Here is a 144,179-nt window from a genome sequence, read left to right as displayed (position 1 = left end):
TTTCTCCGCATCCCCATTAAAAGTAGGAGACTTGGCTTTCTTGAACTCTTCCGGAAAATGTTGCTTCTCACTCCTCCTATAAGGATGTTGATAGTAATGATGATGATATCTCTTAGAAATAGAGCTAGAATGAAATATGTGAGTGCTAGTTTGCTTGTCAAGTGTATCCAAAGATCTTCCATCTATAACTATATCATATTTATCCAGCATGTATCCTAATCAAGACCTGTTGCCGTATGCCCCATTTTCCTTTTCCTCATGTCCATGATTGATCCCCAACTATCCCTGATTTTGAAAATATAAAAGGCTCTGAAGGATGATTGCATTATCTTTTTCTTGTTATTCCTGAGCTTTGGCAAGTCTTTTTTGTACCACAATCAACCTATTATCATCTGCCTTGAAACTTTTGATCCATGCCTTCAAACTTCTCAGTGTATCTTCTCCTTGCTTCCCAATTGACCTTTCCTATTCCATAGAATTCACATCAAGCCTATAAGGGGAGTCATGTGAACTGTATTCCACCATTCTTCCATTCATTTATACTCTTCTATCTCTTGCAAACATGTCATGTCAGATAAACCAAATAGAGACATAATAAAGATCATACCTCAGTGTATTTCTGAAGATGTTTTCACATCTGCACAAGTTAGTCCAGATTAGCATGATATAGATGCATAATGATATCAACTTAAACATCATGCATGATAATAGAAAACTGCAATAATGACCACCAAAATGAATACATAATAGACACATATACAATTAACATGCATGCATAACCATATGCATTTATCACATCCAGTCCAAGCATTTGAACCTGAAAGCTATAAGACCACTCTGTAACAACCCCTCCAACATTTGCCCACTTTCACAAGCTCTCCAGGGTAAAGATGAGCTAAATGTCACTATGATATGACCTAAAATCTAAGTTTCAGTTATGTAAGTGGGGCCTAAAAACCAGAAGTAAACTGACATCCCTAAGAGACCATATCACTCAGGAGCCTACCAACCACCCCAGGTGATCAATCTCTGAGCTAGAACTCCTTTTCAACCACTTAACACTCTCGTCGCACTCTTGAAACACTCTACTTGTGGTTATAAGGCTCCAAGTGCACCCATAAGCCTGCGTGCATGTGGTTATGAACAAAACTCCCATGTTCTGTGCATGCGGTCTCGAGATCTATGCCACTTTTTCAAGAAAGCCTCCAGACCACTTCCCAAAACTTCGTATGAGTTTCTAGACACATAAATAAGGTGATAACAAGGCTAACCATTCAAAATGTGAACAAGATCTCAACCATAACATGCCTAGTACATGATATACATTTTGTCAAACATATGGTAAACATGAAAGCTACAGGTCATGAATGCATATCTTATCATAAAATTATGAACTTCACTGGGAATTTTGAATAAGGATTTATTCCCTCTCTATCTAGATACAATAACATTTGTTATACCATTCATTCATCAACCATCGAGTACTTATCAAATCATGAACAAGAGTCATAGCTAGACCACATCATAAAACCATGCATATAACCAACATATAACAAGAATAGAAACCACGAGAAATCAACCATAAGATCACCATAATAACCAATACAATTTCTCATAAATCACAATAGTAAAATATCTCATAGTAACATGTGAAATTTTCAACCAAGTCAGGGACTCCCATATACCACCCAACCATAGATTGGTTGAACCAAAATATCTCTTTCATCCAATCACCCCTGCACCATATTCCAAACATGAATGTGGGATCATAAGGGTTAAAAACCAAAAAAAAATTGACCAAATATTGTAGAGGTCAAACCACCTCAACCCTCAACCATAGTGATATCACCTATACGGTCCAAAAATCACTAACATCAACTAGATTGGTCTCTACCCAATTTGTCTGGGGATCCAAGAACTAGTAACTCAACCCACAACTGCCAAGGGAATCCGAGTTGTTTCAGTTCTCTTGAGCATTTTTCCCAATCCACAGGCTTCCAAGAATAGTATCTCAACCCACAACCTCTAGGGAACCTAAGTTGTTTCAGGGATCTAGAGAATTTGTTCCAAACCAAAGCTATATGAAACTTGAGAACCAATCAGAGAAAACAAATGGGGACCCACTACACCATGGTTATCAAAGAAATGGAAAGGCAAGGCTGAAACCACTATCAATCCAGGAAATCCTCCATGCCAATCACATCACATAACCAAGGAAACACATGCATATACCATGCATCCAAAAATCAGTAAGGACACCACACATGCACCCTGTTACATGAAAAGTAAGCTTGTTATAGTCATTGATCCAACTGTCTCCTTGCACTTACTTGCTTTTCTTTGATTTCTTTCTCCAATCCAAGTGAATGCTAGAGTTATCCAAGAATACTCGTGTACAAGAGTGTGAGAGAATGAACAAGAGCTAAACTCAAAACTATCAAAAGGATAGTAACTAATTCTCCAATGCCTTTTTATTATTGATGTCTCCTTTTTCATCATTTTCCTTCATTTTTTTGTTAATATCCCTTGCATGCAAATTTGTCTCTTCACCTTCCTTTTTTCCTATTTTCCTTTATTTTCATAATTAAATGTCAATTATTGCCTCTTTGCATTGGTCAATGCCTTTACCAATTTCCATTGTCATTACTAAACCATAAGTGATGCTCACTATAATGTTTTTCCACCATTCAGCTTGGAATACGTGTCCAATGAACTTGATCTTATTCTATTTATGACGTGACATGATTAATATTGACAGTAGATATGTCACTTTAGGGCCCCACCATCTATCTAAAATTTAACAAAGGGGAGGGGCACAATTTTTCATATATACATTTTAAATATCTACCTTTTTTTAACGATGCACCAAGTGATCTCGTGAGCTGATCAAATATGAAATTGAAGATGTCACTTGCCCCCTCCCCCCCCCCCCCCCCCCCCCCACCTATCCAAACTTTAATGAAGGGGGTTTTGAAGTTTTTTTGTTGTATGTGACATACTGTCATGCAATGTGGTCATCTCAAATCTTCTTCCATGTCATTTGTTCCAACCAACCAAGACCTACCACATTGTCTCTTTACCACATCACCACCATGTCGCTACCATGTGTGACTCAAATAAGGGCCAAATCCACCTACCACATTTCCTCACCTCAGTGTGCCACATTATTGGACTCCCACATGTCTCTACTAAGTCACCTCGCTATGTCATTTTGATTCCACCTAACCCATCAAACCCATGCCTGAACTCCATCAATTCAAATTCATGTTTATCTTCATTCTTGAGGAGTTAGGGGAAGTGCCATATACCATTAGAAAGCTCTCTGAGAGGGATATCCGACCAAACATTTTTTTTTCTTTTGAACACATTACCTATAGAAAAAATTCCTTCAAATAAAGGCTACTATACTACACATCCAAAATTTAGCAAGCACAACACACTAAACATCCAATACTCATGAAGCAACTAGGACATCAATAACAACATAATAAAGCTCCCCCTAAACTTGAAAACCTTTGACATGAATGGATAGATTTCAATGAAAATAACTACCAATTGTTAAATTATACAATTGGGTTAAAATTCCACTTTGGACATCTCATTTGATGGAGATAATTATTGCATTGAATTCCTCTTTTTGAGAGGACCAAAATCGACCTAAATATCACTCAAATCGAATAAGGGATAATGTACTTATGAAGAAAATCCAACATATGCACATTTGTACAGGTCGACCCTAACAAGAAATTGGCCACCCTTGGAAGCCTATAAATACAAGTGACCTCAAGCTCATTTAGACATCACTGGGCATATTATTCTTCCCTTCTTCATTGATTAGTTTGCACATGTCTAAGGTTAGGTCGACAAAAGAAGTTTGAAAAGTTCTGAAATTATAGGTTTTGAAGCTCGCATCTATTTCTAGGGTTTTGGGTTATAGTCGTTGGCTTAACAAAAGGAGTCTTCGACTGCAACTGCTTGCTTGCGGGCTCAAGGGATCAACTGGAATCTCTCAGTCATTCGCACAACTCCTCCTCCTTGTGACTAGAAAGTATAGCTAATATTTGATAGTTGACCACAGTTGACCGCAGTTAACTGCATACAGGAAAATTTCATCTAATATATATCGATGTTGGAAACATATTTCTAAATTATATTATGTTAATTTTGCTGGATGATTTTGTATTAGTGTATTAGGATAATTTTCCTCTATGTTGAACATTTTATGACAATATAATAAATAAGAATAATTTAAAGGCTTTTTCCCCATAGGGTTTTCTGATACTGTCAAGAAAAATCACAAGAAAGGTGACTTAAAAGCAAAGTAAATTATAGTTGATCGTTTACAATATAATTTTCTTGCATATGTTGGAAATTTGAGAAAGTCTAAGGACTTGTACGATAAAATAGTTGGCATGTATGAAGTCAACAATTTGAGTGAAATCTTCTCCTTGAAAGATAAAATCAAAGACACGAAGATGAATAAGGGAGAGTTTGTGTAATCCTACATTATGAGGATATCTCGTCTTAGAGATCAATTGCAAAGAGTTGGAGAAACTGTGCCTGACAGGGAATTGGTGATCGTAACTCTTAGAGGTATCCCTCCTGTTTGGGAAACCTTCATCACTACCATAAGAAACAATAATTTCCTCATATCATTTGATGAAAGTTTTTGAAATATCACTCAATAAGAATCAAGGATGATATCAAGAGGAGGGATTCAAAAGAATGAAGAAGGAGAGCGCACTACATTCGTCACTCAAAACAAGAAGAAGAAAGGAAAAGGAGGTCCATCAAATTCAAGAAAGCCTCCACCTCAAGATACAAAGAGAAGGAATGATAGAACACCATCTCACATTGAATGATACAATTGTCATAAGAAGGATCATTATGCTCGAGAATGCCCCGAGAAAAACAATATTCCACGCTACAACACTAGAAGAAACAACAACAATTTTGATGATCGAAGAAGAAGAGATGACTGAAGGAATGATCACAATGGAAGAGATGAAAGAAGAAGAATAGATGCTCTAAGTGACCATGAAGAACATCATCGTCCTCAAAAGAAGTCAAGATACTCCAGGTATGAAATTAATGTTGGCAAACAATATGAATCTATTCTTATTTCTACCCTTACTAGTTCCTCTCCTCCATATTCGTTGAATAGTTGGTTAGTTGATAGTGGGGCCACTCATCGTTTCTCTGGGTATAAAGAAGTTCTCTCTAATTTGGTAGATAGGGAGTCAAATTTGAAAGTTATTCTAGGAGACAACTCCACTCATCCCATGAAAGGCTTTGGTTTCATCAAATTTCATTTGGAATCTAGGAAATTTGTTGTGCTATGATGATGTAACGTATGTGCTAGGATTGAAGAAGAATTTGGTGTTAATATCTGCTTTGGAAGATAAAGGGATGAGGATTGACTTCATAAGGGGAAAGTTTCTAACTTGGCTTGTTGGATCACCTATGAGAGATGAATTTACATTGGGATCAAGTTTGAAGGACTCTATAGGATTACTGGAAGACCTCTTATATCACTGGTCCATGATACAAATCATCTAAGAGAACTTTGGCACCGAATATTAGCCCACTACATTACGATTCTCTTCCGAAATTGAAGAAATTGGAATCGAGTATTCCCGATATTCAAGCCCAACATGATGGAGTATGTATAGGCCAGTGGGAAGAAGACAAGGGTACCATTCCCCCCCAGTGATAACAAGACAAATGACATCCTCCATTTCATTCATTCCAACTCATGTGGTTTGATGCCCATACATTCTATTGGTGGCCATCTCTATTACATAACCTTCATTGATGATCTCTCAAGAAATATGTGGATATATTATTTGAAGCATAAAGATGAAGCCTTCGAAATGTTCAAGGAGTTCAAAGCTTTGGTCCAAAATCAAACATGGAAGAAAATAAAAATATTCAGGTCTGACAATGGTGGAGAGTACACATCAAAGGAGTTCATTGATTTTTGCAAGAAGGAAGGTATCAAGAAGGATAAAATTGTGCCCTATACTCCCAAACAAAATGGAGTATCTAGAAGAAAGAACAGGTCTATTATAGAAGTCGCTCGTGCCATGCTCCATGATCAAAAGTTGTCAAAATTCCTTTGGGGAGAAGCAACAAATATTGTTGTATATGTTCAAAATAGGGTGCCTCGTCAGGAATTGGACAACAAGACCCCCAGAGAAGTTTTCATAGGTGTCAAGATCGATGTTAGCCATCTCTGTATCTTTGGATTTATTGTATATTTCCATGCGTCGAAGGACAAAAGAAACAAGTTGGAAGTAACATAAAGAAAAGGTACGTTTGTTGGATATTGTGAAAATTCTAAATCATTTAAAATATATATTCCTAGTCACAGGAAGGTTGAAATTAGCAGTGATGTAATGTTCGATGAAGATACTGCCCTTGGGAAAGCATGGAACCTTCCTCCAACTCCTCCTCTTGAGAATAATGATGATGTGGATATTTTAGATGGTCCTTTCATGCCTGCACCCGATAGAGACATTTTTTATGATCCCATAGAACTTATGGATCCCTTAGATCCTCCTCCATGTGATCCTCTTGCCAGGAAAAGGCCACTTTGGCTCCATGACATAGTACAGGATTATGAGAGATGGGTTCCCATTTGAAGATCATTAGGAGAGAGTAAGAAGCCATGCAGATACCAAGGATATGTTGTATCTATGAGCACTATGATTCAAGCTTCCTGTTATCACCAAAATAGGACCCTGATAGGCTGTTGATCAGACTATCTCAGTGTAACTATTTCAAACCAATCTTTTAGCTAAGGCTTAGCCTCCTTAGCCTGAGAGGGCTCTCTCAAAGGGTTAATGATATTGATTAAAGATATGGATAGATGGCTAACTCTATGGTTTGTGATTTTATATGTTTGTAGATTGGAAGATGGAGACTTGCTACCATTGGGCTATGGAGTCAGTGACAGAGACAAGGATAACAAATAGCTCTTCTTATAAAACTGAGGCTTGTATATACTTCAATGAAAGAGTGACACATTCAAGAAAGTCTCAATAACTTGAAGTTCATAGGAATCAGAGCATGTGGGCATGAATTCTGAGTAATGATACATCAAGGTATTCAAAAGGAAAGAATTTAAAGTGATAGATCAGAGTTTAATACCTACATGGAAGTCAGGGCATTCAGCATTTAAACATTCAGAACATAAACTCATATGGGACTACACAGTTTATGAATGTATACAGGAAGTCAGAGCACATTCAGTGAATTCTGAGTGATTATACATCCATACCACTGTAAGAATTAAGGAAAGGACAACATCACATATTCTGAACATAAAAAATCCTTCATGAATCCTGAGAAGTAAGAATTAAGACTATGGAAGTAAAGCATTTCAAAGATAAAATATGAAGCTCACTGAAGTACACTAAGAATCTCAGCTTCAGAAAAGTCCAACTGCTTCTGTATATATCAATCCCTGCATAGCATTTACAAAAGTAGTCTTTTTCTCTAACATTTTCCAACCCTTTGCTAATTCGACCTCTTGCTCTATATAAAGAATTTACAATTAGGATTCCATCATCCTTCATCAAGAGAATTCGAATTTGCCATCAGTGACACCTATTCTAACCATAAAACAAACCATTAATTAGAACTAGCTGTTAACTAGGAGTGCTAGTGACCTAATACAACTAGGAGTGTAACTCATTATTATGATTACAACAACCTTATCTAAGCATTTAAAGCATTCTTTGACAGCTGCAACCTCATGAAGTCTAATTTGATGAAGCCTCCCACGTGGTCACCCAACTGCTGATGACAAACCCTAGAAATTAGGGAACATGTTTCCCTGTTTTTAGGTTTAGATCCTTGAAAATTGGCACGTGGTACAAAGCCTTTATCTCTTCATCCATGACACATTTTATGAAACTGACTGAGGTTTTTGTAGCCCATGTTGTCCAGAACAAAAACCTCTCCTGGTTTTTTAAAAAAATTCTCCAGCTGTCCAGAAACTATCCTTGAAAAACACGTACAAACAGGAAAAATCCGTTTTCTGAAAGTAGGGTCTCAATGAAAGCTTGGTATCTCCCAACTGAAAACACTTATGAATAAAGTGAGATAGTTTATTGTATATGGAGAGTTTATGAAGAGAAACCTCCCTCAGAATTCCAAAATACGTCTTCTTATAACCAGAAACTGATCTTGAAAAAGACTGCTAAAACCAGAAGACAAAGCTTGACTTTCAGCAGTTTCGTAGCGCAAGTTTAACCATAATTTCTTCCCACCTCAGAACGAATTTGAAGAAACTGAAAGAGGTTTTTGTATTTCAACATGTTAGGAATAAAAGCCTCTTTCAGTTTGAAAAATTGAGTTCTCTTCTGCTCAGGAAAGCTTCTGGAAGTTAACTAGTAAAACTAGTTTTTCTGCAAAAATAGGCTGCTTCAGGGGTTTCGTAGCGCAAAACAGGATTTTTACACTGTCTGCGCTACGAAAACGTAGATTCGTAGCTATTTTCAAAATTTCTCCAAAATTATGTGAGATGTGACTTCTAAACACATGGTGAGGCTTCTAGGACATGGAATGAGGCTGTCAAACTTTATTTGAAGATGGACATGAGACTCTAAACCTATGACTTAGACTCTAAAACATAAAAATAACTTGACCATCAATGATACAAGAATTGAGAAACCATGTAAGTTGTCCAAACTTTTAAAGGAAGTTTTACAGTGATAACACTTCCCACCTTTTAAGAAGCCATGAAATAAAAAGTCTAGAAGGATGCTATGGCTAAAGAATATGAATTAATAATGAATAACGATGTATGGGATGTCATGTGGAGACTAAAGGGAAAATCTGTGGTAACTTCAAAATGGTTATTCAATATCAAACGTCAAGTTGATGGTAGAAATGATAAATATAAAGCAAGGTTCATGGCTCGAGGATTCTCCCAAAAAGAGGGAGAGGATTATGACAACATATTTGCACCTTTGGCTCGATATACAACCATTCGTTCGATAGTTTCCCTTGCTGCAAGTCAAGGATGGACACTTCATTAGATGGACATAAAGACAACATTCCTCCATGGTATGTTACATGAAGAAGTGTATATTGAGCATCCAAAGGGATTCGAAGTGGAGGGTCGAAAGACACATGTTTGCAAGTTGAAGAAGCCATTATATGGTTTGAATCAATCCCCCAGATCATGATACGCTCGCATAGACAATTATTGGGTGAAGTTTACATTCAAAAGAAGAAATATCGATCCCAACCTCTACTTCAAGTTAGTCCAAGGTATTCCATTGATTTTGGTTTTATATGTCGAAGATATATTCTTGAAAGGTAGTGAGCCTCTTATTATCGAGTGTAAGAGGGAGCTAGCCTCTGAATTCGATATGAAGGACCTTGGAATCATGCACTGATTTCTAGGGATTGAGGTGTGGGAAAGGTCAGGTGAGATTTTCCTTTCACAAGGAAAATATGTTGTGAACCAATTCGAGAGATTTGAAATGATAGAATGCAAGTCCTTTCCTACACCAATCGAAATGAAATTCGAAAGGTTATGGAGAAGTTGCATGACCTGATTTAGTGAATCTATCCGAGCAATGATAGTTGATTGGGGCTCTAATGTTCTTAGTGAACACCCATCCAGACATATGCTATTCAGTGAACACATTGAGTTAATTCATGACCAAGGCTCTCCATGCACATTGGGTTGTTTCCAAACACATTCTAAGATATTTTCATGTGACGATCACCTTTGGTTTGAGATATACTAGCAGAGATGTTCGACTTGATGAATATACTTATGAAAACTAGGAAGGAAACGTTATCGACAGGAAGATTACATCTGGATGTTGTTTTAGTCTTGGATCTACCATGATATTTGGGATGAATAGGAAGAAAAATTCTTTAGCATTGAGTATCGCTGAGGCAGAGTATATTGTTGCTAGCATGGATAGCTACGAAGCAATTTGGTTGAGGAATCTCTTTGGAGAGCTATTTGAGCAGGTCCTAGACACTACGATGATATTATTGTGACAACAAGAGTGAGAAGAGAATCTTGTATTTCATGACAAGTCTAAGCACATAGAGATTCGATATCACTTCATTCAAGACATGGTGCAAACAGGAGTTGTTAGACTCCATCATATATCGACAAATGAGCAGACTGTAGATATACTCACCAAGGATTTACCGAAAGGAAAGTTCTTTGTCTTTAGAGGGAAACTTGTACTAATGGATACGACCCCTCCTAATAAGGGGCATCATTGATCGAGAACACTGAGTCAGCTCTCCCCCCCTGTCTGAGCTCCCAAGGTGAGGAATTGAGATAGAAGGATACTGGGGTTGAGGGATCTCTAGACAATAGGGTAATAAATGTTTCTCCCCTATATGTTACCCGTTAAGTTTGATATGTTTCTCCCCTATCTTGTACATTGTAGAGTATACCCCAGTTGGCATCATACCCACAAACTAGAATTGTTGGGATTATCGCTCCTCGTTTGATCAACGAGTTGAGAGTGTACTTGGGGTGTACATCCCAAGCCGATTATGATGCAAGTGTTTTACCACATGACTATTGAGGGTCATTGATGGGAATATCAGTAGGAAATAGGATGGGTTGATATGTGCTCCCCTCTATCACCTATTGCTCGATATGGGGTTGTAGATGTTTAGCTCCCCCATGAGATTTTGGGTTGAGATGTGCTCCCAATGTAGATTCAGGTTGCTATGTGCTCCCTAATATTGTTTTCGGATTGAGATGTGATCTCAAAAATTATATAGGGTGGAATCTAATACTCCCTGATTCTTCTTCTTTAGATTCGATAATGTTTCATTAGATAGAATTGAGTAGAGATGCGGAATGATATGACAACATGATATACATGACAAGATACATGTGGAATTCTCCCTGGTTGAGAGAGAGTTTTAAATGATGAAACTAGGGTAAAATTCCATTTTATATATCTCATTTGATTGAGATAATTACTTCATTGAATTCCTCTTTTCGAGAGGAACAAAATCGACCTAAATATCACTCAAATCGGATAAGGGATAGTGTACTTATGAATAAAATCCCACCCTTGGAAGCTTATAAATACAAGTGACCTCAAGCTCATTTGGATTTCACCAAGCATATTCTTCTTCTCTTCTTCATTGATTGTTTCACACAGGTCTGAGGTTGGATCGAAGAAAGAAGTTCCCAAAGGTTTGAATTTACAGGGTCTAAAGCTCACATCTATTTCTAGGGTATTAGGCTACAATTATTGGCATAAAGAAAGGAAACTTTGGCTGCAGTCACTTGCTTGCACGCTCAAGGGAGCGATTGGAATCCCTCAGCCACTTGCACAAATCCTCCTTCCTGTGAGTCGAAAGTAGGGCTAATACTTGATAGTTGACCACAGCTGACCACTGTTAGGAAAAGTTGTGTCTGATATATATTGATGTTGGAAAAATATTTCTTAATGATATTGGATTAATTTTGATAGATGATTTTGTACTAGGATCATTGTACTCTCTATTAAACATTTTAAAGAAGAATAATTTCAAGGGTTTTCTCCATAGTGGGTTTTTCCCTAGTTTTTGACCAAATCTAGTGTGCCTTCTTGATGTGTTGATTGTATCCTTTATCATTGCATTTACTCTTCGATATGAAATTACTGTTGACAATTGGAAAGATTATTTTCTATTGAAAATATTGCTAAAAGGATTATTGGATTGGGCTAAAAGTAATTGAAACAACATAGAGAAGTGTGAAAATTAACACCAACACACTCAATAACATTATGGCTCCACATAATAAGATACCAAAATTGCATCAGTCCTAAATCTGGATTCAAATTACTTTGTGGGGTAGTTAATGGAACAAATTCCAAGAAGCAACGATTTTATTAGGAAGGCCATCATAAAGAATCTTTGGGTCTTGAAGAAGTTAACTAATTGAAATGAAATGTCATTGCAATTGCTTCCACCTAGTCAAACATGGCATCCCTCTTGAAAGAATAACAAAGTATGTATAGAATTAACCTAGGTATACCAGCAGTAGTTTCACATCCCATGACCTAGGAAAATAACTAGAATAAATCTCTATAAGGCTTAGAAAGTATATACATTTAGATAAAAGAAAGGTTGGATGGGATCTATTCCAAATGCAACATGAATTCTTAAATGGTATCCATTCCACTACCCTTGGAATCTAGAAAAGTGTCAGTTGCAGATGACTTAAGTTGCTTAGTGTGTTCTGGAAATTTCAATATCTTCCTAAAAACTTTAGGAGTTAATGGAATTGGGTTCTTCTTCAGGCAGAGTTGAATGGTTTTGGTCTTGGCATCAAATTGATGGGCACACTAGTTAACTATTTTCTTGAAGTTGAAAATTTCTAGGATGAATCCAGCATTAGCCAACCTTGTACTCCAAATATTGTTATTCTTCTTATCTTATGGATCCAAATTTAAATACCATTTATATGAAACTAACCAATGGATGTTTCTGTTGTGATGATCCAGTGATTTGGATGTATCCCCAGCCAGAAATTGGCTCCTTCTTCCTTTAATCACCATTTTTCTTATTTGTTTGATGTAATTAGGAATACATGGTAGATAAATGAGGCTTTGGTGGAACTTGTAGTTATTAAATCCTCATTTTATAGTAGCATTTAGTAGATGTTACTTCTTTAGGTACCACCTTCATTAGGTCATGCGAGAATGATAATGGGAAGTTAATAAATTATGAAAAGTATTTAAGAGGTGTGTTGGAAGGGAGTTCATGTAGTAAAATATCAAGCCCTTATTTTAATCTCAAGGATTGGAATTTCTTAATTGAGCTCTCAAATAGTCTCGAAAGTAGCAAAAGCCAAATTTCCACTATGTATGGAATATGAGCAGGGAGATGGATTTTATTGCATATCGTGTGCATAAATTTAATATGTGCAAAAAGTTATTTATGATGAGAAATGGATATACAAAAGGATGAATTGTATAAAGGATGAAATTGTGTATAAAAAATGAATGTGTGGAAGGTTGGGTTATGTAGTTCTTCGAGACACATAAAAATGGATGTGTATAAGGGTGTGGGGAGTAGTGTGTAGAAAGGGATATGTGTGGAGAGTGGAGATGTGTAGAAAGTGGGGAAATGATATGTTTCTACGCGTGATATCTCTAGAATTGGAATTTCTTAAATGAGCTTTCAATTAGTCTCAAAAGTAGCAAACAATAAATTTCCACTAAGTATGGAATATGAGCAGTGAGATGGATTTTATGGCATATCGTGTCAATATATTTGATATGTGCAGAAAGTTATTTATGGCAAGAATATACAAAAATTCAAATTGTGTAAAGGATGAAATTTTGTATAACAAATGAATGCGCAGAAGGTTGGGTTATGCAGTTCTTCCAAACACAAAAATGGATGTGTACAAGGGTGCATGGAGTAGTGTGTGAAAGTGATATGTGTCAAGAGTGGAGATGTGCAGAAAGTGGGGAAATGATATGTTTATGCACATGATATTCATAGAAAAAATGACTAAGTAAAAAAAATGAGATACGGCATATATTATAGGGTGATGGTGATGGTGCACAAAAATAAGTCAATAGAACCATATGCTAATTATGCACATAATACCTGAGCAAGCTTTGACTTCTGATTTTCAATTAACAATAGACTTTAAATCTAATGAAGCTTATATATTTACACCGGGTAGGAAAATATTTGAAAATAGACTATCATATCTACAACAACATAAACTTTGAAACGGGAGCTGATAAGATTACCCGTTTTGTTGAGGTAGCAAAAAATTCAACCTATTTTGAAAAGTGGCGAGGCAAAATACATATATATTTTTTTAGCATAGCTTTTGAAACTTTAATTTTTTTATGTACATTAGTTTTTAGAATGTTAGTGATTTGCATGTTGATCTTAAATAGTGTCGATTCTGCGTCAGGCCCTTTTTTAAAACATTTATTTTTTGACTTTAAATTTTCTAAAGTATTAAATGTGAATAATTATTTTCTAAATTTAACAATTTTTGAAGTGGTCTTCTTCTTCATATTTACTTGTTTTTCTTTTAACTTTATTTTTTTGTAGTGAGATCTTTATTTTTTGGCATGGTTAAAGAAGAAGGTCGATATTTTAAAGTTTTGATATTCTACATATTTATATATCGTTAATTAATTTTTCAATGCACATCAAATAATTGTCTCTAAAAAACAATAATTTTTAACAATTGACATAAAAATAAACATTTTGAACATAAATATAACAAACAAATTACACATTTTGATCATTTTTTGCTAGAAATGACATGTTAAAATCACAATTTTTATAGGAGATTTTTAACAAAAAATGGTTAAATAATAGTTTTTTTATGAATTTCATGTCAAAAAATAATAATAATTACAGTTTTTTTTTCAAAAAATAATGATTCACATAAAAATTAAAGTGAAAATCACATAATACAAATATTGAACATATAAAAACATTAACTAAATACTTATTCTTCTCATAAAATGTCAAAGTAAAAACATTACAAGTATAACTAATTAATAGTTACAAAAAATGAGCTTGATTTCCAAGCATAACTTAAATTTAATCAATAATATCACGTAATCCAAACTCTTCATCCTTTAGAGTTTCATCATTGTCTTCTTCCACAATATTTTCTGCTTCATTTTGCTCATTTTCCTCTTCTGATGGATCTTTGATGTTTTTGAATCTCCCAATGTATGTCTTTCCAATCATTCCATCTAATGGTGGTTGAGGTTCCTTTGTCTTTTTTGCCACACATGATTCATTAAAATCCCCTTTCCTCAACCTAATTTCTTGCATTGCATCTGGAAGAAATTGAAGAGCATTAATTCTTTGCTGAATAAATTTTCACTGTATTGGGTCTTTTTCAATGGAAATGCAATTTCTTCCTTTTTGTAGGCAACATGCTAGTGTTGTAACTAATTTTCAAGCACAAAAGAAATAATGAAGTAAATTAGTATAATGACATATAAATTAAGGAATAAGATATTGAAATTCAATTCTATATAATAAAAATTACCTAAACCTGAAAATAAATCCAAAACCCAATCTCCTTCATTTGAACATAAATCTATAAGATAGTTAATCAATGATTGTGGTTTTTGATAAATGTTAACTATCTCTCATTTTGCTTCTTTATCTTCACATGTTAGTTTTTTCACAACAATGTCAAAAACCAATACTTGGCTATGACTATTTCCATCTACCCGATTAAGAAGCATAGACTTATACTATCATCTTTTGTCCAACTATCAATATGGATGAACTCACAATAATTTATAATTGGTTGATCTTCACGGTTAAGAATATTTGACTTTTCCTGTAACACGAAATAGTAAAAGTTCAGTTAACTTGTACATAAATGAATTTTTTAACATTAATCAAACATACAATTTCAATGTCTTACCATGTAAGTTGCATCCTTGAGTTTGTTTTCCCCTTGAAGCTTGTTAATAACATTGCCAATTTTGTGTCTGAATGAAATGTCATAAATATCCATAATGGTGGTGATGTGACTTCTACAAATCCCGCAACCACTTTACTAAGAACTTGATAAGTATAAGGGTCACTATCATAGTCAATGTTTGGGATATTGAAACCATGGGGAATATCTGCATTAACTAGGGAATAATCTCTTTTAGGTATGAGTTTAGCAATGTCTTCACAGTCACCTTGTATTAGTTGATATTGAATAGTGTCAAGCTCATTCCAAATTAAATGAGTAAGAGTTGGATCAAGTTCAACACTACTAAGACGTTGCTTTCTCAGTCTTTTGATATTAATTTTTTCAATAAAGCTTCTGAAATTATCTGGCGCTCCATTTTCATCCTTCCTCATCTTTAATAAAATAAACAAATATATGTACAAGTTATAAAATAAAAATAGTATACATATGAATAAAAATGAATGCATAAATCAACAAAAAAATTTAAATGAAAGTTAAAAATCTTTTAGTGTTAATGTAGAACTTGAATCTGGGTAGTTGCGTACAACATCATCCCAACTATGTTCATTCAACAATTTAACCATTTGTTCTTGTATTTTCATATAAACTTTGTGACTGAATAAATAAAGTAAAAAAAGTTAATATAATGATATGTATGACAAATACTACCAAGAACAATATGTTATATTTAAAACAAAATTATAATCTAGAAATAAGTAAAAGTAATTCAACAAACTTACTTTTGAAATTTCTCACACATTTCGTCCAATGATAATTCCCCTGACATCACAAAAGATAATATCGTTTTGACAAGTTTTTCATCCTTCACTCCTTGCAATGCTCTTCAAGGTGGGATAGTCATATCTTCTAGAAGTTGCTTCATTTTAGGACCTGATTTACTGTTGCTACATATCAATGGTTTTGCCTTTTTGACCTTCTGGTTTTTAATGCCAATGTTCTCCCACATGCTAAAAATCTCATTAATCAATTCCAATATCTCTCTAGTTCTAAATCCCAACTGGAAAATTTTATCAATACTTCTAAATATATCAGAATGTACTTTGCAACCTTTTGAGTTGATTTTTTCCTCAATTTGATAGCCTATTTCCATAAAACATTCCTTCCGAAATTCTAGGCTAACATTTATCTTATCCCCACCACATTTTTCTTCAAATTCATTATGAATAAATCTAACCATTTGGATGAAAGTCATATACATCATATACTCATTATCTGTATTATGATCCCATGCCAATAACTTTGCTTCTGTATCTGATAAACCAACATAAATGATACATTTCATTGTTTCAAAACGTGGGTTATTGGGATATTCCTCCATCAATTTCCTTTGAGTTTCTACAGAATGGGTCCCCCCAAACACATAATAATTGTATTCAAAACATTTTGACTTATCAAATGCTTCTTTGTTGGGAACTTGAACTGGATCAACAAGAAGCACATAATCAACCACATGAGCATATGGATTGTACCTCATCAATGTCTTCAAGTTGTGAACATGCAGGTGGTGTGGCTTTCTGATTTGATATTTAAATTGTCCTTCACTTGGCTTATAGATTTGTCTGACATTAAGCTGAAATGTACGACCACCCTCAATTAAGTTTGTCTTTTTCAAGTTATGTTGAATGGAATTTTGTTTTTTAATAATGCCATCCTCTTAATCAACTCCTAGTGTAATTATTTCCCTGGTTTCTTTTGAATTTTCACTAGGATCTTCACTGTTGGCGTGACTATTTGAGAATGATCAACTTTTATTTTCTTCCTCCTCTTTTCTTCTATACAAGTAATATTCTCATCATCAACTAGAATAGATACATTCTTGGAAATTTTTACTTTTGGTCTTTTATGGCTCTTCTCCTTTCTAACATCAATTCTAATCTCATCCTCAGTAATGGAAACATATTCTTCAATGTCAGTTTCAACTTCCTCATCTTCAAAAGTAACATATCTACCTTTTCTAGATTTATCCAATATAGGCATTCTTTGTTGACCCCTCATGAATTAATATTTTTTGCTTGTTTGCCATATCTTCTTCTGACCCTGAGTAGAAACCACTGACAACATTCATAATATCTTGCTCTGTGAAATAAATGTCTGCCAACATAATTGAAAATTTTTCAATAAAATTCTGTCAAACAAAATATCATATGTCAATAAAACTAAGTTATAAAAATATAATGATATAGTTACAATAACACAAAACACATACATAATAAATAAAAATACTTATGATATCTTGTGCAATCTCATTTATGATTTGTTTACACATCTTTTTAGATTCATCTGTCGTGTCATACATTGATAATGCAAAATAATATTTAATCTTGTCCTGTGACTTGGGCGGTTTGGTAAATACATAAACAACTTCAGTGTCCTGTATCAAACAAATGTCTAGTACTTTTCCCAACACCTCATAACTTCCACTATCGTTAGAGATATCAACATATAGATATTTTTGCAAATGTTGTTCACCTTCTCTATCTTTCACATGCCTTATCTATTATGTATGCTTCACTTCTTGTGATTTCTTCCAGTAAGAAATCATATTCTTATCCTCTGAGGCACTTGATTGATTTGTAGTTATTAGCTCAAGCTTGGTTCATTCAACAATATATTTTGAGGATCCACCTTTAATTTTAGCAGTCTTTGGTCTAGAAAGATTCACAAAAATCTTCCTTGATGTCATTTTCCTGCAAAAAATATACACATATATATAAATCAGTAAATTACAAAAAAACCAATAGCTTAAGTAAACAAACAAAACGAAACAAAATCTAAAAAAAAAAAAAGACCAGAAGCATGCACATCGACCCCCATGATATGTTGGATGTTAGGTTCATACAAGAAACAAAAAAAAATTCCATTCCTTAGAAAAAAAATATTTATTTTTTCTTTTGTCCCCGGTCCATTGGTAGGCCAGGGGTTGATTCTAATAATCGCCCCCCTGCCTGTTAGAGGGGTGTTGTGCCTTAGTGTCATGTCATGCTTGTGCCTATGGGCGAGCGCACTCGACTGTGGGCGTGCCCACCCGGAGCAAAACACAAAACGACCATCTGGCCTGACAGGGGGCTGATTCTCAAAATCGCCCCCTGCCCTACTAGGGGCCGATTCTCAAAACTCCCCCCTGGATTGCTGGAGGTCAATTTTAAATATTGGAACCTATTTAAAAAAAATCATAAATAATTTTTAAAACATAACCTTTAAAAAAAAATGGCTTGCTACCCCCACAACCCAACCAGTCCATGGGGGTGGAGGCCTGATTCTTGGAATCAAGCCTCCACCCCCACGGGCCGAGCGGACCTCCACCCCCGTAGGCCCGTTGGGCTGCACCCCGCCCCCGCGGCCCAACAGACCCATGGGGGTAGAGGCCCAATTCTCAGATCCCCCTCCTATGCCACCCTCGCGGCCCAATGGGCTTGTGGGGGTGGAGGCCTGATTCTGAGAATCGACCCTTGGCGGGGCTGGGCCTCGAGCATGGATACTGTCGGCGAGCACGACTAGGCCCACCATGACCACTGCTGACGTAGTGGCTCTAAATTTCATTAATAAAAATTTAAATATTATTTTATTGGAATATGCTTTTTGTCTGGTATTTTACACGAAGATAACAACCCAATTAACACATAACTACTAGTAAACCTATGAGAGTTTAAGACTTTCACATAGTAAAAGGAAAACTAACCTTTCAAATTCGATAATCTTTCATTGAATATGTTGTCAATAACATTGTAGCTGCTCCACAAATTTGCTCCAAGTCTTTTAACGAACCTCAAAAAGCCTTGATGTGATGTGAAGAATAGTGAATGAAATTTATGCTATAACGTAAATTACAAAATAGTTTTACCGCATGGTCAATGTGAAATTAATTTGCTTTTATAAAAAATTTAACATATAAATCTTGTTATGGCAATATAATAATTTCTGATAAAACGAACATTACAAAATTATTTTACCGCATGGTGAATGTGGTATTAATTTTTTTTATATATAAAAAGTTAACATATAAATAGTGTTATGATGATATAGTAATTTATTTTAAATGTGTGATAGAAGATATAATAAAAATTAAAAGAAATATTTAATTGTCTAGTAAATGCTATATAGTTTAAGTAAAAAATTAATTTAGGTAAAAGATTTAATTTACAATTTTAGTTTAAATATTTAGTTTAAAATATTGATTTCATAAACAAAACAAAAAAAATTGTTAAAATTTTTCAATAAATTGTAGAAGAAAATTTTGGAGGGAAATACATGAAACGAAATTTTGGAGGGAAAATTTTCGGCAAAAAAAATTAGAGGGAAACTACGGAGGGAAATTTTCATTCTTTAAGCTATATATTATCATTAGGATAGAATGCATTTGCATCATTCAACCTCTTCTGTTTGAAAGGCATGGATTCTTCTGATAGTGAAGTTTCGCTTTGTGAAGCATCAACATCTTCGTCGTGTAACAACTCTATTCATATTGATGAATATAACGAAAATTCTTTCACTATGAATAGAGAGTCAAATCTTCCACTTAGTCATAATCCTAAGGATTATGAGAGCAGCACCGAGGAAGGGCAGGATGAAGAATTTCAAATAAATAAAGGGTCACAGTTTCCACTTAGTCCTAATCCTATGGACTATGAGAGCTGCAGTGACGAAGAACGTGATGAATATTTTCAAATAAATAAAGAGTTTGGTTTCCACTTAGTCCTTATCGTATGGACTATGAGAGAAATAGTGATGAATAATTTCAAATGAATAGAGAGTCATGGTTTCCACTTAGTCCTAATCCTATGGACTATGAGAGCAACAGTGATGAAGAGCATGAGGAATAATTTCAAATAAATAAAGAGCCATGGTTTCCACTTAGTCCTAATCTTATGGACTATGAGAGAAGTAGTGATGAAGAGAATGATGAAGGATGACAAATGAATAGAGAGTCATGATTTTCACTTAGTCCTAATCCTATGGACTATGAGACCAGTAGTAATGAAGGCTAGCATGAAGAAGTTCCAATAAATCGAGAGTCGCAGTTTCCACTTAGTCCTAATCCTATGGACTATGAGAGTAGAAGTGATGAATACCATGATGAAGAATTTCCAATAAATCAAGATTCACATTTTCCACCTATTCCTAATCCTAAGGACTATGAGAGCAGTAGTGACGAAGGGTAGGATGATGAATTTCAGTAAATAGAGAGTCACGTTTTCCACCTAGTCCTAATCCTAAGAACTATGAAAGCAGTAGTGACGAAGGGCAGGATGAAAGACTTATTTTCATTATCAAATACTACATGGATGAAAGACTTATTTTCAAAGCATGGAGAGTGTATGCCAAATAGAGAGACAATACATATTCCAGATAATTTATCAAGAAGAGAAATCTACAACTTATACAAAAAATATGCAGAAGGTGTTGAAGGAAATGGTCGATTTATTACATATCAATATTTTGTGAAGATATGGAAGAAATAACTCAATAGTGTCTGTATTCCTAAGAAGAAAAGGACGAGGATTTGCAGTACATGTGCTTCTCTTAAAAAAAAAGGGATAAATGTGAAGGGGCAGAAAGATGTAAGAATTCATAACATTAATTTTTAAAATTGTATAGTCATCAACTATGGAAACGTATTTATTAATGAATTTCTTTTACGTTGTGTAGATTCCATTGTCAAAGCGCTTCAAGAGCATCATGAACAACAAACAAGTGAAAGGAAAAAGTTGTACCAGCATCGAAAGAAGTGCTATGATAATCCAAATAAATATTTGGGTTTGATTATTGATGGTATGGACGAGAAGAAAACACTTCTACCACATTTTTTTCGCACACCCAAAAATTTAAAGGAGGAAAATTTTATTTAGTATCACTTAGTCGATTGTATGGTCTTCAATGGGAAAATGTTGCCAAGGGTATACTTCACTACTCCAAATATTCATAATGATGCAAATCTGAAAACAACCATAATTCATGATGTGCTTTCTTATTGGTCTGGTAATCTTCCTGAAGTTTTGTATATACAATTGAACAACACTTATCGTGAAAACAAAAATCAGATTGTTTTTGAATATCTAAACTTGCTTGTTGAATTAAAAAAAATTTAGAAGGTAAACGTTGGTTTCCTTCTTGTTGGGCACATTCATGATCATATTGATCAGATGTTCAGTCGTTTTTCAATCACATTGAGGAGGAAGGATGTTGGGATCTTTCCATCATTAATTGAATGTATTAAGAAATCATACATGCCAGAGCTTATTTTTGATGTGTTGGAAGAAACTTTTGACATGCAAAGGTTTATTTTGGGATTGCATGGTGAGGAGAAATGCATTGCACAACATAATGACATTATCTTCCAACATCAATTTCATATCAAAAAAATTGATGGGAAAACACTAATATGGGGCAAGAAGTATTCAACTACTGCATAATGGGCGATGTCACCAGGTTTGGCATTTTTGAAGTTCATTCCAGATCATCCAATATTTGTGTCAAATATATTGTTATTACAATCAGTTGCTGAAGTTCATAATGCACGCAGGTAGAATAGAGATATAAATTATTCTGATTGCCTGGAAGAAATTAAAAAATGTATTAGATATACATATGAGTACTTTGATATTGTTGATTCAGTTTGGTGGGAGTATTTTTTCAATAATCAAAGTGATATCATTTCAAGAACAACAAATGAAGATATACCTTTGAAAACTCCATTTATTTGGCCACAAAATGTGTCAAATGAACATGAGGAAAGAAACATTGTTGAACAACAACAATCTCAAGGTATTATTAATTCTTCATAAGTAGAGGAATGAGAAATGTATATTGGTTACAGAAGATGTCATGCACAACATGAAGCCATGGAATACCTTTACATGGTTTTAGTACAGGATATTAAGGAGGGTTGCATGATCGCAGTGCTAACAGATGGAGATCCCAATGGCTATCCATTCTGGGTTGCTAAGGTTATAAAGGTCATTACATAAAATGAAGATGTTGCAGGTGTTGAAGTACATTGGTATGCCACAAATACACACTCATTCAATGGTGTGTACAAGCCAAAGATGGTAATTGATAAAAAAATTGGTGGAAAGAGAAAAAGAAAGGGTATAAATATAAATTGTCGCCACATAGACCTCTTAAAATTGGAGAATTTTAACATACTTGTTTATAAATTCAATTTAACAAAGAGAGGAACTCTTCACTTCAAGATGATAGAGATTCTGAAGAGGTTGTTACCAGAAGAAATAATGTTGAGATGGGAGCGTGTTGAAACCAGTCGTAGATCCAGAATAATTTTGAAACCTGAAATGGTGGGCATGCATGTGGACTCAGATGGGGCACTAGTTGATGAAAGAGAAGAATATGGAACATCTTCATATACATCTAGTAATTCATCTGAAGATGTGAATTCTGATGGTGTGCAAGAAAATATGAGTGATTTTGAATATTTGTCTAAGAAAATTTATATAACTGATGTTTGCATCGTATCTTGAAATAAAATATTTGATTTCCATATGATGTTAAATGAAGTTATGATTCATTTTTATCTTTGTTGGATTATATGTTTTAATTATGATGAGTTTTATTGTTTAAAATATATACAATGCAATAATAACTTAGAGATATAATTTATGTTTAATTCAATCTACAAGTATTGACATTTTGATTAATTTAGTCATGTAATTTGTTCATAATGTCATGGTTTAAATGTGTTGAAAACTTAGAGGTTTTTAATTCTATGATTGAAATTTTTCCAATTTTTTTTACCTTTAATGTTATGGTTGAAAACAATTAGAATTTTACTGATCTTTCATGTCATGTTATTACATGTTTAACAACATGGATGAAAACTGATGAAATTTTAATGTGTTTCGGATCCCATTATTTTATCTTTATCGTCATTACTAAAAAATGTTGAAATTATACCTAGGAAAGAAAAATGTTATTCTACCAAAAACAGTGGTTTGTTTTTTTCCTCAAAAACATTGTTTTTTTGCACAAAAAAATTTGTTTTTACTCTCATTTTTAAAATATGCTGAAAATTAACCCTAAAAAAAAAAAAAAAAAAAATCATTCCAGTATCCACACTTTTCATTTTTAGCATAGTTTTTTGTGTTCTTTTGGGGTTTTTTGGCTAGAGTTCCCGTTTTGAGTTATAGTTCCCATTTCAAAGTTTACATTGTTCTACTCTGACTGCCCTATTGGCAAGAAAACTTTATGATAGGAAAAAATCTCCTACTTTGTTTAGTACTTTCTTTACGATCCATCCAATGTTAATGTTGTGTCAAATTAATGCAACTAGTGAGATTTTCCTCAAGTTATAGTATGCTTTCAATTCTATACTTATTATAGAAAATGACACATGTGATTCATAGAGGTGTGATTCCATTACCATACACTGATCCAAAAGCTTAATATGATCAACCAAAAACCTAAGGTATAGATGAAGATGGTGATAAGGTATTAGGAACCCAAAAATTGGATTACTTCCCTGTTCATCCTCAAAACAATTTCTTACTGTACTCCATGCTCACTAACAAAATTTACAGTTCTAATGATTATATAATGTGTCTTTTCTATAGATGGCATGAAGAAATCATATGGAGACAATATATTTTTGTCAATAATAGTATACTTTGTAAATCTAGGCCATATGAATTTACACATTTGTTGAAATCTTACAAAATAAATCCTTAAATATTGGTTCTAGACTCTCAATGTAGAAATTTTGAATAATTTAACACATATTCAAAAAAGATTATCCTAATCATGTACTATTGCGGAATACATACACAATACATAAGCTCCTCTATGTTGATCATCAATTTAGCAGCATCAATAACAATAAAACATCAAGAGAATTCACACATTAACACAGTATGTAACCCGGGGAAAGCATCTCGCTAAAAACCCCAACTATCTGTATATTAATGATTGATACCATGTAACATTACAAAGTACAATGCTTATCACAAGAAATCCAGTACCAACTCCACCTGTTACACACAATACAGCTAAGATCTGATCGCCAAATCTATTCCACTGCTTGCCTGCCTCCACTACTCAATACCTGCTCAAGAATGAATGAGAATGGTTTACCAAACTAGTATTTCACCTCCAAAGAATCACTCACACTGTGTTAGACATGAGCAAAGGCTATAATACTGGGCAAATACATGAGCAAACTCATTGGCATACTTAATCCCTTGATTGTGCAAGATCTGATGCACAACTATAGTCACAACTGATAGCAATCTGATCCTCTAACACCTGTCCCTGTTGAACTGAACATGCACTGACATGCAAATGAGTTAACTGATGTATTCTATAGTTGCATTATGAGTTAATAATTAGTTTAACAACTCATCATTAGTCTATTTGCAGTTAGACTAACTACAACTAGTTTAACCAAGTCAAACTGAACACAACTCCATCAACTCCACAATCAACTCCACCAAACTCAACTGATTGAGTTCTAACTGAAGTCATGCATGCAAAAACTCAACTGACTCATAAGAAAAGCGTACTTCCTTCTGACAGTTGCATGGGCCACATCTGTAGCTCAAACTGAAGTGCTCCAAGAGAATAAGATCAAGTTTATAGTCCAAATATTATTATGAGACAATAACATTTGACTTTTCTATTTTGGACAGCCAGTCTAAAAATAGACTTTGATAACTCCTGCTGTGATCACTCTTGTTGTGGTCACTCATACTGTGATCACTCCTGTTGTGGTCACTCCTATTGTGATCATCCCTGCTGTGGTCACTCCTATTGTGATCATCCCTGATGGGATCCAAAAATAGAACTTGCGCCATAATTTGCCTGCGGGCCCACTTAGTGAAGGCGACTCTTTTCACTAAGCTCCATCATCTTGTTTCAATCTCAACACTCCCTCTCGACAAGATATGGATTATCAGCAACCCCTATCCTGCCTCGGTGGTACTGGAATTTTCTCCTGGTGAGAGCCTTCATCAGAATATCAGCATCCTGATCCTCTGTTGGAATGTATGAAAGCAACATGATCCTCCGCTGCACACAATCTCTGATATGATGGTACCTGATGTCCTTGTTGCCATATACTTGGCCTCTTGAGCTCCCTGCCCAATTTGCATCCTCTTGTCTGTACCAAGATCCATATCCCGATGTGCCTCTCAAGTAGCGCAATACATGCTTGCCCGCCTTCCAGAAGAGCTTGGTAGGCTTAACCATAGCTTGTGAAAGCTAGTTAACTGCATAGCATATATCGGGTTGTGTATTGACCAAATACATCAGCAACCCCACCAACTGTCGATAAACAGTGGCATCCACTTCTTCTCCCGAAGTGGAATCCTCCTTCCTCCAACCTCCAGGAAGAGGAGTATCAACAGGCTTGCAGCCATGCATGTTGAACTTCTCCAGTATCTCCCGAGCATACTTGCCCTGAGAAACAAACAGTCCACCACTGCGCTGCCATATTTCCTGTTAACTACCTATACCAATAGGTTTCATTTTTCATGATTGGTAGGGGAAGTGCCAATATGATCTACTTTGATGATGCAAAGATCTCATATTCTTGTGGAGGACGCATATCTACAGTTGGTTGATGTTGTCCTACTTCTGAATGGGCGATCCAACAGTCTAAGCTGGGTCATGCCATGTTTCAATTGTTTGTTGTAGATTAGAGAAAGAAATCTGTCCAAACTGTTCAATCTTGGCAGATAAAGTAGTTAGGTAGAGAATGAAGGTTCGCAATTGTTTAATCTAGGGCCTTGGAAGTAATAAGGGTAGCCTTAGATAGAAAACCAAAAGAAAAAGCCAAAGGAAAAGAAAAGGCACATAAGGGTTTGCAAGTCCAAATGCACCCTCCTTGAAGTAACAAAAAATGCTAGGCAACAGAGTGGGTAGGTAGATGGTGTTGCAGAAGCATGATTTATGACTGTTCATTGGCCTAAGCAAAGGAAAAACATGGTGTCAGTGCAGCTCTTCCTTTTTCAACAATATTGTAGCAGCAAGATGAAGCATGTCTAACTTCCCAATCATCCCCCATTACATTTCTTGCTAACATCCCAACACCACCTCTGTTCATGAAAGAAGTCAAAACTCTTTTGTTAATTCTGGTTGCATTAAGAGCCACATTTCTTGTGTAAAATTCTTTTCATTTTGATCTACTTCCTAACTAAGTTTGTTTCCTTAAAACTTAGTATCTATCACTTCCCATTCCTATTCCCCTCCAATACTAACTACTAACTCTATCTACACTTAATTCCCTATGTTCCCCTTTTCCCTATTACTATAACATCATGGTGTATAAAACCCCAACAATATGTATATTCCCTCCCCCTTGGCATCATAGCCATATGTCCAAATATTGGACAATCATGCAAAATTCAAGTCTGGTTCAAGATGCTTTGTGCAAAATCAGGGATTAAACTAACCCCACGTTGGTTTAATAACCTAAACCCTACCCCTTTTTCCCTTTACAACCCTTTGAAATCATTTACCCACTTTACTTACAAAAAGGCCTTGTAAAGACCCACTATTACCCCTGACCCGCGCTATTTGCAATAAACACTAAAAACCCATTTTTCCGCCTAATCCAAAGTTTTGGGTTAAAAAGCGCATTTTGCATAAAACATTAAAACAACCCACAAATCCGCCAAAGTTTCCAAGGTCCCGCCTGGGCGCACATTTCAAAAAATACAATAAAATATTCCCCGCCCGCTGCCGTATCGTACTTCCATCTTATCGACCCGTCAACCGTCGGATCTGGGCTTTCCCATCCGACGGCCCATATCAATATCGGGCGGCCCCCGATGACCGGACGTTACCTCCCGAAAAGTGTCAGAGGGTGACGTCAGGCCTTTGCCACGCGTCGCTCCCAAATCTTATCGGGAGGCCGCCGACCAATACCACCACCGTACCATAAGCGGTCTGATGGAACCGCTTACTGCCCTCCATATACCGCCTACCAACGTCACTTCCACGTCACGTCCACGTCATGCCAACTCATCATCGCATCGCCGCCCCGCCCGCCATGGATCCGAGCTGTCCGCCACCTCAGCAGTCCCCGTGGACCACTCACAGACCGCCACGTCACCCTTCTGTACCCGACCCCACCTGATGACGTCATGCTGACGTCATCCAAAAAGGCGCCAATAACCCAAAAAGTCCATATTTTCGCTAAAATTCGCATTTTTTGTCACTTTTGCCAAAAGAACTGTTTCTGCTCTCTGCATGTATATTACGACCATTTCGCCGCCAACCTGCAGAAATCGACCTGAAGACCGTGGGCGCTTCCAACTCACCTGCATTTGTCACCATTGCCAGCATCCACCAGGTATTTCTCCGAAATTTCCCCTCCGCACTTGGTTTCATGCATAATTCACCAAAGCTAGCTTAAAAAGAGTGAAAAACAGTGTAATTACCAGCAAATCCCCGGTGGCCAGCGTTCTTCAGTTGTTGGGTCGAAATTTCACCTACAAAAATCTAAATTGAGCCAAGTCTCCGCAAATTTACAGTCAGTTCGCGCATTCGTGAACTTAAAACCTTTGCTGCACTAAATTCACCGGGAAAGCCACCTGTGATATCTCAAATGTCCGCTCAGTGAACCTCTTTCAGGGGCATTGTGACCTGTTTTCGCTATAATTCCCCTGTTTTCCTCTGCAAATCGCCCTGTTCTTGCAAATTCACTGCCCTGTGTTGCTGTGCCTACAAAATCAAGCTCAAATCCATTTCCAAGTGCTAGTGGAACATGGAGACCCCAGTTGCACTGAATGTTGCACCTCTTAATGCCCCACATAGAGAGCTCGAATGGCAGGCCCTGGGTGATGTGGATTACCAGATGATGGAGACAGTTTTTATGCAAGCCAAATATAATATTCATATGCTCAATGAGCTGAAGGCCCAACACCTCAATGGGACTGATATTCTAAGGATTTGGGACTCCAATTTGCCCATTTACAACCTCCCTCAAGTCAATGTCCTCCCAGATTTAGTTCACAGATGCAGTGCCAACTATGACCCATGTCAAAGAGCTGTCCTCAATACCTCAGGTGCAGTCTTGTTCCATGTCACCCCTGAGGCTATAAATCAGATGTTGAACTTTCATTCTACAAGGCCATTGACTCCCCTTTCCATGAAGGACTTGCTAAAGAAAGGAGGCAAGCTATCTAGTGCCCAAATTTTAAAGATTAATCAGCTATTCATTGAACCAGGCTCTGAAACTGTGAGAACCCCTCCTATAGGAAATGTATATTTCAATGAGTTGGGCAGGTTGCTTGTAGACTTGATCAGTTATGTCCTGGGTTATAGATCAGCTGAGGATGCTGATGAAACCATTCTGGCAATGATGTCTATCTTCTCCCCTGGAATGCCTCCTGCTGTGCACTATGACTATGCTGCATACATTGCCGATAAGATTCATGAACAATTAATGAATCTAGAGAGGGAAAGGGTGTTTAGATACACTTCATACATCTATCACTTGTTACTGTTTTATCAACCTGATAGCTTCCCTATTCCTCTCAAGAAGTTTGATGCTCAAGGGAACCCAAGGTCTGTGGTATTTTGGACTTCAGTTTTTCACCACACATCTTATTCACCATACAGCTACTGTGAGTTCATAGACCTCTTTATCCATCCAGCTATGTCCTTGTTGTTGGGTACCCCTCCTCCAAGATTGACAGATGAGATGCAAAGGATTCTCCAGCTCTCAAAGGCCTACAGCATTGGGGATTGGTACTTTTAGCAAAACCATACAGTAATCAGAATATATGGCTATGAATTGGCCCCATATAGACTGCCAAGATATGTCCCTATGAGACTCTTTACCTTAGAATATTTCAGGAAATTTGGAAATGCAGACATGGTCCATTTCCACAGCAAAAACAAGAAAGTACAGCTCAAAATCAGAAACCAACTAGGCCCATTCCTTTATAATAAAAGAGAAGAAGGATGGAAAGAAGCAGATAGGATCCTAGAGGGCCTCCAATTGAAAACCAGTTTCCTCTGGTCACCCTATGACCCCAATCATTTCATTAGTCTTAGAAGGGTCAAGCATAAATTGGCTAGTTATGATCATATAAGGCTGCCTCACATTGAAAAATATGCTAATCAGTTAGGATGGAAAGAGGGCACTTTAGAGGAAGCAAGTCCTGGAGAAGAAATACTACAAAAAGAAGCTAAGAATCTTGAGAAAGAAGCTGACTTGGAAACTTGTGGGCAGGTTTCCTCTTCTTGTCAAAGGCAACTTGGAGCAGCTGCCTCATCCTCTACAGCCCACCAGCTAGCAGTTAAAACTACTCACCAGGCAGCTAGCAAGGGTAAAGAAAAGGAGATGGAACATGAACAGCCACCCCCTACAGCAGAACAGCAAAAAGAGCAACCAAAACAGCAAGAACAAGTGGCTGAAGCTCCCATTTCTACAGAGCAACAGGCTCAACAAAGTGTGCCTCCCAGGCAGGAAACAATAGTGGATACCTCAGTGCTCCAAACACTAGCAAATGAAGAAAGAGGCAAGAAGAGGAACAGAGAGCAAGAGACTCCCCTCACCACATCCACAACTCAAGGGGAGAAAAGGCAAATATTAAATCCCCTCTCTAAAGAAGAAATGCCTATTGGGCAATCCTTGGGCATGGGCCCTCCTAGCATGGAGGCATCTGCCAGTTCGTTTCAGCAGGAACAAGAACGAACCCTTGGAGGAGAGGTCAGCTCCTCAAGTCAGCAAAGGAGAGTTGAATCAGGCATTAAGCAACAATTCATTGACATCAAGAAGAGAAATGAGCCAGTCAGGCTCCAGCTCTATAATCACTTGCTTAAGATGGCCCCTACAAACTAGCAGAGGCCTTCCCAGCTTACTGAACAGCGCAGGAAGGCTCCTATCACATGAAAATTATGCTAAAAGGGTAAACACATTTGCTGCCAATCAAATAACTGTAGGATCAAGTATCCCAGAGGAAGCAGGGCCTGTGTCTGGGCAGAGCCTCTATGAGAAAGTGGAAAACTTGTTTTTTATTATGAATGAAATCAGACATTTATTTGAAGTACCTCCAAATTACTTCAAATATACAGAGGCGGATGAAACATTAGGCTCAATTTTGAGGCATCAATTGCCTACACAGGAATGGTGGACCAGCACGATACAGCTATTGCTGTGAAACAACAGGGCCGAGAAAGCTACAGCACGACAAAGCCATAAAGACACATCATTCAGCATTAATGTAGAAACGCTCAACTGACTCAGTGGCCTCCAAAGGTCAAAAAGACTTCTGACAGAACTAAAGATTATTTATTTTGTATTTAGAGCATCAATAACTTCCTTATCTGCTATTCTGAAAGTTGGTGAACGTATTTATTAATCAAATGACTCAGCGGTTCAGATATTTTGTAAAACTGATTGTATATATTCCCCCTCGAATAAGCTTGCAGGGGTTGTTGATTTTCTCTTCAAAAGAGCCTATGTTGTAAATTTCAGAGTCTAATATAAGGAGTTAATGGAATTTCCAAAGTTCTATGTTGTTTGATGCGTTGTGATGTGTTTGCTAACTGCTCCAGGATTCCTCCATATTTCGTGGCACAATAAGTTTTCTTTAACCTTCTTGTTATGTATGTCATTTTTTCATAATCCGTTCATACTCTATGTTTCACAGTTTAATAGCACAGAAAAAGAATAGTTTCAGGATTTATTCACTGAGTACCCTGAACTCAATCTATGCTATTATGAGTGTTTTTCTCCAGGTTATAGTTGTAAAAGTGCAATTCTTAATTGCTGCACCTTCAGACTAAGACTTTTCACAGAGACTATTATTCAGGAATTCAAATCCGCTCCTGGGTGATATGTTTCTTTCTCATGTCATCAGTTTAGTGAAAAACTCTTAATTGCTTTTCACTGGCTGTTCATACTTTACTACCACAACCTTAAGTTTGTTTCATGTCATATCCAAAGGCCCAGTAGTTTCTGAGCAATCTCACTCAACACCTCAAGCAACCCACAATTACCGACTCCATTGCCCAATGGACTGAAACTATCTGAAGATCTCATCTTAGGCACTGAAAGACATCATTCAACCAAAATTTAAATCAAAACCCATACCCCATAACTAGCCTAAGATCCTCAAGAAGTAAAAACTAAAAGAGAGAGCCCTCTCTGATTGCAGGTCGGCTAGAAACTGTAATCCAAAGCTTGGTTAGTGGTTACCCCAGCCGTATTCCCTCAGGAGTCAAAGGGAACAACCTGGGTGTTAACATTTCCAATCCTAGGAAATAGTGAAGGAGGCCCAAATCCTTCATCTCAAACTTTGTAGCAAGATCCTTCTTGCATGACAGTATCAATAGCTCATCACCCGTTAGAATCAAATCATCAACATACAGTACAATGATAAGCAACTTACCCTCCACCACAATCTGGTATAGGTTAGGATCTGCCTCGCTCTTAGAGAATCCAAGTCCTGTGAAATAGTTGTCTATCCATGTGTACCAAGCACGTGGTGCTTGCTTGAACCCATACAGCACTCTCTTGAGCCTGCACACATGTGACTCGCTACTGAAGACCTCAAAGCCTTCGGGTTGCTCAATGTACACCTCCTCCTTAATGACTCCGTTGAGGAACGAAGTCTTCACATCCATCTGATGAATGTGCCATCCCATCTGTGCTGAGAGAGCAAGAATCGTTTGTATGGAAGAATACCTTGCGACAAGTGCAAAGGTCTCCTCATAATCGATCCCCTCTATCTGTGAAAATCCTCGGGCAACAAATCTTGCCTTGTACTTCTCCACACTCGCGTCAGCTACCTGCTTAACTTTGTAGATCCATCTCGAACCCACCACTGATTTCCCTTCCGGTCTAGGAACAATCTCCCATGCACTGTTTCTGACAATAGAATCATACTCTTCCACCATGGCGTCTACCCATGCGGGATCCTCCACAACTTCCTCGAAAGAGGATGGCTCAGTCACAACACACTTTCTCATAAGAGCCATGTATCCAGTGTACCGGTCAGGTGACTATCTCTGCCTGCATTGGGCTGTAGGTGGTCCTACAACTTTCTCTGCATCTTGAGCCAATCGCTCAGCGTCTGTCAAGCGCTTTCGCCCTCTGATGGTTGGCGCTGCATGAGTGGTCTCTTCCACTCCATGAACCTCGTCCTGTGGCTGATCCATTTCCTGAAGCTCATCCTTAGGAACTAATAGCTCCTCATCTGCATGCAAGTGTAGCTCCCTCTCAAGTGAACACTTCATGGCTTTCTCCTCCTGAAATTTTATATCCCGTCGCACAAAAGTCTTACCACTGTCTGGAAAATACACACAATAGTTGTGGGGTGTATCAGTGTACCCCACAAATATCCCAACCTCAGCGGTTGACTCCAACTTCTTCCTGGCATCCTTCGTCACATGCATGTAAACGTTAGCACCAAAAATCCTCAAATGAGAAAGATCAGGCTTCTTACCAGAATAAGCCTCCTCGGGTCTACTCATGCCAAGTATCCTATGAGGACAACGGTTCTGCACATAAACTGTTGTATTGCATGCTTCCACCCACAAGTGAAGGGGTAGGCCCTGATCATGCAACATTGTCTGTGCAGCACCCACAATCATTCTGTTCTTCTTCTCAGCTTCCCCGTTCCGTTGTGGGTTATGGGGAGCTATGAGCTCTCTACGAATCCCTTCTGCCTTGCAGAAATCCTTGAACTTGTCCGAGATGTATTCACCACCATTATCGCTCCTAAGAGCCTTCACCTTCTTCCCCAACTCCTTCTCGACCAGTGCTTTAAATTCACAGAAATTTGAATATGTCTCGCTCTTCTTCTGCATGAAGAAGATCCAGCACTTACAAGAGAAATCATCAACAAAAATCAAATAATACCTGTGTTTTTCTGTCGAAGCAACTGAGAAAGGTCCACACACGTCTGTGTGAATTCTCTCAAGGATCATTGTGGTGCGACTATCCTTCTCGTGAAAGGTGGATTTCACAAACTTCCCCAAAGTACACCCCTTGCACCGATCTGACTACGCAAGTGTACCTTTAGGAAGCCCTATAGTGATCTGCTGCAGTATCTTCAAGGCTCCATGGTGAAGGTGACCCAATCTCCTATGCAATAACTCGCCATCATCCCGGCTCACCAATCCTTCTGCCTTGCTCGCCATTGTTGCGCATCCATCTACATGCAACTAATAAAGGTTCCTCACTCAAACCCCTATCTTCCGGGTCTCACTAGTTGTCTTACTGCGTAGGAAGGCCTTTCCCTCGCTGAAAACAACATCATACCCCTTGTCTTCTAACATCGCCATTGAGATAATATTCTTCTTCAATCCTGGAACATGCATGACTTCCTTCAATACGAAGGGTTTACCAGACTCCCTCTCAAAGGAAATGGTACCGATACGGGTCGCACTGTATCTACCATCATCACCCATCTCGATGTGCACTCCAAGATCTTTGTCCTCCAGATCAGAGAAAAAATATCTATCTCCTGTCATGTGAAAAGACGCACCACTGTCCAAGAACCACACTGATCCCATCACACTTGAAACCAAGCATGCAATCAATGAAAAATCAAGCTCAAACTGCGAGGCTAGAGCCTCTCCTGCTGCCGATCCAGCAACCTGCTTGTTCTTCTTCTTCTGTGTACAATTAGTGGCATAGTGTTCGTGCTGGTGACAGTGAAAACACTTCACCTTGGACATATCCTGCTTCTTGCCTTTCGCACCAGACTGAGAAGCTTTCTTGCTCTTCCCTTTCTTTGCTTTGGCAGCCAAAGCACAATTCTCTTCATCAGATACCTTTGATGAAGATCGATTCTCACCTTTATTGTTTCTGAGTTTATCCTTGAGTGCCAGGTCACTCTTGCTTTGGAATAACATTTGTAGTCAGTTGAAAGACATTTCAACAACACTGCTGCAAATTCGATTTTCACCAGCTCCAACTCAACCTCCTCGGATCTAAGATTCGTGAGAACACAATATTTCTCGTACAAAGATTGACTGTATGGGCATTCACCGGATATCTCACCTTCTAAAGGAAGGATGAATCCAGAGGCTACCTGGCCCAATTACAGACTCTGCCTGAAGAAATAGAATGTAAACACTTCCTGAGTAGTAGATCTGATGATCAATAGCTCTGATACCATGTAGAAACTTTTTCTACAAATCATCTAGCTCTGATACCATGTAGAAATTTTAAATAATTTAACACATATTCAACAGAGATTATCCAGATCATGTAGTATTGCGGAATACATACACAATACATAAGCTCCTCTACGTTGATCATCAATTTAGCAGCATCAATAACAATAAAACATCAATAACAATAAAACATCAAGAGCATTCACACATTAACACAGTATGTAACCCGGGGAAAGCATCTCACTAAAAACCCCAACTATCTGTATATTAATGATTGAGACCATGTAACATTACAAAGCAGAATGCTTATCACAAGCAATCCAGTACCAGCTCCACCTGTTACACACAATACAACTAAGATCTGATCTCCAAATCTATTCCACTGCTTGCTTGCCTCCACTACTCAATACCTGCTCAAGAATGAATGAGAATGGTTTACCAAACTCGTATTTCACCTCCAAATAATCACTCACACTATGTTAGACGTGAGCAGAGGCTATAATACTGGGAAAATACATGATCAAACTCATTGGCATACTCAATCCCTTGATCGTGCAAGATCTGATGCACAACTATAGTCACAACTGATAGCAATTTGATCCTCTAACACCTATCCCTGTTGAACTTAACATGCACTGACATGCAAATGAGTTAACTGATGTATTCTATAGTTGCATTATGAGTTAATAATTAGTTTAACAACTCATCATTAGTCTATTTTCAGTTAGACTAACTACAACTAGTTTAACCAAGTCAAACTGAACACAACTCCATCAACTCCACAATCAACTCCACCAAACTCAACTGATTGAGTTCTAACTGAAGTCATGCATGCAACAACTCAACTGACTCATAAGAAAAGCGTACTTCCTTCTGATAGCTGCATGGGCCACATCTGTAGCTCAAACTGAAGTGCTCCAAGAGAATAAGATCAAGTTTATAGTCCAAATATTATTATGAGACAATAATATTTGACTTTTCTATTTTGGACAACTAGTCTAAAAATAGACTTTGATCACTCCTACTGTGATCACTCTTGCTATGGTCACTCATACTGTGATCACTCTTGTTGTGATCACGACTGCTTTGATAATCCCTGTTGTGGTCACTCCTGCTGTGATCATCCCTGCTGGGATCCAAAAATAGAACTTGCGCCATAATTTGCCTGCGAGCCCACTTAGTGAAGGCGACTCTTTTCACTAAGCTCCATCATCTTGTTGCAATCTCAACACTCAAGACAGAGCCTTTAAAGTCATCCAAATTTAGTCATCTTAAAAATAGGTGCAATGAATGCCTAAAAAAAAAGCAAGAACCATTTTCAAACCATGCATGTATGATCTCTTTGATAAGACATTAGATTCTTCTGCCAATGTATTCACCTCAACAACAATTCCACTCTCTTAATCTCACCTGCATAATACTTAATCATTACTCATTAGTAAGAAACAAGATTTCCAACAAGGGAAAAATTGCATCCAAGAATTTGATCATTGCTCTATCTAAAACTTAGAAAAAGTATGCCAAAAATATTACAAGCAAAGAAAGGTCCCAATTGTCTTCTTTCCGTAGCCCCTGACATTGTAACAAATAATAATCATGAACCATGCATAATTGAAAGATACTAGTGTAAAGGTGAAAATACAATGCTCGAAGAATGACAACTTCATGAAACCAAAGATCTAGAGATTAATCAATGCTTAGCTACAAATTATAGCATTTATATAGATAAGGTATCATGTAAACAACCAATGATTACTCCCATCCCTACAAAAATATTGATTTATACCAAACACCAGGTATGTACTTCAGATATCAGCGAAAATTTTAGAAAAGATTATTGGCATGATGAGCACTACATAGATTGGAAATTCCTTGGGGATACAAGCCTTATCGCCTTGTATAATAAAAAAGTGTATTAGGATGACAAATATCCAACTATTTCTAGCACAAAAGAGTAGCTTTCCACCAACTTTGTAGCCTACATAAATAACTTACTATAAGTGGAAGAGAGCTGGTTTGTTTTCATTTCACTAGAAGATTAGTTAGTGCTAGTTGTAGAGGAAACGATGCTGATATTTTTTATTTCCCGGAGGGTGATATCATCGCATTGAAAAAAATCCAATAAGGTTAAACAAGTGTGTTTTTACCCACTTTCTTCCATGGATTATGGAATCATTAATTTATAGTTTGAGCAAAGAAGTCCTAGATCATATACTCTACATTCAAATGGTTCTCCCATTTATGATACTTATGGTCTTTGTGTTGGTGGATATTCATATTTGGGATGTAAACAAAAGGGATGGTTGAAAATGTATAATTAATAGCATAAAACCATGATCTGTTGTTGTTCAAACGTATGGCAACCAAAATTAAAATGAGACTATAATTCTACCCCTGAACAGTGTTCATTCACCCAAAGGGATCCTTTTTTTCAAATAGAAATTCACTAAGGCAAAGAAAACCCCATGAATTGGCACTCACGATAAATAAAGAATGACACAAAGACTTGTAGGTGAGTCAAACCAAGAATATGCATAATTGTCATCAAAGGTATTGCACATTAAAGGTGTTGGTTTGATGTTGAGCTTGTGAAGACCATGCTTTCATTTTTTGGTTGTAATGTTACTTATGACGTAAATGAAAAAAATATGTTTGAATCCAAACCCATCTTCTTGTCCTTGCTAAAGATTAAGTAACACATCTATTGTACTTTTTGTATGGCTTATATAAATATGCCACCACATTTTGAGATTGATACAATTGACCTTCAAAGTAGGTGCTAGTGAAAACTTGACACTACGAAACTGCTTATTAAGTGAAGAGGAATCAATTAGATATCTTTATGGATAGTCTCTAATTATGGACCTACCAACTATAATACAATGGAAGAATGGCTAGGTCAACCAATTCTAGCCTTTAAATGATTAAACCTAGCCATGTGAAATATTTAACTGGGTTGTTTTTTATGATTCTTGGTAACGATAAAGGAAGTAATCAAGTCTATGGTGTAGCTAGAACAAAATATGTCACATTTTCGTATATGGCAAAAAAACGTGCAAAGGCTACTATATTTTCTAAGCTTGAGGTTGTTCATTACAACCCAAAGGATTTGATTTTAGCAAGGAAAATGTTTATGATAGAATGTGCACAAGATGTTGAGGAATAGGACATCTTTAATTTTCTTGTTTGTGGAATGATATAGATAACATGGTTGGGTTGTTGATCCTTGTTCAAATCCTTTCAAGAAGCATTGTCATCATTGGAAGCGAAGCAAATTTAGTTGTATCATTGTTTATATTTGAAAGGAGATTAATACTTAATATTGTAACCAAACTAATCCAAATGATCTATATTGACAGACATTAAATACTCTTATCAATCAAATCATATCAAATAACTATCTAAAATCACATTACATTTTAATACAAAAAAAACCAAGAGAGAAATCCATGTCACCACATTCCCTTTGGACATTTCATCAAACACGTTGCATGCAAAATACATACAACCACACTGGGCATATATACCACCAACAACCTTACTTTGCATAAACATATCATAATAAAACTTTGTCTAAGTATCTCTTCATGGACCTCCACATTGTGTTCTATAGTTTCCATGTTAATGCAAACTAGAAAAACGCTAGTAAAAATGGGATGATTGTGTTTAATTCCCCTTTTCTTCATTAGATCAATTAGTGCTAAAGCCTCCTTCCGAACACCATGTTTGACCCAAACTATAATATGCATATCTGTTAAATTGGCAACTAGGGCCAAACTCCATGTGGGTCGGCTTATTTATGGCAGCTGATATCTTTATTGGATCCCTCTCGTCGAGAGGTGTAGGATTGATCCAAAGGTCATCCGATTCCGATAAGTATTTATGGAGATATGAATTTATTTTGTTTATGTAATTATTATCAAGCCGACTAGCTCTTATGTAGGCTCTAGAAGCCCAACCGACATGTCTATTCATCATCCTCGTTGTGGTATAAATAGATGAGGATTTGATATCATTCACACACAACTCTTGAGTGATCTCCTCTTCTCCACGTCTTGGGTTTTGGGAGGAGGAGTGAGACATCAAGAGAAACACAACGCAACATCATGGCATTACGCAAGAATACGCTAGCTCAGCATGAAGCCCTAACCGCAGAAGATGCCCTAACTGATCCAACGCAGTACCTGGAAGACCTCATACGCTGTATGAAAGATCGGATATGCTATATGTGAAGACATATAAAACACAGTCATGGAGACATGTCTAACACTGTACATGGAGACATATAAATCACAGTCCATACATGGATACGCAGCAAATATATGCACAGAATTACACGCAGTCTTCATAATTACGCTAGCAACGAATTACACGCAGTCTTCATAATTACGCAGAATTACACGCAGCCTTCATAATTACGCAGAATTACACGCAGTATTCATAATTACGCAGTCCATACATGGATACGCAGCAAATATATGCACAGAATTATGCTGGTAATGAGCCGAAGTGATGAAGTGGTAATATCTACACACTGTTCATGATCCGGACGCAGGCAACGATATAATACGCAGTGATAATACTCTCAGCATCTATACACACATCAACGCAGTTATATAAACGCTGCTCGCATATAGACGCATCAACGTAGTCATGATATGCTGGAGGTATTAATACGCTACTCGTGGATATATATACACACAGGTGGAAATATATAAACTATCATACGCAGATTGGAATACGTTAAAATGGAGATAAGAGGCCGCAGTCACAGAAAGGAGTCGCAGTAAGGTTTGACTGCACCTAGGGTTTCGGTGCAGTCACAACCTCGATGCCAGGAGCAATGAATAACGTCATCGCAGTAAAGAAAAGTCACAGCATACCTATGATCTGAAGGAGGTATCTCACATTCTTTCGTGTGAGTATTGGAGCAGATCCGCTCTACAGGATTTATCATATTGCTTGACAGAAATAATAAAGGAATGATGAAGTCTCAACAACATAACAGTGACAAGGGTTACATAATAAAGCAGTAATGAGAATCACTCTCAACAAATATATACAGTGATGACAAAGGTATGTTGCAACAGTCCACATAATGATGACTTCAATGAAGAGCTCATTGACATAATGTAATGACTGTCTTAGTGCATCCATGAAAGCATAAAGATCACAGTGAATGGATCACGTTGATATGAAGCAACAATGAGGATCTCTGTAATGATGGCTTCAATGGTGCTGAAATGAGAAGTATCTCAACAGCGATGGAAAAGAGAATTAGAGATCTGGTATATGGATCTCAGTGACATGCAGCGGTGACTTGGAGTACATCATGTTAGATGAGATCATGAAGCTTGATATGGTGCATGGGCAGCATGAAGCATGACGACACATGGGCAGCATGTGCATAATGATCAAGGGCAACATGATGATGAACCAGATCATGCTCATGGACAGCATCATGATGAATGTAATAATAAGCATGGGCAGCTTGATGATAAATAAGATCATGAACATGAAGGGCAGCAGCATGATAAGATCATGGACATGGGCAACATGATGATAATCACAACTATTGCAACATGACATCATATGCAGTGATGCAGCAAGTGGACTTCTGTTGTAGATCTAGACAAGTCAAAGTGTTGACTTCTGTTGTAATTGTACTCTCTCTCTCTCTCTCTCTCTCTTCTCTGCTGAACTTTGAAGATAAAAGAAGATTTGATCAAAGGGTTTAGCCACACATTGTGGGGTTTGTCCCTGGCTTGCGCCATATCTTGTGTCCTCTTGTCTTGGTTTGTCTTCTGCATATTATATTTATGTTCTATCTGCAGTTTATCGTAATGCTGATGTGATTGCTAACTGTGAAAATTTAAATAAATTGCTCTAGCATAGAACATACCAAAAATTAACAATATCATATGAAAGAACATGTCTCATATGCATCTAATTGAAAAATCTACAAGAACGTATCATACTTCCACATCTTGAATACATTTGACAAGCATATTCTATAGATATTTGACATCCATGGCTTGCACAATATGCAATGCCTCTTTCAATCAACCATATTTACATGAAGTTTTCAATTCCTCTACATAATTTTTGGCTTTACTCAGCATTTTATTGGGCCATTGATAATGTGGGTTTTCATATTAAGTTGTCTTGTTAATGATGAAGCATCTTCCTTAATTTATAAAAATGACCTCAAGGTCTCCACTCTCTATCCATTTTGTGCATTCCTAGTAATCATAACTGCCTAGAACACCACATCTAATTGGAACAATTTGTCAAACACTTGAAGAGACTGCCCAAACTCATTCTCAGGGCCCTTAAGCTGACACAGGAGGAAAGAGTACTAAAAACTATAATCAAGTATGGTTTCACTCAAACTCTATTTTGTGAACAAATCCAAGGCTTTATTACTTTCACCATTGTGAATATAACTTTGTGAGGCCAAAATTTCAAGAAATGACATTCCTTTAAAGGATTTTCCATGGAGAGTTTTAGGGCCTCATTGATACACCCATTTTTAACAAGTCCTGCAATCTATACATTCTAAGGAGATACACTTCACTAAGTGATTGTAAAATAGTTTGTAAACATATTAACACTTTCACCTTTATGCTCTATTTTGTCCCATGCAAGCCAATGTTGCAACTTGGCTCTTTTACCACTTTGTAACACACCCAACCACCCAATTAAGGGACATTATAGTTGAGCATTGTCTCTATGCCATAAACATATATGATATAAACGTAATAAAAATAGGTATAAAATATATAAAACGTAAAATTATATCTATATCTATATATATAGATATATCAAAATATACATAACATGTAGGGAAAATAATGCATAACTAGAAAAAATTATCATTTAATGAGCACCAACTGGTTGTAGACCTTATACACTCCTCCTTGCCATACACTCTACTGCTCCTACTCTCTCAATAGTGGGTCACCACCAAGCCAGGGTCGTGACTCTACCAAGACAAGGATTTCATAAAGATAGCTATGGTACACAATAATTACCAAACACAAGCAAGGCCAAGGTGAAAAACCCTAACAATATTCCAGGTCAAGGTGAAAAACCTCAATGATATTCCAACCTATAGTCTCTCATCCTCCATCAATCTACTAAATTCAAGGTAGTTCACCCCCTATGTTTCACCCACAGTCCATCGAGATATGCCAATATCCTTCTAGGGATTCCAACTTAGGATAATTAGGGAATCTCCAAGTCTTATGGTTGCTAGGAGTTTTAGCTGCCCTCAGGGGCTTCCGAGTACCCTCCAAGCCCCACACGAGGACACCTATACTTACACTTCTCTCTTTAGGCTCTCTCCTTCCCTAAAGCAACCCAAGGAGAAGTGCACTTGTACCTAGATCCACCAAATATCCTTAGTGTATAGTAGCTAGTCATTCTATGGATTTCCTTAGAGAATACACAATAGTCTCATCAGTAGCATTGATAATGTGCAATGCTTTATTTAACTTTTATTGATAGCTTAGGACAATTAATATTACATTAAAATATATTATAATGTTACTATATATTTTAACATCATCCCATAAAGTTACTTTAGGAATATTATATTGGTAATAGTTATTTGGCTTAGGAACCATGTCTTAGTTTCACACCCCCACTTTTCCCTCTTGTGGAGTCCTAGCCCTTCATATTCTTCTTATCCCACAGTCTGTAACTATGGTGTTATTTTATTAATCTCAATTTTTTTACATATTACATCTACTAGACTCATTGGCCTTTTAGCACACATGCTCTCTAGCCTAACCAAATAGGCACTCTGGCCTTAAAATCACATCTATACATTAGCCCATAGGCCTAACACACTTATACACATAGACACTTTGACCTCAACATAAACCGACTCACTAACCTAGATATCATGTACTGGATCATCAACTTGAGTGTCACTTGTATATATACATTACATTTGGGGATTAAGCCAAGGGTATTACAAACTAAAAACATGATTTGACCAAATGATCGAGTTATTTAACCATCATGTTAAACTCAACCAATGTAATATTCTAGTAAACCATTGGTTAGCTTAACGAACTATTCAATCGTTGGTTGAGTAACTAACAAATCGACTGTTGGTTAGGATAACTAACCAGTCAACCATTCATTAGGGGATTTTTGAGGTCTAAAATGGGCCTCCTAAGGAAATTATATAACAATAGTGGAAATAGTAAAATAAGATTAGATTACATCATCAAATTTTGGAGGGAGAAACAAAAAACTATTCTTTTCAACTCGTATTTTCAACTTATCTCTGTATGGGTTTACTCAAATTTTTGAGCGAAAACACTTGTTGGATGCATAATTTGATTTCTCATCCAAGGAGTACCCATGTTGCATATTTTTTATGGACCTTGCTACACGAAAAATGAAAATAACATGAAAATTGTTATTACAATCACGTTTTTTCATGTATTTCTCATTTTTCATGTAGTATGGTCCATCGAAAGTATGCAACATGGGTACTCTTTGGATGAGGAATTAAATTTTGCATCCAACGATTACTCCCGCTCGAAATTTGAGTAAAACTTAGAGAGAGTTGAAAATACAAGTTGAAAAAATAGTTTTATTATTTTATTTTTTTTTAATCTTTGTACTCTTTTACTCCAAAAAGGGTGAATCATCCTATTGGCTTATATGGGCCTGACCCAGATTTGAAAGAGTTATTTAGCTAAACAAATCCTGCAGCTATTGGCCCTTTCGGAAATAACCCATGGAGCACAGACTGAGGTCTCATCCAAGGTAGTAGGGGAGGGTGCTGGAACTAGGTTTCCACACCCTTGGGATGTCTTGATGTGGTCTGGAGATTTCGCGCACGGTTCTATGGCTTCGCGCCACTCTACTCCACTTAGATCCGGACCCAGAACACTCCTTAATACTTGTTAATGAGCTATTATAGATTAAATCTATTTTTTATGGTCTTTAAGCAAACATTTAACATAGTTAACCAATTCGCGCACTTAGAAAAGATACATATTCATATAAATTCATACCATAAGCATACGCGCATAGATCAAACAGTTATATTAACCATAAATTGGCTAGATCCACAATAATTCATATTTAACACAGAATTTCATAATCAACTTATCTTTATTTAATTCCTTCACCAATACATCTAGATCCACCCTGCGCACTCAACTGCAAGGGTCCACGCACACAGCTGCGGACTCTACTAGGCCTCTGTGCACACAGCTGCAGAACCTCTATCCTTCTACCAACCCCCTTGACTCGGACTTACAGACACTTAAATACTTTTCTTCTCAAAAACCCATTACATATCAGATCCAAAATTACATACCAAAAAGCTACCTTCTACCCATAGAGCCTCACTCTAGTTATACACTCCCATGGTCTGCGGACCATGGACAAGCCGACTTACTTCCTATTGTTATATATTATTCCTTCGGCGGACAACCCTTTGACTCGACTTATTTACAATTCACGCTTTGCGGATTCTTTACCATACCTTTCCCAAAATTTCGGACTTTGAGCCCCAAAACTGTTACACGGGCCCTCTGCTACCCAACAGTCCCCCAACATAATGACCATGACTCGTCCTGAGTCACTTGGCTGGTGTGGTAATCTTTGCGAGGAGGTCATTCAATAATTTATGTGCATCTCTTGTGCTTGCAACACGCTCGGCTGCTAGCTTCTGTACATGTTATACGTGAGCCGCTGATGCATCCGTATCGCTGGAAGTTACCTGTCTGGGATTGCATACTACTTGCATGTGCACTATCTTTCCTTCTATGGATGTGGAGACCGCGAATGCTTCATCAATCCAAGGCTAGAGGCATTCCTTAAGCACTGCCTCCTGCCGCATGACATCAACTTTTGCTTGGAGAACCTGGGCCTCCCTCATTTTGGCCAACCGTTGCATGATAGCGACGGTCTACACAATCCCTCGAACTGTTTCATAAGCGTACTACAACTCTCGTGCTTCGGTTTCTGCCTGTTGTATGGTTGGGTCTTCCTGGAGGGCAGTGAGCGTAAGGAGGGATTGATCTAATAGTCCCGAGCAATCTCATACATCGCATTTTATCCTGTCCAATCCTGCTTGAATTTCACCCTGGCGCTACTCCTAGATTTCTGGTAGTGTGGAAAATTGCACCTTCAGTCTTAGCTCTGCAATTTGTAGATTTAATTCCAATTGAGCCTTCGCGGCCTCATCTTGGGCCGTACGAAATCCTGTAACCATGCGATGAATCTTGTCAGTGGTTGGAAGTTTGGCTAGGATAGTTAACTCCGAGATCTTGCTGCAAGCGGCCATCACAACCTACTCCACTTCCTGGGTGTGTGAGATCAAATCATCTCGCTAGAGACTGACCTGCTCCAGATTTTCCTTGTGCTCCATCGCTATTTGGAGGGCACGGACTTCCTGAGCACGAAGCTCAATGGCTACCCCATCTTGTAGTTGGTATAAGGTGTCTCTAGGAAGAGCAACCAGGTTCAATCCCCAACTCTGCACATCCCCCTCTACTTCAGCCAAGACAACACCTACTGGCAACGTGAAGGTGTTTATTGTATTGGTACGCACCATCTGGTCTACTGCGGCTATGCCCTCGGTTAATTGTAGGCTTACCCCACCTGGGGGTCGCACCTGTAATGCTGGAAACTACACTCAGATCTCCCCCAACACAATTTTCTACTCGGTGATCAGTTTCGTCAATGCATCGATAGGGACATTACTCGGCAGTTTGTTGTTTTCAAGAAATTCCTTCTCCAAAGCTTTCGCTGTCTTTGACTTTTTGTGTGTGCGTGGTGATTCCGTGCTATGCAGTTGCTTGACGGGGACTGATTCGGAAAGATGGGCTGCACGTACTTGTATCTCCTTCTCCTGTTTCATATCGTGGTCCGAGGCCATTTACTGATCTATCATGGTTTCTTCGGTTAGCACTTCCTTGGGTGCTTCTCTCTGCGAAGCTACCTGTTGTTCCTGACGAGCCTTTTTTGCTAGGTTAGTGAGTCGCTGCTGGAGGTCCTTTTTACGCTGCTGCACTGCCAGTTTTTCTAGTACATCCATGGCTGGGGCATGCCATTCAGGGGGCCATGTTGCTAACACTTCATAAATAGCATCGTCTGTTGCCATGAACGGAAGCGTGACCCATGCTCGCTTCGGATCCTTCCACGCCCAGATATATAAGTTATGCATGTCTGCTTTGAACTCGATCGTGCTTTGCAAATTGTTGTAGATTGTTGGAGACATTCATGGCCTGTGAGCGATCCGTGTCCGGATAGTACCCTCCATGAAGGTCCAAAAAACCCTGATGTCAGAAGCCCTCGCTGCGTCCTTTGTAGCCCAAAGTGAAGTATACCGATAAACTGTCTTCAATGCTGGGAAACTGGCTTCCCTGCGGTAGTTCTCTTGCAACCAGAAGGATTGATAGTAGAAACCATGCATAATAAAATGTTTTACCATTGTCCTGTGCTTCCTGACAGTTTGTCAAAACTTCATCACATAAGAATTGTGCCCAGTTAAATTGAAACCCTGTCGCGCATTGTTCTGCAAGTGTAATGACAGGAGCTGGCACCTCATCTACGCGACATTTCCTCATTAGTTTCCTGATGAGTAACCGGGTAGCAATTCACACCCCTCGGTCTCTGATGCTCACTATTGCATGCTCACTATTGCATACCCCCCCTTCTGCTTCTCCAACTTATATTTAGCCTTCATTGTTTCGACGTAACCCGCATCGCTACTTGTTTCGGCTATGTTTGTGAGGTCATTCCCTTTTACCGACAAGTGGGTAATCCAGTGTACCAAATCAGCTATGATCGGAATTGACTCCTCCAACCAGAGAAACCCATCATGTACCAGATATAGTAACTGCCAGATAACACATATGGTAAGGGTCGTGCAGTGATAGTGAGGTATCCACCTCAGATTAAGTAACCCCGCCTTCTCCACACCTAGTAACCACTTCCGTGGAAATAATTTGTCTTCAGCCAAGTCGGGGAACTTGTCGCTGTCTGCAAGGTCCTAGTCTTCGAACTTGATACTCGGGACTCGGCCCAGCGGTAGCCCATCAAACCTTATCTCATCCGAAAGAAGCGGGGATTGGAGTGTATTCTTTACAGTGTCCACGTCCTTTGGTAGCTTGACTGTGCCAGTCCATGGGGGGATATATGAGGGTCGTGATGAGATTTGGAAAGCATCCTCTTTGTCCTCATCTTGTGCATCAATCTGATCGATCAAAGCTTGCAAATCCTCATCGTCCTCCTTAGGTTCGGTAGTGATTGCTTTGCCCTTTTCAACTCCTGATAGCTTATTGAACCTTGGTGATATCTGAACTAGCCCCATCGGCTGCTTATTTTTCTGAGACCGCAGTGTGCGTGGGGATTTTGGGACTTTGAGGACTGCGGCGATTTCCTCTAGCACCTCCTGGGTTGAGTATAGTTCTTCCGCGAACCGTGCTCGAGTTCTCGCCCTAGTACTCATGGAAACCTTGGTCGTTGAGTGCTTGCCAGTCGTTATTGGTTCCAATCTCAAATATCCTGGTGTCGCCCAGAGGTTATTAGATGACCTCGTAAATTTGAATGAATCCCTTCCCTCCACTTCCAGCTTATTAACATCATTTAGGTGGCAGATCTTTTCGTATCTAGCTCGAAACTTTCGTCTTAATGGCCCACCGCCCGCTCCTCCCTGATGTAACTTGACTTTCTTGTCAGGAACAGTGGTGTTAACAGTCACTTCTCGAGTTTTCCATGCAGCAGCGCTGGTACCCGGGTGCTACTACGATGTTGTGGCCGACTGACTTTTTAGAGAACCTTTTTGCCGTGTCTGCCTCCTGCAGACTCGTTTATAGTCCCGTGCCTCTTTCAACTGCTTGCGGTGCTTGGACTGTGCTTCCTACAGCTAGTCAGGTGGTTGCACCCCTGGTGCGAGTTCGGAACTTCCCTGCTAGCCCAGGCTGCGAGCACCTTCCAAATGCCTTAGTAACCATTGTTTCTTCGTGCGCCAATGTGTGGGGTGTATCCTTCCATAGGTGTGGGCACAGCCATGATAGCAGGGTCGTGGCACGTTCGCATTCTATGGGATACTCGACCTGACCCAATTTCCTTACACATAGACTCACGCGGCCTTTGTGAGGGTCTCTACCTTTCATTTTGCTACTTCCTTCCCCAACTAGCACATGTTTCTTCCTGAGTCGTACCCATAAGTTTTCAATCACGCGAGGCCTACTGCTACCCCACTTATTTTGAGCTCCTGTTCATTTACTTATTGACACTGCCATCGGTGACGCCTTTCTAGTATAGGCCCATTGAACCCGTGGTATCCATAATTTCCCGGTCGGCCATTTGCCTGAGCGAACACTGAGTGAACTTCCCCCTATTCCCTTGTTGACTTTGTCATGGGTTGCTGGCGAACGAGACTGCCCCATAACCCTTGTGTGTACCTGCTTCTGATATCTGCACCACCTTCACCGAATCTTTGGGCATGTGCTCCATTCATGGACAAGCATTGCATACGGAGTCCCCACGGATCCATCCTGCGGCCTTGGTCTCGGAATCGTCGTTTCGCGCTGGTCGACTGGTGCCTCCGCCTACATGGCATCCTCATTCGTTGGCCTGTCCCTTAGCGACCGAACCATCATATTACAATTTAGTGTTGTTAGCTCATGCAATCAGTTCTTCCACTGCTCAATCTCTTTATCTGAATCCAATGTACAAGAACTGTCATGGTCCCATGAGATTCGTCTGTCTGTGGTTGGATTCACTGGGTCCTGATCCTACGCGATGATCTGGTATATACAATCCAGTTCATCGTCGTTGTCCTCGTTGCGAACGGTTCAGTATAACGTGCTCCTTCAGCTGGGTCTAGCAGAATGACTACGCGGAGAGATTTTTTCTCGAATATCATTTTTCGTTTCTTTAGGTTAATGACTCCATTCATATCTGTTGCCTACTATATCCCTAATAATGCAGGATATTGGTTACTGTCATCCACAATCTATATGACCTCAAAATCATTCAGTATGCTTACATCGTCGATGTCTACTGTGACCCCCTATAGTCTTCCCATAGGCAAGATCTTATGTTGGTTCGCCATCTGTAGCTAGATAGAGGACCATTGTAGTGCAGGCCTACCAATGCGCTCCCAGGTTTGTTTAGGTAGAACATTTGCGTCTGACCCCAAGTCCAGAACAACCTAGTCCATCTCATAGTCCCCAATCTGGGCAATCAACCACATTTCCCGCCCCGTTTGCAATGCATGCTTGCCTAACTTCCGTACCATTCAAGGTTCATCTGATCCTGCGCACCTAGTTATTGACTCTTGAAAGCCCTTCACCACATTAGTATCCCAGAGTAGCTTCATGCATGTTTCTAAGAAGGTAGTTAGCATAGAAGTATCCCTCTCCGACTCTATTTGATCCGTGCTACCCGACATGGAAGTTTCCGCGAAGTCCTTCTTGGACTCCATAAATGTTTCCTTCGCACGCTCCAAATCAAACTCTGGTTATTTCGCAGGATCCTTGTGAACCCATGCATCCTCCTCTAGTCGATTCCCTTTATCTTCTCTTGTGGCTGCACCACTTCTAAGCATCATATTCACGTTAGGGTCTTCCGCGCACAGTTTAGCGTTCATCATTTGGACATTCTGAGTGGGGGTAGCCGGAAGCACTCCTTTTTCCCGCATCTGAGCAATTAGCGTGGGGCAATCGACTACTACATGGTGGAATTGGTAATAGTACGGGCAACAGGTTCTGGTCGGGTTCGTGCAATCCCGAACGTAGTGCCCCGGTCCTCCACAATTATATCAGAGCAATTGTCCTCGTCCGCGTCTGGGTCCCATTCCCCCTCGGCCCCATCCGCATCCTTGGAATCTGCCCCACGTTATTGCTGCGGCAGGATCTTTCCCACGCGCCTCCATCTGCATCCTATACGCAGGTGTTCGATCCATCAACATCTTGTAGCTTCGACAGTTTCTTTCATTGTGGCCCACCATCCTACAAAAGTTGCAAAATAACCGCTTCGGGGGGGGTTGTCTCAGATTTTGTAATAGATGACAGTTGTCTGTGGCATGCTTTCCTCCTTCCTAGCATATCGCGCACTAGAGTGTGGGCACCGTGGTTGGCCCTGCTTGTACCTCTGGTCGCACTGGTATTAGTCCCCCCAAACCGGACCATGGCACCTATCTTTGTTTCAAACTTCGTATTTCTAAGGATAAGTTTTGTAATTGCACGTGGATTTTCTGAACTCCCAAACCTGGATCCTGTATTAGGATTTCGTGCAATCTCATTGCGGTCTCTAATGCTTCAACTTGGGTTGAGATCTTTTGCTGTGATAGTGTCGTCCTTAGATGTGGTGTTAAGTACGCCATAAACCACGCGTGGTGCTGCGCATCTGTCAATGTCATGTTAGCCTCGCGGATTGTGCTTTTTAATCTCTGATCCAGATCCCACAGGGTTTCACCCAATAGCATCACTATTTATTTAAACCCAATGACTGACTGGGTCTCTGATTTTGGCCAACCAAACTCTTTGTTCAAGGCATCTTGGATCACTGTTATTCCCAAATTCGGATGCTCACTTGAGTACTTTATATACCACATCAACGCACGGTCCTGCAACATGCTCACCACGGTTATGCCTTGGGCTTCTCATATAGCCCTTACCATAAACCAGAACTGACTTGGTTCCTCATTTCCTGCACCCCTAAATACCGGCAACTTGACTACGCTCGCCATCCTAACCTTCGGTGGTGGCGAAGGTGGAGGTGGAGTGGGCGAAGATGGATTTAACGTCGGAGAAGTAGGTGATGGCGTAGAGGGAGGTGGTATCAGTGAAAAGTGCTACGTATTCAACTAGACCACGTTTCTTGGGGAGAACCTCGCGAGCTCCTCCTCACTCTCCCGTGAAATAGAAATTAGCAAACTGTTCTCTAATCCTTTGGTTCCTCGGTAGCCTCTTCCACTCCGCATTACGCCAAACATCAATAAATGCGCATAATCTGTTTTTCACACAACAGCATCTTAATCCAGGTATTCAATGATTTAATATACTTGCCCTCCGGTCCTTGGATAAAGCACCTTTCTGCTTCACTATAACTCACAGTTGTGTCTATCGCGAACTCAGTAATAAACCATCTTATTACCCGATCCAACCAGTGATCTACTGTGCGTGCAATTTTGTCTTTGGATGCTTCTAGACTACGCACCAATTTTGGAGTCCACACTATAGGTTGTCTAGTCTGCACCTTCCCACACTATCAACTAACCGCGCGATCCACTCGTACAATTCTATTGGGAATGTTACGAATAAGATTTCGTGGATTTCTGTGTATATGTAACGATCCAACCACCGTTCCTCTGATATCCACAGGTTTCTGTTTTCCTAAACCACAAACTCGTGAAGCTTCTGATCTAGCCAATCTTCAAGCTCTTTCTTTATAGGGTTCCAGTGTTCCGACATCAGACATCCCTTAGGCAGAACCCGGTCCCGGCAACAGAACCATTTGTTGTCTTATATCGGCCTGACCTAGGTTCGAAAGAGTTATTTAGCCAAACAAATCCCGCAGCTACCGGCCCTTTCGGCAACAGCCCGTGGAGCACGGACTGAGGTCTCACCCGAGGTAGCAGGGGAGGGCGTTGGAACCAGGTTTCCGCACCCATGGGATGTCTTGATGTGGTTTGTAGGTTTTGTGCACCGTTCTGTGGTTTCACGCCACTCTGCTCTACGCAGATCCGGACCCAAAACACTCCTTAATACTTATTAATGCATTGTTATAGATTAAATCTACCTTTTATGTTCTTTAAGCAAACATTTAATAGAATTAACCAGTTTGCGCACTTAGAAAAGATACAGATTCGCATAAATTCATACCATAAGCATACGTGCATAAATCAAATAGTTATATTAACCGTAAATTAGCCAGATCTGCAATAATTCATATTTAACACAGAATTTCAGAATCAACTTATCTTATTCAATTCCTTCACCAATACATCCAGATCCGCCCTGCACACTCAGCTGCAGGGGTACGCACACACAACTACAGACTCTACTAGGCCTCTACGCACACAACTGCAGAGCCTCTATCCTTCTACCAACCCCCTTGACTCAGACTTACAGACGCTTCAAGACTTTTCCTCTCAAAAACCCATTACATATCAGATCCAAAATTACATAACATAAAGCTACCTTCTACCCATAGAACCTCGCTCTATTTATACATTCCCATGGTCCGCGAACCATGGACAAGCCGAATTACTTCCTATTATTCTATATTATTCCTTTGGCAGACAACGCTTTGACTCGACTTATTTACAATTCGTGCTCTGCGCGCTTCGCAGATTCTCTACCATACCTTTCCCAAAATTTCAGACTTTGAGCCCCAAAACTGTTACACGGGCCCTCTGCTACCCAACACATCCCCCATGGTTGACATCATCATCTTGAATCCTATTGGTTCTTATAAAGTTTATTTTGGCTATACATTTTTCTTAGGAGGCCCATTTTAGACCTCAAAAATCCCCTAATGAGTGAGGACGACTAACTATTCAATCATTGATTGAGTTGACTAACTAGTTGGCCATCATTCGAGTCAAGTAACCAATCAACTATCAGTTGAGCTGACTAAAAAAATTAGTATCTAATTGAACTAACTAATAGACTATGTTATTACAATATAAATATGACTTGACTTGATAGTTGAATCATTCGAATTTTGATGGAAGTTACCACCATATTGCTTGTCAATCATTATAATGCACAAATTGACTAGGTAATTGATATAGATGACCATAGCTTTCCTCCAACTCTCCATGATCATCTTGGTATTCTAAAAATTGGCTAATTTTAGGCTTCTACACATTTTCAACCAACTATGATTCTAAGAATTTCCTTTGTGCTTTTTCTCTAGTTGATGTAGGCTCAATGCTAAAATTGACACTTTGCTATCACTTTATGGTACACCTAAAACCTTCTATCCACCATTGGTTATATAGGGCACCTCAATTACCAATTTTATCTGAATATTTTCATTATGATACTAATTCTTTCCTCTAGTATTTGTCTCCAAAAGTTGGCTTAACCGAATGAATGACGAGGATAACTAACTAGTTGACCAAACATGAGAAGTCATCACTCATCAAACACCTATGCATTATTAATTGAGTCAACTAACTAAATATATGGTTGACTTGTCGTTGATTGTACTAAGGGATCTACTTCCCAATCACTACTTGTCAATGATAAATTTGAATTCCTCCAACCATCATACTTTTTTCAGCTGCATACTTGATATATTATTTATCGACTACATAAATATAAATGATATAGGTAATAATGCCCCATAAATGATATAATTGTGCAAGTATAACAATAAGCAATATCATGCAAATGACTTAGGCACACATAAATAAAGTGAAACTTGTTGATAAGTTAACACCAATAATTAATAAAATAATTACACCAATTAAATATCACATAAGACACATGAGCACTTGTCTTTGTAAATATCGACTAAGTGGCTACAAACCTCATATATTCCACCTAGCCATAAACCACATTGCTGTAAATCTTTTAGTAGTGGGTCACCTCTGAGTTGGGCTATGATTACTGTTTGGTCAATTTAGTGTGATCTAAATTGCTATTTATAATGTCAACCCGGGGTTCGTAAACTGATGAAGTGAAGTGTACTATATGTACTAGATAACCATTTCCTTAATCTTTTGTCGTTTTTCACTTTTTTAAGTTTGTTTTTGGATTTATCTTTCCCTAATGTGAGATGATGAAAATGTAATAAAGCAAGTGAAATATGGATGATTATGGTGATTTCTAAAACTTAAAAGAAAGCAAGCTTCAAAATGAATGAAATTAATTCAATTCTTAAAAAGAAATAAAGACATCAAACAATGAACTAATGACATCGGCCCAGTATCTTTGTTGCTGAATGAAAATGAAAGTGAAATCTATACTAAACTCAATTAAAAGTAAGAACAACTAATCCACACTAGTTCAATTCTTCAACTCAATCTTCCTTGTGAGAAGATATCATGAAATGTTAAGCAATGTGAAATCTCAAAGAAGTTAAACTAAACTAATCACACTACTTTAACTTTCTTGACCTTTTGCCTTTCAGCTTAATTTACCCTGTGAGAAACAGTCATGAACAAGTCAAGCAATGTGAGATCTAAAGCAACCTAAATCAAGCTATAATGAGTGATATTTTGATCCCTAATACAGTTATTTGATTATAGAAAGGAACCATTAACAGATGAATAGCATGATATCTAAGAACAGAAAATAAATGTACTACTCAAGGAAATGACAGTACTTGAAAATCAAACTTCAGAAAACAAGAGTCAGCGACAAAGACAAGATGATCTCGTATGCCAATAGTTATGGAAAGAAAAGGTGAAAAATTGCCCCGGGCTGCCTAAGAACACCTGCAAAAACATTGATCAGTAGTAACCATAAAAGAGCAGCAACGAAAATGTAAATCAACAGAAATCAAAAGCTTTGTTATGTACAGCTAATATACATGATGAAATAAAATGCAGAATTTAAATGACAACTGTACAACTAATATACATGAACAGAAATAAAGCAATGCAAAAGTTAAAAGACAACTGTACAAGGTTTCAGTAAGCAGGGGCCCTCTGCCACTTCAACCAATTCAACGAACAGCTACACGCAGAAGTTTAAACCAGTCTTCTCATACATTAAACAGCAACGTAAAAGTGCAGTGGGTAAATACAATAATATTCAAATTACATTAACAATGATTAATTTGTACAGTGTTCATGAATGCATTATTTATAAGGAAAGCAAGCTAAAACAGATTAACTAAATCTACGCTATTAACCACGCTGCCAGAGACACGTGAATCCTCCTCAGCCCGGATCTAGGTAATTGTCATCATGTTTATTAAATCCGAGACGTATGGCTGTTGGATTTGCGCTGCCAGGATGTCTTCGTGGCTAAAGATTGTGCCACGTAGCTTCACGTGCTCAAAAACAAAGCTACGCAGAGCCGTGCAACCACTGAACACTTCCGTTGACTATCCTTTGCCCCTTGTTTGACCGCAGGCTTTTATGGTCGTGCCGGATGATCTAGAGGGACACGATCCATGTCCTTGACTCCTGTAACTTGCCCATGTGGCTCATTTCTTGAGAGGACACCTGTAGCATGGTGTTTGACAAAACAGCTACGGAATCCTGTGCTGGCTGCAGAAACCTGGGTCAGCTGCGGAAACCTGTATTGGCTGCGGAAACTGAGAAGCTTCCGCAGCTGTCTGAGCAAAATTCTAAACCAAACAATAGTCATCAGCGTAGTTAGAAAACCATGTCAAAAGCTCATTTTTAAACTAAAATACAATGATTTAATCAACTTGGTGGATAAAATGAGTGGAAAAGAAGGCTGAGAGGGTGTATGGGAAAGTGCAGGTTCGAGGCTCAACATACCCCCACTGTGAAGGTGTTGCATGTCCTCATGCAACCAAAACTTAGTTATTTTCCTTCAATCCATATGCTCTGAGGCTTCTACAAGAACATCTAGCCCTCTTTTCTTTTTCTTTGATGCTAAAATGGTCCTTGGTTTCCTGACTAGACACTTGAACTTAAGATTAATCAATGCCCTGCTCAACTTTTTACACTTTTTCTTCAGCTTCCTGTTCTTCTTCTGCCATAGTCCTAAATGGAGCATAGTGTTATCATGGACAATCTTGTCTACCTTACTCTGCTCTTTGAGTGCTTCGTTTTCCTGTTTGATGTGCCTATTTAGGACTTCCAATTCAAACACTTCCTGTTTTAAAGACTGTACTTGTGCATCAAGTGGCAAGGTGGTGCTTGGTCCTGCAGCTGATTATTCCAAGGACTCTAGGTAGTTATATGCTTCTTGCTGGGTGGAATCTACCTCAGGTGTTTTTCTCGGCCTGAACTCAAATTCTGGTGAAGGAGGACTGCTTTCTCTTTCCGGCTGAAAAGGGCTTTCCTCACGTGGAGGACTTGGCTCAATACTTGGCTGAGCTGGACCTTTTTCAGGTGTTTCTTCACCTAAATCAATAAAATGAGACTGTTTTTCTTTGGTTTTATTCCCCTTCCCTTTTAGCCTAGTGCTCCTTCTTAGGTAGGAACTAGTACTTTTCTCTTGTGCAACCTGTTTTCCTCTTTGCTTTTTCTTGGTTATGGCAACAGCTTGAAGATCTATTAACCTCTCTGACAGAGGTTGATAATCTTCTTCTACGGATTGTTCAGGTGATGGATAGGTTTCTTGAATGGTTATCTTGCCTTTGTCCTTCTTCTGTTTCTTGTTTTTAGTTCCCTCCTCTTCTTCTTTCTGAACAGTTTCCTGAATGTCTACTGTAGGAGGGTCTTGGGCTGTAATATTCTTTTCTTTTCTCCTACTTCTCTTTGGAATTTTTGGGGAACTGCTTGCAGAGGCTTCAGTCAGTTCTTGGAAGTGATTTCTTGTCAAAAACTTTTCCCAAGTATCCTTAGTGTTTTTCAACTGCTCTTTAATAAGGATTTTTATGAACCCGTGATGGTAAAGATGGGGTTTAATATTGCCTATGTGTTTTTGAACAGTAAAGCACATTTTCTTCAAGCTTGATAACAGAAAATAAGGCAAATTAAGGGTATAACCTTCCATAAAATTCATCATTAACCTTGCATGATACATGTACATGGTGCCAAAACGACCCTCGCATAACAGAGTGGACCATTCTTCTTTTATTGTATGCACAGGGATTCCTTTGGTAAATACAGAGGTATCCATACCTGGGTTTTGTAGCATTGTTTTCCATATTTGATCTTCTACACCTCTGTTCTTGAACCACCTTTCACCTTCTTGTAGAAGACTTGTTGCAGCTGCTATTGTGGCCTCGGTCACTGTAAATTTCAGGTCTCCAACCTCCGCTATTTGTCCATTAAAAGACCTCGCAAAATATTTAGTCACTTCTTTGTTATAGCCCCTGAACTTTTGAATGAATTTCAGCCACCTTGCTTTCTTCAACGACTCCTTCATTTGAGGATAACCCTCCATATATTTCGGGCCTTCCGGTTCAGCTCTTAGCAGTTTTCCCATTCTCGGCTTCAAATTCCGACTGGAAATTCTACTGCGTATGACAGTTCAGGAAAAAAAACGGTTGATTACGGGATTCTTAGGGTAACTGGAGTGGCCGTAATCAAAGTTCGGAATGTATGTGGTGACTGTGGCCAGGATTTGGAGCAGGCTGTAGTGAATGCAGCGGAAATGGAGAACAGGGAATGGTATGAGCACTGAGGTAAGCAACAGTCACGAGTTTAGCATCGAATGCATGCGGGAGTGAAGTGATAAATGGGCAGAATAACGGCTGAGTCCTTTTGGATCGGCTGGCTTGCGTACACGTCTCAACAGACGGCTGCGGGAATTATGGTGGAGGAGAGTCGTAGTTCATTAGGTCACGTCTCAAAGTACGGCCAATAAATGGAAGAGCAGTCCATAAATTTAGAATGATCATGGAATCGTTAGAAATGAATAGGGTGTGTGGAATGACGTCGGTGGAAGAGGAGTGGTATGGGGCTTGTCGAATCAAATCATTGCATTTAGTGGAACTTGCCATGGTTTAAATAACTATGCATAATAATGACATTGAATTGTTATTTGGTAGAGACTTTTGATCATACCTTTGGAAGTTTATCATTTCTTGATTAAGGCTTCTGACCCATGGTTGTTCTTTGATCTTGAAGATGCCCCATGTCTTTGCTGCACTTGGTGATGATGACACTAACCTTTGACTGTGATTTTTTTGAAAAAAGAGTGATGCCGGCTGTGGAAACAGAGTGATGCTGGCTGCGGAAATTGTTTCTGGCTGTAGAAACTGGTTCTAGCTGTGGAAATGGTTTCCAGCTGCGGAAACTAAGGAAACACCCCTTTAACTGCACAAAGATAGTTAGAGAAGAACCAACTGAATAAAATAGTCCTGAGAGGGACTTTTATTGATGGAATGAAATGAAATGAGTGGAATGAGATGGAAATGAAGTGGAGTGAAGTGGAATGGAGATGAAAATGAGATGGAGGTGAAATGAAATGACAAGTGAAGTGGAGTGAAGATGGAAAGGGAGAGAGATTTTTTTTTTTGGAAAATATAGAGTGTCAGGTGCCCCTGATTTTCACTCTACATTTTCTGTATAAGACTGCCAATCTATGATTGGTTTTCAGGCTTATACAAAAGATTTTTTTTTTCTTTTTCTTTTTCTTCTTTTTTTTTTTTCAACTGAAAGAAACAAAGACTAGGCTGATGGAGGAGAAGGATTCCTCTCCACCAGCCTCATTGCAGAATTTTCTTGAAACATTTTGACAAATTCCTCTTTTGAGAGTGGCTTATGATAAATTTTCAATCTGTGGCCATTCACAATGAGAGGAGTTTGAAACTCATCAATGGTCTTAACTCGAACTGCTCCATTGCTAAAGACTTCATCAATCTCATATGGTCCAAGCCAATGAGTCTGAAATTTTCCTTTGAAGTCTTTAAACTTGGAATCAAATAGTAACGCCCAATCTCCCTTTTGAAACTTTCTCTCTTTGATATATATGTCATGCCACTTAGTTCTTTGGTGCTGAACTAGATCAGTCCTTAAAATTGCATCTTGTCTATTTCATCTAGCTCATTCAGCTGCTCCATTCTGTGCTTTTGGGCTTCTGATAGATTCATCCCCAACTGAACTGCCATCTTGAAGGTCTTGACTTGAAACTCAATGGGGAGCAGGACTTCTTTCCCATAAACAAGTTCATAGGGAGAATGTCCTGTTGTGTTCCTCCATGTAGTTCTATAGGCCCATAAGGCTTCAGGAAGCCTTTCTACCCAATCTCTTATGTGGAGATGAACAGTTTTGGTGATGATGCTCTCAAGAACTTTGTTTGTGGATTCCACTTGACCATTTGCTTGCGGATGGTACGGAGTAGATTTTCTGTGCTTGATTTTGTATTCTTCCATCAGCTTCTCCATCAAGTTAGATGTAAATTGACTTCCCTGATCTGTCACAATTTCTCTTGGGACACCAAAACGAGTAAAAATATCCTCAAAAAAAAATTGAACAACTGAATTTTCAGTGGCAGAAGGCAATGCCTTGGCTTCTACCCATTTAGTAACATAATCAGTGCAAACCAATATATACTTCTTTTGTTTAGATGGTGGATTAATGGGTCCAATGAAATCTAAAGCCCATTTTTCAAAGGGTTCGATGAGTACCTATGGCTGTAATGGCATTTCATTTGAAAGAGTTGGTCTCCCAACTCTTTGGCAGCTGTCACACCTTCTAACATATTGTTTTGCATATTTGAAGAGAGAAGGCCAATAATATCCTAAAGAAATGATTTTATAGGTCGTCCTCTTGTCAGCAAAGTGTCCACCGCACGGTTCATCATGACATGCCTTAAGGATGTCAGGCATTTCATCTTCCCAAACACATCTTCTGATCACACAATCTAGCCCTGTTTTAAACATTTCATTAGAAATCCATGAATAATTTGAACTCTCCTGAACGATTTTCCTTTTCTCATTAGGAAATAAGTGTGGAGGTAGCTTCCCTGTAACCAAATAGTTAACAATATCTGCATACCAAGGAGTTTTAGTAGTTACTGCAAACAAATATTCATCTGGAAACTTATCCTCTACAGGAGAATCTTCGTTAGTATTTTGGATTCTAGACAAGAAATCAGCTACTGTATTCTGTTTCCCTGGTCTATCTAACACAGTAATATTGAATTCTTGTAAAAGTAAAAGCCATCTTGTAACTCTGCCATTAGTAACAGGTTTGTTCATGAGATATCTAATTGCAGAATGATCAGTATGGACAAAAGTTTCATAGCCTATTATATAATGTCTAAACTTGTTGATTACATGAACAACAGCTAAGAACTCTTTTTCAGTCACAGTATAATTTAACTCAGTAGGAGTCAAATTTTTACTGGTGTAGTAAATGGCATAAGGAACTAAATACTTTTGACCCAACACAACTCCTAGAGCTGTATCTGAAGCATCTGTAGAAATATGGAAAGGAAGTTTCCAATTTGGCCCTCTCAAAATGGGTGCTTCAGATATTCTTGTTTTCAAAGTTTCAAATGCAGATTGACAGTCAGGATCCCACTTGAATTCACAGTCTTTTGTAAGTAATTTGAAGAGTGGAGATGTTATTTTGGTGAAGTTTTCAATAAACCTTCTATAATATCCAGTAAATCCAAGAAAACTTCTAACATATTTTTGACAATTTGGAATAGGTAACTTGGAGATGACTTCAACATTTGATCTATCAACCTTAATCCCATCTCCCGAAATATGATGTCCTAAAACAATCCCTTCAGTAAACATCATAAAACATTTTTCGTGACTTAATGAAAGATTTGTTTCTTTACATCTTATAAGGACTTTTTCCAAATTTTCTAATGCCTCTTCAAATGAATTACCATAAACTGTAAAATCATCCATATAGACCTCTACACAATCATGAATTAGATAAGAAAAGATTCCTAGTACTGCCCTTTGAAATGTTGCGGGTGCATTACATAATCCAAAAGGAAGTACTCGGTAAGCAAAAGTTCCCCATGGACAGGTAAATGTGGTCTTGTCCTGATCTTCAGGTGCTACCTGAATCTAATTGTAACCACTAAAACCATCCAAAAATGAGAAATACTTTTTGCTTGCTAAAGTATCTAATAATTGATCAATAAAGGGTAAAGGAAAGTGATCCTTCAAGGTTGCTTTGTTCAATTCCTTGTAATCAATGCAAACCCTCAATTTACCATTCTTTTTAGGTACTATAACCAAAGGAGAAACCCACCAGCTATCTGAAATGGGGTAAATGAAGTTTACATTAAGTAACTTTTGGAGCTCTTCTTTCACTATCTCCCTAAGGTTTGGATTCATCCTTCTTTGAGGTTGTCTGATTGGTCTACTGTTTTCCTCAATGTAGATGTGATGAATACAAGTCTTAGGATCAATACCTTTCATATCAGTATACTCCCATGCAAATGCAGTAGAATGTTTTTGCAAGATTTTGGTTAGCTCCTCCTGTTGTGACTTTTCCAAGTTTCTGTTGATATTCAATGTTTTTCCTGGAAAAATCTCAATGGCAGAACTACCAAACTCTTCCATAGAGAAAAGAGACATTTGTCTAGATGATAGACACTCAATGTCAGAATCCAACTGAAATTGTGTGTGGTCATATTCTGAAGATGGTTCAAAGTTTTCTAATGTGTTCAGAATTTGACTATCTTCACTGATCTCAGAAATGGTAAAGACAGGTTGTATAGTATCTTCATCATCAACCCACTCATTATCTCCTATTTCTGTAATTGCTTTTGCTGGAGGATACAGATTTAACTTCTTTGTCGAATTACCATCAGAAATATGCATATCCCCAGACCTACAACTTATGAAATCATCAGCTGTGGCTAGCCAAGGTCTTCCTAAAATAAGAGGATGTCCTCCTAGATTACTCTTGGGAGTTAAAATCATGAAATCCACTGGATATTCCCAAGAATCTAAGGAGACTGGAATGTCTTCTAATACACCATCTCGTTTAATAATTGATCGATCTGCAAGTTGCAATAAAGTAGGTGTAAAAAGAAGATTAGGAAGTTTTAGCTGTTCCATAGTTTGTCTACTCATGATGTTGATAGCAGCCCCTAAATCAATCAAAGTATTTGGTATTTCTACCCCATTGATATGTGTTTTGACAATTGGACTACCAGGATCTACATATTTCTGCATAGTAATTTTTCCCATCATGATATCTGCAATTTTCCCTACTAGGTGGATTCTTCTGGTATCTCTTGGTTTCCTTCCTGGTCTTTTAAGACTCAACTCCTTTATTGTTTTTGCTAGAATAGGAATCTCTTTAATGGGTTGTAATAAGGGAATCTTGATACAGACATTCTTCAATTCATCTAGAAAATTATAGTCAGGAAACCAATTTTTTTTTTCCACCCCTTTATCAATTTGTAATCTTTCAGGAAAAGGAGGTGTGGATAATGATGCAGGTTGCTCAACTATGGGAGTTGTGGGGGTTAACTCTTTTTCTTTTTCTTTTTGAGTGTTTGGGTTTTGAAGAGATGCTTCAGAACCCTTATTGGCTTCAAGAGACTCTTCCTCAAAAATGCTTTGCTTTTGAGCATTTATAGAAGGCTTATCTAGGACTCTACCTGATCTGAGTTGTACTTCATTGAGAGGAACAATCATATAGGTAGGAAATTGTTGACCTTCCATCATGTAAGCATTTTGAGGGTTTTTATTATTGGGGTTTGGCAATGGCTGAGAAGGAAGTTGATTTGACTTCTGTTAGAATGGAAGCAAGAGTTGAGAATTTGGATTCTGTTGAGAAGGTTGTTGTTGTTGTGGAAATGGCAATGATAGTTGTGGATTTTGATTTGGAAGTTGTGGAGCTTGTTGGTTTTGAAAAGATGGGAGATATTGATAAAATTGAGCAAATCTCCCATAAGGATTTTGCATACCTTGTACCCATGATTGAAAAGGATTTTGAGGTTGGGACCAGGGTTGTTGCCAAGGATTCCAATTTGGTGGGTTTTGAAAGTTCATAGAGTTGCTAAACCCTTGATTTTGTTGCCCCTGCCAAGGTCTCCTTGCAACAAAACAGAGAGATTCGATTGTATTTGGATCTTCTTGAAAGACAGCTTTGAGCCCAGGAATTGAAGGACAATCCTTGGTCTCATGATTCTCTGAAAAAATTACACATGTTTCTACAACTTTTGCATCCAAGGGACATTCCCTTAGAGCATGTTTCTTCCTACACTTTGGGCAAAAGATGGCCAAAGCCTCAGCTTCTGCTTTCTGTTTATTGTGAATCTTAAGGGTGTCCAGTTGCTCACTAAGACTCCCTAAGATGTTAGTTTTGAATTCATCAAGCATGTTGCCAATCTCAGCCCTACTTACTGATCCAGTTGCAGATTTGTTTGCTCTGATGAGAGAAGGATCTCTAGGCCCTTTTTGAGTTTTAGATTTCCCCCTTGAGAGATGGACACATAGCTCTGCTATATCATTGAGTGAAAGTTGAGATATATCTCCCTTCCCCATCATGTTCAAAATATCTATCCATTCATCTCTAATGGCTTTTAATAGAAGGGCTTTCAAGGTCTCCTCATCTAAGTTATTCATTTTTGCTCTTTTCAGGTTGTATTGAAATCTTTCAAGTAAATCCTCCAAGTTTTCATCTTCTCTTTGCACCATTTTGAATACCTCATCCTTGTGATTGGTGGGCATACAATAGTCCAGGTACCTATCCAAAAATGTTTGTTTCATATCATTCCAAGACCTAATGGATTGAGTGAGTAATACCATGAACCATTTCAAGGTTGCTCCTTTCAATGTTGAAGGAAACAGTTTGAGTTTTTGAGAGTCTTCCAGATAATCATAAGTTCGACACACGACTTCAAACTCAAATAGAAATGTTTCAGGGTCCTCATTCCTTAACCCATGGAAGTTTGGGAGGATAGATGGTGAGATGTTTTTCATTGTGGCTCGGGAGTCCTCATCGACTATAGGAAATCTGAATGAGTTATCTCCATCCCTATTTCCCCCAATGTTACCTCTACCTCCTCCATTGTTTCCTACTCCTCCTCTACCTATACCTCTACCAAATCCAGTTGTTCCTTCCTCTGTCATGGTAGTTTCCCTGGAGACTTCAGAGTCTTCTGGTTCTTCTACTAAGGGTGAACGAGAAGGAATTTCTCCTTCTTCTTCTTCAGATGATTCTACTTCTTCAATTACAATTTGTCTCTCTGGAGAAGGAAGGAAAGGATCTCTTTCTAATTCAAATTCGATGGAAGGTGTGGGAGAGTTGACTCCTGCCTCTTGAATTCCAGGAATCCTAGGGCTAAGAGTGTAAGTTGGAGATGATGGAGGTGTCTCTTGTCTATTCCTTGAAGTAGATGGACTTGTAAAAATCGAACTCTTGGCTCTAGCTAAAAACCTTCCCCTAGAATCTCTTGCTATATGCATGTCATTTTTTTATTTTTCTTCAAGTCGGGGTAATAATTTTCTTTCTAATCTTCCAGGTCACTCTAGGTGCAAGAAGAGAGCATACTCAAGAAACTACTAAACCAATAACTTTCTCTTTTATGATCCTCCAGATCACATTAAGTGTAAGAGGAGAGCATACTTTGAGAGGTTATCAATTTTCCTTCCTTGAAATTTTCTTGTTTTTTTTTTTTAAGAATTTGGCTACCTAATTTCACTTCCCCGACAACGGCGCCAAAATGTTTGGTCAATTTAGTGTGATCTAAATTGCTATTTATAATGTCAACCCGGGGTTCGTAAACTGACGAAGTGAAGTGTACTATATGTACTAGATAACCATTTCCTTAATCTTTTGTCGTTTTTCACTTTTTTAAGTTTGTTTTTGGATTTATCTTTCCCTAATGTGAGATGATGAAAATGTAATAAAGCAAGTGAAATATGGATGATTATGGTGATTTCTAAAACTTAAAAGAAAGCAAGCTTTAAAATGACTGAAATGAATTCAATTCTTAAAAAGAAATAAAGACATCAAACAATGAACTAATGACATCGGCCCAGTATCTTTGTTGTTGAATGAAAATGAAAGTGAAATCTATACTAAACTCAATTAAAAGTAAGAACAACTAATCCACACTAGTTCAACTCTTCAACTCAATCTTCCTTGTGAGAAGATATCATGAAATGTTAAGCAATGTGAAATCTCAAAGAAGTTAAACTAAACTAATCACACTACTTTAACTTTCTTGACCTTTTGCCTTTCAGCTTAATTTACCCTGTGAGAAACAGTCATGAACAAGTCAAGCAATGTGAGATCTAAAGCAACCTAAATCAAGCTATAATGAGTGATATTCTGATCCCTAATACAATTATTTGATTATAGAAAGGAACCATTAACAGATGAATAGCATGATATCTAAGAATAGAAAATAAATGTACTACTCAAGGAAATGACAGTACTTGAAAATCAAACTTTAGAAAACAAGAGTCAGCGACAAAGACAAGATGATCTCGTATGCCAATAGTTATGGAAAGAAAAGGTGAAAAATTGCCCCGGGCTGCCTAAGAACACCTGCAAAAACACTGATTAGTTGTAACCATAAAAGAGCAGCAACGAAAATGTAAATCAACAGAAATCAAAATCTTTGTTATGTACAGCTAATATACATGATGAAATAAAACGCAGAATTTAAATGACAACTGTACAACTAATATACATGAACAGAAATAAAGCAATGCAAAAGTTAAAAGACAACTGTACAAGGTTTCAGTAAGCAGGGGCCCTCTGCCACTTCAACCAATTCAACGAACAGCTACACGCGGAAGTTTAAACCAATCTTCTCATATATTAAACAGCAATGTAAAAGTGCAGTGGGGAAATACAACAGTCTTCAAATTACATTAACAACGATTAATTTGTACAACGTTCATGGACGCATTATTTATAAGGAAAGAAAGCTAAAACAGATTAACTAAATCTACGCTATTAACCACGCTGCCAGAGACACGTGAATCCTCCTCAGCCCGGATCTAGGTAACTGTCATCATGTTTATTAAATCCGAGAGGTATGGCTGTTGGATTTGCGTTTCCAGGATGTCTTCGTGGCTAAAGATTGTACCACGTAGCTTCACGTGCTCAAAAACAGAGCTACGCAGAGCCGTGCCACTGCTGAACACTTCCGTTGACTATCCTTTTCCCCTTGTTTGACCGCGGGCTTTTATGGTCGTGCCGGATGATCTGGAGGGACACGATCCATGTCCTTGACTCCTGTAACTTGCCCATGTGGCTCATTTCTTGAGAGGACACCTGTAGCATGGTGTTTGACAAAACAGCTGCGGAATCCTGTGCTGGCTGCAGAAACCTGGGTCAGCTGCGGAAACCTGTATTGGCTGCGGAAACTGAGAAGCTTCCGCAGCTGTCTGAGCAAAATTCTAAACCAAACAACAGTCATCAGCGTAGTTAGAAAACCATGTCAAAAGCTCGTTTTTAAACTAAAATACAATGATTTAATCAACTTGGTGGATAAAATGAGTGGAAAAGAACGCTGAGAGGGTGTATGGGAAAGTGCAGGTTCGAGGCTCAACAATTACCAAAGGAAAAAATCTCACCTAGAGCCAACAATTGACACATAGTTTATACCAAACAAGTACTATGCCAAGTACCAACTCCAACAACCTCCCTAACTACATCCCTACATCCTCTGGCTTAAACTACCCAAGGTAAGGCACCCCCTTCTCTATCACTGTAATCCTTTAGGCTATGCCACTACACTTTTTGGGCTTCTAGCATAGTCCATCAGGGAAGTCTCAAAGAACTGTAACTCTAGGAGTTCCAACTACCCTCAAGGATCTTCTAGGAACCCCCCAAGCCTCACACTCGGAAATCTTACCCAACAAGTTCCCCCTCCAAGCTCCATCCTTTCCCAAGATGAGAAAGGAGAATTTCCCTCATAATTCCAATGAGGAACTTCCAATAGTTTACACAAGTCATAAGCTTCAATGGATATCTAAGCTCATATCTCAACTAGTCTCAACAAAACTAGGGAAGTACCAAGGAGAATGGTTGTTTGGATGATGGTTGAATGATGACCAAAACTATGGAATGAAACCCCATAATCATGGAAAGCATGACTTAAGTATGCATGGTGTATTTTTCACAAATGTCACTAAGGAGCTCAACCTCGCCACATGGGAACCGACATAGCCTTATTTTTCCATTAACTTTTGGACTTAGGATAGAAAATCAGGGTATGACTTAGGCTTATACATGTCCTTTTTTTTACTTTTGGTTATGTCCATAAAGTCACTTTTGGAATATCATGTTATTTCCATGGCTTGCGAACCATGTCTTAGTTCCACACCCTCACCTTTCTTAGTATCGAGTCATACCCCCCCATATTATTTTCATCTGGTGTTTTGTAGCCATGGTGTATTTTCTTTTAACATGGTGTGATTACATATATTCATAGCTAGGCTCACTAACATTTTAACATAAAATCTCTTTGGCCTTAATCACACAAGCATTCTAGCTTCAAGACATATAAACATAGGCACATGGACCCGAAAAACAAACATGCACATACATATACATGGGCACGCAGGGTCATCACAACCTAGTTCACTTGCCTAATAAAAGTATCTACAAATATCTACAAGGGATCATTTTGGGGGTGTTATATCCACAAACCAATTATATTTCTTCCAGCAAACCATCTTGCAAGTCCACCTCAACCTAAGTCCATGCCCATATTCTATCATTTTTTTAGTCCCAATATGGCTCTAACTCCACAAATTTGATGATCTTATTTCCTATTGAACTCAAGATTTATTTTCACCAACAAACTAGAGGGAGCCCCAACAAAATCTTCCATATTGTTTGTGTGGAAAATTGGTTCCCTCAAGGAGTCAAATTCTATGCTTCATCTTTGTACCACAAGACCTAATGGCCCCCAAATTTGAATTTTACGTGAAAGGTTATCTGCACCTAAGTCTAAATGTAGAAGAAAACACACCCATCCTCTAGTTAATATGTGGGCCACCAAAGCATATCCATTAAAGAAACCCAATTATCCTCAATCCATATTTTAAGGGATTCTAGCGAGATAATCTTACCATATTTTAAGGGATTCTAGCCATATTTTTTACATAAAGTTGCTCAATACTCCCACTACATGTGCAATGTCTGGTCTAGTATAGATCATTTCATACATCAGGCTAACAACTGCACTCCCATATGGAACACGGGACATGTCCTCTTCCTCTTTTTGTGTCTTGGGACACTATTCAACAGATAATGTTACACCTACAGGAATAGGAACATTCACCAGTTTACTATCCTAAATATTAAGCCTCTGCAATATTGTCTCGACATACTTCCTCTAGTTTAACGAGAGCTTCCTCTTTTCCTGATATTGTTTAATTTCCATGCCCAAAAAAGCTTGTCACAATAAAATTATCAGAAATATCTAAATACGAGAATCATGGTAGATAAACCTTGTTAGAATCCTAAAATGTTTCTTGTTGCTTGTGGTAATGTTTCTCAAGCTATGCTTAGACTAGTAACCTTAATAGTTCCATATCAATGACCTCAAAACTCAAGACCGCAATGCCCTTGCCTTGTTGCCCATACCCTAAACATCATCCTGTCTCTTTATAAATATCCACAATATATTAATATAATTTTTTCATAAATTATAATTATAAAATGTATCGTAATTATGGTTTTTATATGTAATAATAATAGTCATTCTTAAATATAGATTAATTCATTATTTTTATTTTTAAAAATTAGTAATTTAATAGGTAAACTTATATTCTTATCTAATTTCTTTGGCTTTGACAAACATATAATAAAAAACAATTTTATATTTTACTCCAATACCAATCTAATTCAATTTTTTTAATATAAAAATTATTTTCAATAAATTTAATATTAAATCTAAATTAATAATAAAAGCATACATTGACATAGTGAAATTTGAGGAAGAAATCGGGCAAAGAACAATTTTTTCCAAAAGACTAAGGTTTCCGACCATAATTACCCTAGAAAATTATTACTAAATATTAATGTTTGGCGCAAATAATGCAAATGCCGGGAACAAGAAACACAAGATGTCACATCTAGTTTGGCTATATGACCACATCACAGCTACTATCAATTCACAGTTACTCTCATCTTACTGCCATCACCAGTTGACCTGGTTTGTCTGATTGTGCATATAGCTTTCCTCTTGGGCAAGGAGAACGCCAAGAGGATACCATGGGCTTCTGATACTTGGCTTGCTTGCTAAAGTTTCGGAGAACCAGATGTCTTGGAATTCATCTGGAACTACTGTTTTTTTCTTCTTTTTTTTCGTTTTGCAGAACCAGACATCCTCATTCTCTGAAGAAACCTAGCTTTTAGAATTCAAATTCCTTTGCAACTATTGATTTTTTTTGTTTTGCAAGTTTAAATTTAGGCACATTGATTGTTTGTCATACATTGTGTTTTGTCTGGTTATTTTGCTAGAGTAAGAGTAATGGAATCGTCTTGCAGTTCAATGAATTCCAACAGGCCTTCCACGGGGGAGAAATGTCTCCGTCCTCTGCAGAAACAAGGTGCTTCAATGAATAAACACAACGTATGCGTTCTCTCCTTGTTTTTACAGATAATTTATATGCTACAAACATGTCATTCCCTCAATGGGTTTATTACAGTGAAATGTGGCTAGGGGTCAACAGGTTATCAGCCTCTCTGCTTAACCATCGAACAATTTTTAAGTGGATACCCTTTTTTGGTACGTTCAGTTGGAAGTGTGAATGAGGATTTGGTTTTATTTTTTTTGCCATCATAGAGCGACAGATTTATCCCGGCAAGAGGATCCATCGATTTGGAGGTAGCTAGATTCATGATCACGCATAAGCAAAAGGACAATGACGATACCCATGCCTTGTGCCCTCCCCCCTCCCCTTCCAGAAAAGCATACAAGAAGGAGATGGTAGCCACTTTATTGAAGAATGTCGGTGCTGCTGACAACAATTACAGAATTCATTCTTTCAATGGAAAATCATCGACTGTTTCCCAGGCTTCACAAGAAAATGTGCTGGCTAATCTACCTATTTCTAGAAGAGCACGCAGATATATTGCTCAGGTAGGCCTGGATTTCATATTTTTTTACAGTCATTTTCATTAGATATTCCATAATCAAATCTTGAATACCATCGATGTTTACTGGTTATTGAATCAAAGCCCTTGATCCTATTTTCAATTGCAGCATTATCCCATATGGAGGAATGTGCTACACAGATTTTTTTTCTTTTTCATTTGTAACACTGAAATCGCTACCACACCCATTCCAATTTCTTAATTCTTTTTATAACAGAATGATGTTAGAAATCAGTTCAGTACAGGAACAGTACCCCTTTGCAAACAAAGCCATGATCACATTTCTCTTTTTTTTAAACCTTTGATATACTCTTCGGACACCAGATAAACTACATAGTATTTGGGGTTTTTGTTATTAGTACACTGGATATGCCTATCTGAGGACCATTGTCCTTTGTCCTTTTTTCCTTCACCTAGTAATTTAACTTATCCATGTTGATTGCAGTCTGCCCGAACCCGGGATGCGCCCGACCTTCTGGATGATTATTACTTGAATCTATTGGATTGGAGTTCCACCAATGTTTTTTCCATAGCCCTGAACAACACTGTATACTTGTGGCATGCTTCTGATAGCTCTATATCTGAGCTTCTGAATGCAGATGAAGAAGAGGGTCCCGTTACCAGCGTTAGTTGAGCACTCGATGGAACGCAAATTGCCGTTGGGTTGAATAATTCTGTTGTACAGTTATGGGACTCACAATCTAATAAAAGGTTAAATAAAACCTGTTTATCTCTTCCAAGGTTTTAACATTCTAATATAATGGAAATCGCTAAATTTGACATGATACAATTGCAGCTAAGAGCCTTGAAAGGTCATCATGAACGTGTTGGTGCACTTGCTTGGAATGGTCCTATTCTCACCACAGGAGGGTTGGATGGGATTATAATCAATCATGATGTTCGCATTCGTGACCACATTGTTCAAACATACAGAGGACATACCCAGGAGGTTTGTGGATTGAAATGGTCTCCTTCTGGCCAACAACTTGCAAGTGGCGGAAATGACAATCTACTCTACATTTGGGACAAGAGCATGGCATCCCATAATCCATCCTCTCAATACTTCCACCAATTAGATGAACATTGTGCGGCAGTCAAGGCCTTGGCATGGTGCCCCTTCCAGATACTGAAGATGGGGAACCTTCTTGTTATTAGGAAGCAGTAGATGATACAGATAGCAAGAAATGGAAAATGGCTATGGAAGAAGAAATGGACTCCTTAGCCAAGAACAATACCTAGGATCTTGTAGATCTTCCTGAAGGGAGAAGTGTTGTTGGATGCAAATGGGTCTTCAAGCTGAAACGGAAAGTTGATGGAAGTATCGAAAGGTATAAGGCGAGACTGGTAGCAAAAGGGTATTCTCAGGTTGAAGGTATAGACTTTCATGAGATTTTTTCTCCAGTTGTAAAACTTGTTTCTATACGTACTGTGTTGGCACTAACTGCGTTTCTTACTCTTGAGTTAGAACAGTTAGATGTTAAAACAACTTTTCTACATGGTGATTTGAACGAAGAGATATATATGGAACAACCAAAAGGTTTTGTACGAGGTCGCAGCAGAAGATTAGTTTGCAAGCTCAGGAAATCATTGTATGGTCTGAGGCAGTCTCCCAGACAATGGTACAAGAAGTTTGATTCCTTCATGGTGAGCCAGAACTTTATAAGAAGTGAATATGATCATTGTGTGTACTTCAAATGTTTCAATGGCATATTCATTATCTTAGCTTTGTATGTTGACTATATGCTTATTGCAAGCAAAAGCATGGAAGAGATCAACAGGTTAAAGGCTCAACTCTCTAGGACGTTTGATATGAAGGATCTTGGAGCAGCAAAACATATATTGGGCATGGAGATACATAGAGACAGGAAAAATGGTAAGCTTTGGTTATCACAGCAGAAGTATGTGGAGAAAGTACTTGAAAAGTTCTCTATGAACAATGTGAAACCTGTTAATGTTCCACTAGCTTCCCATTTTAAGCTTTCTTCGGTTTTGAGTCCTAGCGCTTATGAAGAAAAGCAGTATATGTCTCATGTACCATATGCTAACGTTGTAGGCAACTTAATGTATGCGATGGTGTCTACGAGACCTGACGTTTCACATGAAGTTGGGGTTGTCAGCAGGTTCATGGCAAATCCAGGTAAAGAACATTGGCAAGCAGTGAAATGGGTGCTTCGATATCTAAGAGGCACAAGTGACCATTGCATCGTCTTTAATGGTAGTGAAGGATCAGTCTGCGGATATGTAGATGCTGACTATGCAGGTGATTTGGACAAAAGAAGATCTACTACAGGTTATGTCTTTACTCTTGCAGGTGGAGCAATTAGTTGGATGTCAAAGCTTCAAGAAACAGTTGCGTTGTCCACTACTGAAGCTGAATATATAGCCGCTTCAGATGCCAGTAAAGAAGCAATTTGGTTAAAGGGTCTGCTCGATGAAATTGGAAGAATCCGACAACCCGAAGAAGGAAGCGAATCAAGTCGATTCAGGTATGATGGACGAAGTTTTATCTACTGAAGAATTATGTATGATAGATGAAACTTCACCTAAATGTAATGTCTCTCAGGGTTTTGATATTTGGTTGTTAGACTCTGGTGCTTCGCATCACATGTGCCCACATAGAAATTGGTTTACTTCGTATAAAAATGTAAATGGTAGTTCTGTGTTTATGGGTAACAATGTGTCATGTCAGACTGTTGGGATGGGAGATATCAGGATTAAGATGTATGATAAAAAAGTTAGGACATTAACTAGTGTTAGACATGTACCTGATTTGAAGAAAAATTTGATTTCTTTGGGAGTGTTGGATTCAGATGGTTATAAGTTTACAGGTCAAGATGGCTTCTTGAAAGTCTTAAAAGGAGCCCTTGTGGTTATGAAGGCAGAAAAGGTCGGAAATCTTTACAGGTTAAAAGGAAGCACTCAGGTTAGTGAAGCAGCGGTTGCATCAGAAAAGGATGAAGCAGGTACTCGTCTATGGCATCAGCGATTGGGTCATATGAGCGAGAAAGGTCTTCAGATACTGATGAAACGTAAATCTCTTCCCGATCTGAAATCCTTGAAGTTAGATTTATGTAAGCATTGTGTGTATGGAAAACAGTGTAAACAGAGATTTAAAGTTGGAAATCATAATAGTAAAGATGGTTTAGACTATATTCATTCTGATCTGTGGGGACCATCCCCTGTTGTGTCATATGGAGGTGCATTGTATTTTTTAACGTTTATTGATGATTACTCTCGTAAAGTTTGGGTCTATATGCTAAAAAGGAAAGTTGATGTATTAAATGTCTTTAAACAATTTAAAGTAATGGTAGAGAAAAGAACAGGCAAATCTATTAAATGTCTAAGAACTGACAATGGTGGTGAGGTCACTTCAGTTGAATTTGAACAATACTGTAAGGATGAGGGAATTGTTAGACACAAAACTGTTGTTTATACTCCTCAGCAAAATGGTGTCGCTGAGCGTATGAATCGGACTCTTATGGAAAGAGCCATAAGCATGATCAGCAATGCTAACTTGCAAAAGGAGTTGTGGGCAGAAGCAGTATCTACTGCTTGTTATTTAGTTAACAGATCACCTTCAGTAGCAATTGATTGTAAAATTCCTGAAGAAGTTTGGACAGGTCAGTCTTGTGACTATTCACATTTGAGAATATTTGGCTGTGATGCTTATTCTCTCATTCCGAAAAATCAGCGTTCAAAATTAGATCCAAAGTCGAAATGTTATGTCTTTGTTGGGTATGACTATGCAGTGAAAGGATATAGGTTGTGGGATCCTACATTGCGGAAGATAGTCATTAGTAGAGATGTAACATTTGATGAATCCTCTCTGTTAAAATCAAATGTTGAAGGAATTGAACAGGAACAGGTATCGCCGAATCAACGAGTTCAGTTGGAGGCTAGACCTTTCGGTGACAGTCGAAAGGAAGGAGAGACTTCTAGAGAAAAAGGTGTTGAAGACAGAAAGTAAGCCGTTGAAGCTTCTGAACCAGTGCAAGTTTATGAACCAGTTCAGCAACCAGTCGCTCTTAGAACATCTACAAGGGAAAGGAAAATTCCCAAAAGGTATGAGGATTCTGCTTCATCTTTTGCTTTGATTACTGAAGATGGGGAACCTTCTTATTATCAGGAAGCAGTAGATGATACAGATAGCGATAAATGGAAAATGGGTATGGAAGAAGAAATGGACTCCTTAGCCAAGAAAAATACCTGGGCAGTAGATGATACAGATAGCGAGAAATGGAAAATGGCTATGGAAGAAGAAATGGACTCCTTAGCCAAGAAAAATACCTGGGATCTTGTAGAGCTTCCTGAAGGGAGAAGTGTTGTTGGATGCAAATGGGTCTTCACACGGCTGCTCTTTCACGGAAAAAAACACATATTGACCAAGAAAACACCAAAACTAACTGGAAACCAAACACACAAATAGAAACGGGATTTACATGGTAAAACCTCGACAATGTGTCAAGGAAACATCCACGGGGCAAGGGATTGGAATATATTATTCAACAATGATTCTCCATTCATGTACATTCCATGGGCATTCACCAGTTTTATATCGTCGACCTCCGTTACGTAACTGACAATTCGGTATAAAACTGACTAATTACATTTTGCCCAAAATTACTAATTCGTTGTCAAACTAACACCAAAACAAATTTTTGGCATCTGGTGGAGGGAGTTCAGACGGTTCTATAAAGTTTTGGAACACTCAAACAGGTGCCTGCCTGAATACCTTGGAAACCCATTCCCAAGTCTGTTCATTGCTGTGGAATAGACATGAGCGTGAGTTATTGAGTTTGCATGGGCCAAATCAGAACCAGTTAACCTTATGGAAATACCCATCCATGGTGAAAATTACTGAACTTACAGGGCATACTGCTAGAGTTCTTCATATGGCACAGGTATGAAAATTCATGCTTTTTATGATTACTTATGCATGCATCCATGTTTTCCCTTTAATTTGCCCTAATGGCCCTTACCATTGATTTACTTCTTCAGAGTCCTAATGGGTACACAGTTGCATCCGCTGCAGCAGATGAAACACTGAGGTTTTGGCAATTTTTTGGGGCTCCCGATGCCTCAAAGAAGACTAAGACTAAAGATGCAAAAGGGGCTTTCAACATGTTTCATACTCACATCCGCTAAGAAGTATCTGTCCAAATTCATGGAATCAGGATGGATGTTCAACTCAAGGTAGTAATTAGATGTTTTATTTTCTGCTTGCAAAGCTCTTTTGTAGGCACTCTATAGTTTTGTACTCATAGCATGAATTGTGTATTTTATCTGTTGTGGACCCTGATGAAACAATGTTGCAATAGCTTTGTGAGACAATGACCCATTTCTTCAGCTGCGTGATAAGCTTTAAAGTGATTTTGGCAAGTCTTTGGACCTTCAAAGACAGTTCCAAAAATGATACGTTATGGATGTTAGCAAGTATCTGATTCACATCTATAAAAAGGCATCCATGCTTCTACACATGGAATGATGATGAGGGGATGCTCAATGTTGCAGGTAATGCTTGAATTATTTATCTTGTTCATTAGTTGTAAGGAACTTATATCTATATTTTTATCTCGTGTATATCTTATTTCTGTCATATAGTACACTATCCCATCATGCAATTCTTGTCACGTGTGCATTCTGATAGGATATTGATATTAATCAGAGTAACTAATCACATACATAAGTACTATTCTGACTCATGTGGCTACAATTCTAACCGTAAAAAATATTGACTGCATTGAACTGACTAAATTCTTAAATAAGCAGACACTAAATTGAGAGCTTCTCATGTCCTGCCAGGGCAGGCAATATGGACATCTTGTGGTGTATACCTATTGCGAGGCCATATCCATGGATTTTAAACCTTTGCTCTCATGGAACTGCTGGCCTCATCAATAATCCTTGTCGTGTGTCTCCAAACAAATTTTGAATTTCTGTGGAAATTGTTTCTGCTTCTTGTATCCAGTAATCATCTCTTGCCTCCAGTTATTGGTATCTGTTATTTGGCTGTTTGACTGATGAGCCATTACATTCTGTATTCCTCTGCTCTCATGGATTTGTCTTCCTGATCAATCATGATTGCCCTATGTCGCCAAACACATCTTGAATGTTTGTCGAAATTGTTCACGCTCATTGGTTCTATCTGGTCATTATATCTTGCTTTTGATTACTGCATCTATTATTGGGCTATTGGAGAGACCAGTCATTCTTATTCTTTATTCCTTTGCATTTCAAATCGGTTCAAGTTCTGGAATTTTTGCTTTGTCCGATAGCCATCCTGTGGCTATATTTTTGTATGAAACCTTGATGGTTTTTAGAGTTATTTCGACTCCTCCATCTGGGTTCCCGCTCGATTCTTGCCTATTTTGGCTTGCATAACACAATTTTTTTCCATACTCTACGTTCAGCTAATTAGAATGTTTGCAGGTACCTCTGATTTAAACATACCCATCTCTACTATTTCATGGATGTTCTCATTTTTTAAATTTTTGTTCCAAATGTGTTTTGCAATACCTTTCTTACCAGATAATACAGGTTACCACTACCACGTAAATCAAATTAAGTTGAAATTTCAATCATGGTTTCATTTTTTTATTTTCACTTCTCCAGTAAATTTTGGTAATGAATTCAGTTAATGATGAACAAGAAATAATCAGATGAAATTGTGTCTTTGCCTGTTCTTAAATTACCTTCCAAGGTAATTTAAAGGAAATACTGACAGGTATACTGGTAGCATTCAGTTTGTCAGATTTATTCAGAATTTGCAGATGATTTATAATTTATTATATATGGCTGATTGATACTCAATATTACCATTTACCAGATGTCTAGCAAACAAGTTTTCATCTATTAAGTCAAGAATTAAAATTGGATCAATAAGATATAATCTGCAAATGAGATCTATGAAGAATCAGTGGGAATAATTAAGATAAAATTCTAGGTTTTCCTCTAGCTTCGAAGGCTAAATGACACATTGTCAAGTATTTCAAACTAATGTAGCAGAATTTATTAAATCAGAGACATTTTGAGTTTGTAGGATACTGTTTAATTTGTTTTTTTTTTTTCAGAGAGAAAATCAACATGTATATTATATTCAGGAAATATAATGAGCTGATACATGGAAAAGCCAGATGCGAGCCTGCTGTTCCAGATGACAATAGATGGGCTGCTCAGAGCCGCAAAAAAGGAAGAGCTATTCCAAATGAGGTCCGGAGGACCATACCAAAAAACCAAATATGTTCAAGTATGTTCACAATAGCTATCCAAAAATAAGGAGAGGTAGGGAGAATTACATCCATGAGGAGAAGACCATATAGATCGTATACAAAAACCAAAGAGAAGAAAAAGATATCAATCTGAAGCAGCCAGAGCAGATATGTGCACTAGCACAGAATCGATAGGAGCCTTTGACTCCTGGAAAATGTGGGAATTTCTCCACTTACAAAGAAACCAGCAGGTGAGGATGAAAACCGATCTCCAAGCTGGACATTGATCGCTCCACCACCTGAATGCATCGTGTACAGAGGAGAAAACTTGATGAGGAAAACCATAAGTTAAAGAGAGTTCATACCAGATATGAGCCGATGCCGGACATTGAAAAAACATATGGATATTTGATTCTGGCGCATTACAGCACATGACACATCGACCAGGACCCGTCCAGCCTTTTCTTTGCAGGACCTCCCATGTGAGGTTCCTATTGGAGAAAACCAACCAGGAAAATAGAATTGTCTTGAGCGGGCATGAAGCTTTCCAAAGCTTTATAGGAAAGATGGGCATAGGAGGCGGCGGAGAAATTGACGAAGCGGCTGTATACAGGTCTTTAATAGAGACAGGCTGTGAGGAATGCGCTTTCGACCATACCAAAACATCGCTGATCCCTGACTGTTTAATACCTTTGTCCTCAAAATTCTTGACCGCGAATTCCCATAGATGACACAGAGAGGGAGGCAGGTTGAGATCTGCTGCATTCTTCCAGGTGGGCGTCGATGATGACCATGACTGAATCAGTTTGTTCCAAGTGAATAGGCCTCGAGAGTGAAGGAAAGAAACAAAATCAGGTGAGAGAGAATCTTCCAACCCAAGGACGGTGGGTTCCAGACCGATAAGAATGCTGGAGCCGAAATTGATACGCCATCTTAGGAACTCGAAGAAAAGCTCCTGAATCTTTCTGAAGCCAAGCCATATAGCAGATCCCCTTAAAGAGCCCAGTGACTTTCTCCTGTACCAATAAACGATAGGCCTACCTTTCAGATATTTTTGATTGATGATAGAACTCCATTTGCCCACACCGAAGATACCTCTTTTAAGAGAATTATAGAGGAGTGCCTTGCCAAAAGTTCTCATATGTAACAGTCCCCATCCGCCAGACCTCTTTGGTCTTGCAATAGAATCCATCTTTACCAGGTGTATCTTTGAGAGATGAGATCTGCCACTCCATAGAAAATTTGCAGATATGGAAACCATTTTGTTGATAATGGAAGAAGGACGATAATAAAGATGTGCCCAGTATACCGCAAGCTGTGATAAGACGGACTGAACTAGGATAAATCTTCCACCTAAAGATAGAAATCGCATCTCCCACCTTGAATTTTTTTATAAAATCGGTCGATCAACCATGCCCAATCCTGTTTGCGATTCCCCTTCGGCTTGAGGAAAAAGCCCAAATACTTAAAGCTGTCTTTGAAAGGAGCCAGATTGATACCAAATAAAGCCGCTATCCATTGAACCAGTTCCTCATTTGTGTCGTTATGATATAGCATAGATTTGGCTCTGTTAATGGTAAGACCCGATGCCGATTGAAACTTCTGAAATATTTCATTGAGGCATATCCAGCTTGATTTGCAAAGCATAGCGAATATAAGAATATCATCGACAAACAAGTTATGAGACAGAAAAATATTCTTGCACATCTTGACAGGAGCACAACGTTTGTCGGCAACGGCTTTGTTTATCTGAGTGCTGAGAGCATTCATGACCAAAATAAAGAGAAGTGGAGAGAGCGGGCAGCCCTGGCGAAGCCCTCTCTCCGCCTGAAAGAAAGAGGATGGGGATCCGTTAATGATGACAGAATATTTAACATTCTCAACACATGCCATCACCCAGTTGATTCCATGAGCTCTCAAACCAATTTTTTCGAGGAGGATACGAAGGAACCCCCAATCCAAATAGTCATATGCCTTTTCCAAATCTATCTTTAGAATAGCAGCGTCTGTGTTTTTCATTAAGACTGAGAACAAGCATTCCTGAGTGGATGCGACTGCATCGAGGATATTCCTATCCTTTAAAAACGCATGCTGATCCCTGGTTATGAAAGAGTTGAGGACCATTTTCATTCTCTCTGCGATGATTTTAGATATAATTTTGAAGAGAATGTTACACAGGGCAATGGGCCTGAATTCCGTAAAGGATTCAGGCAAATCCTTTTTAGGAATGAGCGCTATAAAAGTGGCTGTAAGAGCGCTATTTATATTCCCCGACATTCGAGAAGCATCAACCATCCCTAGCAATTCATCTTTGAATAAATCATAGAAGTGAGAAAAAAATTCAATGGGCCAGCCATTCTGCCCAGGACTTTTGTCCTTTTTAAATTTCTTGATGGCATCATGAAGTTCCACTTCCGTGATGGGTTTAAAGAATTCTGTATTTGCGGCATCATCAAACATAACAGGAACTTGTTCAATCATCCAGAAGACATCATCAATCTTAGTAGCCCGCCTCTTGTATTGCTCGTGAAAAAATCTAGTGGCTGCCGACGAGATATCATGTTGAGAATGAAAGAAGCCCCCATTTCCCTCTTGAATCTTCCAGATTGAATTTTTACGTCTTCTTGCATTTGCAAAATTATGGAAGAACTTTGTGTTTCGGTCGCCCTCCTTGAGCCAGATCGCCCTTCTTTTAAGTCTCCATGATAATTCTTCCTTTTTCAGCAGCGCTTGTTTCTTTCTCTCCAGGGAGCTAAGATGATTTTTTTGTTCAAAAGACATGCTGTCAAAATTGGCTGTAGCAGACAAAAAACTTAATTCCTTTTTTATATCATCGAGCACCTGTTTATCCAGCTTCCTTTTTTTGATTATCCAATCCTTTGCCACCACCCTCAAGGACTGAATTTTTTCACGAAAGGTCATAAAGGGAGCAGACTCCGATTGCTTTAATTCATTCCATTTTTTTGATATGAGTTCATTGAAAGATTGGTCAGATAGATAGATTCTGTTAAATTTGAAAGAGTATCCCAGTCTAGATTCCGCTTGCCTCCAGCTAAGATAGATGGGACGATGATCAGAAGTGTGATCATTTCCTGTGCTAGCGACTGGCATTCCCCATTCCTCTATCACACTGGCATTAATGATAAACCGGTCGAGTCTTTTTGCGATATAAGCCATACCAAACCTGCTATTGTCCCATGTTGGAATCATCTTTTGAGGGATAACATCAACCAGATTTCTATTTAGAAATGCCAGTCGAAGTCTGTCAGCAATAGAGTCATGTTCCCTGCAATTGCCCCAACATTCATTAGAATTTAGTGTGACATTAAGGTCCCCGGCAATCAATAAAGATTCAATGTCCAGGATTTTCAATGCAAACAACAAATCCCAGAAGGCAGATTTGTTCCTGTAAGGTGCATAGATGTTCAGAATGTGCAAAATCTTTGACCGACCTCTGACCGACGCTGAGATAAGGATGCCTGCACAGCATTTATAGGCTTTTGCTTTGACCCATGACGGATCCCATAAAACTGCCAGACCCCCCGACAAACCGTCAGCGTCCGATGCAACCATATACCAGGATGGAAGCATTCTTCTGAAGAATGCAATTGCGGCCTTACTAGAATGCATTGTTTCCTGTATAAAGATGATATGAGACTGAGCTGTTACAAAAATCTCCTTTAGCGCCAGAAATTTTGGGGAGGCGCCCAACCCCCTGATATTCATAGAAGTCAAGAAGGTCATGTTGAACGCTGGTCAGCCATACATGCTCTAAGAGGCTGGGGTTCAGAAGAGTCGGCGATTGGAACTTCAACCAAAGAGAGGTTTGTGATGCCATAGTCAGACACGATTGTTCTGCCTCTAAAATGGCGCGATCCTCCCCTCTGTTTTTTTCGGACTCTGATATTCTTTGCATAATTGGGGCTAATGGATGGGAAGGAGGGTTTATGAATGGTCAATGGTTCAAGGACAGGGGGGTTCCTCTGGAGAAGATTATCAATATCACTATCAGATTTATTCACCAGAGATTCTGTCGGTGAATTGAACGGAGTTGGAGATGGCATAGGTTCCTTACCTCTAGAAAGACCTGCAGGGGGAGTAACCGATGAAGGAGTCGAAGAGCTTAGCAGAATAGGATGACTTCCCACCACAAAATCGGCTTTTTTCATGGGAGATGGAGAAGGCACCAGGATGTCATCTATCGGCTGAGGAACGACAGGACAATTCATGACCGGTGAGAGAGGCTCTTCCGGTTGATCATTAGAGAAGAACTGAGAGTATTGGGGATCCTTTACCTGCGTATGAGCTTGTTTGTGTATAAAACCTGTGTCTTCCGACAAAGATTCTGCAGCAGACGTTCTTCCCCTATGTAGAGGGCGGCGATTTGTTTTCCGGTTGAAGCGCATCTTGCAGTTATTAATAAGATGGCCTGTTCGATGACAGAGAGAGCATCGAAAAGGGATGCCCCAGAAATCAAGTCTTTGACAGATCGAGGACCCTTCCCATGATATCTCAATGTGTTCCGGGTAACCACCTTTGTAAGGTTTTTCAATCAATATCCAGGCTATCCTTTTGTCTTTCTCCCCTCTGACCCATGGATCAACATAAATGGATTTACCAATGGAGTTGCCAATATCCATAAGGGTTTCGACGGACCATAGTTCCAGCGGAAGATTGGGTAACTTGACCCAAATCATACAGTTCGATGGAGTGTTTTTAAGTGGATCAAAACCCATGTACCATCGAGATAAAGATAAGAAGCTCCTGCCAAACACCCATGGTTTATTGAGAATCATTTCAAGATCAGTTGGTTTCATGAAATGGAAAGAAAACCAGTCTTTCATCAGACGGGAGATGACTGGAGTGTATCCAATCAGAGGGATCCACTTTGATAATAGCCAAGATCTCATTTCATCCTCTGACATCTCTGGGAAATGCCACTTCCCGATAAGAGCTAGCTTTTGAAGGCTGTCGATACGTTCAGATAGAGTCGCGCTTGAGACAGAGACCGCCTTTGGAGGTGGAGTTGTTTTGACCGGGTTCCAAGATTTCTTTGAGCGGTCTCTGTTACCAGGATCGATATTATGAATGGGAGAGGGAGACTCTTTTTTGTCTGATGCCAGTATCGATTCAGCATGGAGGGGATAAGGCTGACATGAAGGATGAATCATCTCTTCGACGGACGCGTGCCAGCTCGGATCAAGGGAGGCGGATTCACATGCCTGTTCCGCCTCGATGGCAGCCCTGAAAAGAGCCAACGTGGCCGGGGAATCACTGTCGGCCGACATATGGAATGCTCAGATGTTACTGACTAAGGGAGTCTATACGGATGATGATAAGATGGAAAATTAAGGAATTTCTGCAGTATAAGCCTGGATGATAAGATGCCCAGTTTGAAAAATTGATAGAAGAAAGTACATCCTGAAGGTTCCTAATGGATTTTGTCAGGAGAGCTAGATATGGACTTTATGAGTATCGGGAGAAAAGTACCATAGACCCAATAAAGAAACAATTCTAGGATCAGCTAGAATTAAGAAGGATGGCAGAAGAACCACCGCCAAGATGTCAAATTATCCCGGGATCGAGAGTCTTCTGAGCAGAAAAGATATGAAGACTGTCATATAGCATCTACTAGCATTTATGAACATGTACAGTCGCCGGAGAAGCTAATTTGAAAATAGAATCCTATAGGAAGCCGGCAGAAAATCCGGCAAGACTACCCTCCCGTAGCAGTGCGCCTAACAGGGTTCGAAACATGCAGAGCCTTGATACCTATTCAGTAGTCTCGTTTTGACAGTAGATGCAGTAGCAATAAACGTGGATGATACACCACCACCTCCCTATTCGAAATCTTATATCTGAACAAGGACTGTAGATAAAAATGGATGCCTTTATCCTATTTATTATAGCTTTTAGCATCTTTCAAGAGTTTACGATCCAAAAACACATTTTAGCTGAGAATAAATCAGATATTTCTAGTCTTAATAGCTATCTCTCTGTATATTCTTGCTGTAAAAATAGATAAAACCATACAAGATCAAGAGCTAAAGAAGAAATACTAACCCGGAAGAGAGAACCGGAAGCACGTCGAGGAGCCGCGGAGCCATGATAGAAAATGCATAGAAAGTAGATTTAAAAACCATCATATAAACAGCAGATAACGGAAGGGAGAGCATAAAGAGAAAACCCGAGATAGGCTCTCCCTCCTTCTGGCCGGAGAGGCCCGGAAGGAAAAAACGCTAATCGTTCCTTTGAGACCTATTTAAAGAGCTAGCAGATAGATGGAAGAGAGGTGAGGACTAAACATATGGCTCTCTGCATGTCGGAACATCTATGAGCGTGACCAGCGTAGATAGAAGGTGGCCATGCATTATCCTGTGTAGTAGACCCAGGCCTCCTGTAGGGTCAAAGCATGGCGGAGACTGATTGGTGAGCTAGCAGAGGATGTCGATCTCTGGTTGGTTGTGCGCATTACTACACAACTTACAGAAGATCATTCAACGTGAACATGGGATCTTGCCAGCATTGTAAGACGTTCGAGGATGGGTTCAACTCTCTGAAGAAGAATCATATAGAGAAGAGTGGCATGGTTCCTTAATTGCATTTTTTTAATGTCAAGATCCTACGGTGCGTTTTTTTGTTATTGTTTTTGTATTTAGCTAGTTGCACTACAATTTTTCAGCACAACTAAATTAGTAAGTGTCTCTGGTTGATAATATTTATGCTTCATCTTTATTATCTTTCATGGCATGAATTGTCTTGTAATTTCAATTTATTGTATTGCATTCTTTACTGAAAATTGTCTCATTGTAGCTCCTCCCCCTTCCCTTTGGGCCTTGATAATCAATATCTATTGATGTCTGCCTCATAATCTTCTAATGGCATTTTTCAGTGCCACCAATAGAAGGAAAAATTTTCACCCTTCAGCTTCTTAAATTGAAATCAACTTGAAGTCTTTCTGGGATTAATGTTCAAGGCATTGGGAATAACCTAGATACAGGAAAAAATGTTGATCAGCAACCTCCATTACTTCAAAGCTTTTAATATTTTTTTTGAAAGTCTGTGGATATAAATCCAAGTGATTAGATACAGGTTTTCTAAAAATAGTTTAACTTTCAAAATTCTATTGTTATTCTGGTGCTTAGGGTTCTGAATTACAATTTCGCATTGAATCAAATAACTAAAAGTTCAGCGTGTCCTGTATTTTCGTTTACTGAATCTACAATATATACACTTCACTGGCATAAATTATAATATGAATGAAGTTCTGACATTACATATAGGATCTATCCAATTCAATTAATTCAATTTTCAGATTCTTTAATTAATTTTTTAATAACTTATGAAAATAGCTTCAAGTTGCAGTGAACATTTCTCTAGGAAGAAATGTTTTAAAAACAACTGTGAAAAGTGAAATGCTTAATTTCTTTTAATTTTCATACATAATGGTGTAATGTGTCAATATATTTTATTTTATTATTAAGACCAAATATTTATTACAAATCCATAAATTAAATATCAAATATTTATAAATCATCATCATTATTATTATTTTTAAATTTATCCTTACAAAATAAATATATTACCATGACAACATGAAAACACAAAGTGCATAACTCCCCAAAGTTTTTGAATATGTACATTGAATATTGTGAAAATAAACTTTGAATATGTACACTGAATATTGTGAATATAAACTTTGAATAAGTACAGTGAATATTGTGAAAATCTAACAAATAGATATAAGGTTTAGTATAAACATGTGGAATTATTGAAAACAGTGGTATTAGTTTGGATAAATAAATGCATGTTTTGAATATGCAAAACATTTGAAGATAGATTGGACAATGATTATATGAAATATGTATAAGTCTGATATTTAGGTGTAATTATATGTTTTATTTTATATGGACCTGAAAGTATAAAGCTTGCAGGTCTTTTATGAATTTTTATTCTTATATCATAAAATTGCATCGCAGAATTTTCAATGTGACATATATATATATATATATATATATATATATATATATATATATATATATATATATATATATATATATATGGAATATATCACTTCTAAATTGTAATTATTAATAATTATTTTTATCAGTTTATAATATTATTGCAAAAAATTCAATGTGACAAAAACATTGGAGTATATCACATCTAAATTGTAATAATCTATCAATTCTTAAAGCCTTATATATCAAGTTAGGGGTGGGGAGGTTTCAAAAATATTGCAATTACAATGTATTGATAAAAATATCAAATTGTATAAGACAACAAAAGGGGTGGAGGGGTTAGCTTTGCAATGAGATGGATCATGATTTGAAATGTCATGAACAGGTCCATTGTGACATGTGGATATTGCAATTAAAGGTTAGTCACAAGACCATTATGACCTAGACTTGGTGATGGACGTACAAACAAACAAAGATTGTTGATTTAGAGTTTTCATCAATAATAATAATAAGTGAAATTGTATATGATTATGTAACTACACATTATATATAAAGTAGTGTTGGATTTTGGCATGCCTAACCTAAAATCTTTTTTTATCATATTTTATGTTCAATAGATTGAAATATTTGCTAGTATCTCTGAAATCTAACATACCCATCATTATTTCATGGATGTTACACATTTTTCCTTTTCGAAAGTAGTGTGTCATACCTTTATGTATGCCAAGTAGTGGAAATTTTCATTAGGAGATAGATTAGATTCACTCAAATTTGAATCATGATTTAATTCTTTTATTTTCACTTCCCAATAAATTTTGGTAATGAATTTTGCAAATGATGAATAAGAAATACTTGGATGAAACTATTGTTGTTTTGTTCTTAATTCTAAGGTAATTCAAAGGAAATATCGGCTGGTGTCTTAACTTAATGTAGCAGCAACATTTAGTTTTTAGGTTAACTTCTTAAATATTAGCAATTTCTTAAGTATTTAACCAAAGACATTTCATATATATATATATAGTAAAGAAGTAATTGTATTCTATTAATTGTATAAATTAATCTAAATAAATGCATATCAAATATTTGTAAGAGGAAAATTTAGCCTTAAATAGTAAACATGTGTATTTATAGTGAGAAAATCCTTAAACAAAGGGAAATAACCCACTCTCAAACATAAAAAGAGCATCTATCTCATTCCACCATTAAATTCATCATACAACTTATTATAGTTACCAAAATCCTTAAAAAGCACAAATTTGGATCTTTTTTTCCACATCTCTTTGCCTTCTACTATTTCACTAGATATATACAATAGAGTTGCTTGCCTTGGTCATTTCATCAAAGGGAAAGTGCTCATCATGCTTGTTTTGTTCTTGATTTAGGGGTCTCATTAATTCAAATGTAGAGTTTTTTCCTTCAACTAATTTATAAATGAGAGTCTTATAGCCCACCCGCTTTGCTAACATGGATTCTCTATGGAAATTAACTTCTGATCTTTATTTTTTTGTCATGTACAAAGATCTTTGTTCTTGGAATGGATACAATATCTCCATTCTCAATTAAGGCTAGTTCCAAAAGCTTCTAATGGTATGTGCAAGTTCAAATGACGGTCCATTTAGAGATAATCCACTATGTGCCCATTTCCACCAACAAGAATCTCTATGTAGATAAGATAATTGGTTCTTTATTTCATATTTGAGACTTATGCAAGAAATGTCATTGGGTGGGGAGATGTCTAATCATCTATCAATTCTTAAATCCTTATATATCAAGTTAGGGGTGGGGAGGTTTAAAATATATTGCAATTACAATATATTGATAAAAATATCAAATTGTGTAAGATAATGAAAGGGATGGAGGGGTTAGCTTTGCAATGAGATGGATCATGATTTGAAATGTTCATAAGTTAGGGGTGGGGAGGTTTCAAAAATATTGCAATTACAATGCATTGATAAAAATACCAAATTGTGTAAGATAATGAAAAGGATGGAAGGGTTAGCATTTTAATGAGATGGATCATGATTTGAAATGTCACGAACAGGTCCATTGTGACATGTGGATATTGCAATTAAAGGTTAGCTACAAGACCATTGTGACCTAGACTTGGTGATAGACATACAAGCAAGCAAAGATTGTTGATTTAGAGCTTTCATTAATAACAATAAGTGAAACTGTGTATGATTATGTAACTACACATTATATAAAGTAGTGTTGGATTTTGGCATGCCTAACCTAAAACCTTTTCTATCATACTTTATGTTCAATAGATTAAAATGTTTGCTAGTACCTTTAAAATCTAACATACCCATCATTATTTCATGGATGTTATACAATTTTCCTTTTCCAAAGTAGTTGGTATACCTTTATTTATGCCCAGTAGTGGAGATTTTCACTAGGAGATAAATTAGATTCACTCAAATTTGAATCATGGTTTAATCATTTTATTTTCACTTACCAATAAATTTTGTTAATGAATTCTGCAAATGATGAATAAGAAATACTTTGATGAAACTCTCGTTGTTTTGTTCTTAATTCTAAGGTAATTCAGAGGAAATATTGGCAAGTGACTTAACTTAATGTAGCAACATTTAGTGTTTTAGAAAAATACAAAATTTGCCAATAAATTATAATAATAAAACAACTTTAATAATTCAAGCCACTAATATGAGTATCTATCTTAACATAAAAATATCTCCTTCATATATGGTGACTTTCAAGTTAAGATTGCCAAATTCATCTATGTTTCATGGGAGTAATTGCAAACTTGAAAATTACTTGGTAATTTTTTCACTTCACTTTATTGATTCACATTAGATTAGTTATGTAGGATTTGTTAGATATGATTTTTGGTACGAGACACTTATGTTCCTTCTTTTTAATTGTTGGTACATTGGATTCCTTGCACATGCATTTTGTACCCAATTTACATGTATTTTCTTTCATAATACCTATCGGATGAAATCCTTACACTTAATTCAATATGAAAATTCTTTGTTGATGCTATAATCTGAGTGCAAATTTTCTCAACTACTAATCACCAACATGCATGAGAGGATGACTCTATTGCATACTTGGTTCATTGCTCAACTGCTCTTTTGTAATGCCAATTAAGTATAAATATCTCTATTTAACATAAGCATTCCATATTTGTTTTGAAGTTGAGTTTATCTTCTAGTTTATGACACATATAATGCACGAGTAGAGGAAAAAATTACTTTGATCCATACTGTCAATTGAAGTTCTATGCTTTAATTGCATCTACATAACACGCCTACTCAACCATGCAAAAATCATATATATACTCTATTATTTGAAAGTGCCTACACAACACTCTATGGTCTTATATGTGCACACACAACTTTAGTGGTAAACTTGCCCATCCATACATCTATCTGTTACTTCAATTAATAAGATGCATCATTATGTTGAGAAGCACTTTACAACCCAGTATGGGGGGGTGTTGTCATGTTAGTGTTAGATAACTATATATTAAAAATAAAATAAAAGGATACTCCATTCAGAAAAATTAAAAAATCCAAGTCATCTTTAGAGTAAAGAAAATACAAGTCATCTTTAGAGTAAATTTAGATTTATGATTTTGAGTTAGAACTGGAAAATATTGTCAATTTTACATAATAATAATAATAATAATAATAAAGATTTACTTTTGATTATGAGTTGGTCATGGAAGTAGAAAAAAATGTTTTATTATTTAGATTATTAATAAGAAAAGTAATGAAGACTTATTTAAGCTCATAAGTTACTAAGGAAACTAGAAAAAATATTGTTTTTCTTAGTTAAAAAGGAACTAAAAAATGGACTATATTCATAGTTGATTGCACAGAGAGTAACGAGGTGCTATACAACCCATTATGACAACAAAAATAAATAACTATATATCTACATATGCCCATGACCAAAAAAAAAAATTAACTACATATGTACATGACAACATCTAAGAAAACAACATAAATTCATCATAGACTATCAAGATGGATCTAATTTCTTAGGGTGTAATTTTTTTATGATTTAATATGAAGGAAATAATACATGACATGTAATTAAATAATAACAAAATTACACCTTAAGAAATTTGATCCCTCTAGGTCCTTGATAGATTTGGGCTTAAAATGAATCTACGTTGATAGTACTAGCAACAATTAGTTAAACAAACCCTTCATGCACAATTCAATTAATACACAATGCCCAATTTAGAATTAAATACAAAAACATGTCCTTGGAGTCACCATGAGGGATTCCCACACTAACAAGCTTGGGAGTGAGTTGTGGTTAAGACTACTTAAGCATTTAAAGGGGTCTATGCCCATACCAAGGACGCCATATTATATTGACAATGTGATCCAAATTATAGGAAATGGTGCTATAGGTTTAAATCATTGATTTGGTGAATAAAAGAGAATGATGTCTGTAATAGCCATGAACCACTTATAGCCCATATAATGTTATAGTAGTTTTTTTTTCATTTATACAGTTGGATTTTAGGCAAACCAACATTCAAAGTGCCAATTAATTAACCTATAAATGCAATAGGTAATTAAACCATTGATCCAACACATATGCAATCGCCATAAAACCAATGTATAACCTCTAGGAAATGTAAGGTAGCCTACCAAGGCATATACAACCTATGCATGGCTTCTACAACCCCAAAGATAGGTAAAATGCCCCATATTGTTGACTATGGAGCCTAATTATCTTCTTGATTCAAAGGTCTTATTTTTATCCATGTTTGTATCCTAGTTCCTAAAGGTGGGTTTGAGGGGTCAGGGGGGGAGGAGGCTAACCCACCAATTACTATTGCTAGGGATTCCATGGGGGCTAGAAATGAGTGTTTAGAGTCCCCCTTGGTTAGGGGTTCAGGGAAGTGCTTCCGTAGATACATTTTTGGAAAAACATTATTGTAAAATATTGTAATTTTATAGTCAATAGGGGTCATTCATCATTAAATTGTAGATCTAATGCTAGAAGTTATGTTAGGGATTTTTTCCTTAGAAGAAAAACATGTTTTTATGAGGGAATTTTATTATGGCTATGATTATTGAGAAAGAATTGTAATTGGGAGAGGAGAATATGAGACAGTGAAGAGGAGGTTGCAACAAATGTGTTGTAGGTTATATTCCTTCATTTTGTTGGATAGAATAAAAGGAATGATTGGTTGTTTCTTTGTGGACGTGGCATAAATTAGGTGAACCACATATATTGGAGTCCCCTTTGTACTGTGTCATTCTATGTTTTGTTTTTTCATTTGTTTTGATTTATTGTGCCATGATCGTATTCCTAGCAAATGGTGTCAAAACCAAAGGTTTATTTGGTTCATAAAACTCATAGGAAAGAAGGGTTCCTAGTTCAACTAGGAGCAAAAATGGAAGAAGGTTTTAGCGTTGAGAAGTTTAATGGTCAAAACTATCAGCTATGGGATTTGCAAATGGAAGATTATCTATATCAAATTTGTTTTCCTACCATTGGCCATAATAGAAAAATAGGCAGCAACTATGAAAGACGAAGAATGGGAGATTCTTGATAGAAGGGCACTGAGAACAATACAAATATGCTTGGTAGCATCAATGGCTTTCAACATTTCAAAAGAAATGACAATATAGTGTTTGATGAAGGCATTAACTGAACTTAATCCCTCAATTTCCAACAAGTATTTCATATGAAGCATTTATTTAATATGAATATGATCCATAACCCCTTGAGGGAAACTCAATTAGTGATCACTGTGAAAACGAAGTGTTATGCACCACGAGATTCCAGGTTCAAATCCCCTAAGTTTACCCATGGCCACATGTTGGGGGCATCATGGTTCACTTAGGGGTTATAGTGGTAGTGGTCAGAATCAACCAATGTGTCACACGAGTACGAGACCGATCCAATTGTTGATTCCTCTAGTAAACAAAAAATGAATATGATCCATAAATTGTCATGGATATTCCACTAGAAAGTTTGTCACAATAGATATGATAAAATAAACTAAAATCTATACTATGAGGATTAATTTTCCTTAGCTTCCAAATTTAATAATTATTGTTTTTTCGTTATCCATGTAATAAATAAAATGCAAAAAATAGAGAACAATAAAATATAATCACACAACAACCACCAATGAACACAAGATATGCTCTGGGAAACACTTACGAGAGAAATAATAGCTAGAAGGTGAGGTTTCTTTGCTTTCTCTTTCTTTGGAATGGAAATAATGCAAGTACAAAGGAGAAGGCACTCTCTATGGAGTTACTTGAGGCCAGTTGCTTTATAGGATACCATAGAACACTATCTCTCTCTGTCATTCTCTCTCACTCCCACTCCCATTTGTATTTTTCTACCATGGAACAGGCTACAATTGAAATGAATGAAACCTTCTTTTCCTCCTAGTAGACTAGTTATAACATTGCCTGATAGCCAACTAAGGGTCAGGTTTGACTTCTTCAACTCTTAATCATAGTTAAAAATTTGAATCCTCTAGAGACTTCCTCAAATTCCCATGTGGCTAGCCCCATATGCATTAGTAATAGGGTCTAACCTAGCATCCACTTGAACCGTGGTAGTCAATCATGATAGGTCAAGTTATATGAGGCATAACTTTTCCATATGAACTCCAATTGATGTGATTATTACACTATTGGAAATTTTAATAAGAGTAGAATAATTTCACATGGTTTTTCATTTTAGTGAGAAACATTTAGCCCCCAAAAATGTCATTTAAGTCATCAAAATGACCCCAAAAGTTTTTTTTACTGCAATTCTCCAAACTTGGTCCCACTAATAAAACTAGTCTTGCAAGTTTATTCCTTCACTTTTTCCACTTGTGAAATAATCAATATAGATTTAAAATAATACAATTATCCATTATAAATTACATGCTTTTGGTCCAGAAAAATATTTTATTAAATGAGGTTAGGTTCCCTGGAGTACCATTTAGCCTTGTCTGGAAGTTGTCCTTTCAACCCAATTTTCCAAAGATCATGTTTGCCATGTCTTATAGTTCTATATCTCTTCTACAAAATCGTATCCTCTTTCAACTATGCTTAGGAATATGGAGATAGATCCTCTATGGAAGGCTAGACTCACTCCTCTTCTTGATCCAACATAGAAGATGTACAAATGTTACTTGATCCAAAATGGATTTTGGATAGACTCCTAAGTCTAAGTGTTCCTCACTAAGGAAAATGAAAGTCCAAAGAAGTTCCTGGAAATAGTTCCATTGCAGAGATCGTCTCATTCTAAAGCTACTGCAACTTGAATGGGAAAAAATGGACGTAGGATGCAAAAGTTATGGCAGAAAGAAGATGCCCTTGGTTCTTTGGAAAAAGAGGCAAATCTTCAAAAAAATGGCCTAAAAGGCTTTATGAAGAAAAATCGCATCAAAGGAGGTCCAAGGTGGACTTAAGCGGAAAGGGAAAGCACCCCTAATTTCTGATCCCCGACATATCAGGTCAGATGTGGGCATAGGCATATAACATAAGGAAAGGATCAGGCCGATGCAATATTGCGATCGCCGATATCGGCAAATCGCAATCGGCGATGCCACGAGGCAAAGGACGGACCCCCAGGCTAATGCGACTTGTTATAGACATTTTTGGGCCCTACAACCCCAAGCATGAAATTTCCATAAACCAAGGGCTCCTAAGTCCGTAAAAGTTTTGTTCTAACCCCTAAAGGAACAAGGTCAACAGATTACAGCTTCTCCCAAAAGTTCTCCATGAAAAACTGCTCAGAATTGGTCAAAACAGGATCATTTCAGCTGCTCCACTGGCCAAGTGTGTTGCATCTCACCTAAATACGCTGTTTGGGTGCGTTGCATTTCAAAAATCCCTTCTGTGGGGTGCGATGGGCGAGAAATGACAAATGGCAGTGTCATTCCGCGAGGTGGAGAGGCAATGGAAGCTTCCAGAATCTTCTCCTGTGACACTTGCCTCACTTAATTCGACCAAGGATGAGTAAGAGACCATCAATCTCCAAGTGGAAGCAAGAACTATCAGAGGGAAGACACTAATCAAACCATGAGCTGACTCATCTCCATTACAGACATCTATATATGGATCCCTCATCCCAGAGATCCAAAGGCTGGAATTTTGCATATTGTAAGGAATTGTTGTTGGTTTCTTGAGACAAACATCAGATTGTTGGGTGATCTAAGCTTTGTTTGAGGTGAAGAGGGGCTTATTTGCTGGGAGGTTGATGCTGGGTCAGAACAACTGGTTGTAACTCCTCTTGGCTCTTTCTTGTTTTATCAATAAAAGCTATTCAAGTTTTCCTCCATGCTCTTGTGTCATTGATGTTTGTTACATTTGTATGGTCAATTTACATCTGATCCTAGATTGTTTATGATTATAGATCCATGTCTTTGTATAGTGCTATGCTTCTGTGATCTTACAGGTACTTTGTGAAGTTGGGCATTCAAGGGAGCAGGTAGCTAAAGACTATCAAAGAAGAGGGGAATCAAATCAAGAGATTAGCGCAAGACAGAGGTTGGTATTTATGTTCCTCTCTATCTATAATTCATAAAGGAAAAATGAAAGTAGCTTTTCTCTGTTTTTTTCTAAGGCAGCTATCACACCTTAGTGGGATAGAGCAGTTCTATATAGACACTTTTCCCTGTAACAAAATGGCGACTCCGCTGGGGAGATAATTAGTTTGTTTGTTTATCATTCTTTATTGTTTGTTTCATAAACTTACAAGTAGCATTCGAACTGCATTTGCCATAACAAATGCAAAGTAGATAACTACTATTTCAATCCATCTACTGGATCTGTTTATGAGTTAAACCACTGATTCACAAACTATCTGATTGCCCTTGTGATAGCTCTTAGATCCTCCTTAGATCTACCCCTGATTGTTGCATTACTGATTACTTTTTTCTCGACAAAAACCCAAGAACTGAACTGCAAATTGTGACCCGGAACCCAAACAGAGTCTCATTTCTGGCCCAGCACAGGTACTGTTCAGAGGATCTGAATTTCAGCGCACTTCCCGAGTGGACAAGGTGCGTTGCATTTCAAATTCTTTGTGTTACAGGTGTGCTGATCAGACTAGGCCCTGTGCAGTTTTGGTTTCTGTGATTCATTCTTTCCAGTTCTATTCCTGAATTTTGCTGCCTGTGATCAATATATGTCTGTTTGAAACCCCTTTTCCTTGTTTTTATTCTGCCTCCTTTGTACAAAAGAACTGTAGATGTTTTTGTGTGTTTGTTGAGTCATTTAGAGTTCTCCTTTGCAAAAGTAGCATAATCGTACTGTCGTCCTTTGATTTGAAACTGTCGCAAGTGTCGATTTCAATCGTAGGAAAGAGTTTGATTGTTGTTGATGGTCGATTATCCTGTTACTATTGTTTTTGGTCTGAATTTGTAATTTTCTAGTGTCAAGAACAAGTATTCATTTTAAAATCGTAAGGTGTTGTGATCGTCTCCATTTTTTATTTCGAAAATAAACTTGTTGATATTTGTCGCTTGAAAAGAAATTCAGATTTGTGAATCAACTTTATTTTTAGCATTCATATACTAAGAAAGTCAAAAACAAATACATGCATGTGCATTTTCATATAGACAGTCTGATTGGATTGATTTAGGAAAGTGCATTTAGAGTGTGCTCTTTGCTCTTTGTGAAAAGATTCTGTCTTTGTTTTCCTTAGTAGCTAGGATTTTCATTGCACAAAGAAGATAAAAAGTTTGTTTATCATCTTAGATTGCATTTTAGGAATTACATCTACATCTCGCGGTGAACCTAAAAGGAAAAATTCATAAACAAGATCAACTTAAAATAAATTCAATGAATCTAACAACGCTTTGGAACTTAACGCACAACATTTAGAAGTCTAGGCTAGAGACGTATTCCGGCATCGTAAAGCCTGGTAACTGTTGTTCTCACTGATGGTTGGGTGATTCCTCCACTTTGAGACGATAAGTGCCAGTACGGACTTGTGCTCCCACGTTCCGTCGAGTATATTTTGGGAGACCCCAATAGGCTTAATCCTTTATCCATAGGAAGTCGTGTCTGCCGCCCTATCGATTGCAATGCACCGAACACAGCATTCGGGAAGATTGACTGTCGTACCGTAAAAAGTATTCTGCAGTTTTGCGATTGGTTTGATAATCCCTCTACCTAGATTTCCATAGCAGTCCCTTTCGTTCCTTTTCAGACTCCTTAACGGAAAAGGTCCATCTGAGCACTTGTCACTTCAGGCTCATTAAAAATCGAAGGAGACTAGAGTCATCTTTTGTTTTTTCTCGACTCTTAAAAATTGAAAAAACAAGTTGTGTCAAAGCGTCTAAAATTTATTTTAAACGGAATACTCATTACCCCTTTCCTACGTTGATCTTGAGTTGAGAAAAATGGAGTCCACCAACCAAGTAATTCCCCTTGGAGGAAATCCTAGTCCCTTCTCCTCTTGGGGAGATGTTGGTGCACCACATATGGCCACATTTTCACTTCCAGGACTGACAATTGGTTTTCCTATATGGCTCTTCTCAACCTCTGTCGTTCAGAACACCATAATTCCTGAATAATCGAATCAACAACTAGACGAGTCCAGAGTTACCCACCAACCTTCTACTTCCTCTAATTCTTCCTCTCCTCCTTCCTCTTCACTTGATGGGGCTGGTAAATCCAAAAGTCAAGTACCTAAGGAGAAGAAGGAAAAGAAGAAGAAAGAGAAGAAGAAGAAGGAGCCAAAAGCGAATGGGGGCAAACGAGTGTCGTCTAGCGAAAATCCACACACTGCACCAACCAGGCCTAAATCGCCATGTGTCATTTGCAAAAGAGACCACTATCACAGAGATTGTCCTTGCATCCCTCGGATCTTAAGGGACTGGTCTCCTCGTTTGAACAACCCGGTGTCATCAACCTCTGGTGGTCATGTTGAAAACACACCGTCAACTAGTGAAAGTGAAGCCCCAGGACAAAAAGGAAAATATAGATTTCCTTGTAAACTGTGCGAAGGCGATCATGCCGTCCACCGTTGTCCCTTCTTAGACGAAGCTAAAAGAGTTTTGGACGATCGTCCAGTTTCACCGTTACGACTTCCTCCTGGATATAAAAAACTCTTGCCGAGTCCGTCACTGGTTGAAAATCCGGCTGGCCCGCTCAAGTGGTCGGCTGAAGCATCTATCATTGAAGATAAACCATCTGAACCCATACCAGATGAAAGTCAAAAGGTCGAGGTGGCAGTTGACCCGGTCTTGCCTTCAGAGGTTCCATCTTCAGATGATACAGTCACTGAAGAGAACAAGGATGACACCGTCCAAATTCTTTTCATAAGCACAGACTCCAACGAAAATGGGGGCAATTTACCCGTTCCTTTACCGCAGGAAGGAAGTTCGTCAGAGTCGTACCCGGCCGTCTATTCGGTCCCACCTCCAAGCAACCTAGTTGTCTTCTTCGACTGGAATCAACTAGGCAGACCCCGTTTACCAGCTAGTGTACCATTCTGAATCATTATTCAAATATATAGAATGGTTATGGCTGGTACCATCATAGATGAAGGGGCTTCTGTGAGTATCCTTTCCTCGACTGCTTGGAAAGCGCTTGGTTCACCATCGCTTTTGCCTGAGATGAGAAATCTAACAGGTTTTGATAAAGGAATCAGCCGACCGTTAGGGATCCTTCCCAATGTGCCCATAACATTGAGAGGGAAAACAGTTCACATGAACATAATGGTAGTTCAAGGACCCCTGGATTACAATCTACTCCTTGGACGAGACTATATTTATTACATGGGAGCAATTGTCTCCTCACTCTTTAGAGTAATGTGTTTTCTGCACGAAGGAAGAGTGGTCAAGCTCGTAGACCAACTTTCATTCCCCTGGATCATACAGAGAAAATAGTCATATACCATCCCTAAATGGTCTTTTCATGCAAGAAATGTCTCAATCCCCCGTCCGTCCACCCGATGAGCACGAGTGATTCGGGGAGACATGACTGAAACCCAGGGGGCATGCACCCTGGTTTGCTTCGGCAGGAAAACTTCGAGTATAGGGTAGGTTTCCACGAGAAAATATGACTAGTCTGTACTCCCGTCCATGATTGGAAGAGGGGGTTATTCTAGAACAAGATTCTCTTGTCAAAGTTATGTGAGTGGAGTACTCTCCTTCACTCACCTTTGTCTATTTCGGTAAACATCGCCGAAGAAGTGTTTTGTTTGCGCTGTGAATAGAACAATCTTTGGGTAACCTGTAAGAGGTAGGCCTCTCTCGGTAAAACAAATGTTTTAACGGACTAAAGAAGGGGTAACCTTGAAACTCTGTTTTATACCTGGGGGCATGCAAACCTTTTGGAGTGAAAGTGAAGAACGACTATTTATTTTTTTAAATTTGTAGGTCCTCTAACCCTTTAAACTCGTAGGATTGGTCGTTTCCTAACTTGCATAAAGAAAGGATGTGGGGCAAAAATATAAAAGTTTCCATTTTTATATGAGACATTCTTATCACATGACTGGATTAATCGAGCAATGTTACCGCAAGGTTCAAGCTCGTTAAAAAATAAACCCGCATCGAGCAGTTTTAGCACATAGTTCAAGCTCGTTAAAAGATAAACATAAGCCATGAGCAAATGTTTCCCCCCGCATTTAAGCTCGTTAAAAAATGAACTATTCCCCGGTAAATAACCATCGTGAATGTAGTACTTAAGCCATTAAAGCCTTGGTCGTGTTTGCACCATCACCTCCACTTTTGCATTGGCCAATCATTCACCTCCATTTGATTGTTTACCCATTTTGAGGAACAGCTGCGAAGAGTGATTTCACTAGCCATCCTTGTAACACTCCCGTGATTGGAAAATTCCAAACCTTACCTAGAATCAGTTGCTACCCATTTTATCACTTGTTCCTCAAAAGACGAGTCTGCTTTAAGCTCTTTTCAACTTACTCGTAAAATATGAAAAGATTGCCGAGCCATTGTCCTCTCCATCTCGTTAAAGGGACAGGAAGCGTTATCGCTCCTCTAAATTTTAAACTTTTTGGACCTGAGGGATTATTACACAAAAAGATCGAGCGCTTGTTTTGTTCGGCTCGTTAAAAGTATCAAAAATTCATCCCTTTTGTATTGTTTTATACTTTTTCAGACTTAAGGGATTAGATGACGAAAAAGGAATTTTGGATTTACCTTTACGTTCCTTTTCAGACTCTCTAAAATTTAAAAGGATCGAGTTATCTTTGTCGTTAAACTCGTTAAAAATATTAATAGCGACAAACTTGTCTATAGACGAGAACGAGTTTCACTATCGCTAGGCTCGTTAAAACATAGCGATGGGTTTGCCCGAAGGGAAAATTATAGAACAATCATATGTTATCCTCCTCAAGCTTGACAAAAATAAAGAGGTACTGGTCAGCAATGACTAGGGAAAATTGGGAAGAAAACTTGAAGAAACTTTGTTGGTAGCAAGTCGCTCTTGAAAATGACACTTCCACTCCGTGTCCGAGTCGGGTTAGGTTGTTTCATTCACCGGTCACATCACCATGGTCCCATCATACCATCCACATTTGGGGTTAATGCTACCAATCCATCACATCAGTGTCACCGATATGTTCAAGAGAAGTCATTCAGAGAATTCACCTGTGTCTCACCCACTACCATACATTTATACTCCATTCTTTCATGACCGCCACCCTGAACCTTATATCACCAGATCGTTTTCACCTCCATTAAAATCATTTGCTCCATTCCGTGTCATTGATGTGGGATTCATTAAGGCCCTCCTGTGACGGATCACTTCTTGTCGACATCAGCTCATTATCCAAGAAGTTGATCTAGGAACACCCCATTCAGTACTTTGAAGCTTGCATGCCTCAATGGCAAGTTTCTCACTTCCTGCGACAGGTTTACATCAATGGCCTTCGACCGAAAGATTTTGCATGGTGTTCGACGCCAAGTCCTTTATTCATACCACGTGAATTGTACTACAGTACCTTGAGGGTCATTATCATTATCAGTGATTCCTCTCACGCCTGTTAACAGCTTACATCATTGGCTGGTAATCAGGCGATGTCTTTCCATGTTCGACTCCAGAACAGCTTTAACATGGATCAACTTGTACTTCGAGTGAAGATCGAATGAGATTGAAGACCCTAGATCTAGTTTCGTCCATCCGAGCTGCGATATATATTCAGGGAAATAAAGACATCAAATGTACATCATTGCCGCACAGATAATCATCCAATCAAAAGGATGATGGCTCTATCAGAATCATCAGTCTACACTCAGACGATTGTCTATCCTATGTACATGAAAATGAATTTATAAAGCTGAGCATGGGAATGCCCGCCTCAGCTAGATCATGAAAATATTATGAAGATAATGTATTGTATTGTATCTTATTACAGGTCTCCTCCCAGCATTGAAAGAACTTCGGATCCTCATAATAAAGCATTTCACCTGACACCAAAAGATTAACGACCTCATGCTTTAGGGGGCAACTGTTATAGACATTTTTGGGCCCTACAACCCCAAGCATGAAATGTCCATAAACCAAGGGCTCCTAAATCCCTAAAAGTGTTGTTCTAACCCCTAAAGGAACAAGGTCAACAGATTACAGCTTCGCCCAGAAGTTCTCCATGAAACACTGCTCAGAATTGGTCAAAACGAGATCATTTCAGCTACTCCACTGGCCAAGTGCGTTGCATCTCACCTAAATACACTATGTGGGTGTGTTGCATTTCAAAAATCCCTTCTGTGGGGTGCGATGGGCGAGAAATGACAAATGGCAGTGTCATTCCGCGAGGTGGAGAGGCAATGGAAGCTTCCAGAATCTTCTCCTGTGACACTTGCCTCACTGAATTCGACCAAGGATGAGTAAGAGACCATCAATCTCCAAGTGGAAGCAAGAACTATCAGAGGGAAGACACTAATCAAACCATGAGCTGACTCATCTCCATTATAGACATCTATATATGAATCCCTCATCCCAGAGATCCAAAGGCTGGAATTTTGCATATTGTAAGGAATTGTTGTTGGTTTCTTGAGACAAACATCAGATTGTTGGGTGATCTAAGCTTTGTTTGAGGTGAAGAGGGGCTTCTTTGCTGGGAGGTTGATGCTGGGTCAGAACAACTGGTTGTAACTCCTCTTGGCTCTTTCTTGTTTTATCAATAAAAGCTATTCAAGTTTTCCTCCATGCTCTTGTGTCATTGATGCTTGTTACATTTGTATGGTCAATTTACATCCGATCCTAGATTGTTTATGATTATAGATCCATGTCTTTGTATAGTGCTATGCTTCTGTGATCTTACAGGTACTTTGTGAAGCTGGGCATGCAAGGGAGTAGGTAGCTAAAGACTATCAAAGAAGAGGGGAATCAAATCAGGAGATTAGCGCAAGACAGAGGTTGGTCTTTCTATTCCTCTCTATCTATAATTCATAAAGGAAAAACGAAAGTAGCTTTTCTCTGTTTGTTTCTAAGGAAGCTGTCACACCTTAGTGGGATAGAGCAGTTCTACATAGACACTTTTCCCTGTAACATGACTTGCGATTGCGATATATCACATCGCAATGTCACGTCGTAGAAATACACAAAGAAATGGCTAGGGAAGCCGAAAAGCTTGGAAAATGCCTCGAAGGAGGCAGAGAGCTCAATTGAGCAGGTAGAGAGCGAAAACAGGCAACGCAGAAAGTAAAAGCTGAAGCGCAGAGCAGTGGAGGGAGTCACTTGGAGTTCAAGTGGAAAAATAGAGGGCTGTAAACTGATGAAGAGCCAGAGCTAAAGAGCCAAGAGCCAGAGCCAGAGCCGAGAGCCAGAAAGCCGAGAGCTTCAAGAGCCAGGGATAAAATGGTGTCCAAATCCATCATTTCTATGTAAAACAGTGGAGTTGAGCCAAGATCTTGTAAAAAAGGACTTTGCCATAATCCCAGAGAGCCTAGTCGAGTTGACTAGAGCTCACGGAGACGTAGCCCAAGAGTTTTGGGTGAACTCCAAATTAATATTGTTGTTCCATGTGTGTTTTATTGCTGCATTGTATATGTTGTTTTAATTGCTGTTATTTTCTTTATATCAGTTTAAGCAAATCAATTTACAACACCTGAATAGTTTAAAACAAACATAAGCATACACCCATATTTTCAAGCACATATTTAATTCCGCATAGGTTAATCATTAAGACTTGGGAATATTTAAGCTTTGGAAGTGGGAGAGGTTCTTGTAAGTTAGACAAGAAGCCGAAGTGCCCCATTTTCAGATTAGGTGGTATCGAAGCTTGAGTTTGATTAACCTCACCTTCAAGGAAGGTTACTGTTATCGGGAAAACTAGTGTCTATTCAGAGCTGCTAGTCCCACTAAGACAAGTAGCTATCTTAGAAACAAACAAACTAAAGTTACTTGTGTTTTCCTTTATGAGAGATAGGTTAGAGAGAAGTAGAGAGTACCAACCTCAGTCTTTCATTTGTCTCCTTGCTTGTTTCCTCTCTCCTTTGATAGAGCTTTCTCCACTCCTTTCTCATTTGTCCCGCTTCAAAGAACACCTGTAGAATCAAAGCAACAAAATACCATCAAAGCATAGAGATCTATAACCATAAACAATGTAGGATCAGATGTACATTAACCATATAAATGCATATACAATACAAGATTCAGAGATATACAAGAATATGGAGGAAAACTCAAATAGCTTTATTGATAGAAATAGTAGAAGAGAGGATTACAACCAAGCTATTTGATCCAGCATCATCCTCCCAGCATGAAAGCCCTCTTCACCTCATACAAAGCAAGATCACCCAACAATGTCTTCAAATAGAAACCAACAGCACTTCCTTGCAAATTACAAAATTCCAGCCTTTGGATCTCTAGGATGAGGGATCCATATATAGATGTTTGCAGGAGAGTGAGTCAAATTCTGGGATTTTGATTAGTGTCATTTCACTGATAGTTCTTGGTTCCACCTGGAGATTTCATGATCTCTTACTCATCCCTGGGCGAATTCAGAGAGGCAAGTGTCATATGAGCAGTTTCTAGAAGATTCTTTGAGTTTCCACCTAGCAAACTGCTTTTGCCATTTGTCTACTCTCGCTCATTGCACCCTACAGAAGCGCTTTCCAGTATGTACCACACCCCCTGTGTGTAACAGGTGAGATGCATCACACCCTATGCATGGAGCAATCTGTATGGTCTAGTTTTGACCAGTTCTGAGTAGTTTTTCAGGGAGAACTTCTGGGAGATGATGTAATTAGCTGACCTTGTTCCTTTAGGGTATGAAACAACACTTTTAGGGGTTTAGAAGCCCTTGGTTTATGGACATATGTGATTGGGGTTGCAGTGTTGAAATATGTCTATAACAGTTGCCCCCTAAAGCATGAGGTCGTAAATATTTTGATGTCGGGTGAAATGCTTTATAATGAGAATCCGAGGTTTTTCGAACTGGAAGGTGACCTGTAATACGATACAATACAATATATTATCTTCATAATATTTTCATGATCTAGATGAGGTGGGCATTCTCATGCTCAGCTTTATAAATTCATTTTCATGTACATAAGACAGACAATCATCTGTGTGGAAAACTGATGATTCTGGTAGAGCCATCATCCTTTAGTTTGAATTATTATCTGTGCAGCAATGATGTACATTTGATGTCTTTATTTTCCTGAATATATCGTAGCCCGGATGGATGAAACTAGATTCGGGGTCTTCAAACTCATTCAATCTTCGCCTGAAGTACAAGTCGATCCATGTGAGAAGATGTTCTGATGTCGAACATGGAAAGACATCGCCTGATTACCAACCAATGATGTAAGCTGTTAACAGGCACGAGAGGAATCACCGATAATGATAATGACCCTCAACGTATTGCAGTACAATTCACGTGGTGTGAATGCATGCGTTGATGTCGAACACCACGCAAAATCTTTCGGTCGAAGGCCATTGATGTAAACCTGTCGCCGGAAGTGAGAAACTTGCCATTGAGGCATGCAAGCTTCAAAGTACTGAAAGGGTTGTTCCTAAGTCAACTTCTTGGGTAATGAGCTGATGTCGACAAAAAGTGACCTGTCGTAGGAGGGCCTTAATGAATCCCACATCTATGACACAAAACGGAGCAAATGATTTTGTGGAGGTGAAAACAATCTAATGATATAAGGTTCAGAGTGGCGGTCATGAAAAATGGAGAGTGAAGGTATTGCAGCGGATGAGGCGTTAGCTAGGTTGGTGAATTCTTTGAGTGACTTCTCTTGAACATATCAGCGACACTGAAATGGATTGGTAGCGTTAACCCCAAAATGGATGGTACAGCGGACCAATGGTGATATGACCAGTGAATAGAATAACCCAACTCGACTCAATCATGGTGACAGAGTGAAAGTGTCATGTTCAAGAGTGACTTGCTACAAATGAAGTTATTCAAGTTTTCTTCTCTTTTTCCCCAGTAATTGCTTACCAGTACCTCTTTATTTTTATCAAGCTTGAGGAGGATAACATATGCTTGTTCTATAATTTTCCCATCGGGCAAACCTGTCGCTATGTTTTAACAAGCATAGCGACAGTGAAACTCGCTCTTGTCTGCATGGACAAGTTTTTCGCTATTGTTTTAATGAGTTTAATGACAAAGATAACTCGGTCCTTTTCAATTTTAGAGAGTCTAAAAAGAGACATAAAGGAAACTCCAGTGGTCCTTTTTTCGTAATGTAATCTCTTGAGTCCGAAAAAGTGTAACATAATACGAAAGGAATGACTTTTCGATAATTTTAACGAGCTGAACAAGACAAGCGATCGATCTTTTTGTGTAATGATCCCTCAGGTCCAAAAAGATTAAAATCTAGAGGAGGTATGGCACTTCCGATCGCTCTAACGAGCTGGAGAGGCCAATTGCTCGACAATATTTTCATATTTTACGAGTCAGATGAAAAGAGCTTAAAGGAGACTCATTTTTTGAGGAACGAGTGATGTTTTTGGATAGCAGCTGGTTCCAGGTAAGGTTTGGAACTTTTCAATCATGACAGTGTAAAGAAGGTGGCTAATAGAATCACTCATCGCAGTTGTTCCTCAAAAGGGTAAACAATCAAATGGAGGCGTACGATCGGCTAAAAAAGAGTGGAGGTGATGTTAAGAACATGACCAAGGTTTAAAAGCTGATAGTCATGCATTCGCAATGGTTATTTATCGAAGGTGGGTTCATTTTTTAATGAACTTGAACTCTGGGGGAACATTTGCTCATTGCTAGGTTTATTTTTTAACGAGCTTGAACATTGCGTAAAACTGCTCATGGCTAGGTTTATTTTTTAACGAGCTTGAACTTTGCATAAAATTGCTCATGCCAATCGTATAATAAGGATGTCTCATCAATAGGTTCATTTTTTAGGGAGCTTGCCCCATTCGAAACTTTGCTCCGAAGCCTTTTGTTATGCAAGCTAATAATGACCAACCTACGAGTTTAAAGGGTTAAGAGCCTACAAACTAAGAAAATAAAAGGTCGCTTTTCACTTGCATGCAAAAAGTTTTGCATGCCCTCAGGTATAAGTAGAGTTTCCAGGTTACCATACGGAAGTTCTTACATTAGCAAGCTTGTTCCATCCACATAGCAGACAAAACACTTCCTTGGCGATGTCCATCGAAATGGACAAAGGTGATTGTTGTTAGTCCCAATCACATGACCTTTGACGGGGGAATCCTTTTCCAGTCCAAATCCATTTTCCTAAACAGACAGGGGTATCAGACTAGTCATATTCCTACGCGGAAACCTACCTTATATCTGGGGTTTTTTCTGCCGAAGCAGACCAAGGCGTATGCCTCCTGTGTTTCAGTCACAATCACCGAATCACTCGCGTTCATCAGGTAGGCGGACTGGAGATTGATGAGACATTCCTTACGTAAAAAGACTAGTGAGGGATGGCATTTGACTAATAGCTGTGTTTGAACCAAGGAAAGAAAGCTGGTCTATGAGCTGGACCACTCTGCCTTCATGTGGAAAACACATCACTCGAAAGAGTGAGGAAACAATATCTCCCATGTTATAATTGTAGTCACGTCCGAGGAGTAGATTGTAATCTAAAGGCCCTTGGACTACCATCACGTTTAGATGAACGGTTTTCCTTCTCAAAGTTATAGGAAAATTTGGAAGGATCCCAAACGGTCGACTGGTTCCTTTGTTGAAGCCTATCAGATTTCAAATCTCAGGCAGAAGCAATGGCGAACCAAGCACTTTCCAAGCAGTTGAGGAAAGGATACTCACAGAAGCCCCTTCATCTATGATAGTACCAACCATGATCATTATGTAAGCCTGTACTATGATTCAGAATGGTACATTAGATTGTAGGCGGGGTCTCCCTAGTAGATCCCAATTGAAGGAAATGACTAGATTGCTTGGAGGAGGGACCGAATAAACGGCCGGATAAATATTTGACAAACTTCCTTCATGTGCTAAAGGAACGAGTAGATTTCCCCCATGTTCATCGGATTCTATGTTTATGAAAAGAATTTGAACGTGTCGTTCTCATTCTCTTTGGTGACAGTACCATTTGAAGGTAGACCCTCTGAAGGCAAGATTGGGTCGACTGTCGTCTCGACCTGTTGACTTTGGTCCGGTGTGGACTTAGAGGGTTTATCTTCAACGATAGGTGCTTCAACCGACAACAACGGTGTGTCAGTCGGATTTTCAACTAGTGACAGACTCGATAAGAGTTTCTTGTATCTAGGAGGAAGTCGCTACAGTGACGCAGGACGATTATCCAAGACTCGTTTAGCTTCGTCTAGGAAAGGACAACGGTGGAGGACATGATCACCTTCACACAGTCTACAAGGAAATTTAGATCTTCCTTTATTTCCATTGGCTTCATTTTCACTATTTGATGGTGTGCTCTCAACATGATCGTCAAATGTTGAAGACACCGGATTGTGCAAGCGGGGAGACCTGTACCTCAGGATCCGTGGGATGCAGGGACAATCTCGATGATAGTGGTCTCCCTTGCAAATTGCACATGGAGATTTAGGTTTAGAAGGTGCAGTGTGTGGATTTTTGCCATACGATGCACGGTTTCCCCCTTTTGCCGTTGGATTCTTCTTCTTCTTCTTCCATTTCTTCTTCTTCTCAGTTACTTAGTTTTTAGCGTTACTAGCTTCACCAAGCGAAGAGGAAGAAGGAGAGGGAGAAACAAATGAAGTAGAAGGTAGGGGAGCAACTTTAGTATCATTTGGTTGCTGATTTTATTGCTGAGGAATTGCAGTTTTTTGAATGACAGAGGTCGAGAAAAGCCATACTGGTAGGCCAATTGTGAGTCCTAGAAGAGACAATGTGGCCATGTGTGGAGCATCAACATCCCCCCAAGAATAGAAGGGACTAGGATTTCCCCCAAGGGGAAATACTTGATTGGTAGAGTCCATTTTCTCAACCCAAAGACCAATGAGGGAACAGTGACATTATTCCTATTAAAATAAATTTTATGACGCTTTGACACAACTTGCTTTTTCCATTTTTAAGAGTCTAGAAAAAGCTAAAGATGACTCTAATCACCTTCAATTTTTAATGAGCCTGAAGTGACAAGTGCTCAAATGGACCTTTTCTTTTAAGGAGTCTGAAAAGGAACGAAAGTGACTACTTTGGAAATCTAGATAGAAGGATTACCAAACTAATCGCAAAACTGCAGAATACTTTTTACGGTATGATAGTCAATCTTCCCGAATGTTGTGTTCAGTGCATTGCGATCGATAGGGTGGCAGACACGGCTTCCTAAGGATAAAGGATGTAGCCTATTGTGGTCTCCCAATATACACTCGACGGTACATGGGAGCACAAGTCCATACTGGCACTTGTCATCTCAAAGAGGAATCACCCAACCTACAATGAAAGCGATAGTTACCATGCTTTACGACGTCGGAATACGTCTCTAGCCTAGACTTCTAAATGTTGTGCGTTAGGTTCCAAAGCGTTTTTATGTTCATTGAGGTTTATTTTATAGTTTATATTTCTTAAGAAGTTTTCCTTTAAGGTTCACCGCGCGATGTAGATATACAATTCCTAAATATGCAATCTAAGATGATACACAGTTGTTTACTTTCTTCTTGTAATGAAAATCCTAGCTACTAAGGAAAGAGAAATGAAATTCTTTCAACATAGAGCAGAGAGCACACACTAGATACACTTTTCCTAAATCAATTTCAGCATGCAGTCTAAATGCAAATGCACATGCACGTATTGCTTTTCAGTTTCCTTAATGTGAGAATGACAAAGGAAAACTAAGTATAGATCTGAACTATCTTCTTTCAAAGTGACAGTACTAACAATTTTCTCTTCAAAAAACGAAAAGGAAGGCTAAGACGACACTTTGCGATTTTGAATTTAAAACTGCTTTCGACACTTGAAAAACTAATGATTCAAATCAATGGCAAAAGTGTAATCGACTATCTAAAATAGGAATGCTTTGCGACACTCTTTTTCTTGACTGAAAATGACACTTGCGACACTTTCAAATCGAAAGATGACAGTTCAATTAAGCTACTATTTGCAAAGGAGAACTGTAAATGATGAAAAATACATAAAAAACATTCACAATTCCTTCTGATGGAGGCTGAATAATGCAAAGGAAGATGGTTTCAACAGAGATACACTGATAATAGATAGCAAAACTACCGAATAAAGCTGAAGACAATGAATAAAAAACCAAAATCAGGAGGCAGAAACAGTCTCATTCAATCATCACACCTATAACACAGGGAAACAAGGATGCATCCCACCTGCAACACACGGGAGGTGCGATGCATCCAGATTGCCAAGAAGAGATAGTGCGATGATCCAGGGATGAGACTGAGCTTGGTTTTCACTCACAGTTTGCAGCTAAGTCCAGGGATTTAGGCTGAGGTAATGATAGTCAGTAAACACAAAGTATAGGGGCTGATCTAATGAGGTTATTTGAGCTACCACCTGGGCACTTAGGATGTTTTCAAGTTAGATGTTCATTTCATAAACCAACCCAGAGATTGACTGAAGCAGCATTGATCTACTTTGCAGTTGCATAGAAAAAGAACTTCGAAGGCTAGCTGGCTTAACTTCAGGCTTTGTCTGTGGTTTATAAAGCAAACAACAGTAAAAAAACAAACAAACTATTCGCTTCCCAATGGAGTTTCCATTTTGTAATCAGGAAAACTAGTGTCCATTCAGAGCTGCTAGTCCCACTAAGATGGGCGACTATCTTAAAAACAAACAAACTAAAGTTACTCGTGTTTTCCTTTATGAGAGATAGATGAGAGAGAAACAGAGAGTACCAACCTCAGTATTTTGTTTGTTTCCTTGCTTGTTTCCTCTCTGCTTTGATAGAGCTTTTACCACTCCTTTCTCGTTTGTCCCACTTCAAAGAACACCTGTAGAATCAAAGCAGCAAAATACCATCAAAGCATAGAGATCTATAACCATAAACAATGTAGGATCAGATGTACATTAACCATATAAATGCATATACAAATACAAGATTCAGAGATATACAAGCATATGGAGGAAAACTCAAATAGTTTTATTGATAGAAATAGTAGAAGAGAGGATTACAACCAAGTTGTCTGATCCAGCATCATCCTCCCAGCATGAAATCCCTCTTCACCTCATACAAAGCAAGATCACCCAACAATGTCTTCAAAGAGAAACCAACAGCACTTCCTTGCAAATTACAAAATTCCAGCCTTTGGATCTCTAGGATGAGGGATCCATATATAGATGTTTGCAGGAGAGTGAGTCAGCTTCTAGGATTTTGATTAGTGTCATTTCACTGATAGTTCTTGGTTCCACTTGGATATTCATGATCTCTTACTCATCCCTGGGTGAATTCAGAGAGGCAAGTGTCATATGAGCAGTTTCTAGAAGATTCTTTAAGTTTCCACCTAGCAAACTGCTTCTGCCATTTGTCTGCTCTCTCTCATCGCACCCTACAGAAGGGATTTCTAGTATGCATCACACCCCCCGTGTGTAATAGGTGAGATGCATTGCACCCTATGCATGGAGCAGTCTGTATGGTCCAGTTTTGACCAATTCTGAGTAGTTTTTCAGGGAGAACTTCTGGGAGATGATGTAATCAGCTGACCTTGTTCTTTTAGGGTATGAAACAACACTTTTAGGGGTTTAGAAGCCCTTGGTTTATGGACATATGTGATTGGGATTGCAGTGCCCAAATATGTCTATAACAGTTACATTAGAAGGCTTGATTGATAGAGCAAAGATTTCTTGTCTAAAGGTGTTTAAACAGTCAAAGGTTGATTGTATGCTTGTTTTTCAGAATGACTATTGGTTGAGTTTATAGTCCAGGAAGGACATGAAGGAAGAAAGGTTGAAGGCATTCTTCTATCCCAAAGGACCTCAAGGCAATCCTTGAAGCACAAGAGGTTTGTTGCAAAATGTTGCTTAGGTAAGCTCTTTATTAATCTTGTTTGAAGTTCTTTTGTTCATTGGTATAATGACTACTTCTGCAAGTGAGTCCTCAAATTCTTCTTTCCTCATCACAAGACTCTTTGATGAAGACATGAAGCAAGATTTGTCCACCATGATGGATATGGTGAGAGAAATGTATGAGGATGGAAGAAAGTGCGGCATACTTAGAGAGCAGTTGAATTCCATGAAGTAAGAGAAGTAGTTAATTTCTGACAAATTGCAAGAAATGGAGAGGCAACTTCATATTGCAAATATGAACCTAAGAAGGATGCATGAGTTAGAGACACAGCTCTTTGTTGCCCAAGAAGCCTTATTCAAGTATCAACTTGAAGAAGAGGTAAACCATTCCATTTTGTCTTCAAATTCCTCTAAGAATGCTTATATTGGTTCTTTTGAAAAACATATTAGAGGCATAGGTTCCAAGCTAATGTCCAAGATGGGTTATGAAGGAAAGGGCTTGGGAAAACATGCACAAGGTATTGTTGAACCAATAATGGTTGAGGAAAGGCCTAAGTATTTGGGTCTTGGCTATGGATAGTCTTATGGAAAGTGTTCCAAAGCTGCCATGAAGGCCATTGAGATAGCCCCAAGAAGGAGTTGCATTGCAAAGTGTGAAGATTGTATTCAGGAGGAATGCAATAGCTTGAAACATCATTTGCAGGAGGCAAGTGTTCAGAGGCACACACTTGAACCAGAGAGTTGAGGAGACTTTGAGAACCTTGAAGAGATTGGTGGTGTTCCAAAGGGAACCACTTCTTCATTCAATTCACCTCCTTATGAAGGCAATAAAGGTGAAAGAGGCAGGTATAAATCTGGTTCTAATCATTTTCCTTTTGATTGTGCAAAGCATGATAAATTTCCACATAGAGATGGGAAAAGAATTGCTTTTTCCTTTTGTGGTTTGGATAACCATAATGTCTCTAGATGTTGGAAGAGAATGACCACATACATGAAGCTTTTGAAGGAAAAGAAGCAAGAAGCCAAAGGTCCATTGGACAAGGCAAATCATGCTGTCAAGAGGATGCACATGCAGTGCACTCACTACCATAAGCAACAACATATTGCTGCAAAATGTTGGACTCTGAATCCAACAATGCTTCCACAAAAGCTGAAGAGAGTGGAAAGAGAAGATGGCAGGCATGGAAAGGAAGATTCCATGGATGATGTGTCTCAGGATGATTCACATGATGACGTTGATGTGTAGACAAAGGTAGTAATTTTGAAAGGGATTGGTAAGAAATGGTTAGAGTTATTATCTGACTAAGATTGCATGTCTATTGATGCATCTATTTTCATTATCGCTGCAACATTATATTTCATTTCAGATTTGAAAGTATAGTGTGCTTAAGTGAAAGTTGAAGGATGAAATGCATGCATGAGCATGAGATGCATGAACATAGGGATGTTGATGATTTCCTTGTTTTTGAACATGTATGTGTAATTAGCTTGTAGGGTTGATTGCTTTGACATGCATGTGATGCCATGTTGACTTGGGAGAAGTTAACTTGGTCTCCAAATGGAGATAATTATGAAGTGTTTCATCTTTTGAAAAGGAGTCCTAATGGTCTTTTTCTACATGCTTGACTTGAAGGGTCATTTGTTTAAAGGCATGTTTTGTGGGCTTGGTGTCTAGTCCATCATTTATATGTAGATGTAAGACATGGAGGTGTTCACAAGATGTGAAATCTGTTTCTTTTGTTGAAGCAGGAGCTTAGGCCATCTAGTTGTTTCCTATATTTCTGTTGTTGTTAACAGTTGTTGTTGACAACTTTTCAAACAGGTACAAATGAAATTTCCATGGAGTAGATGACTTCACGTTGGTTTGAGCCACCTTGGATCAATGATCAAGGCGGAAGAGTTCAAACTACCTTCTATGACCATTTCAGCAGAAGTTCTGCATGAAGGCAAGAAGGAAGACAATTCTTCCTAGGAGAACTAGCACATCCAGGAAGGAAAGTGGTCAAAGGATTTGGTTCAGAGGCACTATGCAAGGCAAGTATATGTAGGCTGGAAGAAGAGGGTTTTGTTACTCTCAGTTACTGTTCAGATCAATATATCAGTCTTTTGGAGACAAAAAGTTCTTTGAGTGGGAAGGCGTGATCCAAAATGGCTTTTTGATAGACTCCTAAGTCTAAGTGTTCCTCATTAAGGAAAATGAAAGGCCAAGGAAGTTCCTGGAAATAGCCCCATTATAGAGATTGTCTCATTCTGAATATACTGCAACTTGAATGGGAAAAAATGGACGTAGGATGCGAAAGCTATGGCAAAAAGAAGATGCCCTTAGTTCGGAAAAAGAGGCAAATCTTCAAAAAAAAATGGACTAAAAGGCTTTATGAAGAAAAATCACATCGAAGGAGGTCCAAGGCGGACTTAAGCGGAAAGAGGAAGCACCCCCCATTTTCAATCCTCGACATATCAAGTCGGATGCGGTAGGCATATAACATAAGGAAAGGACCGGGCCGATGTGATATTTCGATCGCCGATATCGGTGGATCGCAATCGGCGATGCCATAAGGTAAAGGACGGACCCCCAAGCTAATGCGACTTGTGATTGCGATATATCGCATCGCAACGTCGTGTCGCAGCAATATAAAGGGGTGATAACGCCAGACCCAATGGGTTTTATAAACCCGACCATATAAATTTTGAGTTCCGTTAAAAGGGATTTTCCATGTATTAACGTGTTTCGGTGTAAAAACCGAAATACAAAGGAAGAAGGCCCCGAAGCGATGCGATATGATCTGGATCGTCGGATCGTGGGATTGGATCGACGACTAGGATTAAATCGGCGATCGTCGATCGCCAATCCTTGATAATAGGGCTATGCGATTTGCAATAATAATAGCCAGATCCGATATGATTATAGGGCGGATTCTATAATTTTTTAAGTCCAGGAATTTGATTTTTCAATGTATTTCCCGTGTATTTGGAATTTAGCCCATATGCTTAAGCGATGCAATATTACGCCTAATGGCAGACCCGATAGGGTTATAGGGGCGATTTAATGGATTTTCAGGTCCAGAAATCACGCCCGATAGTGTATTTTTTGGACATTCTCTATGTAATGGGATTTTCCCAATTTTCAGGTTTTTGCCTAAGAAACGGCCACGATCCCTTTGTAACAGCTCCTAATCATCATGCCATGCTACAAGCGGGTGTTTTACAGGCAATGATGCATTCTACAGCCACAAAGCCGCAGAGCCAGGTGGCCAGTCTAACTGACAGGGAGCAAAAAAGCCGAAGTGCCGTAGAGGGAAGATGATACGCAGAGAAACGACCAGAGAAGCCAAAAATCCTGGAAAATGCCTCAAAGGAGGCAGAGAGCTCAATTGAGTGAGGAGAGAGTGAAAACAGGCAGCGCATAAAGAAAAAGCTGAAGCGTAGAGTAGCTGAGGGAGTCACTTGGAGTTCAAGTGGAAAACCAGAGGGCTGTAAACTGACGAAGAGCCAGAGCCAAAGAGCCAAGAGCTAGAGCCAAGAGCCAGAGCTAAGAGCTAGAGCCAGAGTCGAGAGCCAGAGCGAGAGTCAAGAGCTAGAAAGTCGAGAGCTTCAAGAGCTAGGGATAAAATGGTGTCTAAACCCATCGTTTATATGTAAAATAGTGGAGTTGAGCCAAGAGCTTGTAAAAAACAACTTTGCCATAATCCCAGAGAGCCTAGTCGAATTGACTAGAGCTCACGGAGACATAGCCAAGAGTTTTAGGTTGTTGTTCTGTGTGTGTTTTATTGCTGCATTGTATCTGTTGTTTTAATTGTTGCTATTTGCTTTATATCAGTTTAAGCAAATCAATTTACAGCACCTGAACAGTTTAAAACAAACAAAAGCATACACCCATATTTTCAAGCACATATTTAATTCCACATAGGTTAATCATTAAGACTTGGAAATATTTAAGCTTTGGAAGTGGGAGAGGTTCCTATAAGTTAGACAAGAAGCCTAAGTGCCCATTTTCAGATCATTACTAGAGAGAAACAATATTTTATAGAGAGTAAAATTAAACCAACAAAAAAACACAAAGCATAAATACAATCAACAAAATATTGACCCTAGGAAAACCCCAACTTCATGGAAAAGCCAAAATAATGGAATTCCATTAGATCCCTTGGCCAAAACCTAGCCAAGCTGGCCAAGTGAGCCTTTACCCTCACATCCCCTAGCCCATTACAATAGAGTTCCTCCCATCCTTTTAAAGGCTCCATTACATGAATTCCATGGGAACAAAACCACGGGCAACCAAAAACCCATGGGCCCAAAACCACTAATGTTCAATTAGTTAAAATTGACTCCTTCCTTCAGTCATGTTTACCTAAAAATCCCCTCTTAAACCTTGAGTTGGGGTTTCCCTGACCAAATTCAGCCAAACCGACGAAGTGAATCATCCCTGATTACTCTAGCCCTTACCCCCCTCAAAATTTTTACCTAGGGTATTTGCTAACCTGACATGCCCCATATCATCTAGGTCTGACATTAGAATTTATTGACAATTTTCAAGTGGTACACATGCCTTACTGGGTCTTACAATTGTATTCCCATTTACATGCAATAATTTTAACTCCATTGTAATAATTTTTGTTGTTGTTACTCTCCTTATATGACTATCCTCTTCCCTTGACATATTATGACCTTCATGCTTTCCTCTCTAATTGAATTCCATGTTTAAGTATTCCCTTAAACACTTTATGTGCAACCACCACCCATGGTTTCTCTCTCCACGGATCTACACACCACTGCATTCCACTCTCCCTACATGTAGCCAAGCCTTCAGTCTCTAGAAACACAAACCTCCACCTCTATTTTATATGATATATATAAAAAAACACTGAACTTTAGAGAAAATCACAGAAGCAACCTCTTAATAGAAGCATAACCATGTTAGCATTGAAGAGCATCATGGCTACCATAGCCAACTCGATGGTTGTCCTATTAACGATCATCAGTCATTCCCTAGGTTATAGCTCAAATAACCGATTCTCCAACATGGTTGTGGCCAACACCTTGGCCACGCTGAGCATTAGAGAAGTTTTGAGGTATAAAATGGGCCTCAAAATAAAAATGTACAACCAAAATCAACTTTATAAGAACTAATAGGATTCAAGATGATGATGTCAACCATGGGGGATGATTCACGATTTTTGGAGTAAAAAGGTAAAAAAGATTAAAAAAATAAAAATAAAAAATAAAAACTATTTTTTCAATGGAAAGAGGAAGGAGCCCAGGAAATCACAGTAATTCAAGAAAAGGGAGAGCTAAATCCAAATCAGGGATAGTGTGTTGGAAATTTGGGAAGAAATGACACTTGAAGAAAGACTATAAATCTTGGAAGGGAAAAGAAGGAGATGTACACAAAGAGAATAATAATGAAGCGAATGTAACAGTTGATATGTTTGAAGATGAGTTGATTCTTTCATTAGAGAATATTATTGATGCCTGGGTGGTAAATTCAGAGGCCTCATTCCATGCCACACATGATAGGAAAAATTTTCATGACTAAGTTTAAGGATATTTTGGACAGGTTCATCTAGGTGATGATAAACACTGTAAAATCGTTGGAATGGGTAAGGTTTTTATAAAGAAACATAATGGAAACCAATGGCTATTGAAGGAGGTAAGGCAAGTTCTAGATCTGAAGAAAAATCTAATTTCAACAGGGAATTTGGGAGATGAAGGTTGTGTAACTACTTTTATAGCCAAAACCTGGAAGGTCACTAAAGGAGCCCTCGTAATAGCATAAGGAGAAAAGGTTGGCACATTGTATTTATGCAATAGTAGTTCTAATTTTGTTAATCTTTAACCTCCATAGGAGCAAATACTACACTTAGGAATCATAGGCTCGGGCACATGAGTGAGAAGGGGATACAAATTCTTCACTCAAGAATTTTTTCCCAAGTTTGAAGCATGTTGGTTTAGATTTCTGTGAAAATTGTGTTTATGGAAAATAGAAGAGAACCATATTTATCAGAGTTGGGAAGGAAAAGAATAGAGAAAAATTAGAGCTTGTGCATAAAAATGTACGGAAGCCTACTCAAATATCATCTCTTAGTGGTTCTCACTATTACATTACTTTTATTAATGATGCAACTAGGAAAACTTCAATTTATTGTATTCAAAATGCATCTAATGTATTTGATACTTTTAAGAAATGGAAAGCTTTGGTTGAGAATGAGACAGGAAAGAAATTGAAGTATCTTAGATCATACAATGGAGGTGAATACCGCAAGAAAGAGTTTGATAACTATTGTCTAGAGCATGGAATTCACAGAGAGAAGATAGTTCAAGGAACACCACAGGAAAATGGTGTGTCAGAAAAGATGAACATGATAATCATGGAACGTGCAAGGTGCATGAGATTGCATGCAAGATTTCCCTTATAATTTTTCGTAGATGCTATAGATACTTTTGTTTATTTAACAAATAGAGGGCCTTCAAAGTCCTTGGATGGTGGTATTATAGAGGAGGCATGGACAGGTAAAAAGGTAGACTACTCATTTTTAAAAAACTTTCAAATGTGAAGCCTTTGTCCATATCAATAAAGAAAATAGAACAAAGCTTGAGGCAAAATCAAAGAAATGTACCTTTATTGGATATGGTGTAAATGATTTTGGTTCACTTATATGATTATGAAAATCACAAAATTATTACGAGCATAGATATCATATTCAATGAAAGGGTATTGTATAAGGACCAAATGCAGGGAAAAAAACAGGAAAAAGAAAACAAAGAATACACAGTTCTTGATGAGATCACAAAAAAAGTAAAGGTGCCTGAAAATCATAATGACTGGTAGCTACAACAACAAGAAGCACCTCAAACACCTGAAAGCGGTGTTAGAAGATCTACCAAGATAAGTAGACCCTTTGAATGATACTCCCCTTCATTATATTATGTATTGTTGAATGATTATGATGAACTGTAAAGATATGAAGAAGCAATGCAGGTAGAAACAAGGAAGAAGTGGGAACAAGCCATGGAAGAAGAGATGGACTCCTTGATGCAGAACCAGACTTGGGACTTAGTTAAGTTGCCTGGTGGTAAAACAACATTGCAGAATAAATGGGTTTACAGGTTGAAGGAAGAAGATGGAGGTAAACAAAGGTATAATGCTAGACCCATGGTGAATATAGGATTTAACCCTATGCATAAATCACCTGCATACGAATTCTAAAAACAGAAAATAAACAATGGCGAGAGCATAAAACATAAAACAAATATACACAAAGATTTTCCCCCTAGATCCCAAAACCTGAGACTACCAGATTGACTTTTCATTATATCCCTTTCAATTTTACAACACATATATATACATGCAAAAGCATTCATAAACCCCAATCCATTAACCCTGGATTAGAACATAACCGTAGTTCCCTTGACCGGATCTACAAGATACCATGGGCAGGAAACCATCATGCCCAAAACCACGTGCAAAACCCATACACAAAACCATAGGTAGGTCCGCCCACCTAATATAGGGTCCAAAAACAAATTTCCCTGGGTGCTAACCTAGACCCCATGTAGGGGGGCTACCGCCCCCCCTGTCAGCCCCCCGCTAGTCGTGGAAAGAATATAACACACACCCAACAATGAAGGAATTTGCACAAAAGAAGGGTATAGACTTTGATGAAATTTTTTCTCCTATTGTTAATATGACTTCAATCATAAATATTTTAAGTCTAGTGGCAACAGAAGATTTGCATCTTGAGCAGTTAGATGTAAAGACAACCTTTCTCCCTAGGTATTTGGAGGAAGAAATATATATGCAACAACCATAAGGATATGAGTTCAAAGGGAAGGAGAAATTAGTGTGCAAATTGAAGAAGAGCTTGTAAGGCTTAAAACAGGCTCCAAGGAAATGGTATCTAAAATTTGTTTTATGCCTGAACAACATTATACTAGATGTCACTCTGACCATTGTGTTTATTTTGAAAGGAAAAATGATGGAAACTATATTATATTGCTATTTTACACAGATGTCATGCTTGTTGCAGTGTCTAACACGTAGGAAATAAATGTGCTCAAAGGAAAATTGGAAAATTCATTTGCAATGAAGGATTAACAAATCCTTGGTATGAGAATAACTAGAGTCAAGAAAAATCACAAATTAACTATAATGCAAAACAAGTCAGTACAACTTTGGCTAGCCATTTCAAACTAAGTAAGGTGATGTTTCCCAAGACCTAGGAGGAGATGGATTATTTGTGTAAAGTTCCATATGCATCAGTTTTTGGAAGCTTAATGTATGCAATGGTGTGCACAAGACCTTATATTTCACATGCAGTGGTAGTTGTAAGCAGGTATATGAACAATCCAATAAAAGAGAATTGGATGGAAATGAGGTGGATTCTCAGGTATTTGAGAGGTGCCACAAATCAAGCATTATTTTTTGGAGGTTCAAACATTGCTCTACTTGGATATGTTGATGTAGATATGGCAGGTGACATAGATGATAGGATGAGCACCATAGTGTATATGTTACTGTAGGTGGAACAACTGTTAGTTGGGTTTCAAAATTGTAAAATATTGTTGCATTTTCAACAATGGAAGTAGAGTATGTTGCTTCTACAGAGCCTAGTAAATAAATGATTTGGTTACAAAGGTTTGTGGATGAGTAGGTTATATAGTTACAGCCAAAGTGACATTCATCTTGAAATGAATCCATCCTTTCATTCTAAGACTAAACATATACATCTTAGGTATCATTTCATACTGTCACTTTTGGATGATGGAGAGTTGAAGTTGGAAAAGATACACACTAGTCAAAATCTTTCACATATGTTGACAAAGGTTGTAACTAGGGATAGATTGAGCTACTTCTTGGTTTCAATTAGCCTTCAAGAATGATGATGAAGATGAGAAACAACCAAGTCCAAAGTGGAAGAATTTTCCAACAAGTGAAGCAACGATGGAGTTGATATAATCAGTCTCCAAGTGCGAGATTGTTGGATGTGGAGCTTGATTATCTTCCTGATTCAAAGGTATTTTTTAGTCGTGTTTGGATCCCAATCCCTGATGGGGGGGTGTCGGGGGGGGATTTCCCTCCCATTATTTCTTCATGGGGGGTCAAAGGGGGGAAATAGATGAAAAATTTCCTTGTAAAATATTATAATTTTGTAGTCAATCTGGGTCATTTAGTAAGCGAATGATATGACTGTAGAAGTTATGTTAATTTAGGGTTTTTTTTCCCTAGAAGGCAACCCTAGGTTTATATGAGGGAATAGTATTATGATTGTGTATTATTATTCTAAGCGAGAAAGGGAGAGGAGACTTTGCAAGAATGAAGAGGAAATTGCAATGGACCTACTGTAGGTTGTATCTCTTCATTTTGTTGGATAATATAAAAGGAAGGACTAGTTGTTTCTCATTGGTCATCGCTTCTCACTCTTCTAACATAGTTAATGAGCTTCACAGCCCCCTTAATGGTTGAGTCTTCTTCGGTGATCTACCACATCTAACACCATAGCTAAATCAAACTCCTTATCAAAATCCTCCTCATAGACCACACATTCAATGACAAGGCTTCCATGGTGGTCTTTGAAGCTAGCGAGTTACCGTAACAGTTTATATCGTTCACTTCTCCTTTCCTTGACTTCGCCCAATAGCCCTTATGTTGTTCTTACCAATTGAATAGACTTCCCATTCCTTCATAACTAGCAATGAAGCTTGTTGTGGAGTTGTGTCTAGCGGTTGGTCCCATACCTTTCATCCTTGATTACCTAATGTGCAACCTGATCTCTTCTACCACATCTAATGTTGATGGTGCATACTTTTTGTACCAATGTGCTTTCACCATCGTGGCCATGGTGATTATTGGTGGCTCCATCATGGAGCACATGCAGTTCACAATGTATTTTTTTGTTTCCTACATCCCACCCTTTCTCAACCACTAAGATCCATGTTACACAGTGTTTTGTGACACCTACTGTTCACTTCTTGTTCCATATCTCGAAGTGCCAAAACATTGACTATTGTACAACATATCCATGATTCATGATATACAAACCAAAACCTCCCTGAAGAATCAAAGGAAAACTGCCCTGAATCCATTCTAGAGAAGGTTGCCTAAAAACCTAATTTTTGGCATCACGGCGTTTTGCTCCACTCCCTGCCCGTGATGATGGCAGCTTGCTCAGTTATATAGTCGTATTGCTAGCATGGGTTTTCATAGGAAAACCTGCACTGAACCTCTTCTAGCAAGTTTTCCCAAACTGGAGGAGAAGATTCGCTTACTAGAACCTTTGAGAACAACGAGTTGGATATTGGTTATTGTTGAGATGGATATTGTTCATTAAATTTCTTGAGGAGGTTCATACCCAACTATGCAAAAATAATCAAGGGTATTACAGACATGCTTAAGAATGAAAATGAAGTCAAGTGGAGTCCTACCCCCAGAGATTCTTTCATTAGAATTAAAGAAGCATTGGTTGAAGCCCCGATACTAGTTAGCCCTGAATATTCATCGCATTTCTATATCTTTTCTTTCACTTTTCTACATACTATTTCCCCAATGCTACTACATTAAAATAAATATGGTTATGAACAACCCATCACCTTCTTCAGCCAAGTCCTGAGAGATGTTGAGCTGAAATATAACATTTGGGAGAAACAAGCCTATACACTAGTCAAGGCTTTGAAGGCATTTTGTAACAACCCCAAAATTAAAACATGCAACTAATTAGATCAATTATGTGATTTACAATCAACACACATCTATTCAACTAATTAGCATATAATTTTTGAGAAATAGGAGCAAAGGCAACTTACCTGTAGCGATGATATTCCTTACTTGTAATTTTAGAGTTGAATGCTATTTGAATCTCACTAACCGCAACAAAGTTTTGGGGACAACTCTCCACCCAACCGTAGGCTCAGCTGCATATAATCTTTATACAATTGGCCACCCTCAAGCCCTCAATTAGCGTACTACTGCCAGGGAATCCTTTGTCTCACAACACTTTTCTCCCAAGAGAATGGATGATGGAATGATCTCTCACCTTCCTCATCATCTATTAAATAAACCAAACATTGGAAAGGTAACCGCATGCACACATTCCATGTGTCATCATGCAACTTTTTTTTTTAAGTTTTACTTAAGTTAAATTTTCTCTTTATTTATTTCTTTCTTATTTTATTCATTTATACTTTTTGATAACTTTACTTATTTTTTACTATTTTTATAGTTTCTTAGTTAACTCTTTCTTATTTTACTTTTTGTTAACTTTAGTTATTATTACTATTTTATAGTTTACTTTTATATATACTTATTTAGAACTCTAGTATTTTTATTTGCTATTTTATTTATTTGTTATTATTATATTTCTTCATTATTTATTATCTATTTACTATTATTATCTTGTTTTTATTGTCTATTATTTATTTTCTTATATTTTAATATTATATTATATTATTATTATTTATTATTATTATTATTATTATTATTAGGGGACATTACATACCCCCTCTTTAAGGAACTTAGTCCTGAAGTTAAATTGAATCTTTTATCATTTTATTTATTTAGTTATTTATTACTTCATGTTTGCCCTACACCCTCTGCTAAACTAGTATAACTAGCAGGCGTCGAAAGTTTTCACATCACCCCGGAAATCTCAAGGAATCTCTGTCCTTTTTCACATTTTCGGAGCCATCCATAAGCCTCATTGGTTTGTATCCTAGCTCATGGTTGGCCCCAAGGCTCACGCTCGACTCAGACCTCATCTGTCCCAAGGCAAGCATCCGATACGGTACTCAATGATTCCGGGCATCTCGCAAGGCTGGCCCACTACCTCCACACCTATTAAGGTGCACAAACCCAGGCATCGAAGTCCTTACACCCCCACCATAATTCAACATCCCAATCCAATACCAAGCACCTAGCCTACAATATCAGGCACTTGGCCTTCTCTAGATGGTCTCGTAGCCCTTCAAGAGCTATCCATCAAGAGCTATACAAGACAAAGGAACCACTGGCATATGCAGTGTTGATTGAGTATGTCCCCAACCCATATGGTGTTACATATTATCCCTCGCAAGTATGGGCTCCCACGAGATCATCGAATAAACTGACCCTCTCGGCCCATTTGTGGAGTTCCTACTAGTCACCACATCTCAACATGCAACCATTGCATTAGTTATAATCATAGTATCATAGAAAATAATCTACATGCCAACTCTTGCATGTCTTCATTATAACATACATCATTGTTAATCACCACATTCTCATGTTATAAAATATGCGTGCAATTACCACATGCTTCACGTCATAATATCCTCATAAGTTACAACATCAACATATGAACATCAAAGACATATCATCACATAATAAATGAACCACATGTCAATATACATCTTATCACAACATCATAATCCCTATGCCACATTATGCATATCATATCCATTATAAGTGTACAATGTCATTATCACAACAAATTAACACCACATATGCATGACATCATTAACCACATGTTATCAAAACATTATACTTCAAAAATAGTTGAAACCATAACGTCATACATAGTACCATGATATTAGAGGTTCAAATCTTCCTCACTTGCCCATGTCTAAGGAGAAGTTGTCAAATGACTCACATAAAAAATAAATAAATGTTGACCCAATATTATTTTAATATGCCTAGATAGTCTCCATAAATTCATCTTATTTTTATTTATCTTAACCTTTCATTAGTAAACATAATTTGATCCCTATATGTAAATATTCTCTTTTAAAAATATCTTAAATTAAAATTAAAAATAATATAATTAAAATTTTTTTTTAAATAATTAAAAATATAAAAATAATTAACCAATTTAAAAAGCCTACTCACTCAAAATCTTAGCTTTAATTATAAACATACCTCCCATGTATTAATATTCACATTCTTTTTTAAAGTCTTAACGAGGTGGTCACAACGAGTTTTTTTCTATTTTAACTAGCGTTATTGGTTTGAACCTAAATGTTTTGCTTTCAAAAAATTTCTTTTCTTTTAACTAATAGGCAACCCTAACTCATTAATACTAAAATATATATATATATACCCAATTGTATCTTTTATTCCACATTATATAAATGTATAATTATTATTATCATTTTCATATAATTATCACTTTAAAAAATTAAAAATATTCTCTCAAACAATAACATAACTTATTTAACAATTTATTCATGTTCAATATAATCATCAATTATTCTATGTTCAACCATTATTAATAAAAATGTAATAATTTATACCACTTTTATATTAACACTATATTAATAAAAATGCATCAATAATCAACATAATCTTATGGTCTTATAATTTATACCACTTCTATATTAACACTATATTAATAAAAATGCATCAATAATCAACATAATCTTATGGTCTTATAAGAAATAATAAAAATTATTTGCAATGTAATTAAATTATTTAATATATATTTTTGCGTGTGTGGAAAAGTTGTTTTTTTTTTTTTCATTCAACCATAAGTATAAGAGAAAATTACCTTCTAAAATGTTCGGGTCCTTCATATGCTCTCCATGGGAATTATTACATGTAAATTTAGTTTGGCATGCATGCGAGAAATATTTTTGAACTCAACTTAGCACTATAGCAAACCACGACACTAGGTTCACTAAACTTAAATGAGGGATTTTGTAACACCGGTCTTCCACTCAAAAGCGAAGATCTACAAATAAACTTAACTTGGAAAAGAAAATCTTTCGCAATTAGATAATTTTCCAAGAAATCTGATGGAACTTGAATCTTACAATTAATTTTCTGCATTCTACTCATCACATTAAATTATCGGTGGCCATTAAGTTAATAAAGAACAATTATTAAGCGAAAGAAATAAAAATAATCAAAGGAATCATGCAAGGGATAAATTAAATGAGACTACCTATACATGATATCGTTAAGAAAGAGTGTTATGCGAAAGACATCATACACTGAGAGATATATTAAAATACGAAATGGCAAGTTAAAAGAATTAATTACATAAATAAATAAATAAATTAGATATCAAATATATTATTATTATTTAAATTTAAATTTAAACTTAAAAACATATATTGGAGTATTTATAAAAAATTTATTAAGTATTTTCTCAAATATATATTGGGTTATGAAAAGAAAATTAATCAATAGCATAAAATTTTTTATTGTTATAGACACACAATTACCAAAATTTTGAAATTGGGTTGATTTAAATTTCACCACAAACAAAATTATGGATAAATCTAATCAAATATTTTTCTCGAATCTTTATCTAGAGGTCACACAGAGTGGAAACTAGCTCTTATACCATATGTAACAATCCGAAGTTAAAACATGCAACTAATTATATCAATTATGTGATTTACAATCAACGCACCTCTATTCAACTAATTAGCATATAATTTTTTAGAAATAGGAGCAAAGACAACTTCCCTATAGCGATGATATTCCTTACTTGTAATTTCAGAATTGAACTCTATTTGAATCTCACTAACTGCAACAAAGTTTTGGGGGTGACCCTCCACCCAATCGTAGGCTCAGCTGCATATAATCTTTCTACAACAGGCCACCCTCGAGCCCTCAATCAACGTACTGTTGCTAGGGAATCCTTTGTCTCACAACACTTTTCTCCCAAGAAAATAGATGATGGAATGATCTCTCATCTTTCTGGTTGTCTATTAAATAGACCAAACATTGGAAAGGGAACCGCATGCACGCATTCCATGTGTCATCATGCAACTTTTATTTTATTTTTATTTTAACTTTTACTTAAGTTAAATTTTCTCTTAATTTATTTATTTCTTAGTTTCTTTATTTGTACTTTTTTTATAACTTTACGTATGTTTACTATTTTTATAGTTCTCTTAATTAACTCTTTCTTATTTTACTTTTTGTTAACTTTACTTATTGTTACTATTTAATAGTTTATTTTTTTATATATTTTTTATACTTATTTAGAACTCTAGTATTTTTATTTACTATTTTATTTATTTATTATTATTATATTTCTTCATTATTTACTATCTATTTACTATTATTATCTTCTTTTTATGGTTTATTATTTATTTTCTTATATTTTAATATTATTATTATTATTATTATTATTAGGGGACATTACACCTCGGTACTAGTCAGCCCCGACTAACCAATGTCTTTCTATATCTTTTCTTTCGCTTCTCCACATACTATTGCCGCAATGCTACTACATAAAAATAAATATGGTTATGAACAAACCATCGCCTTCTTCAGCCAAGTCCTGAGGGATGTTGAGCTGAAATATAACATCTGGGAGAAACAAGCCTATGCACTAGTCAAGGCTTTGAAGGCATTTCGTATGTATGTGCTACACTCAGAAATCACAACAATTGTCCCAACGACAACAGTCAAGGACATCCTGGTGCAAGGAGATAGCGAAGGAAAAAAGGGTAGGTGGATAGCAAAAATACAAGAATATGAGCTAGACATAAAGCCTACTAAGCTCATAAAAGGAGAGGGGTTGGCGAAGGTTTTATCCGAATTAAATTGCCAAGATTGAGGGATAAACTTGATAACAGAGAAAGGCTGACCAGAGGATCATCAAAGCGGGATTAAAACATCTAAGCATAAGATTTATCCTAAATATGAGGGATCACCTTTGTATAATAACATCGTTCATTATTTCTTATTCCTGAGGTGCCCACTGGGGCTAGATAAATCCAAATACATAACTCTATGATTGCAAGCGCAAAAATATATCATAGCCAATGGTCTACTCTACTACAAGGACTTGGTCGGACTATAGTTGTTATGTCTAGTAGAGGGTGAAACCAATAAAGTGATTGAGGATTTTCATGGAGGATTTTGTGGAGGTCACTACAGCTGGAAGACCACAACACATAAAATCCTCAAGGCAGGATTCTACTGGCCTACGCTGTTTGGAAATGTTTATCCCAGGTCTGGTCATGCCAGAAATGTCAAGTGTTTGTTGAGAGACAAAATCTTTCTCCTCTCCCCCTGATTCTAGTGCATGTGGATGAAACTTTTAGATTGTGGGGACTAGACTTCATAGGAGAAATAAACCCACCATCCAGTGGCCAACACAAGTGGATATTAACAACCATTAACTATTTCACCAAGTGGGTAGAGGCCATCCTAGCCAAAAACACTACAGATTCTGTGGTAATTAAATTTATGGAGTAGAATATATTATCTCGCTTTGGTTGTCCAATCAAAATTATCACTGACAATGCTCAGGTTTTCAAATCTACCAAATTCACCGGTTTTTGCCAAAAATTCAATATCATCATCGAGCACTCCACTACCTACTATCCTCAAGGTAATGGCTTGGTTGAGTCCTCAAACATAACTGTGGTGAGGGTGCTAAAGAAGACCATTGTCGAGAATCAAAGGAACTGGGACTCCCAACTGAAGTTTTCCTTATGGGACAATTGGGTAACTCCTAAACGATCCACAGGGAAATCACCTTTTGAGCTAGTGTATGGTAAGGATGCAGTGTTCCCGATCCAACTAGAGATGTCGATGGTGAAGTTACTACAAGAAGCTGAGGAGGAGCTAAGTGCCTTAACACGAAGGAAGAATCAACTGGTCAAGCTTCATGAAAATAGAGAGAAGGTGGGGGTCAAATTGTCAAATTACCAATAAAGGATGAAATCCCTATTTGACAAGAAGCCAGGGATCTATCTCTTCAACAAGGAGATTTAGTTCTTCGTTGGGATGTCCAATGAGAAGACAAAGGCAAACACGGAAAATTCGACCCGTCATGGTTCAGCCCTTTCGAGATTGCAAAAGAAAAAGGAAATAACACGTACATGCTTGAAAATCTGGATGGTCAATCTCTGGAACTGCCGTAAATTACCAATTCCTCAAACTTTATTTCCAAAGCTAGAGGTACCTATCTTGCACTCATTGTAAATACGGTGTGTGTATTGTAATTGTTATATGAAATTTCTAGTTTCTGTTGAAAAGTCCACTTTCACGGAATTTTCGGTTGTTTAGAAATAACTCCATGCCCAATGGAAGGAAAGCCACTGGTCTGCAGGTTCTCATCACCTTGCCAGCAAGGCACTGTCCCTAGTTGGAGTCGATGTTGTCACTCACTGCATTATGAGTTTTCAGTTGATCAAAGTTGCCAAAGAGCAGTGAAGTTTGAAGCCATCTTCCAGGCCACATAAGCACTCAAAGCCAAATCAAACCCTCTCCATTGCATAGTGCTCGGAACGAGCTTTCCAACGGTATATGGAAGTCCTAAAATGGACTTCTAGATCAGAATATATGGCCTATTGAAGTTCAGGAGTTTTGTTGCCCTCTGAAATGAAGAGGAAGAGCTTATTAGAGGTCTAGGAGCAGATCGCAAATTGTAATCACAGTTTCCTAGCAGCAACAACGGGGGAGGCCATAGCATAATTTGCAATCAACCTATCACCAATATCGCAAATCGGCTATTAGCAAGTCTACGGCAGAGAAAATATCGCATATTGGGCATCTCGCAGTCCCACATCACACAGTGCCACAATATTGCAGTCCCCATATATATATATATATATATATATATATATATATCAAAGTATACATGGAAAATAATGCATAGCTAAAAACACTTATCATTTAATGAGCACCAATTGGTTATAGACCTTATACATTCCTACTTTCCATACACTCTACTACTCCTACACTCTCAATAGTGGGTCACCACCAAGCCAGGGTTGTGACTCCACCAAGACAAGGATTTCATAAAGCTACCTATGGTACACAACAATTACCAAACACAAGCAACGCCAAGGTGAAAAACCCTAACAATATTCCAGGTCAAGGTGAAAAACCTCAATGATATTCCAACCTACAGTCTCTCATCCTCCATCAATCTACTGAATCCAAGGTAGTGCACCCCCTTTGTTGCACCCACAGTCCATCGAGATATGCCACTATCCTTCTAGGGATTCCAACTTAGGATAGTTAGGGAATCTCCAAGTCTTATGGCTGCTAGGAATTTTAGCTGCCCTCAGGGGCTTCCAGGTACCCTCCAAACCCCACACAAGGACACCTATACCTACACTTCTCTCTTTAGGGCTCTCTCCTTCCCCAAAGCAACCCAAGGAGAAGTGCACTTGTACCTAGATCCACCAAATATCCTTAGGGTATAATAGCTAGTCCTTGTATGGCTTTCCTTAGAGAAGACACAATAGTCTCATCAGTAGCATTGATAATGTGCAATGCCTTATTTATATTTTATTGATAGCTTAGGATAACTAATATTACATTAAAACATATCATAATGTTACTATATATTTTAACATCATCCCATAAAGTTACTTTAGGAATATTATATTGGTAATAGTTATTTGGCTTCACACCCCTACTTTTCCATCTTTTGGAGTCCTAGCCCTTCATATTCTTCTTATCCCACGGTTTTCAACTATGGTGTTATTTTATTAATATCAATTTTTTTACAAATTACATCTACTAGACTCATTGGCCTTTTAACACACAGGCCCTCTAGACTAACCAAACATGCACTCTGGCCTTAAAATCACATCTATACATTAGCCCATAGGCTTAACACACTTATACACATAGACACTTTGGCCTCAACATAAACCGACCTACTAGTCTAGGTATCATGTATTGATCATCGGCTTGAGTGTCAGTTGTATATATACATTACAATTTGGGGATTAAGCCAGGGGCATTACAAACTGCAAACATGATTTGACCAAATGGTCGCGTTATTTAACCATCATGTTAAACTCAACCAATGTAATATTCTAGTAAACCATTAGTTAGGTTAATGAACTAGTCAATCGTTGGTTAAGTAACTAACAAATCGACTGTTGGTTGGGCTAACTAACCAGTCAACCATTATACAGGATGACTAACTAGTCAACCATTGATTTGAGTTAATTAACTAGTTTGCCATCATTCGAGTTAAGTAACCAATCAACTATTAGTTGAGCTAAATAAAAAATTTAGTATCTAATTGAACTAACTAATAGATTATGTTATTACAATATAAATATGACTTGACTTGATAGTTGAATCAGTCGAATTTTGATGGAAGTTACCACCATAATTCTTGTCGATTATTATAATGCACAAATTGACTAAGTAATTGATATAGTTGACCATATTTTTCCTCCAACTCTCTATGGTCATCTTGGTAATCTAAAAATTGGCTAATTTTAGGCTTTTACACATTTTCAACCAAGAATGAATCTAAGAATTTCCTTTGTGCTTTTTCTCTAGTTGATGTAGGCACAATGCTAAAATTGATACTTTTCTATCACTTTATGGTACACCTAAAACCTATTATCCACCATTGGATATATAGGGCACCTCAATTAACAATGTTATTTGAATATTTTCGTTATGATACTAATTCTTACCTCTAGTATTTGTCTCCAAAAGTTGTCTTAACCTAATGAATGATGAGGATAACTAACTAGTCGACCAGACATGAGAATTCATCACTCATCAAACACCTATGCATTATTAAATGAGTCAACTAACTAAATATATGGTTGAATTGTCATTGATTGTACTAAGGGATATACTTCCCAATCACTACTTGTCAATGATAAATGTGAATTCCTCCAACCATCAAACTTTTTTCAGCTGCATACTTGATATATTATCTATCGACTACATAAATATAAATTATGTAGCTAATAATGCCTCATAAATGATATAAAAGTGCAAGTATAACAATATGCAATATCATGCAAATGACTTAGGCACACATAAATCAACTGAAACTTGTTGATAAGTTAACAACAATAATTAATAAGATAATTACACCAATTAAATATCACATAAGATACATGAGCACTTGTCTTTGTAAATATCGACTAAGAACCTCATATTCCACCTAGCCATAAACCACATTGTTGTAAATCTTTTAGTAATGGGTCACCTCCGAGTTGGGCTATGATTACTAAAGGAAAAAATCTCACCTAGAGCCAACGATGGACACATAGTTTGTACCAAACAAGTACTATGCAAAGTACCAACTCCAAGAATCTCCCTAACTACATCCCTACATCCCCTGGCTTAAACTACCCAAGGTAAGGCACCCCCTTCTCTATCACTATAATCCTTTAGGCTATGCCACTACACTTTTTGGGCTTCTAGCATAGTCCATCAGGGAAGTCTCAAAGAACTGTAACTCTAGGAGTTCCATCTACCCTCAAGGATCTTCTAGGAACCCCCCAAGCCTCACACTCGGAAATCTTACCCAACAAGTTCCCCCTTCAAGCTCCATCCTTTCCAAGGATGAGAAAGGATTATTTCCCTCATAATTCCAATGAGGAACTTCCAATAGTTTACACATGTCATAAGCTTCAATGGATGTCTAAGCTCATATCTCAACTAGTCTAAATAAAACTAGGGAAGTACCAAGGAGAATGGTTGTTTGGATGATGGTTGAATGATGACCAAAACTATGGAATGAAACCCTAGAATCATCGAAAACATGACTTAAGTATGCATGGAGTATTTTTTCCAAGTGTCACTAAGGAGCTCACCTCACCACATGGGCACTGACATAGCCTTATTTATCCATTAACTTTTGGAATTAGGATAGAAAATCAAGGTATGACTTAGGCTTATACATGTCTTTTTTTTTAACTTTTGGTTATGTCCATAAAGTCACTTTTGGAATATAATATTATTTCTGTGGCTTACGCACCATGTCTTAGTTCCATACCCTCACCTTTCTTACTATGGAGTCATACCCCACCATACTCTTTTCATCTGGTGTTTTGTAGCCATGGTGTATTTTCTTATAACATGGGTGTGATTACATATATTCATAGCTAGGCTCACTAACATTTTAACATAAAATCTCTTTGGCCTTAATCACACAAGAATTCTAGCTTCAAGACATATAAACATAGGCACACGGACCCGAAAAACAAATATACACATACATATATATGGGAACATAGGGTCAACACAACCTAGTTCACTTGCCTAATAAAAGTATCTACAAACATATACAAGAGATCATCTTGGGGGTGTTACATCCACATACCAATTCTATTTCTTCCAACAAACCATCTTGCAGGTCCACCTCAACCTAAGTCCATGCCCATATTCTATCATTTTTTTAGTCCCAATATGGCTCTAACTCCACAAATTTGTTGATCTTATTTCCTATTGAACTCAAGATTTATTTTCACCAAGAAACTAGAGGGAGCCCAACAAAATCTCCCATATTGTTTGTGTGGAAAATTGGTTCCCTCGAGGAGTCAAAGTCTATGCTTCATCTTTGTACCACAAGACCTAATGGCCCCCAACTTTGAATTTTACCTAAAAGGTTACTTGCACCTAAGTCTAAATGTAGAAGAAAACACACCCATCCTCTAGTTAAAACATAGACCATTGAAGCATATCCATTAAAGAAACCCAATTATCCTCAATCCATATTTTAAGGGATTCTAGTGAGATAATCTTACCATAAAAACACTCCACTATAGTCTTTCTTAATATGTCTAAGGCCTCCACAATCCACACATCCAAACCTAACACTATTTTCACGTTTGTTTTTTTAGCACGAATGAACCTTTTAATCCATTTCTTGGATTCCACTCTTTGAATGACCTCCTATGAGAACTTCTTCCTATCTACTCTGAAGGATTTAGATATTCAACTTCCTAGGGCAGTGGAGAAAGACATTCAAAGCTTAAAAATAGTGTATGTACTACATGGTCTATATGGAGACCTGTCTTAGTATAGAACAAAGGGCTCACCACCTCAATATTTTTCGTAGAGTTAATAGGGTTATTAACATTATCGTCTAGATTAGACTTGAGATTGGCAAGTGTCCCTCAAGACTTAGAGTGGAAAATTTTGGAGTCATAATTTGACTGTGGTCAAAATATTTGGACTTTATAAGGGTTATCAACCCCATAGTCCACAATGTGTTCTTCCATGATGGCTAGCCTCCAAAAAAAGCTTGTCACAATAAAATTATCAGAAAAATCCGAATACGAGAATCATGATAGATAAACCTTGTTAGAATCCTAAAATGATTCTTGCTAACACGTTTGCTTTCATTTGGATTAGAGAGATAGAGAGAGATGATTGCGGTAACCTTTCTCAAGCTATGCTTAAACTTGTACTCTTAATAATTCCATATCAATGACCTCAAACTCAAGACCGCAAAACCCTTGCCTTGTTGTCCATACCCTAAACATCATCCTATCTCTTTATATATATCCACAATATATTATAAGTTAATATAATTTTTTCATAAATTATAATTAAATAAATATTATTTTATATTATTTTTAAAGTAATAAAATGTATCCTAATTATGGAATTTATATGTAATGAGAATAGTCATCCATAAATATAGGTTAATTCATTATTTTTATTAAAAAAAATTAGTAATTTAATGAGTCAAACTTACACTATTATTTCTTTGGCTTTAAAAAAAAATATAATAAAAAACAATTCTATATTTTACTCCCATACCAAACTAATTCAATATTTGCAATCTTTTTAATATAAAGATTATTTTCAATAAATTTAATATTAAACCTAAATTAACAATAAGAGTCATACATTGAAATAGTGAGATTTGAGGAAGAAAATGGGCAAAGAACAATTTTTTCCAAAAGAATATTACCCACACACATTAAGGTTTCTGACAATAATTACCCTAGAAAATTATTATTTAATATTAATGTTTGGCGCAAATAATGCAAATGCCGGGAGCAAGAAACGCAAGATGTCACATCTAGTTTGGTTATATGAACACATCACAGCTACTATAAATTTCTCTCATCATACTGCCATCATCAGTTGACCTGGTTTGTCTGATTGTGCATATAGCTTTGCTCTTGGGCAAGGAGAACGCCAAGAGGATACCATGGGTTTCTACTTCTTGTCTTGCTCACAAAAGTTTCGGAGAACCAGACGTCTTGGAATTTAGTGGGAACTACTATTTTTTTCTTTTCTTTTTTCGTTTTGCAGAACTAGACATTCTCATTCTTTGACGAACCCTAGCTTTTAGAATTCAAATTCCTTTGCAACTATTGATTTTTTTTTGTTTTGCAAGTTTAAATTTAGGCACATTGATTTTTTTTCATACATTGTGCTTTTGTCTGGTTATTTTGCTAGAGAAGGAGTAATGGAATCGTCTTGCAATTTAATGAATTCCAACAGGCCTTCCACGAGGGAGCGATATCATTCGATGAATAAAAACAGCGTATGCATTCTCTCCTTGTTTTTACAGATAATTTATTTGCTGCAAACATGTAATTTCCTCAATTGGGTTTATTATAGTGAAATGTGGCTAGGGGGCAACAGTTATCAGCCTCTCTGCTCAACCATCGAATTTTTTTTAAGTGGATACCCTTTTTTGGTACGTTAAGTTGGAAGTGTGAATCAGGATTTGGTTTTATTGTTTGTGCCATCACAGAGTGACAGATTTATCTCGACAAGAGGATCCATCGATTTGGAGGTAGTTAGATTCATGATCACGCAGAAGAAAAAGGACAGTGACGATACCCATGCCCTCTCCCCTTCCCCCTTCCCTTCCAGAAAAGCATACAAGAAGGAGATGGCAACCACTTTATTGAATAATGTCGGTGCTGCTGACAACAAATACCAAATTCTTTCTTTCAATGGAAAATCATCAACTGTTTCCCAAGCTTCACAAGAAAATCTGCTGGCTAATCTCCCTATTTCTAGAAGAGCACGCATATATATTGCACGGATGATGTTTGCATCCGTGACCACATTGTTCAAACATACAGAGGACATACCCAGGAGGTTTGTGGATTGAAATGGTCTCCTTCTAGCCAACAACTTGCAAGTGGGGAAATGACAATCTACTCTACATTTGGGACAAGAGCATGGCATCCCGTAATCCTTCCTCTCAATACTTCCACCAATTAGATGAACATTGTGCGGCAGTCAAGGCCTTCGCATGGTGCCCCTTCTAGAACAATCTTTTGGCATCTGGTGGAGGGAGTTCAAACAGTTCTATAAAGTTTTGGAACACTCAAACAGGTGCCTACCTGAATTCCGTGGACACCCATTCCCAAGTCTGTTCATTGTTGTGGAATAGACATGAGCGTGAGTTATTGAGTTCGCATGGGCCAAATCAGAACCAGTTAACCTTATGGAAATACCTATCCATGGTGAAAATTACTGAACTTACGGGGCAAACTACTAGAGTTCTTCATGTGGCACAAGTATGAAAATTCATGCTTTTTATGATTACTTATGCATGCATCCATGTTTTCCCTTTAAATTTGTCCTAACTACCCATACCATTGATTTACTTCTTTAGAGTCCTGATGGGTACAAAGTTGCATCCGCTACAGCAGATGAAACACTCAGGTTTTGGCAAGTTTTTGGGGCTATAGATGCCTCAAAGAAGACTAGGACTAAAGATGCAAAAGGGGCTTTCAACAAGTTTCATACTCACATCCGCTAAGAAGTATCTGTCCAAATTCATGGAATTAGGATGGATGTTCAACTCAAGGTAGTAATTAGATGTTTTATTTTCGGCTTGCAAAGCTCTTTTGCAGTCACTCTATAGTTATGTACTCATTGCATGAATTGTGTATTTTATCTGTTGTGGACCCTGATGGAACAATGTTGCAACAGCTTTGTGAGACAATTATCCATTTCTTCAGCTGTGTGATATGCTTTAAAGTGATTTTGGCAAGTCTTTGGAGCTTCAAATATGGTTCCAAAAAAGTTACGTTATGGCTGTTATCAAGTATCTGATTCACATCTATTAAAAGGCCTCCATGCTTCTACACATGGAATAATGATGAGGGGATGCTCAGTGTTGTAGGTAATGCTTGAATTATTTATCTTGTTCATTAGCTGTAAGTGTTGGAATTATGATACAAGTTTGGCACTATGACACAGGTGTTGTCCTTGATGGTAACTCACTCAGATGACAGATCACAGTTCAGGCTCTCAGAATGAAGGAAAAAGAAGGTATACACAGGTTCCTGTTGACGAAGCAGCGTAATACATGCATGTTCACAGACCAAAAGGAGCGTATGCATATACACGCACTTTCATGCATAGAAAAGTGCGTATAGTTTGGAAAACTTGGTTTTGGTCCGTGGTATTTAGTCCATGATATTTTGGTATTGGTCCATGGTATTTGGTCCGAAGTTGTGACCCAGATATTGGGTCCAAGGTATTGATTCTCAATGGTTTTGGACCATGGTATTGAGTAAGGCCTAAGACTATAAAAGGGGAAGGATATCATTAGGCAAAGGACATTGAAGGATTGAATATCTTATGAAGAGCAAGATCTAGAATACTGGTCATTGGGTTATGGTGCATAGCTGAATCTAAATCAAGGAGGAACCTGAGCGCTAGAAGAAGGATAAGTTCTATTGATGGGTCATGATCTCAAGACTTGAAGAGAAGTATCTTTGTGTGATTTTGATCTGTTATATTTGGCGCATAACTTGATCTATAAATTTGATAATCTAGGTAGAACTGATGTCTGAATAATTGAAAATGGTAGATTATCTTTTATAGATTTGTACACAGGTTCATCATAGCAAAGGCGTGTATACACGTTGGTTCGGTATTACAAAACAACGTATATGCAGGTTTTCCGTAATATAGAAGTGTATGCACGCAGGTTCTATATATTGAAGTAGCGTACATCTCAGAAAATATGTTTTAGCTACTTCTGTTTATTGCTGCAGTGTTCTGGGTTTAGAATTGGTTTCTAGTTATTGTTAATGTTTTCTGGTTACAGCATTCTGTTGTGGTCACCAACAACCCCCCTCTTTGTTTGGTATTAGCAATAACACCAAGCAAATGGGGACCCTTAACAAAAAATCCAAAAAACATTTTATCAAAATTTTTGTATTTTGACTCCCTAAAGCTGTATCGCATCGCGAGAAAAGAGTGAAGCGTGTTCCTAAGCGCATAATAAGCTGCGAAGAAGCGACGCGAAATTCATCGCATCACATATATTGAGAAGCGCTCTTAAATGAAAAATTAAGGAATCGCCGACGGCCGATATGCGACGTCGCATATCGCAACATCGCATAAGCAGCACACCAGTGATTGGATGATTAAGCGCGTTTTGCGATTCGTGATCTCCGATCTTGTGATCTGCGATGAATGCGACCATCAATTCCTACGATGACACATCTTGACATCGCAATCCTCGATACTGCGATACGAGTCGCAGAAATCACTCATCGCAAAATTTCCTCGACATAGTGTTCAAGGAAAGCTGTCTATGGACCAAAATTGGGTGCGCGCCTTAAGAGAAATTAATGATTGTACGCCAAAGTATCCAAGAAGGATTGTGTTATGTTTTTCGAAGAGTCAAGTCATTATGAGTGTCATGATTATGCATTCATTAGAGCTCAAAGCTTTCATGTCAATCTTTTCGTCATTACTCTTTTCCTTTGCGTAAACTGTAAGGCAGCAACTAATATAAATCAATGTGCAGGAAACATCTAAGGAAAAGGGGAAAGCGTCAATACTCGGAGAACAGGGGAGAGATGCCTTCGCAAACGGATGCCGCATGCAGCAGAACCGCAGATTCCAGAGTATCACTCAACAGATACAGATGGAAATAGACTATCCAAGACTCAGAGTCAAAGGCGCACAAAAGCAGCATGTTTACAAAAGATCCTGAAGCTCGGACTGGGTAAAGCAAAAAGAAAAACGCTAAAGAGGGAAGACGCTCCAGAAAAGCCTGGAACAAAGAGCGGAAGCAATTTTCAATATAGAAAATTGTTCAGAGAGAAAAGTCCCTAACTTATTCAGTCATTTGCACGGCCGGAAACCGAAATAGCAACAGCACAATCAGTTTGAAAGAAATTTGGGTTATACCAAGTATACACACAGCGAATACACCAAGCCAGAGGAAGATTTTCGAAAATATATTCTAGTTTGTTAGAAAGCGGTGCCAGCTCTTGTTATTTCTATTTTCATCGCTCGAATGAAAGGAGAAGACAACTAGCCGACTCTTCCTAGGCGAACGTTGCATTGCTTACAGCACTAAGGAGCAAATACAGAAACGGTTAGAAATTAGATTCAATTTTTAGAAATAAATTTGCTTTAGTAGAAGGGCGGTCATTTGAAGCCGTGTCCTAAATTTATGTAATTAAGATTAATTAGTTAGTAGTATTTAAACCCTTCTCAGGCATCTGGAGAAGGGTCCGGAAATTTGTCAAAAAACTTGTCCTCATAACATGCACTTTTGCACCCTCGGAGGGGGTTTTTGATGAATGGATGGATCGAGATTTATCAATGTTTGCATTTTAATGTCTACTACTGATGTTGCACTTTTGTACTCTTAGTAGATGTTAGAACAAGTAGAGATAAATCGTTATTACTTGAAGCTTATGAGTGAAATCAGTCATAAATGGTACTTTTATCTCTTGACCAATTTCTGCTTATATTCTTAGAGTGATATGCAGTTTTCGTTGTTTATATGTTAATGTATGAATGTGTGGGTTACCATTTGGCACTTCTGTACGGTGGAGTCATTTATTTGTACTTGACATATGAATAACTTATTATGCGATATGCTGTTCACAACTGTTTTGCTTAACTTTTTATGCAGAGTGGTTTATCTTAATTGATTTCTATTCTTATGATAGCTGAATGATCTTTATTACCAGTTATTGTTCGAAATCTCTTTAGATCGCATAATAGAAGAAATACACCCTGGGTTAGCGTAGATTAGATGTGTTGTTTCTTATTAGATTACAATAGCATAGAGTTGGTTTAGAAGTTTGAATTAAATTAGCTTAAAATACTCCTAGATCAGCATCATCCAACTCTACACACACACACACACCCCTTAGATTCGGAAACTAGTCCCATTATCCCCAGTCGAACCCGCTATACCAAACGGATAAGGAGCTTCCAACCAAGGTCCGGACCGGGTGGGTATCCCCCTTGTTGTCGACCCGATTTTCGGGCCTTCAACATATTTGGCGCTAGAAGGAGGGCCCGAACTATGAATGGCACCTAAATCAAAATCTAAATACCATTCTGAGAGTAGATCGCCCTCATCAACTCCCCCCGACTTCCCCAGTACGTTTAAATCCAGAGTCAGAAGTCGCTCGAGTATCAACCGCTACTACATACTCTAATATTTCAGACCAATTTACCATTGAACCTCCTAAAGTTCAAACTTTGATTCGTAAACTCCAGGGATTCTCTATTTTTACTCAAAGGTCTGATAAATCTCAAAGCAGCGTGACTTCGCAGTACAATCCTGCTCATCCCCTGACCAGATTAAAGAGCGAAAAATTTGGCATCCAGCCAACTGAATTCCCTCTCCCGACCAGGAAAAGAGCAAGGAAAACACCACTAGAGTCTGACAGTGAAACTCTTTCATCCACATCGTCCATTTCAACTCCCTTACCGCGAAGTCAACCACCCACGTCTTCATTCCAAACCACTCATCCATCTTCCACAGCCCCTCCTCTTCAGTCATCAAAGATCATAATATCTTCATCTTCCCAGCATCAGAGATCATCCTCTGCACTTTCATTCACTAGCAGCTCAACGATGGCCCAGTCTCCATGGAACAATCCTGGGGCGGTTTTAATGCCTCCACCCCTGAGCCCAATACCGGCCCATCCTGAGAAATGGCTACCCAAATTCAATCCAGAAGTAGGCATGCTAGCTGAAGAGCATATTAATAATTTCATGCTTTCTGTAAATCTCAACGGAGTTACCAACGAGGATGGTGTCGTCCGGCTTTTCCCCTACACAATGCAAGGAACAGCCGGGTCATGGTACTTTTCATTACCTTCCGGGTCTATCACAAGTTGGGACATTTTTCAAAGTCAATTCCTTACCAAGTTTGGGGATGACAGATCAACGGCGACGTTGATCAATGACCTATCCAATCTTAAAGCCGAGGCTAGAGAACCCATCAAAGATTTTAATTTACGGTTCAATAAAATCCTCAACAAAATTCCCGCTGCTTCCCAGCCCAGCGAAGAAGTGAGATGTGAATGGTATATTACAGCCTTACCATCAAACTTGGCAATCTTCGTCGATAGGGAAAATAAGACAACCTTAGTTGAAAACTTGACAGAGGCGATAGCAGTGGAGAAACGCGTAGTAGCCCTGGAAAAAAGATCTGCGATAGAGGAACGCAAATCTAAGAAAGTTTTCTACAAGGAAGACCCCAATAAGAAACAAACGAAATATCCTTTCGATTTGGAAGGATTACAAAAAGTGTTAAAAACCATGTCCAATGAGATGATTGACATAAAAAACCAAGTAGCAGAAACTTCTTCAAAAAAGCCCTACAGAGCTTTTAAAAGAAATCCTCCAATGGATGTGAAACCACCCAATGCTATCTCAAACGTCGAATCCGAGGAAGAGGAAGAAGAAGATAATACCACTGAAGGGCAGACCGATGACGAAGAAGTTGTGGAACTACAAGGAATGTGGGATTTCATCCTCCCACAAGAAGAAGATCAAGAAGCATTTATGGTTAGCACACGAAGCAAAAATCAACTTGATCCTCCCCAAACTACCCCTAAGCAGAAGGGCGCAAGCCCTGCAACAAAAGATAAAGTCGCAACAAAGAAAACAACCACTAAAGCGACTCAATATAGCCCAGTCCAATCAGATCAAACACCTCCATCAAGAACACTCATTGTGTCGGATGAAATGGAGTACAACATTATCGATGACATGAAAAAGACTAGGGCTAATATCACTCTTTACGAGTTGAGCAAATTGAAACATCAACAGAAGATAATGATGAAAGAATTACATGCCGTGCCTACTACATCCTTACCTACAGCTGTAGCTTCCCACAACATGGGAAGACCTCCAACCAACACGATCAATAAGATTGACCCAAATGACATCGCCCTGATTGGAGGAAGATCAAGGTCTCACACTCCCCCTTTTCTTCTCACTTATGAAATTTTCAATAAAAACGTGCACAATTGTTTGGTAGATTCTGGTGCTTCAACGAATATTTTACCCAGATCAATATGTGCCAAGTTGAATGCTCAACCACAAAAATCTGCAGTGGGCATAGTTCAGCTTGATCGATCTCAAGTCGAAGTGATTGGTGAACTTAATCAAGTAACCATAAGATTGTCGTCTAACCCGAAGGTATGTCAGGTTATTGACATTCTGGTAGCTGATATACCTGAATTCTATGGTTTAATTCTTAGCAGGGATTGGTCCGAAAAACTCCATGGATACTTCTCAACCGACTGGTCGCACATGTGGTTACCCTACAATGGTAAACCGAATCAAATAAAGGTTGAACGAGAGTTACACCAGAAATACATAGTGACGGAATTGGAGGGAGAAAATGAAGCAATAGCATACAACAGTAGTATCATAGGCAATTACTCGGTAGATTCTTTCCTCGGCAATTTCAATGCTCATATTTCACCTTACTTAGAAAATTCAGTTTTGTCCCAAGTCGAAAATTTTTCCCAAACTGATAATTCAAAGTGTGTTAATTTTTTAGATAACCCTGTAAATACATCTTTGTTTTGGAAATTATATTTTGATGGCTCTAAATCTAACGAGGGAGCAGGAGCAGGATGCGTTCTGATTAGCCCAGACAGAAATAAGACCATGCTTACATGCAGACTTGAATTCGATTACACAAACAATACAACGGAATACGAGGCCTTGGTGCAAGGCCTATACAAAGCAATCGGGTTGAATGTTAAGTACCTTCAAGTCTTCGGAGACTCTGAGATCGTCGTCAAACAGGTACGTAACACCATACATTGCCTATCAGGTCATTTGAAACACTATCAATCTTTATTACAAGATCTGACTGCACATTTCATAGCATTCAATATTTCGTCAATCCCAAGACTTCAAAATGCAAGCGCAGACCTGTTAGCTAACGTAGCCTCTAGACTTATTCCCTCCGAAGATTTTAGTCCAGATAGATTCTCAATAGAATTAATCTTTAGACCATCCATCCCTGACAACATTACAAACTAGAGAGTATTCAATGACGATCCTGACATTGTAAATTTCCTCACTTCTGAAGGATCCTACTCAAATCAAATAATTGACGAAGACCATCATGATCACCAATTACAACAAAATAGCACTGATAATGCTATACCTAAATCGGTGGTTAAGTTAGAAGACTTATATGATTTGAAAAGTCGGTTTAAAAGGTCTACCAATTCTAAACTCTACAGTTCCACTCTGAACTACGAATTAGTAAACCTAGGAACCGATGAGAAACCATAAAATGTTAATATAGGCCACGGCCTAGTCCCTGAAGAAAAATTAGCATATATCCGTCTTTTGAGACAATACAAAAATGTTTTTTCCTGGAATTACGATGAGCTGAAGACATACGACACTTCTATCATTCAACACACTATCCCTATGATTGACAATGAGAAACCTGTCCAACAGAAACTTAGAAAAATCCACCCCAATTTAGAAAGTCAGATAAAGACTGAGCTAAATAAGTTGTTGAGAGCCAGAATAATTTTCCCCGTCAGACATTCCAAATGGGTTTCCAATATGGTACCCGTTAGAAAGAAAAATGGAGATATTAGAATCTGTATCGATTTCCGAAATCTCAACAAAGCCTGTCAAAAAGACAATTTTCCCCTCCCACCTATGGAGCAGATATTACAGGCAGTAGCAGGCTCAGAATTAATGTCTTTTTTGGATGGATTTTCAGGATACAATCAACTGCTGGTACATCCCGATGATCAGTTAAAAACCACATTTCGAACTAAATGGGGCACATACGCATATCGAAAGCTGCCATTTGGTCTGATCAATGCTGGCGCTACATTTCAGAGAGCCATAGACATCGCATTTAGAGGTTTAGTCAATAAATCTGTAGTGATTTACCTGGATGATATAACAGTGTACTCCAAGAAGCGAAGCGACCATATCAAAGACTTGAAACAAATCTTTCAACGATGTTTAAGGTATGGGATTTCACTTAACCCAAAGAAATCTTTTTTCACATTAAGTGAAGGAAAACTTCTAGGATTCATAGTGTCAAAATCTGGTATCCACATTGAACCTGACAGAATCAAAGAAATTTCTGAAATATCCATGCCTCATAACAAAAAAGCCATGCAATCTTTCCTTGGTCAAATCAATTTTGTGAAGAGATTTGTCCCAGACTTCTCACGTATTGTTTCTCCTTTGCAAAATATGATTAAAAAGAATTCAAATTTTAAATGGGGTCAAGACGAGCATGAAGCATTCAACTTGATCAAACAAGCTATCATTAACGCTCCATCTTTAGCGACCCAGAATTTTTCAGAATCTTTTATCTTATACACATTTGCCTCAGAGAAATCTTATGTCGCGATTCTAACTCAAGCAAATCAAGAGAAAGCGGAAGCTCTAATCGCATTTTTTAGCTCGAATTTACAAGGTGCCGAACTCAACTATTCAGATGTGGAGAAACAGGCATATGCTGTTTTCAAAGCGATCAAGTATTTCAGACCTTTCTTGCTTAAAGCCCATACCAAAGTCATAGTACCGTTTCCAGCGGTAAGAAACCTTCTGATACAGAAGGATGTGGGCGAAAAAAGAGCAAATTGGATCACTGCTTTACAAGAATACGATCTTGAGATCAAACCAGCAAACATTGTAAGAGGTCAAGGCTTCTGCAAGATGTTGGCTGGAGCATCGCAAATTCCTGAGAACTCATCTGAAGAGGTATATACGTATGAGGTAAGCCTAAACGACGCAGAATCATTATATGCTGACAACATTTATTATCTTAAGAATGGGTATGCTCCATCACACCTAGATCACACCAAGAAAAGAGCTCTGAGATTGAAAGCTAAACAATACCAGCTCATAAATGATGTTCTGTTTAAAAGGAATTACGATTTTGTGCTTCTTAGGTGTCTTGAGAAAACTGAAGCCGAAAAGGTTTTGCAGGAACTCCACGATGGACCAGCAGGCGGACACTATGCTGGAGACGCTACTGCACATAAAATCTTACGTGCAGGATATTATTAGCCCACGCTGTTCAAAGACTCACACAGTTACGTGAGGAAATGCCAAGTCTGCCAGACTGCTGCAGGGAAACAAAAGAAACCGTCCATGCCACTACAGCCGGTTAACATCGAGCAACCATTCAGTCAGTGGGGCTTGGACATAATAGGTGAGATCGTTCCTCACTCTTCTAAGCAGCATAGGTACATCCTCACGGCAACAGATTATTTTACTAAATGGGTAGAAGCAGTTCCTCTCAAGACAGCTAATTCTAAAAACATTATTGAATTCATAGATCAATTTATAATCACTAGGTTTGGATTGCCAACGGCCTTAATGTTTAATAATGCTTCATACTTTTCTGGAAATACAATGACTGAGTTTGCACTTAAAAGAGGGTTCAAACTGAAATATTCGGCCAACTACTATCCGCAAGGTAATGGATTGGTTGAATCAACAAACAAAAACCTGATCAGGATTATTAAAAGAACAGTCGACCAAAACCAAAAGAATTGGCACAAAGCGTTGGTAAATGCTTTATGGGCAGATAGAATAACGAAGAAAGCTTCAATCGACACTTCTCCCTTTAATTTAGTTTATGGGAAAGAAGTGGTTCTTCCAACTCACTTAGTCATTCCCTCTTTGTCTTTAGTACAACACATCGATGAGGTATCTACCTCCTCTATACAACTAAGACAAATAGAAATAATAAAATTAGAAGAACAACGAGAACAAGCTAAGAAAACACATGCCCATCATCAAGCGTTGATAAAATCCTCTTTTGACTCAAGCATAATGACCAGAAAAAACTTTCAGATGGGAGATTTAGTTTTGAAATGGGATAAGGCTCATGAAGAAAAGGGAAAACATACGAAATTTCAGAAGCTGTGGCTTGGTCCTTTTCAGATTGTAGAAGTCATAGGCCCATCGACGTTTGTGTTGCAGGATTTGGCAGGTAGAAGAAATTCTTTGCTTGTTAATGGACAGATTCTTAAAATGTATTTTCCATAGAAGATCACTCTTCTATTTTTGTAGCTTAGTTTTAGTTTTTATTTGTTTTTCTCTTTCTTATAAATAAAATCGGTTGTAGATGGTCACTAAAAGGGTTCATAAAAAAGACCCCAATTCTCTATCAGATTTTGAGCTTTTCGCTTGTACAAGTAGCAAAATTTTTTGAAAAATCTGATTTTTATTATTGACAGGTAGAGTTAACTTTAGCCTAGACATGATGCTAGTTTCAACTTCAAAAGTTTGATGAAAGCAACCTTTGGTAAAAAATTGTTTTATATCAGCACAATGAAAGGTATCAATAATAAAATAAATATTCTCTGTAAAGCTGCTGTTTTCAAACTCTATTATTGTCGCCCAGAGCTTTCTTAAGGAAAAACGATGACTTCCTCCCTGCTGAAGGAAAATCGCAGCATTCAGAGGAACGATCCGAGAAAACACTATATCTCAAAGAATAAGAGGTCTCATCACGAGCCGGCTTATCATGATCACAGATATTATAACTTGTTGACTTTGCCAATACTATCTACCAAAACAAGGCAACGAATCAAGATTGTTGCAATCAAAAGACAAGGGGTCTCATCACGAGCTAGCTTGTTCAACAAAAGTGTAAATCAAGTGAATGACTGTGTCATAATTTGGCCACCAAACCAAGACATTGTTCTTTAGAGAATAAAAAAGGAAAAAGTGTCAAAAAGGGTTTTTCTCTTAAATGTTGTAAATAACCTCAAGCAGGATAAAGGATCATTACTGGATAAAAGGTAACCCTGTCGAGGCTATGGACGCTTGCGGGCAGCAGAGGCTCTACCTACGACAAATGAGCATATTTTAAAAGCCAGCACGCAGAGAAGACCTTATTTTATCTTTAAAAAGACCAAGTAAATGTCTGGTGTGAATACAAGAACTAAGCCTGAGGAAACAAACAATTGGAATATGAAAAGGTTGAGACAAAGTATCGTTGATAGGATAAGGCGTAATGTACTCTATCTGTCCATAACAAAATTTAGACGTATGAAATTTTTTCTGCTTCGGAAGTGGAAATTCAATAGAAAAGAAGAGATAACTGGTTATTCACAGTGAATCGCCATTGTTGTGGTCACCAACAACCCCCCTCTTTGTTTGGTATTAGCAATAACACCAAGAAAATGGGGACCCTTAACAAAAACTCCAAAAAGCATTTTATCATAATTTTTGTATTTTCACTCCCTAAAGCTGTATCGCATCAGGAGAAAAGAGTGAAGCGTGTTCCTAAGCGCATAATAAGCTGCGAAGAAGCGACGCGAAATTCATCGCATCGCATATATTGAGAAGCGGTCTTAATGGAAAAATTAAGGAATCGCCGACGGCCGATATGCGACGTCGCATATCGCAACATCGCATAAGTAGCACACCAGTGATTGGATGATTAAGTGCGTTTTGCGATTCGCGATCTGTGATCTTGCAATCTGTGATCTTGCGATCTATGATCTTGCGATCTGCGATCTTGCGATCTGCGATGAATGCGCCCATCAATTCCTGCTGGTGGGCTCCAGTATTGTAG

The 144,179-nt window shown here is 38.0% G+C and overlaps 1 protein-coding gene and 1 pseudogene across 1 annotated transcript; one reads left to right on the top strand and one right to left on the bottom strand.

Moving 5' to 3' along the window:
• Positions 1–47,353: 47,353 nt before the first annotated feature.
• On the top strand, positions 47,354–74,662 carry LOC149229105 (cell division cycle 20.2, cofactor of APC complex-like; annotated as a pseudogene).
• A 1,903-nt stretch (positions 74,663–76,565) lies between these two features.
• LOC149229104 (uncharacterized) lies at positions 76,566–77,612 on the bottom strand. The gene has a single exon (XM_089380953.1). The coding sequence runs from the start codon at positions 77,610–77,612 to the stop codon at positions 76,566–76,568; it is 1,047 nt and encodes a 348-aa protein (XP_089237079.1).
• Positions 77,613–144,179: the final 66,567 nt, after the last annotated feature.

The sequence above is a fragment of the Pinus tabuliformis genome, chromosome J (assembly GCF_031772625.1).
Source record: "Pinus tabuliformis cultivar Carrire ecotype Pingquan chromosome J, CPIR1, whole genome shotgun sequence".
NCBI lineage: Eukaryota > Viridiplantae > Streptophyta > Pinopsida > Pinales > Pinaceae > Pinus > Pinus tabuliformis.
The sequence above is the reverse complement of the archived record's forward strand: the minus strand, read 5'-3'. Positions and strand labels throughout refer to the sequence as shown.

What these genes read in the sequence shown, in the direction of transcription:
- LOC149229104 (XM_089380953.1), bottom strand. Translation starts at nt 77,612, where the DNA reads ATGGATTCTATTGCAAGACCAAAGAGGTCTGGCGGATGGGGACTGTTA.